This window comes from Melospiza melodia, chromosome 3, assembly GCF_035770615.1.
Source record: "Melospiza melodia melodia isolate bMelMel2 chromosome 3, bMelMel2.pri, whole genome shotgun sequence".
Taxonomy (NCBI): Eukaryota; Metazoa; Chordata; class Aves; order Passeriformes; family Passerellidae; genus Melospiza; species Melospiza melodia.
In genome coordinates this window covers 117302120-117446298 of record NC_086196.1, presented here as the reverse complement: position 1 = coordinate 117446298, position 144179 = coordinate 117302120, and the positions used below count along the sequence as shown (strand labels likewise).

At 41.1% G+C, this 144179-nt stretch overlaps 1 protein-coding gene and 1 long non-coding RNA gene across 4 annotated transcripts; one reads left to right on the top strand and one right to left on the bottom strand.

The window, feature by feature from the left end:
- Positions 1–18027: 18027 nt before the first annotated feature.
- Positions 18028–25331, bottom strand: TENT5A (terminal nucleotidyltransferase 5A). Of its 2 annotated transcripts, XM_063152862.1 has the most exons (3): positions 25210–25331; positions 23879–24386; positions 18028–22881 (listed from the first exon to the last, which is right to left on the bottom strand). In XM_063152862.1, the coding sequence occupies exons 2-3, from the start codon at positions 24299–24301 to the stop codon at positions 22102–22104; spliced, it is 1203 nt and encodes a 400-aa protein (XP_063008932.1). In that variant the 5' UTR covers positions 24302–24386; positions 25210–25331; the 3' UTR covers positions 18028–22101. The 2 variants fall into 2 exon arrangements, with proteins under 2 accessions (XP_063008932.1, XP_063008931.1); XM_063152861.1 differs by lacking the exon at positions 25210–25331 and having other exon boundaries at positions 23879–24442.
- Positions 25332–73093: 47762 nt separating this feature from the next.
- Positions 73094–121982, top strand: LOC134416829 (uncharacterized). 2 transcript variants are annotated; one of them, XR_010027423.1, is made up of 3 exons: positions 73094–73161; positions 77132–77274; positions 121614–121982. It is a non-coding gene; the product is annotated as an uncharacterized LOC134416829 (long non-coding RNA). The 2 variants fall into 2 exon arrangements; XR_010027422.1 differs by lacking the exon at positions 73094–73161 and having other exon boundaries at positions 77072–77274.
- The last annotated feature ends 22197 nt before the right edge of the window (positions 121983–144179 follow it).

Here is a 144179-nt window from a genome sequence, read left to right as displayed (position 1 = left end):
TCTTCCCACACTATGTCTCTCACCCAGCACACCTCTTAAAATCTCACCTAAAAATAGGATTTTCGGAAATGTCTCTAGGAGGGCATGTGGTACCTTTCTACTTTTTCGTTACACCATTCAACACATCCACCATTCCCTGAGCTCTCTAGTGTGGGGGTGTACTTTTGTGGTCTTCTAGGGACAAGGTAGATACAATTGGTCTCATTTGGCCTTCCAGGCTAACAGTAACAGCCATCACTGCAGGTTTTGCTGCTCAGTGTTGTGTTGCTAACTTGGATCTATGGCAAGCTGCACCGTGAAAATAACCTGCAATGCGCCTCCAGAAGTTTTGGTTTTGCATAAACAGAAATAATCCTTCTTATTCATTTCTTCCAATACATTGATGACTTTTCAGTGAGCATGTAACCAGATCTGCATGAAATGATTGTAATAGCAGCCTGTAGTAATGGGGGGAAAACCAGTTTTTATTTCCTTGCATAAAATGTCAAAACATGGATCAGACTGGCTGAACATCCAGAAATTCTTTCCATTGGATCGCCAGATTTGCCAGTCATTCTAAGACGTCTTTTTCCAAAAATGAAGATGACTTACAAAATTGTCTAGCTTGGGTAAAGAGAGATACTGTTTCCAAAAGGAGGAGTAAGTTTATTTTGGAGTTTTATATTATCTGTTTTTAAAGTCTTATATTTAGGGATTGCTTTTTTTTCCAAAATAGTCAAAGATGCTTTATGTCATAGCAAAAGGCCCCTAAAATGGTATTTTTTTATTTAAATGGCACATGATCTTATTCTTAACATTTATTATAATCCTTTTAGAGTCCATTAGATGTTGTCTAAGTTTCTGATCACGTAAAATTCCAAAACATTTAAACACAGACCAGCAACGGTGCAAAGATTATTAAACAAAATATGACTGGTCAGCTTTATGGGCAGAATGAAGTGCTCATTTGGATATTTATTTTTCTTATGCAGGCACAAGGAGAAGGGGAAAAAAGAGTTGATTATCCTTGTAGAGGGAAACTGGTGAAATTTTAACTTCCATGGTAAAAAGCTCTTTAGAGATGAAACTGAGTGTGAGAAAAACAAGTGAGGTACAGTCTTCAAAGACTTATCTATACTTTTCTGTTTAGGAATTTTGTCTGTGCACATGGCAATCAGAAGGAAAGCTGATAGGTATGAATTGCTAACTCAGTTTAATGATGCATACAGCAGTTACAGATGGCGACAAAATTTTGTCAGATTTCTGTGCTCTGTATGCAAAATCAGCAGAGCTTCAGGAAAAAGCAAAAGAACATTTGGGGAGTCTGTGCTGTGCCTGCTTACAAATGTGAAGCTGAAACAATTAGACATGTGGTCAATGGGAATAAAAGTTGCTGCATATATATGTATAGGCATGTATGCATGCAGGTATAGGCAACATATGCATAGACATGATGCACTGAATAAGCAAGAAATATTTTCCATCTGGAGAAGTCATCAATGAAAACTGTGTGCTGGAACAGCCATAAAACAGTAGATCTGACATTATTTTTCCTACCTTTGTCACTAGAGTTTTTCAATGTGCTCTTCTTTGGCAATGCCTTTTAGCGTTGAGACACCCAAACTGCAAGGCTCTCAGTTTCTTGAAGTTACTGACTCTCAGATGAAGGTAGAGTCCATCTGACAGCATCTGCTGTGCTGAATGCGACCAAATATCTCAGCCTGAACATGAAGGAAAACAGCCCTGCTCCTGAGCAGCCACCAAACCCTCAGACCAGTTCTGGTTAAACCAAGATTGTTCTTCAACTTCACTGCACACATTGAATTTAATGTTTACCAGGATCACATCAATGCTTAAAACCATAACTTTTATACAGCAGCACCTCTGCACTGCATCCTTCACTGTTCAGCTTAGGAGGCAACAAATTTGGGTTGCACCCAGCCTGGCTGCCACTGCTTTTGCAGAAGTTCAGCTCCCATGGTGGCAGCGCAGTGCACACACTCCAGTTCCACCCTTGTGAGATTGGATCGCTGCAGCAAGACACTGAGGAGCTGAACTGCTTTTGGCCTGGGACTCCTGCTGCTAGGGACAACACCCCATGTCACTGTGGGCTGCACCAGATAGCCCCTGAAACCTGCCAGACCTAAAAGCTGCAGAGAGCCAAGGCTGGACCAGACAGGCACCCTAGCAAGGGGGAAGAAGCATTGTTTCTTGGCCAGCCTAGCCAAAGGCTCCAGGCTGCCAGAGAAGGCAAGGCTGAGCTACTGTAGTGGGACAAGAGGAGCTGGACAAGAAGACAAGCACATGACAGAGGCACAGGAGAGGCCACATTCAAGAATCTCACACTTACAGATCCACTGGAGTAGCAAAAGTGCTAGGTTATTTTCTGTAGGCAGTAACAAACTTTCTCTTTAACAGGAAAGTTAGTGCATATAGTCTATATAGTATATAGTGTATCATATAGGCCATGATTTTTCCTGGTTAATTGCTTCCCCAGATGCAATTTCCAGACTGACGATAATATGTCAAACCCATGAATACAGCAGTAGCTGCTTTTATTCAGTACTTCCAAAGAAAACCAGGTGGATGCTTAAACAGAGCTGGTTTTTCGTCAGAAGATAGGTTAACAAAGGAAAGGTTTACCTTGAGTGACCTTAGACTAAAGATATAACACACTCCTCCCTGTCCTTCAGCTTTGTAGTGGCGCATTTCTCTATGGGGAAACAAGCCAAGATCCAGGTGTTGACTTCTATGGAGAATAATTTCAGATTTCAGGACACTGCTTTATGTGTAGAGACCACCTAACCTGAGTACTTCAAATAAATTTATGTTGCTAAGATTTAGTATGAGCAACTTTTCCATGGGAAAGGTGATATTTCAATTGGCAATTTCCAATTTCAAATAAAATACCACAGCTGGAAAAATATATATACTGGAATTCACAAAATTCCCATGAAAACAAGAGAGGAAGTCCTCTCCTAGCTTGAAGTTGTATGTGGAAAAGACATTAAATACTGTCATAATCTGAATTGAAGCCCGATATCTTTTATCCTGTCATTAATGTGGAAAAATCAGTGACTTCACGGGTAAAAAATAATGCCTATATGAGTAGTCTTCAGCTTTTTATTTCAGTTTCTCAGAATGTGGAACTTAAGGTACTGCAGTGGAGTACATGGCTGGAAAATTCAGCCTCAAAAAAAAAAATTCAGCCACTGTTTAAAGGCACTATCCTAGAGAAACATAAAATCTGATTGCATTTTTTTTCCTTTCTTCACAGTAGGATTTTAAGTTAATTGAAATCACAAGGAAAGAGAAATAACACAGAGCTTTTTGTCTACATGGTTAAGATTAATATATTTAGATAAACCCTAGCTAAAGATCCAGATTTTGAGATAGCAAGTTAATCCAAACATTCTCATATCCATCCATGAGGCAGGTGATGGTCAGTAGGTCACTGAATAAATCACCAGGAGAAAGTCTACGGAATCACACGGTGCTTTGATTTTATTTCCTTATAGTCTCAGAAGAAATGCCAAATGTTCTGACCTTACCTAAGGGAGTATGTGCTTTTATATTGCATGAACTCTGTCAGCAAGAGCAGGAGTTTAACCAGCAATCCTATCTAGGGTTAATAAGTACAGTAGAACAGTCAAAACCAGTTGAGTCCAGTAGGTTTTTGGGTGAAATTTTCAAATCGTGAGGATTTTTCCAACTCCTGGTTAGCAAAAGTGTAGAAATTAAATGCATTTTTTCTCAGGGGGCTAGAGGAGCACAAAGATATTGTGGCAACTAAGGAGAAACAATTGTGCACCAAACATACTGAGATCTGGAAGTACCTCAGTATGTTTGGTGCACAATTGTGCAGTAAATTGCGCACAATTGTGCACCAAATTTGCACATAACCATGCAAACATTAGTCACAAATTGCTTTTTTTTTTTTTTTTTTTTTTTTTTTTAATCTTAGAAGAAGCTGTGGACATCTTGGAGGAGCTGAGATTCCCAGGATTACTGGAACTGGAAGTAACCCTACCCTGGAATGCTGGACACCCCTCACTGGTGGTGAGGAAGCAAAGGAAGCTGAGAGCAATGTGCTGTTACCACAATGGATTTTGCTTCAATTGCAGAACAAGAAACAGCTCTAAGTCTCATTCAAAACAATGGCAAATCATTGGTCATATTTTCTATTCTTATTAGTAAGTTCTCTTTCTGTTGTGAAAATTAGAGATTGCTTTTAGTGATATTCTATATTCTCATCAACATGCTACTTGTTATTTCTGGGCAATTCTATAACCATGCATGATTCAATTTACAGAATCAAATACAGGCCTCTGTGCAACTTTAAGTTTTGTGCTTATTATCTCTCAGATTTCTGACTACTTTTATTTACAGGTTTTAGTGATGCTCAGTTTTTCACATTTTCTTATGTAATGCCTCCTGCTGCCATTATCAGTTTTCCATGAAGACCTCAGGATTATATCATACTCTCCAGTACACTCAGCTGCCTAAAGGAAATTTTCAGCTCAGTTTTCACTGTGAAGAAAAGAATTTGCTGGACAGCACATGAAGTTCCAGATGTGACAAAGTCTGGCTCTCAGGCTCCCTGATGTGAAGTACAGCAAAGTGTTAATAGTTTTTACTGAGTAGTCAGCTTGAAAAGGAATAGGGGATTTAAGACATCCTTTATTGGGAGAAACTCCAGACAAGTGGGCAACTCTCAAAGGTTTTTTGTGAGGGTTTTTGGTGTCTCATGACCTATTGAATTTTGCATTTGTATTACCCTGAGCAAACTTCTGTGGTTCTCATTACAATTTATGTATAACCTGCACTGTTTGCAGCCAAGGCCTAAAGATGAGAACAAATCTCTGAGGAGTTAAAAGTAGCAAGAAGGTAATCTGATCCCAGAGGCAAACAGGAGAAGAGTGACTGGGAACAGGGCCACTTCAGGTAAAATCTGCAGTGTCACCCATTAACCATGCCAAAGAAATGGGGACACTGGAAACAGTCTCCATCAAGCCTTTTCTAAAAAGAGACAACACTACAGATGCCATGTGTGATCTGAACAGGCTCTCAAAACTAGACTCGTATCAATAAAAACCTGTCTATTCTTTCATCTTCTTTTCTAATCTCCCTGCTAAAGCCAGCATCATCTGCAGAGAAGGCCCAGATCTAGAAAAGACATTTTATGAGAGTAAGATGCCCTTCCAGTAGTTTCCATCCTTTAGTCCTGTTCTGTGGGGTCATGGGACTCCACAGAGCTGTTATCTTTCAAATGGTTGGTTATTTGGTTCTTGGGGTGAAAGTCTGGTGAGAGTCTTACCTGTGTGGAAAGGCAGGCCAAATGTGCATTTTGCATAACAGAAATGAAATAATTCTGCTCCATGATGCTTTCAAACTTCCCTCAAGCATCTAAGAAGAAGACAAACAAAATCCCTTGCATCCCTGGGGCTGCCAATGTAGCTGGAAGTTAAAATGCAATGTGAAAAGCATGTCACAGATAAGCCTCTGCAACACATCATAAACTGCACCCACTCCTCAGTGGACCTTGTTCTTCATGGGCTTGTAATAATTTTTCTTTCATTACAGTCCTTTTTCATCAAGAGATCCCCTAAGCACAGAACAACACTGCAGAACTAGGGGAAAGAACCAAAAACCAAAAAACCTTAAATTCTGTTTGGAGCAACAGTAGCCACCCAACACAAATGGGAGAGGAACATTAAAGTGCCAGGCACACCAAAACCAACAGGTCACACTATGCAGGACATGGCAACGAACTGGAGGAATGGGGCTTGTTATTCAGCTCTGCTGGGCAGCATGGGAAAAATGAGAAAGTGATAAAAAATCATTTCAAGGCAGAAAAACAACAAAAAGTGCAAACTATTGGAATGGGAAGGAGGAATGGGAATTTATTGCACCATTTTGGAGGAGCTAATGGTCAGGACTAGATCTGGGATGTATCTAAGGATCTACTCTGTAAAATAAAGGTGTACAGGACAATACATGCAAAGCAATGTAGAGCACATTGAAAAGCAATTTGAAAGCAGGATACAATGCAGACAGCAAATCCTCTATATCCATAACTGTATGCAATTCTGCAGGATTGAGCTCTGATATGCCAATTCTCCCACTGGCATAGTTCAAAAGAACAAAAACCCAGACAAGAGTCACCATGATGTTATCAGTCCAAGCCTCACACCTGAAGTCTTCCTCAGAACTTGTTTCCCTTGCCCAATCCTCAGCTCTTAGATTTTGCATCATCTCTGTGTTCTCCTGGAGAAGAGGGAGCTCAGGGTGGGAGGTGCTGCAGCCCTGCCCAGGTGCACAGCCGGGCTGGCAGGCAGCTGCACACCGAGAGCCACACAGCAGGGGTGGCAGCAAACAGAAATTCTGCAATAACACCTGATGTCACTTCTCCCATTACTTTTTCTCACTGCCTTAAGCAAAAAGCTTTACCTTAAACCAGCCTCTTCCAGATTCAGTGCTGAGACAGGCCATGGGCTCCAGAAGTGCTGCAATTTCATGGGGCAAACAGACCTTCTGGCTTGAAATTCTCACTTTGCTGATCCTTTCTTTTTGCATCTGCTGCACAAACCTTTTAAACAGAAATATTTCCACTCCTCACCTCCTGGGCAGGTCTTGATGAGATCCCTTCCCCTCCCTGTACCCATCCTCAGCACATCTCACTTTCTGCTAGTCTGAGATATGAAATGCTAATTTTCTGACAGCTTTGGAACATGGTGGATCTCTGTCATGGTTTAACCCTGGTCAGCAACTCAGCCCCATGTAGCTGCTTGCTCATTTTCCTTAGCTGGATTAGGGAAAAAATGTGAAGGGTAAAAATGAGAAAACTCATGAGCTGAGATAAAGGCAGTTTAATAGGGAAAGTAAAAGCCATGCACCCAAGAAAAGCAAACCCAGGAACTGATTCCCATTGGAAGGCAGGTGTTCAACCATCCCAAGGAAAGCAGGGCTCCATCACACATAACAGGGACTTGGGCAGACTGAAGTTGTCACTCTGAACACTTTCCCCCTTCCTTCTTGCCCCAGCTTTATATGCTGAGCATGACACCACATGGTACAGAATGCTCCTTGGTCAGTTGAGTCAGATGTCCTGGCTGTGCTGCCTCCCAAAATTCTTGTGCACCCCAGAATCCTCTCTGGTGGTGTGGGAAGAGAAGCAGAAAAGTGTGCAAACACCGCTCAGCAATAACAAAAACATCCCTGAGCCATCAATACTGTTTTCAGCAGAAGTCCAAAACACACTCATATTGCCTACTCTGAAGAAAATTATCTCAGCCAAAGCCAGCACAATCTCCTTCTGCCTTGCCCTGGAAATGCAGTGTGGGACAATTGCTTACAGCTGCCAGCCAGGGAGGGCAGAGGATTCTAAGGGCAAAAGAGCCAACATGAACCAATTTTCTACCACCCAGCTTGAAGGGCTTGCCATAAGAAAATATGTTAGATATTTGTTTGCTCTCGCTGTGAGAGCACAGTCAGGAAGAGTTTAAGAAAGCTGATCCTGCCTTTGGGCAAGGGGACATCGCAGAACATCCTTGCTGGCTCTTTCCACTCCAGAAGAATCTCATGTTCTCCAACAAGTGCAAGGTGAAGCACCTGGGTCAGGGCAGCCCCCAGTATCAATACAAGCTGGAGGGTGGACAGAGCAGGAGCAGCCCTGCCAAGAAAGCCTTGGGAGTGCTGGTGGATGAAAATCTGGACATGAGCCAGAAACGTGCACTTGCAGCCCAGAAAGCCAATTTTATCCTGGGCTGCATCAGAAGCAGAGTGGGCAGCAGGGCAAGGGAGGGGATTCTGCCCCTCTGCTCTGCTCTGGGGAGATTCCATCTGGACTCTCTGGGGTCCCCAGTAGAGGAAGAACATTGACCTGCTGGAGCAGGTTCAGAGGAGAGCCACCAAGGTGATTAGAGGGCACCTCTCCTATGAGGAAAGGCTGAGACAATTGGGATTACTCAGCCTGGAGAAGAGAAGACTTTAGGGTGACCTAATTGCAGCCTTCCAATTCCTGAAGGGAGCCTATAAGAAAGATGGAGATAAATATTTTACAAAGGCGTGTAGTGATAGGACAAGGGGGAACAGCTTTAAACTAAGGGGAGGTTTAGATTAGATATTGGGAAGAAATTCTTTATTGTGAGGGTGGTGAGGCACTGGAACAGGTTGCCCAGAGAAGCTGTGGATGCCCCATCCCTGGAAGTGTATAAGACCAGGTTGGATGGAGCATTGAGCCACCTGATCAAGCAAAAAATATCCCCACCTGTGGCAGGGGTGTTGTAATGACATCATCTTTCAGGTTCCTTCCAACACAGGCCACTCCATGCTTCTTTGACTCTATGACTTTCTCTGCTAAGGGGATCACATGGACTGACAGTTTTAGAGTTGCACACCAGGCACCCCCAGGTGTAGGAACAGATTATTTAAAGGCCCTTTGCTGCTCTACCTCCCCAGCACCTGCTGCACTCCAGCGGATTCCCAACAAGTGGCTGTGACCCTGGGAGGAGCTGAGCTACCCAACAGTCATGCTAGGCACTTCTAGGCACTTTCAGGGTTTGATGGGTTTCTGCACACTCCCCAGACCACATGGCTCATCAGTGGGAAAAAACCTGGTCCACAGAAGGTCTGCAGCATCAGGAGGGAGGGGGCCAAAATCTTTGCACACTTCTTTGGTAATGCTGCCACAGACAATGATTTCTTGCTGGGAAGCTAAAAATCCTGATGTGGTCTTTGTGACAGCAGACATCCTTTTGTGGATTATTGCCAAAACTCAGAGGCCTGAAAAGCAAGCTGGGAAGTGTCTGCTGGGGAAAGAAACCCCCCCTGCCTTCCATGAGAAGTTAATAAATGTCAGAGAAAAAATCTGAAGACATAATAATGGCTGTGAGGATTAACTTGCTCTTACAGCAGCAGTGCCAGATTATTTATTGGAAGTATATTTTTCCTCTTTGAGGTTTGTTTGAGGGTTTTTCTGTTAAAAATAGATAACCAAAGGTTTATGAATGAAAGACACATTGGGGAAAAAATCAACTTGACACATAAAATTAAATTTCAGTATCAAAACTCTAGGGTTTAGCAGAGAAGAAAGAAAAGCATTTCATGCAGGCATCCAGCTGCAAAAAAGAAGGCCACTGGAGATTAATGAGGAAATAAATGGAAATAATATATGAGGACTAAATAAGGAGGAAGTTTAGGCCATAAGAGATTAATGAGGAACATACACTTGCTCTAGCTTTGCCACCAGATACATGAACTGAATTGTGTTTTATGGTTTTCAAGGTAAATTGAAAGTGACTGAACAGCAAAGAAACTTTACAGAGGGTTTTCACTCACAGTCCTCCTGGGACTCATCCCCTCAGAGGTGGGAAAGGCTATATATGCTAACTCTGCAGTTTTTGGGGATGAGCAGAGGAAGTTTCTCTATAGAAAGCTTTGTTAGCACATGCTTCCTTCTTTTGAGCATGAGACAACCAGCAAAAAGCCTTGGTTTTGCACAGAAGTCACTGAACTGCAGCTGAATAGGCCTTAGTTAAGCTGATCTTTAAATCATGTAATTAAAAGCAGAAACAAAAGTCTTAAAAGGCATAATCCAATCTTTATATTTGTACTGCCACATGTGTGCATGCATATAGAAATGCACTTGCTGTCAGAAAAATTTGCTATTTCAAAATAAATTTTACCCACAACTTGGAATAAATACTTAGCCTACAAAATGTCATAAGAATTCATACAATTATAGTTTGGAAATCACATTTTTTATTTCTACACTAACTTTTTTTAAATAGCATAAAAAGCATATTTTAAAATAATAAAATAAATCACAATAAAATTATCTGTTCTGTTTAAGATGTAATAAAATGTCTCAAATGAAGCTAAGACAGACAAAATGAATTGTTTAATTACCTTCAATTCCCTTGTTTCAGTACCAATTTTCTGCATCTTCTTTCCATTCTATTAATTTTCATTTCAATGCTAACCTAAGCTATTTTCTGTCCCCATCTGCCTTCTGAGGTTTTATCCCAGAGCCAAGAAGTGCTGTCCTAATTGAGCTCTCAATTTACTCAGCATCTCCACTCCTGGCAAGGGTCAGCCACAACCAGGGCTGCTCTCCATGGATCTGAGACCCTCAGCTCTGCATCATGGCAGCCCACCACCATTTCCCTTGGTCTCTTTCCCTGCATGCCAGGGGGTGTTCTTTTTTTATTTCAAGTCCCTAATGGGGGGATTAAGATGGGAGGAGGTGTGTTTGAATTGCTCTGGTCACTGTATCCAAAATCATGACAGCCTGAGAGAAGCATGACCTGCCATGGGGCAGCTGCTGGAGTGCTGTGCGGGCCACATGTGACACTGGAGTCTCTTGAATGTTCAGCATAAGAAAAGAGCCCAGGCAGGCTTGCCTGAAAACCCTGGCCAGCTCAGGTCCCACTATAAGCAGTGTAGGAAATCCCATATCCTGGATTCCCCTCAAGTAACACATTGTTTCTTCCTACAGCTCCATCAAAATCCAGCTCTTCATTGTAAGAAGGAAATTGGCATAATCCAGATCTAATGAAAAAGGATTTCATAAGTCACTTTTCCCCTGGTTCACTTCCAACAAATCAGCTGTGCACTGTGGCCACTGCACAGGTGAAGGCCAGCTGTGTGGTGATCCTTTACCTGACCACACTCACCCCAAGCTCTTCTTGCCAGCATCCTGCAAGAGCTCTGGAAACTGGGGATGGATTCTGCCCACAAAGCTCTGGGGTGATGAGAGGAACAAAATAGTGAGTTGTACTTTCTATTGCAAGCCTCCTTCAAATTCAAGGGAACAGGGCAGAAGGCCTTCACCATCCTCTGTGATTTTGGCTCTCATCTGTCAAAGAAGAGAGTAGAAATGACATTAGCCTCCTACTACTATGGGAGTCTGAGCCATGAGCTGTCCCTGGTCTTTGGGAAAGTCAGCTTGGACCAGTAAGAGAAGGACATTCTCAATAGTAGACTGGTCACACCTCTGATTAGTGAAGCAGCTGCTTCCCAAAAAGACAGTGGGATTTTTGGTTAAATTTGCCAATTTTTGTTTTTACTATGCTTAGGAAAAGCTGGATCCAAAATTATTGGTGTAAAATAAGTAAGTCTTATCCTAACCTTTCCAAACAAGAATGTTTCTGTCTGTTGCACAACTAAAATGAGCAACATTTGAAATACTTTTTCCAAAAAAAGGTTATACTTTTGGCATGTTATTTAAATTATACCTAACAAATTCATTTGTTTAGAAATCCATATGCCTTTCAGAAAGTAAATACAGTTCATATTTGAATAAGTTCCTATATTTAATGCCAAGCTTTCATGGAAAATGCCCATTAATGTTTATCAGAACATTAGATTCATGAGCCAAACTTTTGGTAATGCATGGCATTAAACTTTGGGGTGGAAGAGGTGGATTATATATTTAGAAATAGCTCCTATTAGGCAGCTACTATAGGAGCTGCATGGAGGAGAATGCCCATAGGATACCACTTCTCCCAGCTGGCAGCATGACACAGTGCAGGAGCCTGTCAGGGGGCAGGACAGGGAGTTCCAGCCCTAAGTCTGAATTTCTTGCCTTTTGTGGGTTTAAGCCATATGTGGACTCACCTAATTTGTAAAGGATGTTTTACAGCTGAAATACAAACCCTGAAAACAGGGAATGAGGATGAAAACACAGACCATGCCATGACCACAGTCCAAGGCTCTTGTGGGAGCTGCCATAGTCAGGGACTTACAGCAAATATTCTATTGAATTACAGAAAGGACTGTTATTAGGTTCCCCTTCCCTTCAGCTCATTATATACAATGGTCTTCCATAACTAAACTTTCTTTCTAGCAGCTTTTGCCCATCAACAGCTTAACACTTTAAAATTTTCCAAACACTGCAATTTGATATATTCAGGTAGCAATATGCATTCAGGGAAACTGTGGGTCCCAGGATAATGATTCTCTTCAATCAGTTTAAGCCTGGGACATTGTATATTTATGACAGTGAGTATTATGGGGATGTGGATTCACCAGTTGACTGATGCAGGCAGCCCTGCAAAGTGATCAATCTTTGCTTGTTAAGGAAATTCCTGTACCCTCATGTATTTGTCTGGTGGCCAGCCTAAAAGAAAAAAAAAAAAATGAATCACCTGTATAGAAATAAAAAGCAATAAGCCCAGTCAGGACATCCACTCGTTTGGAGGAAGCTCAGTTTCAAGAGATTCCAATTGTGGGCCCAGTTTCTTCAGCAGGTTTGCTGGTTGTGGCTCTGCAGTCATTTAATGTCCCTGCACACTACTCCACAGTGTTTTCATTTCACCTCCTGAAGTAATTGAAATTCAAGATGGAGGGAAGATAAATGGACCTGTGTCTGCATTGACTATAGAACTGATTTCGGGTCTCTGACAAAAAGGTATCACAGAGAGTACACAGCCTTTTAAGAGAACAACTGAGTTCAGTTATTCATGAAGGCAAGCTAAGATTTTGACATGACAGACTTAGCAGGTGAACAAATTTACAGAATTCCATAATATTTCATGAAAATTGCCTCTTTGGGAACAATTTTTGCAGGTTATATTCCATTTCTTAAAAAAGCAAGAGCCTGCCTTAAGCAAATGAGCTGACTTGCTGTGAGACAGCTGAAAAATAAGCTCATTGAAATCTCCACAAAGAGAAGCTCTAAGGGACAGGACTTGCACAGGGGTGTTTGCACAGTGCCTGGTACAATGGGTCCTAACCTGGTCATGCCCTTTGATTGTTACTGCAGAGCAAACAGTCGACAACAAAGAAGCAGCAAGTAACACTCAGGTCAAGCTCAGCTACCAAATCTACATTGTATGTTCCCCACATGCCTCCTCAAGCACGCAGGCAGCTGCTACCACTGCATACAAAGACTGGCTAAAGCCAAAGGAAAGTCTGTTGACCCCACAGCTTCTGCTTAGGTGTCTGATGCATTGGCTGGAATTTCATCAGATGCTTCCTGTCACTCATGGATGTTCCCACTGCTGTGGGAGGGCATTCTGTGATGATGAAAACTCTTTGTCCTACAGGGAAGACTATCATGAAAATGTCTTGACACCGAAGATGGAGCTTCTAGCAGTGAAAAATATCTGCTGGGTACCTTTCTGCTGTAGAGAATGCCCTCTGAGCAGTCAAAGAGCAGAGTTTGAAGGGCGCTTCTTGTGCATTGGTCAATCACATGCACCCATGACAACTAAAATGCAAGTGATGCAACAGTTGATCTGTGGCAAACATGTCTGCCCACAAAACTCCACAAAACAAATGTATCGTGTTCAGCCCTGAGCCCATACTCTGCGTGCATTTCTCAGAAACACTGACAGTAGTTCCTACCAGAATTGGAAGCTGTTTTTTACCTCTTAGTAGATTGCCTTTGGGATGGCCATCAGTGCAGCTCTGCAGAGTCTCTGCTGCCAAATGCATTGTCTTCATAAGAGCAACAGCAATAGCCTGATCCAATGTAGATGCTGTAATCATCAGATATAGATATTCTTCCTGGGGACAGTGAATGGCACATGGCAAGCTGTGTCTGTAAGATCCTGCTGACAAATCTGGGTCTGCATTTAGGCTTGGAGGAAAACTGATTAGTTTCAACTTCTTGGAACTTCCACGACTAAATAACTTTATGTAGCATGGCATCTATAAAGAGCTATGATGGCTGCAGCAAAGGAGATGCTGCTTCCAAACCATCTAGCACACAGCACAAATGCCTCTGTGTGACCCCACAGGGGTCCATGACTTCAACAAAACCAGGCAGGAATGGTTTTGCCAGACTAGAAAATACAGCCTTAAATATTTGACATTATTGGTGACAGAGGGTTAGGAAGAAATGAAAAGCATGTTGGAAAGCTCCATCTACAGAAGATGCACTATTCAATTTTATAGTTCCATAAAAAATGCAAAAGAACTGTTCACAGCTGGTGAGAAGGAAGCCCAAACTCTCAGTTTCACTTCCGCCACTAGCTGACATTTATAGGGTTTTACTTATAAACAGCACTTACATAAATCAGTCTAGTCATAGCTTACACCCCTCTTGCAATGCAGACCCCAGTCATGTATTTGTTGCTTCCCAAACAACAAAGACTTGAGGTGAGGAACAAGATATGCAAACTCTTCTTCAGTGGGTAATTTAACCCAAATCCAAGTACTTGGTTTACAAAGTGTATAAACAGCCTGCTGAAACCCAAACAATACAGTCAAGGAAGTATTTTATACTGAGAAAGATCTTCTCTTACTAGTTTGCATGCTGACATTTTAATAAGTGCCCTGTAGTGCCTTTCCCCCCCTGATTTAACCATAATTGTTGTTTTAATAAATTTTCAATTAATTTAACTGTTATTCTGCACTTCTTGAGAAGTTCATGTAACTGTATAAGGCTGTATGAATAATTCCCCTGTCATGAAGAACTGCTAGTGGACAGCTTGGCTTCAAATATTTCTGAAGAGCATTTCACAAGATAGCCAGGACACGTGGTTGCACAGAGATATTCCACTCCTCTTGCTGAACCTCACCTAATGACCCATCTAGCACTGACCTTACATCAGAGGCTCTCAAACACTAGAGACCAGCAGAATTACTGACAATCTGAAGAGAAGCATGTGGCGCTGGTCCCTCCTTCTTCTGCAAGGATCAGGATGAGAAGGCAGCAGAAAAGTAATAGAGAACAGCAATGCAGAAGTGAAACTGTGAGAAGCTACTCAAGGACAAAAGATTAAAAAGCAAAAGGACCGTGGCTTTATCCTTTCCTCAAAGAATTGATTAAATTAGGAATGGTTGTGATTACAGAAAGATTTCCTTGCAATTACTGTTCCACATCAGAATGCACTGCAGGAACTCTACAGACGTCTTGGATTGAGGGAATAAGCCAAGAAAGGGAGTCATGGTTATAACAAGAGCCATGCAGTTACTGCAGACATGTGAATCCTCTTCAAGCACACATTCACTAAGGAACACGTTTCCTGAGAGAAAACTATCACAGAGCCATGTACATCTCCCCCAGGAGCACCTGTCTTCCTGCTCCAGGCACCCCTCATCACCTTTGTTCACACTGCAGAGACGTGACCACATACACACACAGACAAGGATGTCTCCAAAGCTGGATGTCCCCAAAGCACATTCATTGTCTACTCTCTTTAGCTGTGATTTTAGAGGGGACACTGTTCTACAGCCCCCAAGGGAGGAACTCCAGAGAAGAGACCCTGTTTAGGTTAGATACAAGAGAGATCAATTTTTTTAATACTGCTGGCTGTTCTGGATGTCTCCATTTTCAAGGAGAGTTGTTCACTCATAAAGCATTTTCATCCCCAAGTCCAACAGAAGGAAAAGTATGTTTAAGGACAATATGCTCTTTAAAACCAGCAATTTATGCCCTCAAAGCCATTATGGGAATCTAAGGAATGTTTTCACCATGGGGAATATCCATGCTGTGTGCCCAATATTTAGGTGTGTATTTAGGACATAGCTGTTTTTCCCAAACAATGCAAAAAAGAAAACTTTCTGGCAAGTACTGTCATTGCTCATCCTGGTGCAACAGTCACATGAAATAGTGAAATTTTGCATCCACAAAACACACTCTCTGGACAGCATAAGGCTATGTAAGTATGTAGGAGATTAGTCTGATTAGTCTGTTCATGATAGCTTATCAGGCTTTTGAACAGTGAATATTTCTTCTCTAATGTACAGATTTTGATTTTGTGCTCTTGATCCTTGTGCAGACTAGAGTCCCATTGCAGACATCCTGACACACATCTATTGATATTCAGGGCATTGCTGCAAAACTACACCAGCTCCAATGCAACAGCATATAGCTGTGCTTTATCTAAGTTCATACAGCCACATGCACTGAATTTTACTAAAAACACATAAATAAAAGGGAGGAGGTTGCTTGATGGCAGCTTCAGGAAGGCATCACTAGATCCACACAAACACTTGGGAAAAAGGTGCGTGCAACTTCTACAAAACTCTCAGCAGAGGTTTCAGAGACAAGAGCAAACGGCCTCAAGTTGCACCAGGGGAGGTTTAGGTTGGATATTAGGAAGAAATTCCTTCAACAAAAAAGTTGTTAAGCATTGGAACATGCTGCCCTAGGAAGCATGGTGGAGGCACAGCCTCTGGAGGTATTTAAAGATAAGCAGATGTAGTACTTAGGGACATGATGTAGTGGTGGACTTCGTGGTGATGGGCAAGCGGTTGGACTTCATGATCTTAAAGGTCTTTCCAACCTAAATAATTCTATAAAAAACTAGAAACTCAGTTTCATTCCTGAGTAAAGAGGTTCCTGCGTAATTTTTTTATGGCAATAAAATAAATATGTGCTGCTGCAGCCAAGGAAAACCGCAGACTGTAACTTATCTTGATAAGTGACAGCTTCTCTGATCTGACTTATTTTAGCAGGGTGAGCAGAAGTTAAAGACTTGAGCTATTTCTCCTCTCCTACTGTAATCTATCAGTGTGTCCTCCAGCTTTCCAAGGTTTTGTTGTTCAGGTGATTTTCATTGTCCCACTTTGCTTTTACTCTCCCTCCTCTTCAGTACTGACTGCTTCCTCCCTCCAGAAAATCACAACATCCTAAAGTGAGCATTCATTTGGCTATGTCTGCATCACACTCTTCCTCAGTTTGGGAAAGAGGACTCACAATGCTCCACTCAGCTGGCTCTCCAAAAAATCCCCCCAGATTTAAGCAGAGAAATGGGAATTAACTCCCTCCAAGTGTAAGAGCATCTATCTAGGCTTTGATTTTGATATACAAGCAGAGGCTTTTCGATTTAGATGATTTCCAATCTCCCCAGTTTTCATCTGTGTCTTTGTCAAACTGCCTGAAATACTCCCTAACTGAGCAAGTTAACAGGAGGAAAGGGTAGGCCACGTGCCCCTCCCTTTTCTGGCAGTAACATGGGAGGAAAGACGATGCTGTATGGACAGGGACGCTGAGTGCATCCCCCCCTCCTGGCCAGGCTGATTTCAAAAGAGGTACTGTGCAGAAGGCACCTGGCATTCAGCAAGGGGGCTGCTACTACGCCTGGAAAAATGAGAAATCCCACCAACTTGTTTGGTTGGTGTTTTTGCAGAGGAATACAGGTTCACTCATCATTAAAATAAGCATATTCACACTCCCACTGAGCCAGTTTGAGACTTCCAAGACCAGCACAGTATATGAATGAGCCTAGTAAGAGGTACATAGTGCGGACTCTTAGCCACTATTTTTCAAATTTGGGTCAGTCTGAGGCACCATGACTGAAAAATTATTGCCACGAGCATTGTAAATTAATATTTAATATCGCCTTGAAGTGCTTTTTGAGGAAATTAGCCTTCATTACTGAGGCATCTCTCCTGTAAACACAGAAAACAGAAAATACCTCTGCTGACAAGGGCAGCATTGTAGGGCAGGGAAGAAGAGTAAACATTGAATCTGCGGGAAGAAGTGGACTGATTCAGCAGCTGAATCAATCAGGCATGTGCATCCCTTCTCCCCAGCAGTGCCCCAAGCCTCAGGATCTGCAGCACCCCACCCCACAGCTGGTGCCACCTCTACACCAGGCAGCAGCACACCCTTGCCCCCCAGACCAACCAAAATGGCAAGGTGCAGATGTCAGCCCCTACCAAACATGCCCCAAGGACACCAGGACCCCCCCAACTTGTGCCAGCTGGGTGGTTTGTGGCGCACTGATCACAGCCACAGCCACAGCCATGGATGCTCCGTCCTGTGACCTTCCCTGGAGGGCAGTGAGGGCGTGGGGCTTCCATGGCGCTGTTTCCTTCCCGTGTTTCGGGCCATTTGCACGGCCCAACTGGTGCTGGAGTGCGTATTTTTGGCAGTGGCTGGGGAGGTTCCTCTGCAGCTGAGTACAGCCAGCCAAACTCAGCTGGCACAAGGCAGGGCTTTTCAAAATGTTCTGTGCTCCAATCGGAAAGCAGCCCAATGCTACTCTTCTCAGAAAAGTGCTGCCCTTGTCCTCTTTTAATGAAAGCGAACTTGGTATTCAGTAGGAGCAAGCCAGAGCTATTTCAGACATGGAAGACAGCAGACACAAATCAATAGAAAAAAATAACTTCTTTTTATTTACAAAAAAATCCAAATATTGGATGCTGTAAACAAAATTCACAATCTGTTCCCTCTAGAGTCTGTTTTCCATCAGCTCTTTTTCTGTCTGTGACAAAGCCTATAGTCAAAATGTTCCAAAAGAGCAATCCAAGGAGCAGTTTGCTGCAACAGGATGCCTTGCAGAAGGCAACAGTTGTAAGGAAATTTGAGGGAAAGCAAATCTGCACAGACTCCTACAGACTGCAGGAGCCTGCAGTGCCTTTAGCCAAGACGTCTTGAAATTTGCAGGCCATTTTTTTTTACTATTTATTTTGTTAGCAAACCACTATTACAACAGCAAAACAGTACACTGATTTTCTTTCTTGCAAGGGAAATTCTCTGCATAAAGAAAACCATACAAAAGTATATATTCAAATAGGAGCTGAATATGCAAATACAATTTTTCCTTTTCTGTGCTGTTTTATCTAACACACTTCATTTTCTCAATTAAAAAAAAGCGCCTTTTTTGAACCGGTAGGAGCTTCTGATTAGATGCAAACCAAGCATTTAGTAAGAGCTGTTTAGAGGATTTGTGTGAAGGCCTTTGTGCAAGATAAAAAATACTTTAAGTGCAATACAAGAAACTAGAAAAATATCATCTTTTTGGTCTTCTAATTGCCCTTCTATTTTTAGGAGAAATGTTCTTGCATTTGAGAGGACAGCTACATCTAAGAAGAAAAAAAAGAAGAAAAATCCATTTAAAAGCTCTTGGTTGTTTCACGATCGTTACATTTAACCAAGTTTAGCGCCCTGTTGGTTAGCAGGAAATTCAGCGGTGGCACAAACAGTTTTACTGTAATCAGGTCAATGTCTTTAATCAGTTCAGCTCTTTAAAAGGGGCACTGTCTTCTGTAGCACAAGCTCTAACCTTACGGCTGATTGGATGGGACAGATCAAGTCTACAAAGCAAGAACACGGTTATTAACTTTAAAAGTACCAGTGTGCTGAAGAGGAGGGGAAAAAATAGTTAAAAAGAAGTCAGATTTTATGGAGGGAAAGGTGTGCAAACCACAGAAATAAACCAGCTTTGAAAAGGAGTTCTTATTTTACTCTTGGCCTGAACTCATGCCTTCTTCCCACCTCTAACACCAGGCACATTTAAAGTTACCAGTCACAAATAAAACAAAGCTCCACCAGTTCCACCACTTCATCATTAACATATGCAAAACAGATCTGGAATACCTATATAATATATATAAAAACATATTATATATGTATCAAAATGCAAATGCCAAAAGGTGCAGTTTAGCTCAGAGCCCGGCTGTATGCACTACAAGGTAACTAGCTGCTGTCAATCAAAAAAAAAAAAAAACCCAACCTACAATTAGATTTGAGCTGAGAGGAAGTAATTCAAAACCTTCTTTCAAGCAATGGCAAAAAAAAAAGGGTCCTTCAAAGGAAAACCAGCGCTGTATCATGTATTATCAGCATTCTGTGGTTGTGGCACAGCTATAGATTCTCAAACTCTTTTAAAGAGAGGATGAGTCATTTATTTGCCACAAATAGTTGTGGGAGAGAAGATACACCACACTACCAGCTGATCCTATTTCCCCAGCGCTCCCCTCGCTTCCGCTGGCGAGCCAGGAGCAGGAGGAGCGGGAGCCAGGAGCACCCAGCCCGGAGCGAACCTCGCTGGGACCAGCGGCCAGCCCAAAGGAAGGGAAGGTCCCCGGGGACAAGGTCTGCACGTCAGTGCTAGCATGGCAATGGACCAGCTCCTGAGCTTCCTGAAGGACTCGCGGGGAAGGTGCTTCAGTAAACAAATCGGGTTCCTATTAAAGTGCCTGCAGAGTGAAAAGTACAAAGCGCGACAAAAATAGATGTACCTTACTCACTCCATAGGGAAAACACGCTGCCAGGACACGAGTCCTCTCCCTCTCTCTGCCCCTGACTCCAATGCCAGACCGTGCCTGTGGCCAGGCAGGGCACAGATGGATTTCCTTCAAAAGCCTGAATTCCCTTTTTTTTTCTCCCCCCTCAGAAAGAAAAAGCAAACTATCAGAGTCAAGTGTCACTTAGTCATTAGGTTTTCAAACCACAACAAAGAATTTAACACCTTCAGAGATGGCACTGAAGTGAAAACAACAGCGGAGGAGGTTGGTTTTTTTCCCCCCTGCTGGTCTTTCGGGAGAGGAAATGAAAGTGAATAGCTATTGTTCCAATGTAAAGTGATTCCATTTAAATAAAGTACAGTACTAAAATTGTAAATGCAGTGTGACAACCAGATCAAAGATGTTTAATATTTGCATAAAAATATATATATATATATAATATATATATAAAATATAATTTTCAGCAATCGTGCAACACTCTTAAAAAGGGTTCATTTCACATTTGCTAAATTCTAGTGGTCCTGGAATGCATAATGCATTCTATTAAAAATACTCCTGTAAATATTAACAATTAGTGTTCAAATTACCAACTAATACAAATATTCTTTAGCTGTCAGGGGGTTTAAATAAACCTATCTTTGATCCACGTTCCACTGAAATTACACATCATGGAGGTATGCAGTCACAACATTAGTGGGTTAAATGTCAAAATGGCATTACAGTACAAAACAGTTAAAAAAAATCAGCTAGTCATATGTTTCTCCATCTGTGGAATTACTATGGCTCACAAGCAACCCACTGAATTACTGTAATCCTTGTTCTTGCAACCAAAGACATTATCTGAATCCCACCTTAATCCTGACTGGTTCATTAACTCCAAATTTCTCAGGTGTGGGTTAAAATTTCACTGCAAGGTGCCCACTGTCCTATGACATCCTGTTGCAAACTGGAAAACAAGTAGTACTTTATTTAAACATTCCTTAATTGCTACATTTTCCTAGACCACATTAATATATATTGTGTGTGTATATATATAGATATACACCAATGACATGTACATATATACACACACAAACATATATACACACATACACACACGTACCTAGGATAATAGCACACCGACAAAACATTAACTCTATACAGGTATTTGCCAAGAAAAAAAATAGGGCATTTCCTCCACCACTTATTCACAAGCTTATGGGTTGGTTTGCTTTTTTTTAATCCTTGTGTCCCTGATAAAACAAAATGCATGGTTAAACCACAAAACTATATAATTTTTTTCTCACTTCAAATTTTATGAAGGCATCAGGCACTTTTGATTACTATTGGTGTGTACAAATATAGGAACATCTCCTTTTACATATATATATATTTATATATATATACTCTACTGTATCTTCTTTGCTTGGATAACTTTTTTGTGAAATCTTTGGTCCTTAAGTATATACTTCTTGCCACAGCTGGTTTTCCAGCATTCTCACATTTTTAAAATGTGAGGCATGCACACAGCTGGAAATAATGGACTTTGTCATCGTACATGTTTCTGCTTCTATAACTGTACCAATCCACTACTGTTCATTTGGAGCAAGCTGTTTCTGGTAAAGCATTCTAGTCAAGCAAGCTATACATTCTACATGGTCAATCCATAGACGGCACTTGCTGCAAGCCCCAAATGCAGTAATTCCAATATACAACTTTATTCAGCTTATCTCTGCTTTATGCCTCTAACTTTTAACTCCTGAATATATATAGAACTGTTTTTTGTGAAGTTTTTTTTTTCTTTTGTTGTTTTTTTTTTGTTTTGTTTCTTTCATATTCTCCCTTTTGCAGATCCCATTCTAGAGTAAGAATAAAAATAAAAGAAAATAAGGCTTTCCCACCTTCTCTATGCCAAAGCTATGGGAGCAGATATTGCCAACCCATATTGTCATCAGGCATTCCTCCCTCACTTATTTCAGGGGAAGCTGGTTGCTTTTAATGACAGGCCTCTTGTGCTCTCGGGCAGGATCCAATTATTTTGGGGTTCTTTCTTGATCATGCTCCCACTAATTATTAGAAGAATCACAAGCTTGTCCCAAGCTTGAAAACTAGAGCAGATCATCATTGCACAAAACACCCCATTTCAGAGGGACCCGTCGCCCCTTCCTACACCTTAGAGAAAGTTCTCTCCACGGGGTCTACTAAGTTCAGTTCTTAATTACAGGGCAGCCAAGTAGAGTATGTGTGCTGCTGGCAAGGGAACACCGTCTGAACCTGGGCAATATAGTAATTGCTGAAGTTGGCATCTGCTACGTATGGGGCTGGCTGGTAATAGCAGGTGACATTGGCCACGTTGGGGATGATATTTTGCTCGGCTAGGACCCGGATGGCCAGCATGGTGATCAGATTCAGAGTCTGTCTCCTCTCATGTCCCATCAGGCACACTGTGCTCTCATTCACCACACCGTGAAGGGTCATGAGATAGTCATACTTGCGGTCTTCTAATCCCACAAAGTGGTTCTGCAAGTAGGACTCCAGCTTTCTCTGCTGCTCGCCAATGTCTGAGAAGTCAATGAAAAACCTCGAACACATGTATCTCTGCAGGGATTTAATCTCAGATTCAGAGGCTGCCCTAAAGCCCCTTACCAAAAGGTTGCAGTACTTCAGAAGACCACCTCCTCTGATTTCTTCTGGGTTTCTGGTGGCAATTATCTTGTTGCAGAGGTGATCAAAGGCTTCCTGGAAATCCCCATAAACGCTCTCACCAATGATAGTTGGGTGAAAAGTTTCAGTCATCGGATTCTCTGAGCACTCATAAAAAAGCAGCAGGGAGTCCAGCTTGATTTGAAAGGAATCGACACTGAATTCAAACTGCCGCCTCAGAGAGTCCACAAATTTCAGCTCCACGTTTTTGCCACTGTTATTGGACAGGGAGATAAGACTCCATCGGTCTGAATCATTGCATACTTTTACCATTTTCTGCACATAAGCCTCCTATAATCAGAAAGACAAAATGAGCAAATCAAGACAAAGATCCAAGAAATTTCTCCTTCACTGCATCTGCTCACCCCTCCCAAGCCCCCCTGCTCCCTCCCCCCACATTTGCATTTCATGAAAGATTTCACAGAGGCTGCAGATACAAACCACAGAGTAAGTGCTTAATGTGAGAGCTCAAAATGCTGTCACTGCAAGGGTATGACAGGGGAGGGAGAGTGTTCTGCTGGGACTGTGTCATGCAAGGGAAGCATACAGCAACACTACCTTGTTCAGTCACTTCTAAATACATCTACAGACTAAGTCCATGGCACATCTGCCAAATATGCCTGCACCCATATGCAGAAAGTCACTCCTGCAGTCTAAAAAGAAATCTTATTTATTGGTTTTCACTTCTCTACTTCCCAAAGAACAAGTTAGACAATGTTCATTCCCCTCAATCCTACCAGTGCAGGTTCACAAATCAGTCCCGTATTAAAAAAAAATAAGTCCCTCTAAAAATCTGGAAGGATTTGGATTCAGGCTAATCAACTCAAGCGAAGTGTCTTCCAGAGGAGGGAATATGCCTCCCCACTGGGGCACTTAGCACCGCTGGAAGCATGCCTTGCAGACGGGGTTTCCTTCTTGCAGATGTTAAATCCATCTACGCTCCCCGTGCACCCGGGAACCGGGGCCGGCACACCGAGCTGCCGCCGAGCCGGGCGGGGAGCGAGGTGTGCAGCGCCTGGCACACGCCCCAGGTAAAACAGCGCTCCCAGCAAATCAACCGGGAGGGAGAACAAGCTAATTAATCCTGAAGAGCCCCGGGCAGGGCGCTTCACTGTAAACTCCTCCTTTTTTAAGCGTGGGGTGAATAAATCGCTCGGGGTTCCCGTGGGTCGCGGAGGTGCGGGGGGAGCTGCTGCACCACTCCATCCCCAGGGGGAAGGTGCCCGCTCCCCGCAGGCAGGCGCTCACACCTGCCCGCTCCGGGCGTCTGGGCAGAGGTCGGATTTACCTTGAGTGTGAGAGGCGTGATCTTCTCCTTATTCACCCCCTCGGGTAAGAAATCCAAGAGGCAGTCCAAGACCACGTCCTTCACAGTCTGAAATTCGGCTTCTCCTTTGAGGTCGGCGCAGAAGATGAGGTCCAAGTCCTTGTAGCCCAGGCCGCTGTCCTGGTGGAGGACGTGGCTGGCGGCCGAGCCGTTCAGCCGCACGTCCCGCAGGCCGATGCCCTTCTCTTCCAGCCGGCTCCGCACCACCTTGACGATCTGCCGAGGCTGCATGGCCAGCGTGGGGAAGTTACCGCGGCCGTGGATGGGGATGGTTTCGCTGAGGATGCGGTCCAGACGTTGCACTTGCTCCCAGCTCAGCACGTTGCAGTGCGCGCTCTCGCCGCCGTCCGCGGAACTCCCGCCGGCCTTCTCATCGTCTGCCATGGTGAGCGGCCGCCGCCTCCTCGGGCTGGATCCAGGCACCGCTCCGGCTCCCTGCCGGCCCCCCGGGGCCTCTCTCTCTCCGCGCCTGGCAAAAGAGGAGGAAAAGCCAGCGGTCAGCAGCTGCATGCACCCGGCGCCCGAGCTCCGCTCCCCTGCGGCCGTCCCTTTCAGCGGGGAAGCGGGGGGACACACCTACTGATCAGATTAAAATAAATAAATAAATAATTTTGGGGGTGGGGGGAGAAAAAGCCCCCCGGAGCCAGGTGGTGCTGCACGATAAGGGAAAGCGCCCGACCTGCAGCGCCGCTGTTTGCGCCGCTCTCCGCGCTCCCGCCGGGGCAGAGGCCGCCCCGCGCCGACGGAGAGGCCGCCCCGCACCGCCCAAGAGGCCGCCCCGCTCGCTGCCGCCGCAGGCTGCCGCCGTCTCCGGAGCTTTCGTAGTTCTGGCCGGGAAAGGTCCCCAGTAGTTTTTATACGGGGTTTCTCCGCGCTTCCGGGGCTCCGTGTCACGGCGCCCGCGTCCCGCCCCCTCTATCTGCATGGCCGGCCTCGGCGGTGCCCCCGGCCCGCCCACACCCGCGCACCCGCGGGCCGCCCTCCCTCCCGCCCGCCCCTCCGCAGCGCCCGGCGCGGCCGCCCCGCACCGCCCCGGGCTGGGGGAGCCGCGCAGCGCAGCCTCCCCCGCACGGCTCCGGGCAGGCAACAAGTGCAGCAGCGCTCCCTGCCCCGGACGGGGCGCGGCCCATCCCGCTCCGGCCGTGCCTCGATGCGCGCCCAGGGGCACCCAGCTCCGCGCTGCCATTCATTCCCGGTTTTTTTTTCCCCTCTGCCTTTTTACCCCCCGCCCGTCTCCCCCCCCCCCCCCCCCCGACATTCCCGGTCATCCCAGGCTCAGCCAAACTTCATACCAGAGCGACGGAATTTGGCAAGAGCCCCTCTCCAAGCAGATGCCGAGGATCCCGGGCCGTGTGGTTTGCGCTGCTCGGCTCCTGACCGAGATTTCCAGAGCCGCCTGCGGCAGCGCAGCGGCATCACGCCGTGCCTACCCGGCCCCGGCCCGGCCCCTTCCCCCGTGCCCGCCCGCCCTCCTCGCCGGCGACGGGAGGAAAAAGGCATCTCGAAGACCACGGAGGAGCCGGTGCCTTCCAGAGGAGCATCCTGCTTATAGAGTACAACTTGGGTAACCGCGGAGCCGTAAAAATGACGTGGAAGACAAGCATATTATATAAACATACCCATATATTTTATTTGCATTTTCTTTCAAGTAGAATGAATGCATCTGCTTGTTTTTCACCTGTTACGTACATACACGAACATATAGTTATTATTTAAAATGCACATAGATACTATATGCATATCGATACTATTTCAAGACAGATACTATTTAAAACATATACATACTATTTATATGCATGTATATGTTTAAAACAGACTAAGCGCACACACTCGATGCACGATGCCCCGGGGCGCAGCCCGCGCACGCCAGCGCGGTATGGACGGCGGGTTGCGCGCAAGGATGCAGAGCTGGGGGGCACGGGGGGGTCATGGACGGGGTTGCGTCACCGCTCGCAGTTTTGTGACGCATGGCAGGAGGGGCTAATGGGGGAGCGCCACGACGTGACGCGCAGCTCCCTCAACCGAGCACTTCGCCTAAAAGGGAGGGTGGGCGACACAGCCCGACGGGGTTTACTTTCTTCTCCTCCCATTTTTAGCGCGCCCCCCATTCTTCTCCCGGCCCGGGATGGGATTAGAGGTGTGGAGCTGCTCGGGAACCTCCGAACCCTGCACTCCCTGTCCCTCCGCACACCCCGGGCGGGGGTCCCGCCGCGCTGCGCCCGCCCCGTCGGGGCGCTCCCGGCCGGCGCAGCGCGGGGCACGGGCGCCCCCTGCCGGTGACGCGGGGCGGGGGCGGCTCGGGCTCTGATCCATAGCCCACGTTCCCAATGGCTTCATTGCCTTCGTTCCCTGTGTGCTCCTCACGCCGGGGCACACACGGAGCGGGGGGACTCCGCCCTGTGCCCCGTCGTGCGGCACCGCCGCCCCCTCCCCGTGCCGCTCAGGGGCCGATAACAGTGTTTGTATTGCTCCGTGTCAATGTGTTAAAGGAGAAAAAAAAGAAAGTAGAAAGCTTTTAAAATACGAACGTGTACAAGGGACTGCAGCTTAACAGGAGAAGCAGAATGTTGTACATCTGCCAGCATATTGAATAGGGTTTGCCAGCTTATTCCTTTATATAAAATAAACATTCAGAGTAAGCGGGCGGCCGGCAGGGGAGCCTGTGGAGGGGCTGAGGGGAGCCTGCAGCGGCCTGCTGGGAGCCTGGGCCACTGGCCGCACTGGCTCCTGCTGCTGGGCACAGCGAGCCCCCACTCTCCCCATCTCCTCACACCACCTGCATCCCTAGAGGAGAGGGACACTGCTCGTCTCCCCCGGGGCCCCTGGGACCCGGCCGGTGACAGCCGGGGGCAGGGGCTCCCGGGGTCCCACCACGGGCACTGCCTGCCTGCAGCACTGAGGCGACACTGCCCTCCCTGTGCAGCTGGGAATGTCGGAGAGGTTAAAACATAACCCCATTCCCAAGCTGGCATCACCCAGGTGAACCACAGTTCACTAGGGCACACGATTTAATCTTTTGAAAGGGGTAACTATGGCCTTATTTATAAGCAAATTGTCATTATCAGTAATCAGCTGGATTACTGATTGCTAGAGCAAGGACAAAGATCAGACTTGGAGTCTCATCGCATATTAAGCAAGGCCAGCTCCAAGAAACTGAGACAATTTCCTGTCTGGGAGTAACCAGCATTTCATTTAACTTGTGTTTCTCAGCATGTTGAAATGAAATTTTAGCAGTATTTTGTATACTGCAGAATGTACCAGTGCATTCACTATGCTGGTCAGTAGGATTTAATGCTATTTTGTGTTGATCTTGTTTCATTCCCCCATGAAGTGTGACTTTTGACCTCTTTTAAGTTGCTATCATTTGCCCACTTGAAAAATGGGCAGAAGGTCATAGTGAAGAACACTGATTTACTAAAGGCAAGGTGAAAGCAATCTCAGAAGGACGACCTTTACACTGCTGGGTTTTGCTAAAGGAGAAGGGCTAGCCAAGCCCTGTCCTCACCTCAACCTCCCTTTCTCAGTGTAAGCACCTGCAAATCACCTCCCACTCACTGAAAGAAGAGAGGAAATAGTTTTCAGTCAGAATCACTGCATTTACATTTTCTCAGTTCAGAAATGTGCAAAGGATGGTAATCATTACACTCTTTGTATAGATTAGGAATTATTTGCTCTGATGTGCAATCCTTTTCACTTATCTTCCCTTAATTAATGGACACCAGATAAAGGGTATTTTATATACATATATATATAAAATAAACTGTGTTAACAGAAGAGAAATAGAACTCTACCAGTGCAGTACTTTACCTAAGGTATATACTCATTATGGATTTTTTGCTCTTCTATCCTACTTGAATGTGAAAGCCCTCATCACTTTAAATCAGTAGAAATCATTAAGAATTGTAACAAGAAATTAAATTAGGGTGAATTACATTATGAGAAACTTAGAAATATTTGTATGAGTTACAGAGATAATTCTAATTACAACTGATACTGGTAATGCTGCTGCTAATAAAAACATATATTCAGCTCATGAACACGCTCTGTCCCTTTAGTGACAAACTTACTTTTGGAAGGAAAAGGTGGGGGTTTTTAAATTGTCAGTGTGAGCAGTAATTCTTTGACAGAATTTTAATTGTATTAGTCACTCAGGTTGTTTTGTGCTGCCCAAGCAATTAGTAGGAGCACAAGATGTGTGATGTGAATCATGTCTTTCTCTATGTTCGCACAATATTTTTCAATTAGTCCCTTCATTCCCACCCGTACTCTCAGTCCTGCTCTAGAACAAATGAAAATTAATAGCAACAAATGTGTTTCTCATGTATGCATTTGTGTGTATTTGCCTAATAAAGTTCTCAGTGTGAGCTCTTCATTCAGCTTGGCCACGTAGCAGACTGTGTACTCTCCAGGTGAGCTCTGCTGAATTTAGGAATTTAAGTAATTTATTGACTGAACCACATCAGCTGTGACTGTAAGGTTGTTCTGCCTCCCTTCTGCCCGAGTCATGGTGCCTAAAACAGGAGCATGCTCTTTCTGGCAGAAAAAAAGAGCCAGAAACTGTGACTCTTCGTCTGTGCCTGGTCTAGGAATTGGCTCCTGTTTAGTGCCCAGTGGGGGAAAACTTCCAGTTTAGCTTTTTCAAAGAGGAATTGAGTTGGTGTGACAGCTGTCTGCCAACATGTGTTACCTACAGACAGTCAGGGGGTTCACTTCTGAGCAGAAACACTACTTCAGTCCAAAAATTAATGTTAACTCAGACAGAGGTGTTTGTTTTTTGTTAGAAACCCAACAAATATCACTGCTGCTATCATTACTACACATTAAAAGCAGCAGCCAGGATTGGTTTGACAGGAAAAAAGAAGTCTAGGAATTCCAAAAAACAGCCTCAGAAGGAGTTCAGAAAAAAAGATACAGGACAATTGTATCACAATTATGTCATGAAAAGTTTGGTAATGTCATTCCCCCTTTCCTTTATTTTTTTTCTTAATCCTGCTATTAAGAGCAGTTATTCCTGTTGGAGAGACAAACAGCAGGTACCATCATGTTGATTTTCCCTACATCCTTTTGACAATGTTAAAATTGCCAGTAGACGTTCAGAATAATAAAAAAGCAGTAGTCTGCAGCAAGATGGACATCGAGAGCCCCATTTTGCAGGTGGCTGAATGTGCAGTGTGCCAAGTGTGGATGAGCAGGCTGAGCAAGGGGAGCCCTGGGGCCCCTCGGCAGCCCTGGCTGCAGTGGGAATGCTGGCGGGATACAGCAGCACTGCAGCTTCCCACCCAGCCCTGGCACAGCAGCTCTTTCTGTCTCTGCTCACAAGTGCCTTAGCACAGCTGGCTTGCCCTATCTCATACAGCGGCCAACGGCAGCTAAAACACTAAAAATCAAATCTTGACCTAAATTTTGTTCTCTGTTGAGATGGAAACACATTGCTGGGCAGCAATCACCGGAAAAGTTCTTTATGTTATTCACTGTGTTGCTACACAATTATCTTGCCGGAAACAGCAGCTATAAGACTGAAGAATATTCATAGTTGTTCTCCTCCCAGATAGCACGTGAATGTATCAACTCAGCTCCAGACACCAAATTTCTGGAGAATGCAGGCTGCTGTGCCCTTTTCCTTCCCTCCTCATCACCCCATGTGCAGCTGCTGGCTCCATCCCACTCACCCTTCTGCTCGGCTGGGCAGCCCACCGGGCTGCTGAGTGTGCCACAGCTCTTCTCTGCTGCTTGCTGCCCCAGACCAGAGAGTGGGCAGAGCTCAAGGAGCCATCAGCCAACAGGACAGGAGTTCAGAGAACTTGGCTTGGGTGGGAAATCCTGGGAACTAACACAAAAGTCATCAGATTCGAACAGAGCCCAGCCTCACACTTGCATCAGACATCGACAATCTGAAAATTAGTTTCATGAAAACAGTAAATGGACACTTGCTGGAAATACCTTTGAGTGCCAAAAGGATATTGCTGTTACTGACAATAGCACAGAATAAAGTACCTTCAAAATAAACTCTTAAGGTGTTGTCTATAAAAGACACATTTGCAATCAATTCCAAATTTTGTTTGATTCATATCTTTCCTCAGAATTAGTTTGGGCAAAGTTTGAGCATGGGTGTGGAAGCAGAGCTCAAAGTCAGAGCTCAAAGGGGTTTTCTTGTTTTGGGGTTATTTTTTGGTTTTTTGGGGGAGGGGGGTTGTGGGGTTTTTTTTAGTGTTTTTTTTTTTTTGTTATTGGTATTGTTGTTATTTGATTTTTGGGGGGTTTGGTTTTGTTTTGGTGTTTTGTTGAGGTTTTTTCCTCACAAAAGTATTCAAATCTGATTTTTTTTCCCAAGGGCTTTGTCTTTCTCTTGCATGTATGCACAAAGTAGTCTTCTGATACCTTGATATTCTATAGTTCACAATGATTTATTTCCAAAATTTATTTCCATGTTTGACATTTTGTGATGGAGTAATCAATAATAGGAATCAGAACTAGAATTATCAACTGCTGGAGCAGTCAATACAAAGGTACTTTGAATAAAATGAAAATCAGAAATACTAGAAAATGGTCTTTCAAAGATAAATGAAAGAAATCTTTGTGCTTTCAAAGTACTTCTCTTTTATTAGTTTTATTGTCCTTCTGCCAGATTTTACTGGAAAGATGTTTTACTCATCCTGGGAAAATGGTCAATGTTTGGGCTAAATACTGTGATGTTTTGAAAAGGTGCAGTTTGAAGAAGGCCAAATTATCAGAATTTTCTGATGGGCCTGCCAGTTGCTTTTTGCAATGGTGCTGAGAGCGTGTTAAATGAAATAGTATCATTCAACATGTGCATTGCTGCAACAGCCACTGGCCAAGTCAAGAGATCAGGGCACCAAAAGGTTCATCTATCAAAAGACCTATTCCTGCCTCATCTAGGAAATTCACAGCCTAAATACATTGTATTACATTGCAGTAACTTATATTAGACAAACCCATCAGCATTTGCTCTTGAGCAGGATTTTTCAGAGCTAGTGCTGAAACAGAACAGGAAATGGCAAGCCTCTCATCTCCTCCATGCCAGGCTGGCAGTCATCCCAGCCTGCAAAGCACAGGATGGTGTGGTCCTGTCGAACCCTTTTTCTCTAGGTCACCTGCATAAAAAATAGCCATGCTCTCAGGTTCAGTTATGTTTTACACCCAGATATTGTTGTAATTTTGTCCATGTTAGCCTTTGGGATTGAAATGCAATGAAAAAAATGCAATAAAAATGAACTATACAAGATCTTAGGTATTCCTAGTCCTATGGAAGTCAAGAATAAGACTTTCTTTTTCCTTTTTTTTTTTTTTTTTGGCTTTGTTTTTGGGGGTTTTTTTTGTTTGTTTGTTTGTTTTTTAAGAGGCCACATTTTTCATTGGTGTGTAGGAGAGTTTAAAGCCTCAGTATTTCTACCCCCATAGGAAAGACACCCCTGCAATGTTTCATGACTCATGCTTTCATGCAACCCCGTTTGCTTCTGACTTGTAGGATTTTATGCTGATTTTATTTTTTCATGTTTTGTTTACCCTACAATGCATTAAGCTCACGTGGGAATACTCCAGTGGATTTCAGCATTCCTCTTTTTTCGGGGGGAGATGAAGAAACTTGTCATTTCAGATTTAAACAAGCTGTTCTGCTTTTGGAACAGCAAACTGAAGAGTGAAAATACTCAATGTGAACTAACAGAAATTGGGTTACTATTCATTGAGACAGAATAGGTTGCACAGAGTCATAACGTAGTTTCATCTACTACAAAACAAATGCTGCTTTAACAAGTGCTTTCAGTGCCAGGACTATGACTCCTGATGGAGTCAGGACACCTTTCAGTCTAGATTACAGTCCATGAGTGCTGGAAATTAATAACTGGATTACTACTGAAAATGTGGTTTATTACCCAATTAACCTCACTGTTAAAAATGTGCATTCCATTACTAGTCAGAAGTCAAGTTTGCACAAAATGGGAGTGTTTGCATTGAAATTTGCAGTACACTGAGATTACATGCTTATTCCCAGAATGCAATTCTTAGCATCTATAAAAAAGTGAAATATAATCTCCAGATTTGATGCTCCTCCCATTAAACTGCCTGCTGAAGTAATACTGACAAATACCTGCATAGAGGCACAATAAGAATTCTTTAGTTGTGATCCCACATGGCTTTTCATCTCACTCAAGTCTGTTGAAGGTAGCAGGCTGCTCTTAAATAAGGTTGCCTATCTCTAGCTGTTCCCAGGGAGGCAAAATGTGCTAGTTTTAGAGCCAATATATAACCATTACACATACTAGAGCAGATTTTGGTTACCTAGAGTTATGTGGATGCACTTTTTGGCTTAAAGGCAAAGAATCAAAATGCCATGAAGATGAAAGAATGAAACCCTACATGTTAGGACTGTGCAAGTGGGAACACAACCAAAACTCTGTGTAGCAATGGACCTAAAGGATGTGGGAGCACTCATCCAAAGAAGCAAAGAGCTGGAGAGTATCACACTCTGTTTGTGCATCTTACCAGAGATGACTAGGGGAGCTGATGGCTGGGAAATCACAATTTGTGTCAGATGTCTTAGCAAGCAATAACTTTCCTGGTGCCCATGGAATGATGGGCTAGTGACCACTGTCATTGTACCTGAATCCTGATGCTGCCTTGGCTTTTCCAGGATTGTGAGATGTCAGTAGGCAACCATTCTTAATCTTAATACACATGCAAAGTTGTCCCTTTTCCTGGTTTTCGTTTTTCTTCTTCTTAGTCTTTTCTTCTTTCCCCACCACCAATGATTCTCAGCTCTCTCTATGCTGATGATGGCAGCTGGAGCAAGGGCCTGGTTTGGAATTTCACTGCTCTCACAAACAAGAATACAGTGATATACTTTGCCACAGCACCAACAACAACACTCCTTTCTTCTTCCTTTTCTTTCACAGGAAAAGCTGCTTCTTCATACCATGCACTGTTTTGGTACACGAGGTTCAAAGAGCAAAATGATGACAGAGACAAGTGTTTAGTCAGAGTATGGAGAAAAAATGAACCAGGCAATTTATCAAGTACATTTCAAAGCAAAAGCAGGGTATTAAAACAAACAAACAAACAAACAAACAAACAAGCAAGCAAAACAAAACAACCAATTTTTTTCCCTAATTACAAAGGAAACCATGTCATGGGTGCCAAAAAAAGAGGATGTTTTTTCCCATGGAGAATTTTTCCTTCAGGAATGTGAAAATTATACAGAATAGTACCTTAGGCAGCTTATTTTGTAGCAGTATGCCCTGCCACCACCCCTCAATAGAAGGGAAGAGAGCCACCTCTGATGAGGAGAAGGCTCCAATCTGTGCTGCCAGTTCTCTTGCTGAGACCCTGCAGGATCCCGGATAGAATGAGCTGCATCAAGAGCCATGGCCTGCCACAGCTGCAAGTTACCACCAGCCTTTGCGCAATGCAAGCCAAGGACCCTGGGGCTCCTTCAGCCCTTCCTGAGCACCACCAGAGCATTGCCAGCACTGTTTACTGCTGGGAGGGATGGGCAGAGGCACAGCAGCAGCTGCAACCCAGTTTTAGCTCAGAGAGAACTACAGACTCTTGCTGTGCAGATGGGAGAGTTGTTGCTTCCCTGAAGAGGAGTTGCCAGAGCATAGAAGTCTTGACTGAGCTGTGCTACCAAGACATGGGTCTCACTGCCTTTGAGGATCTCAGAAACCAGCAAGGCCCAGGAGCCAGGAGCCTTTCCCTGTCTGAGAAATGACCAGACTAGCTCCCACATCCAGCTCCCACTGAGTTTGGAGATCAGCTGCTGCCCCCTTCCCAAGACGCAGGAGCAGCCTCTTCCTCAGAGGAGCAGCTCCAGCTCCTCAGTCCTGCTGAGCTCAGCAATAGCCCAGCTGAGCTCTGAACCGTAAGCTGGCTTTGTGCATGGATAAAAATAGTGCAGCACAAATAACATTAACACCAAAATAAGGGCAACTGTCACATTTATGCTCTTTTTTTTTACTGTGAAGCCCTCACAAGGATAAAAGGTCAGAGACTAGAATTCCAAGTGCAAAAACTCTCTTAGTTGTAGCACTACAGAGTCCTTTTAACTCTCTTTTTTTTTTTTCTGGACAGGTTCCTTGGACATGCAAACATTTAGGTGGGCTCTGCTAAGGAGTGAGGAGGAGTCATCACAGTGTGTAACCTCAGCACAGCACTGGGATTGCAAAAAGGCACTGAACTGGGAATGGAACCTTCCTTTCCAGCCCTGATGTTTAAATGTTGCCCATCACAGTGAAAATCCTCTAAGCTTATCTGAGCCAAAATGCAGAGAACAGTTTGTGAAATTTTGTCCTTCTGAAATAGAGCCCTGAGCTTGCCTCCTACTCATATCAAACCTAATCTTATCCTGAGCAGCAGCCTCAGCTCCCTTGCAGTCCAGACTCCTCCTCAAGTATTTTTCCCCAACATTAAGAAATTTCTTGCGATTGTACCACTATGCATCTGAAAGTGCTGTCAAGGGTTACTGTCCTGCAAGGTGACCTGGTAAATGAAACCAGAGTGAGTGGTGTGGGAATATTAGAAGTCTATTCCTTGTTCCTCTGCTGAAGAATAGTCTTTGTTTTCAAAATTAACCCCCGGAGGTTCTTATTTATCAGCATAACTTTTGTTTCATTTGCCACTGGATTCCAAATATTGCTTTGCCCTGGAGACCTGTTGTACTAATGCAGAGCCTCAGAGAAAGATTTCTATTCCACATGCCAAATGTTGCTATGATTCCTACTAGAATAATAAGGGAAACATTTTGGCTCTACATTCAGAAAATTTCATGAAGAGACAATATGTGCTTTTACATAGAAGACCCCACAAACAGCCCTGGATTCTTTCTTGAGGTGGTGCACAGAATTTCTCTATGTGAGAGGGTTGATTCCCCATCAGTGTCTTCCCAGCAACCTGAGGACATATTTTTGGTAGGAGTCTTGTGTCTCTGGCGAGCCCACTGATGAGGCAGCTTCATATGAAGAAGCTCCCTGTGGTGGATGTTGCTCTGCCAGCCATCCAACATCATAGCCCACAGCAAGGGAGCAGAGGTGCATTATTCCTTTTCTGCTGCTTACATCACAGTGTGCTCACTTGAGGCAGATAATACATTTTTATCTGTCTGTGATTTTAATATCCACTACATAATTTACAGCTCTTTGTTGCTCAGAACAATTGCATCTTGATTGCTGTTAAGCAGCAGATGCCCAATAAACGCTGGTGTTGCACACATCCTTCCAGCATCTGTCTTAAACCACATCATCTTTAGTAGTAAACCAGCAATCTCTTAAAAGCAGCCAATCCCCTGCAGGCAAACTCACTTGGTGTTCCTGTTAATCAAAGTGTGCAGCTTTTCATCGCTCACCACCTTCCACACCTAAATTTCAGTCTTACAGAGGCTCGGTGTTTAATTACTATCCACACTTGCCCTGGTTGTGCCCAGAGGCCAAAGAAGCCCCATGTCATTCTGTGCCAGTCCTGTGAAGGGCCAGGGGCACTGGCATTCCCCATTGCATCTCCAGTGACCTCGTGACAAGTCAAAGAGAAGCCCAAAGCAGGGCAGGTGAGCAGGCAGATGGAGGAAGAAGCCCTGAGGCTTAGGAGAGTGGGCTGCACAGAGAGGTGGTTGCCAGGAGCAGAGGAAACCCAGATCTAGCTGAGGAAAATACCAATGCCATTTCTGCTTTCACGGCAGCTGCAACTACTCCACCAGCTTTCATCTCTGGCTGCCTCCTCCTACGTTTTCTGTCCCACGGGCGGCGTGCCGGGGGCTGGGATGGAAGTGCCAGGAGCCTTCTCGCAGCGCTTCCAGCAGCTACTCCACTCAGCAGTGGTTGCCTCTGGTTGTTTACATGCTCATGTGCTAAAGGCACAGAATTACCATGTGCCCTCCGAAACACCACACCTGAGGAATGCACAAAACCAGGGATGGGCAAAACTGCTCCCTGCTAACAACTGCATGGGAGTAGTGGGACAAAAACACAGCCTGGAAATGGTTTCGCCATTTTGCCTCTCACAAACTGTAATCCTGAGCTGATTTGTTTTTAAGGAGTTCTGGCGTTACTCCAAAGGGCTGCATTTTCCAGAGATGAGCTATCCATTTCCTCTGGTCTTTTTAACATAGCTGCAGCTGAACTTTTAAGCCAGATTATCCCAATTTACCAGGCATGAGATTATTGCTGGTGTGCAAAATGAGGTGGAGAATTAAAAATAACCATGCCAGTAAGTGTGCAGTCAGTTGGTTTTAGGCTTAGAGGTTTATATGTCTTTTGGAAGTACACGAGTTCCAGAATAGATTGTTCAGAAGTCTGTGTGGTAGGGAGCCACACAGAACTGACTCCTTTGATTTTCACAGATCATCTTAGGATATAGAAACATGAAAAAACACCCAGGCACTCATTTTAGAACTGAATAGGTCAGTGCTTTAACTGCACGTGATGAAAGCCAGAAGTGTACTTGAGTATACTTAGCTCAGCTTAGATCAAAGTAATTGTATTGTGCACGTTAGGCTGCTTCATACAGTGTAGAATGTGAAGTCCTCAAAGGCAGAAGTGACTGACTCCAGCCACGTAGAAAAGATGCTGATGAAATTTCACGAATCTGATTTCCTGTTGGCTTGTTTATTTTTACAAAAATTAATTTTTTAGATGAGACCATTTTTGAATTCCTGCTTTTTACTACTGCACAAATGCCCTACGTTTAAGTGCAGTTCATAAACCTTCTGTATCCACTAAGGAGGAAAATGTTTGTCGCCCTCAGACACAGCCCAGACAAAGAACAGTCACCCAGCAGCCACAGCTTTTCATGTATTTTAAGTCCCTCTTATTCATCACCTCTTTTTCTGGTGTATGTGTTTGTATTCCTGTATAAAGAAATGACACTTTCTCTGGTCTTTCAATGCAAATATAGTGCAGAAGAGATTTACTTCACATATCTCTTGTGCTGCTGAAAAGAGGCTCCTTAAACTGGTTTTGGACACCAGAAAACATTAGCAATTCATCACAAAACATGTAATTTAATGTATCATTTTGCATTCAGATATTGGTGCCTTTTCTTAACATTAAGAGGCTTGCTACATTACAGTCAGCCTGCTGACAACCCAGGTAAAGAGCTCCTTGTCACCTTTTGGTTTTGATTATGGCTACCTAAGGCCTGGGCCTCGTGTGCTTGGACAGCTTGGTCACTCTTTAGCCAGCAGTGGTCATTTGAAGGAGAAATGAGGAATGTTTAGCTCCCTAAAACAGTTTTTAGTGGAGCTGAAGTCCTAAATTAATCCTTTTTATTTAATAATTGTGACTTATTTTCCTCTTGCTAGCTAACATACATCTTCTTTTGGTATCTGAGGTGTCCAAAATATTAAAACTAAACTTTTTACTCACCTTGAATAATAAAAATGCAGCAGTCACCATTAGACATCTGTCAGTTTCTGCCCTGTTCCATCTGAAATATCCACCAAGGATTTAGAATTCTGATCCTAATCCTAAGAAGTGGCACAAACCACAAGTGTTTGGGTTTGTTGTTACTATCCAACAGAGGAAAACGCATCAGTGCCCCAGGAGTGGACCCAGGATTTAATAATCCTTCTGCATGGATTATTTGACTTCTAATTATTTCATTTTTATGGGCTTGCCCCAGCCCTGGTCCCCCTCATCCTGACCAGAGTGAGCACAGATCTTCACAGCCCTGCTTGTTCCTGCCAGCATTCTGGGAGTGGCATCTGCCCAGCCTTTGTTCAGAGCCGGGGTGTCCAGTGCTGCGGCTGCCAGGGCACCACCAGCTCTGGGCAGTAAAGCCTGCTGGAGCGGGGACACAGGGTCTGCACAGCTGGGTTACTCTGAGCAGCCCAGGCAAAAATGCATCCATGGTTCAGCAGTCCCCAGAACAGCGAATCTTGCTCCCCTGTGCCAGTTGCTGTCCTATTACATGTGTGCTTTTCATAGACGTAGTTCTGCAAATTCCATGTGATACATCAAGATCAGTAAAAATAAGGTCAGTTATAAACACTGCCTTCTCCTTCTTCCTCTCCCTCTCTGCCCCCCTCCTAAGAAATGCCTGTGGGCAGGGTGAACCCTGTCTGTCACACATTTCACCCCCTTCACCCAAGACCAAGCAATAAGGCATGAAAGGGATAATGGTGGTGAAAAGTTAAAAGGCAAAAAGAAAAGAGAAAAAACAATAAAAGAGAAGCAGCTGTAAACCTATTGGTGCATTTACAGCTCACCCAACATGGACTAGAACCACCAAATACATTTCTGCTGTCCCATGTATAGTTATTGAATGCACTATTCTTTTTGGACTCACATGTATTTTCCACAAGGTCTCACCTTCCATTTTAGTTCATATAGCCCACTGATTTCAAAACTTGACATAAAAAAAGGCTCCACTGGGCCCTCAGAGTTACAGCAAGCTGTGCAATCTCAGTATCAGACATTTTGGTAGAGGCTTCCTGACACACAGTGGGTTTCAATTCTGCCAGGCCACTGCTATTCTGGAGTGGTACGAGACTGTGTACAGAAATATGCCATTGGCTTTGTCTGCCTCTCCCATCTAGAGTCACACCAGCTGGGGACTTGGGCTTCTGACAAGACACCTGGACTCACCTGGCAGGGACTGTGCAATTTCAAAGTGCCATCTGGGTGCTTTAATAATTTTGATAATTCATGTCATAGGGAAACCCTGAAGAACAAGACAGCATTTGTATGCTGTCCTCTTTTTTTGCTCTTCTACCTTTCTGCTCATGTATTGTATTGCAGAGTTGCAAAGGGTTGTCATTCATAACAGTAATCTGGTGCCAATCATGTAAAAACTTCCTTTTAACAGAGATAAGATTCTTCAGTCTACCAGTTCTTTAACTAAATAGGATTAATTAGCAGGAAGCCAGCTGCTTAATTCACCACTGACCTGTAAACCTGATAAGAATGAGGTCACTGGACATAATAGAGCTATTTAGGAGTTTAGGTCAAACTCTAATAACAGAAAACATAGTTTAAAGATCATTCTGATATAATAAAATTCTGGGGTAACAAAATACTGCTTATTAAAGAGAGAGATCTAGTCTTTAAAATAGTGTGCTCAGTATACTCAAAAGTACATTCCTTCCAAAACAAGCAATTGCAACATCTAAGCACAGTCAGTGGACACCAGACTTTGACATTCAACCCATCAAGCTTTTATATCCTTTCCCCCCCAGTTGTTATATAAAGCTCACTTTTAGTAACCTTAAGGTCTCACAGGAGCTTCACATTATGAGAGCCTTGTTTCATGTTTCAATGAGTAGCAACCAGTGCTCTCTGAGCTTATCCTGAGTAATTGTCTTGATTAAAAGAAGCTTGTGTGAGGATTAGAAAAAATAAATAGTGTGCAGATATTTCTACAGCTCTCCAATTTTCCTCCAACTTCCACTTAAGTTTTCACTATTTTTTTTCCGAAAGCAATTGTTTGCCAATCACAATTTCTATCACTAATACACATGTGCATTTGTATATTTCTGCTAAAATAGTGTTCCTGTTTTTCCCCAGAATCCCTGATTTCTTCACCAAAATGGTGTCTTGCCTCCTCTCCTCATTATGTCAGGAATAACAGGCAGGGTTTCATTGATTTACTCATAGTGAATCATATTGTAGTGTGCAAACTATAGTTTGCAAATATAGCAAATTGTAGTTAGTGTGCATGAATTTTCAAAGATCTTGGTCCAGAACTACGTACAGATCAGAAATACCACCTGAAGGCACTTTTGGAAACTAACTGGACGTATTTTAAAACCTTGCAGTCACGTAAAAACCAGACACAATATATGAGACAAGGAACTCAAAAAAAAAAAAAAACTTGATTTTCATGTATCAGGTCAATTTGTGCTTCTGATCCCAAAACAGAAAGAAGAATGGTTACACCTTAGCTACCCATCTGGGAACAAGAAGATTTTCCTCTTTAATTTTTTCCCCCCTTTTATTATTCCCTCCATCTTCAAAGCCTTCCTGTAGTAACTGGCTAGTGTCCCACCTTTCCTTGGCAAGGAAGTTTAAACATATTTCTTCAGATAGCCAAAAACGTTGTTATGGTTTGGAAGAAAACATTACTTCTACCCAGGAGCTCAGCACACCATGTTCCCATTTCTTCAGCCTGCTGCCAATACTGAAAAGTGAGATTACTTTTCAAGCCCACAGCTCAATAACGAACAGTTTTCTGAGTCTACTACAAAAGATCAGGAAGCCAGGCCCATTTTTTTATTTAATATACAGAGCCAGATTCTCAGCTGGTATAAGCTGAAGCAGCTTTACTGGTGTGAAGGAAAATATACTGATTAACACCTGCCAAAGTTCTGCTCTACATATTATGTTTGCAGAGTCAATGGCATAAATAATGGAAAATGTACTTCGTTTTTCCATTTTGAGACATTCTTCTTCCAGTACACCCTGGGAAAACATTGTACCCTTTAATAAAATGCTAAAGAGTCAATTAAAAAATGTAGGGCCAAAATTAAAGAAAATTCAAAAAATATTCTAGAGCAATTCATCACAATTACCTCCACAGCCACAGAAACAATGGGATGAATAGTTCCTCATCCAGAACTTTTCCCTCCTGTCTAGAACTAATATGCCAGAAGTGGATTTGTGAGAGGAGGGATGCACACACATGATACACTCCTTCTTGTTAGGCACTGCTGTCATTCTGTCTGGTATACAGGGCTCAAGCTACTGGAATTCCTATTAGTTCATCTATTCAAATGGCCAAATGATTCATCCACAAAAAAGGAAAACTTATAAACTTTGCCTGTCTTTTAGAGAATGTTATTTGTAAAAAGTATTGCACATGTGAAAAAAAAAACCCATGTGCTGCTATCTTTTATTGAATTAATCTGTCTTTCATAATAACAGTGCAGAAACAATATATATGCAGCTTTAAACAGGTGATGTCAAGGGTTGTTAAAGCTGAAAACAAACATGTTTTTTTAGTCTCATATAGAATTTTATATCTTCAGAATCTGCTACTCATGTAACATTTTGGGGTATGGATGCAACTTTACAAAGAGGAATGCTGCTTGGTGGTGCACTATTAATCCTTTGATTCATTTTTTTTAAAAAGTAGACATACAAATCACTGCAACGCTAACAGTGAGTAAACAAATATTCCCGTGCTGCCAGAGAAGATAGGGATATGTGCAAGATGATAACGCAGCTAGTTTACTTTGAACTTCAGATTAAATAAGATTTTTTTGTAGATATCTGAGATGGCAAAATGAGAAGGAAGAAGGAAAGACAAAGCCAGGTAATGGAAGTTTTGAGAAAGACTGTGAATCGTCTTTCCAGTCACTCCTGCCAGCTTGGGATAGGGGAAGAAGGAAGTGAAGACAGAAAGGGATCATCCTCGTGTTGCTACAGTCTGTCCATGAGCAGAGAAAACCTTTCCAACCCTGCTTTGAAATGGACACACTCGCAACATTTCCAGTTCCTACACACATATCTCTGTCATCCTAATTAAAAAAAAAAAAAAAACAAACCCAAACAAACTGTCAGTGACATGAAATCTCATTGCTTGAGATTAATCCTCCCCTCCACGCTCCAGTTGCCCAGGCTATAGGTGGGAAAAGTTCAATAGCCTTTGAGAAAATCCTGGCTATGCCAGATGCAACACCAATCCTAGGAGAGAGCCAGGAATTCAGAAGTGACTGAAGTCTGCTGACGTGCCTGGTTCATGCAGTACCTCACATTCCAAATGATTGTTTGCCTCATTCCCACTGTTATGAGCAGGACTCAGACAGCTTGGTGAATTTGTTCATCCCAGCAAGGCCATCCATGATTATTCAGGCACACTGAACTTCTTGTCCAGGGCTGCATCATGCCCCAAGCCACAGCCAGGACTGGTAAATTGGATCAGCTAATGGAAGGCCTTTGGCTGGTGTCAGCAACTCCCCAGACACTTCCCTTTGTGCTCAAACTGTTGTACAGGCTCCACAAAAGCACAGGTGTCCATCTTGCGCCAGGATGGACTCTCCCATGCCTCAGAGACACCCTCTCAGTGCCCTGAGGAGGGATATCCACCCCTAGCTCCTCCTGAGCAGTGTTGGGGTACATATATAGCAACTAAATACTCAGTCCAAGGCCTGGTGGGGAGTTTGGACCTCTGCAGTGGTTTAGCTTCAGAGATACACACAGCTGTTTGAAAGTCACTGCTCCAGCTCTTTCACATCCAACTCTATTTTTTTTTTCTTCCTTGCTGTCCAGGAGATTTTACATTTGTCAGCTCTGTCAGCACCAAGGTTTTATTTTCCCATTTTGTTCTTCCCCCTTGTTACCCGTTTATCTGTTTTCCTCCTGCCGTTTCTCTGCCCTCATGAACTCGGGAGCCTGGAACTAACACTTATTTCAAAAGTGGTGGTGAAGCCATCAGCTGAAAGCAGATTTTTTTTTTCCCAAGCCTTGAACATCTGTCAGCAAACTTTACGGGGGAGCGCTTGTTACCATAACAGGTTGTGTGGAAAAACACAGCCATGTCTCTCTCACCTTCCTACAGTCTTCCTTGGATTTCTCAAACATGGACTGTCCTTCATCTAAGGCCTACAGTAGGTAAACTGTAATCTTTATCAAATCAAAATGACTAGGCCATACAGCTAAAGAGACTACAGACTAAAAAATCAGCCCTGCTCTGGCTACCTTAAAGCACAGAAATCATTGTAGCATGCTGCTACTATCAAATCTACAAGACATATCCTCATTTATTACTCATCATGTTGCCATTTATGAGAAAATTAATGAAAATAGCAAAGAAAATCAGGTTTCAAAAGAGAAGTCCTGAAAACAGGTGAGTGATGTATCCCTCTGGGCACATGCTGGATTGTAGGATCAGTTCTGGCTCAAAGCCTTATATGTGAGAAACCCCAGTGATGAAAGGTCATCAGAATTTACAAACCCTTCAACACTTCTGTTGACCTGTATCAACCTCACATGAGCCTTTTGTTTACTTGCCTTTTTTAATTAGAGATACAAGGTGCAAAACAATAAGCTGCACAAGGTATTATACCCAGGAGAATGGCAACGACCCCATCTCATGCACAGGAGCAGCCCTGGGTTTTAGCTGTAAGGCATGTGACTAAGTATAGTTTATTTAACCTAAGTGACCTTTCGTGAACGTGCTCTGTGTTCTGCTCAGCAAAGGAAAGGTAAACATTGTCACTTTATTAAGACCATTTATCTTAGTGTATAAATGACCAATACTCTCCAGGCGTCACTTCTTGCACGCACGCTCTGAGTTTGCACTTGCACAGCGAGTGCTTTGATTTAGAAACGGTATTTCCCTCAAATCTAGAGCCACCATGGTAGGTCACCAGAGTACTCCCCAGAGTACTCTGCTCCTCCCCCCTTACAGGTATGTTACAAAGGACATTGAGACCAGTGTGTGATTTTCCACCCACTCCACTGGGCTTCAGACCAGGATGACTACACCTTTGTCTCTTTGATTTCCCAGTGGATTTGGCACTGGCCCTACCCAAATGTGGAAATTGTCTGATAAAGGCTGACTGGAAATTGCATGATCTTGGCTTAGAGCAGCTGGCATTTCCATGCCAATATTCAGCTTTTTCTGTATGCTTAGTTTAATGGAGGAGCTTGTTGTTGATAGTGTATTTACTGATAGACATTTGCCATCATAATCTTCAAGAACTGGGCTCCTGAGCTATGAAATGTCAGTTCAGAGGAGTTCTAATGGGGATTAGAGTTCTCCTCAAGAGTTCCCCCAGACTTGCAACGGTGTGGAGACAGCAATGGGGAGGGAAGGTGGCGGGGAAGGAAAGAGATGACAGGGAGGAACAGAATATTAATAACCACATCAATTTCTCTTCTCATTGCTTTCTGGGCAGTTTTGCTGTAACTGGACTTCCATAATACCAGCAAGGTCCACCCACTTGCACTGCTCTCTGTGTCCCAGTGCCACAGAAGAGCTAGCATTAGTAGATGACATACTTGTTTTGCATTGTGTGTGCCATAAATAACACAGAGACGTCATCATGTTCAAGGACTGATTTTGTCCAGTTGCTTTTCCTCTTATATGAGGTAAAAAATTAAAATAACAGTGAAAAATACAGAGGAAGCATGTGATCTTTTATATCACCAGGTGCTGTGCCTATGTGCTACTGCTCCCCTTTTCCTGAGCCAGGAAGCAGCAAGCTAGATTTCTGGGGATTGTGCCAGATCAGATCTGTGGCACTACTGCAGGTGTGCAGGCTGTGCTCAGCTTTGGTAAGCGCCACTCCGTCCTGGGGGGAGGTCTGAGCGCTTCAGCAGCCAGCTTCTGGGGCAGCATTAGCACCTTGGTGCTCGTGCCTCTGAGCAGCACAGTGCTCCTAACTTTTATGCCTCTTCCATTGGTTTTTCTTAGCCTACATGTGCGACAGAGCATTCAAATGCAGACTATTTCCAGCGCAGGTCGTTAATCCATTCCTTCCTCGGCCCAATGAGATGGATACACAATGCTGTTATTCAGTCTCTATTTCCCAAACTGCTTTGGCTTTCCTCTCTATGGTGAGCTCTCCAGCCAAGGTAGCCCTTGATTCCCTGTGAGCAGCCCTTCAGCCACCAGGCAGAGTTGTTCTCAATGGGAGTGTCCTCACTGAGAGTGAGCAAAGCCTTCTTTTTATACCTGTGTTCTCAAACTTTCCTCATCAGGCAGAAGAAAAAATGCAACTTTGATTTCTTTTTTCTGCCCCACAAAGTCTTAAATGACAACATAAATTCTAGAAAAAGTTAAATTTTAAAGGCTTGGAAGGATTGAGAAAACTGTTGCCTCCCATTTCTTCCTTTCCTTCAGATAGGTGAGATTTTAGTTTTTTACATTGGATGCCAGAAGCAGGTTTTTTCAGCAGAAATCCTTTGAGTGAGTAAAATATGCAAAATCAGACAGTTTTCTGAACGGGAAATAAGTGAATCATTGCTGCTTTTATTGCTCATTCTGTTTATTAAAACTGCTGGGCCAAGATTTATTTTTAATGAACTCTGATCAGTCACAGCCAGTGATTTCACAATTCATGTTAGTACTGTAGGCATTTGTTGCACTGCAAACAGCACATTTGCTTATTTTCTGGAAGATTTTTTTTCATCTGAATTGAAATTGGTCACACAGACTTCTCTGGGATTTTTCAGGCGAAGTATATTTGTTCCCATGGATAGAAGCCATATGTCAGAACCTTCTATTGTCACCAAAGGAAAATAAAATCTCGCCTTTATTCTGCTAAGTCTTTTCCTTTTTGTTTCCTTTTTCTTTTCTTTACTGTGTCTTGACATCCTGCCTCATTAAACTATAGATCATCCTCATGTTTTCTCTAATATGAATGTGTGTGTATAAGGGAAAATGCATAGTTAACAGATGAGAAAAGATAACATATAAATCAAATTGTATGCCAAAAGAGGGACACACATAATGAAAGCTGTAGAATCACATGTCTGCATTGTATCTTCCATATAAATGGAATTGTGAAGTAGAAATCAGTGTGCTGAGTCCTTGATCACAAAAAGCTAAAATTCTGCAAAATTTTGTCAGTAAAACTGGACATTTTGGACTGGCTCTTAGAATGGCAAGCTGTTGAAAAGCAATGAAGAAGTGCTGCACAGCAGGGCTGGGCTGACAGTGCCTAGCCAGCAGCATTACAGCCAGTTTCTTTTCTTCCTGCCTGTTTTCCCTGGGATCCAGGAGAATGAACCCACTCGCTCCAAAGGGATGTTTACTTTGATTTTCTGAAACAATTTTAAAGCAGCTGCTGGAAGATGATTAAACAAAGTATTTCAGAAATGCTTCAGATGAGGATCACACTGCGTGGTGCTGGAACCAGGTGCCTGTTTGGGACCTTGGCTGCATGTGCTGATCAAAGTCCCCAGCTGAGGATAGGTGGCCACCTGCAGGGCTTCACTCACAGCTCAGGTGGCACCATCTCAGTACCCTCATCCTCTCCCAGAGTGCTATCAAAGTTTGGTTTAAAGAAACAAACTGTACTACAACTCTGCAAAAAAGCACTGCTTTAATAGGATGTTCTTGCCAAACCTCCCTTATTTCTTTTCCCTGGCCTCCTCCTGATACAGTGCAGCCTCATCCTTCATGGGAAACCATGGCAGCTGAATCATTTGGTGCAACAACTGCTGTATTTAGTCATTCTCCACACCTTTTTCCCTATTTTGCTCCCTGAGTGTCTGTGCCAAGGTTGCCTGCACAGCTGACAGCAGCGGTATCTGATGGTGTGACAAAGGGGAACAGGATTGACACAAGGATAATTCATCTCTTTGTCTACTCAGAGGCTGAATTGTAGTCAAGATACAAATTAAGAGGATGTTAGAAGTTTAAATTCCTTTACCCCCACTGTACAGTCAAATACCTGCTTGCATCCCCATAGACTTCAGCATTTATTATGTTTTCTGTGTCATAATGGGTATCCACTAGTAGTTTGAGTAAACTCTCAGAGAATGAAGTCCTAGCCTCTCTGTGTGAATGAAGTCCTAGCCTCTCTGTGTGGAGCCTGACTCTGTCAAGGCCTCAGGTAGTGAATTGTCCCCTCTGTATCAAGGAAGATGAGCTGGAGTGGTATTCAGAACAGAGTGGAGTTTCCAGCTTGCCTCTGAACTGTGGTCAAAGTATAGACTCTTATGTGGAATGGGTTGCCCTCTGCCTTCAACATCTGGCTATCATCACCCTGAGGTGCACAGAAACATGAGCTCCCCAGGCAAAACCCAAATATCTGGCATTTCTAGCTTGTCACTTGGGCTTTGTACTAGCTTACATTTATTTAGGACTACCAAAACAGCCAGTTCTGCAAAATGTAAAGAAAAAAAACTTACAAAAATATTTAAATATTTAAAATTGTATGTAACACAAGTATTTGCACAGCAAAAAATTATTAAATAGATAGGTCCATCTATTTAAAACACTAATATTTGCTTTTACATTGTAGTACTCTAGCACTTTAGAGATTTGGGAAAATAAAAAAAAACATGGCAACAAAAGGCGTGGCCTTGCTTGTACTACAGAAAATAATGCCTCTATTTTCAGACACCAAATCAGAGACAGTCCTCTGTTTTGACTTTTAACATCAGTTCATAAGTTCACTTTTCATGGGAATACTCAGACCTGGCTAAAATTCTGATTCATTCTTACTCTGTTTTCACAAAATATCATTAACAGAAACAGAGTTTTTCAGCCTTTCTTTTCTAAGACACTTCATATTGCCTCTCAAAGAAAACTCCACATTTTTCTCTTTTTAGAGTTCCTTCAGAGAAAGGTTTACTTTTGGAAATGTTAAAATAAACAGTATAAACTTCTAGTCTGAGAAGTTGTTGTGGGTGCCAGAACTACAGCTGTAGCCACAGGATGACCAGATATTTAGGGACAGAAAAGAGGACAACTCCTTCTGCTTCGTGGGATTGCAGGACTGACACTACACTAGCACTCTGGCAAAGGGCTGTAGAACCAGGGTAAAAACCACTGCAATTTTAGGCACTCCTTTTCTCCCAGAATAGCCTGTTAAAGTCTAAAGTGGCTGAGTAGGAGTAATGCAAACTGAATTGTTCCTGACGCACATGCAGATCATCAGTGCCGAGTTAAGGGAGAGCTCTCCTAAACCTCTCTCACGTGGGTAAGTCCCTCATCCCTCGGGTAATCCCATTAACTTCCTCAAAGATCTAAATTCCCAGATAGTCAGAGAGCTCAGAATGTTTATACCTATGGTCATTTTTCAAGTTGGGAAATGGAGAAAAATCATATGAGTTTTTAGGGAATATGGGTCATCAGGTAGAGAACAGTCTCTGTACTGGAAATCTGGACTATGATGATTTTCTCAAAGTTAATGGTGGCCGTGTTTGACCTGAATTAAGCTCTGTTTGCCAAGTACTGTATCTGACTCAATGAGAGAAAGGTCATAAATGAGGAAGCACCTTGTGCTCTGAGAACCTCGTCAGCTTTTTATTGCAGAGTTCATAGTTCTCTGTTTTCTCAGATGGATGTAACTTTTGGCCAAGTCAGAAACTCCAGTTCTCACTTGTATGCTCAGCTTTATTTAGAGTACGGGAAAAGTTCTCATAAACTTTTCAACAAAACCCAACTAAATTTTAAATATGTAACAAACCAGCTGAGTTTTGGGTTGTTTGGAAAGTAACAACCTCAAATCTGGAAGTATTTTATATGAAACATGCAGATCTGTTTTAAAACAAACATTGCAATAAATTCAGCATTGAAGTAGTTGGGCAACTTAATAGACCTAACTTCCTCCTCTATTAAATGAACTGCTTACATGGGATAATTAGTCTGAGACTGCAAAAAAAAATAACAAAACTAAAAGAAGGCCAGAATTGTTTTCTCCTTTCCCTGCTTTTTCAAAGCATTGCTTGTGAGTTCTGCAGAAATCCATAGGAACGTATAAAACTGTTCCAATGCTCCCCACTGCTTTTTTGTCTTCACTTCTGCAAATTGATTTGCTGCTTTATTATTTGCCTCTTAATATCACAAGGACATTAATTAATGCTTTAGGCTTCCCTGCTTGCCAGGTAGCAAACAAGTGTAGAGACTAGAAGCTCATTAGCTCGAAGTGACATATTTTACCACTTGGAGCCAAGATTCAGGCTGATTAATTTGAAAACACTAGCATAAAAAGTGCAGTTTTGCATTGGAAATCTAGGTCTTTTTTTCTATATACCACACTGATAATTTAGGGCCCCATTCTTTCTCAGATTCAGTCTTAACTCTTAATTTTAAAATTATCAGGGAAGCACCATATGACTTCAAGGCAACAAACATAATTTATTTTTGGTTTGATCCCAGAAACCTCATTCAGTTAAAACTCCTACTGTTCCCTGGGAGACTTTGCCAAACAAGGATTCAGGACAGAGTGTGAGAATCTTCTCAAGGCACAGGGCAGAGCAGTCTTCACAGGGTAAGTGGTGGTCACCAACAGAGCTTGCTGAGAATGAACTCACTGAAGGGTGTCTCATCATCATCCACATGCCTGAGTTTCAAAATGAAATGATGATCCAAGGTGGCACTTACAATCAGAAAAGTGAGCAAAAATTGCCTGGACCAGGATTTAGACTGACACAGGAGCCCAGGATTTTGGTAATGGAGACCATGTGTTCCTGCTGCTCAGCAGGCAGAGACACTTCAGTGTGACTTTGTGCAAGCCAAAAACTCCGGTTGTTGATAAGTTTTTTCCTTGACAAATTAATTATATGACTTTCACCCTCATGTAGAAAGGGCTTACAGTGTTGCTATGCACTGGAGGCAGCATGTCTTCAGTCCATGATTTAGTTACTTCTTGTGTAATTAAAGCAGCAAATAAAATTTTAAGGTGGATCAGCAACTTCTTTTGCAATGGCCCTTTTGGTGCCTTCAAGACAGCATTTGTCCAGCATTTTCCTCTTGACATAACAGTGCAGTTTAGAGGATCAGAGGGGTTGGGTGTCTGAAATTGTTTTAGTTGCAGAAGTATACTGACAGTGTAAAAATGAGAATTGTGAGATAATTCAGCCTTAGTAAAAAGTCACACATTTCAGTCAGAGCATAAATATTTTGACTGTAGTTGACATAATTTCTTTTGGAACAAGTAGAAACAGTACCAGTGTGCAGAACAGCAGTGACCTCCCACAAGTGATTCTTTTCTGCCATAAATTAACTCCCCTTTTCCTTTCTCCCCTACAATATGATCTGGGTGATTCTAAAATCCCAGCAGTTAATTCCACTTGACAAACAACTCTAAGTCCTGACAAAACTGTGGTAATGTAGCCTTATTGAGTGTCATGACAGTTTAGCTGGGATGTTTCTGAATTAGTATTTAAGTGTTTTGGTCAGGAGATTTGCAATAAATGTCCAGAAGAAGCAGTTTCAGCAGGCTATTGATTGCTAGAGCTGGGGAAGAGGTGGGTGTTAGCAAGACAGCAGATTCAAAAGGCCTTTCTGAGTAATTGTTCAACACTGATAGATAACTAATGCTGGGAATATAAGGCACCAACTCATCTCTGAAATAACACAAGACAACAGCCTCAAGCTCAAAGGTATTTTACCATTCCCAAATTAATTTCTTCAGTTCAGCATGCTGTCCTCTAAGCCTGCCTTTGTCAGGTTAGACACTGATGTAAAGTGTGCCACAGAAACAGGCCAGAGAAAATAATCTGGAAATGATCTGCTGCCTTTTCTTGTGCACATGTCCAGTGGCACTCAGGGAGATCCTCAAGAAAAGAAGGCACAGAGCAGCAGTCTCCTCCACTCTGGCGTTGGGCAGCCCTAGGCAGTTTATCTTTCCACTCCTCAGTTTGCTTTTCCTAGTGGAAAAGCCAGAAGGGCTGGAGATTGTTGTCTCATCCTGCACAGAGCCGTGGACAGAGGATGCCTCTGGTAGAGCTGCCAATGTGCAAATACATGATGGGCAAGAAAATTCTGTTCTTTGCTTAGGTTCCCTTTCAGCCACACAGAACTGATCACATTGTCCCTGCTGCTCTCTAAGCATGTGCGCTCAGATCTAGACACAGCAGCAGAATATTATTCAACTTGAAAAACTCTGTGCAGGACCTTCCTAGGTCTTAATCCCTGCCCCTGGTTTTGAAATAACTCATCCTCTCTTTGTTCCTTTTCTATAATTAATTAGAGTTTTTCTTGCCCCGCCAACACCCATTCTGTTTAAATATTTATTTCATCAAGTATTTATTTTATTGATTTACATTGAACAATATGGCAGAGATCTGAAAGGAGTGCTACACAAAATTAAATGCAGTAAAATATTTTTTAAGAGTGATTAAAGACCTTCTCTTCCTGCTGAACTTCAGCAATAAAATGAGTATAGTTCACTGCCTTTGTATTCAGAATCTTCAAAGCAATTTGTGAATAAGTAGATTCCTGTCTCTTTACAATATGATGATGCAGGAAATTAATTTGGTGGAAATTACTCTGGGAAAGATGGATTATACCCCTTGAAGTTAACTTGGTAGTGTTGTCATCAGAAAGGTGTACTAGCATAATTTTGCAGCTGGCCTGAGCTCCTTCACTAGCTGGAGAGAGTGTCAAAAAACAGGCCTAAAGATCATAATCTTTAATCTATTTCCTAGCATTTAGTACAGATGTAAGTTTATAGTATCTGGTCAGTCAGTCTCTGAAAATCCTATGGCAATCACTGAATACTCAAATAAGCCACAATTATATTGTCTGAATTGTTTAGTCAGCAGGCAAAACCCAGTTAAAGCTGAGGAATCTGAAAGTATTTGAAGTAGCTTTGAGGAAAGGTATGTACCTTTCCTCAAAGCCACCTCCTGGGTATAAGTTTGGGAGCAAACTCACAAGCTGCTGTTTCAAACCAGTGAAATAATGATTGTGAGACAGGAATTACTGTGGTCAGAAGCAGGAATTGCCACACTCACTGGGAGAGGAAAAAAAAAGCATCTCCTCCAGAAAGGACTGTAGAATATTCAGATCGGTAATCATCCACTTCATCTTATAGAATAGGTAAGCAAAAAAAAAAAGGAAATGTGGTGCTTCTTTCATCTGACAAAATATGTACCTACACTTGTGTGTGCAGAGCGACTGAGAGACACCAGCTAATGCACAGCCCCCCAGTATGTAATGCCAAGACAGCCCTAACTTCTGAAGGCCCCTGCTTAATCCCTGCTTGTGTCCTGTGACAGAGCACAGAAGAACCCCCAGCTGGAAGGATCATCTGCCATGATCTTTTAGAACATACTAGTGGATGCAGATGCAAAATCTGAGCCCCTTATTGAGGGACTTGGTTCTTGTAGGGTGATCAGTGCTTCCCAAAATCAAAGTATCTTTCAAGTGCCCCAAGCGGAACACCAATCATGATAAGTTGGTTCCAAATTACAATGAAAACATGTGAAACAGACAGGCACACAAATGGCTACATACATGTGGGCATGTGCCTGCAGTCCCATCCTTGGAGTGAATTTTTACTGTCTTCATATGGGAGAGTTAAAATAGGACAATGATTATTTAAATCGAGTGTGAACTACACAAATGCTGCCAACTAATTCTGAACAGCTTCAGTACTGGCTAAAATAGTTGTTTGAGGATTAGAAGGATTAGTTGTTGAGATTCAGTATAAACAGATCACAACAACAGTGCAATTGCTCAGAGAGCTTTGGTTCAGCACACATGCTGTGATTGTAAAACATACACAGAGCATAAGGCATGGAACATACATGAAAAGGCAATGGCAATCAATGGCTGGATGCTGGATTTCTCTTCTAACAGAACACTGGTATTCCAAGTAATGGATATGCACCTCTTCACGTTTATTTCATTCTTTCTCAGGCTGGTGTGGCAGCCCTAGAAGACAGCACGTCAGTGAACCTGTGCCAGAGATATATTCAGTCATACCTATTCCATTTAATCCTCATGATCTGCAAGGCTTCAGGCTGGGCAGGGAGGGGGAGGCAGCCGTGTCCAGCTGCAAAGAGCAACTCTGGGCTCATGTCACACAAACAACCAGCAGGGATTGCCTCGAGGTGACCTAAGACCTCTCTGGATCTATTCACATACACGTGCTTTTTTGAAACAAAGTTAAATCCTTGGAGACAAAGTGTCTGTGTACAGAAAGGGTCTCTTTCTTGTTTGATCTTACAAGATGTTACTGTCAGCAAAGGCAAACAACCCACATCCCATATTTAGTGTATTTTTTGTTAGTTTTAGCCTGTCTGAAATGCCTGGAGCCCGGTTGTGTCTGGCATGGACCTGTGGTGCAGCATTGCACAGGTGAAGGGCCTGAGTCCAATGGGTCTCACAGGGCTAAATTCCTCCATGAAGAGCATATACACAAAAACAGAGAGGATTGCAGCTACACACATGCAAAATTACCGAGCTCTGGAAGGCCATGTATTCCCAATGAAATAACAATGTTTGTGCCCTCAGTAGGCAGAAAGTAATTCCATTCCTTTTTAGTACTTTGTTACAATTATAGAGAGGCTTTTTGGTACTGGATTTGCTTTTAAAATCTATTTGGTCCCCACTGTTTGTCCCTGTCCAGTTAGATTATCTTTTATTGCGTAAGAGCACATAAAAAAATTGAAAAACAAATGGAAATTCAGCTATTAGCACAGTTAGAAAAAGGAAAGCAACACAAACCCTGGACATGTTAAGCATCTCTTTCATCAGTCCACCCTCTTGTGCTGGACTATGACCAATGAAATAACATAGAACATCAATCTTTTTCAAAAAACAATGTAATTCTTGCAATGTCTAGATTGCTTCTGGGATTTGAGACTGTTTACTACACTTTCTGAATTGTTCAGACAATGTTTATGTAAATGAAAACATTTATCTAGGTTACTGCTGTTAAGTACCCACTGAGAAACATTTTGCATTTATAGATGACCTTAAGCAACAATAGCAGAAGAAATTACTAGCAGGCAATATTTGGGATAGGCATGAAACCCTACATAAATCTAAAAAACAATAGTCCAGATTCTGCTGTGAGGGACCACCTGGTCCTCTTAGTCACACAGCTTTAATTCCCATTAGAAACATAGAATTTTGTTTCTGGATTGCAATGTCCAACCACAGAAATTTAACTACAGCCTCTTTCCTGACAAGCAGCAATGCTATTTCATGTCATCAGTGACAAGTTTTGTAGAAAGTTACTGTCTATACTTTTAGGCAGAGCTGAGGAAGCTTTTTAACATTCCATTATATCAGAATTATGCAATAACAGTACAAAAATAAATTAATATCAACTTACCTGCTGTGGACTGCTGTGATACTGTAGGGTTGGATGTCATGTGAAATAAAGTCATGATTACATTTATACCAAGGGATGCATTTTCGTTAGCCTTGTAAAAGGACATGCCTGGACAAAAATAATAAAGACAGTTAATCTAAGCATTTTAAGTGGGCTAGTAAAACCTTTTTACAACAGTGAGCAGACAGTAATGATGAGAATTAAAGCAGTTCCTCATTAAATTTAATTTGTTTCACTTCCAGCTGAGCTTTCAACTGATGATAAATACGAACTTGTTTTCCTTTTGCAAAGTTTAAAGAGAAAGACAGCGTTTGAGATCAAGCTATAGGCAGGCAGTGCTTTACATCCACTTCTTAGATGCCTGCTTTCTGGCTGAAACAGTGAAAAGTCAAGAAGAGAAATTATGTATACAGATTTGTTTATCTGACATACATAAAATGGCCATGAGTCTTCTTGGGAAATGGTGATGTTGTTTTGATTGTTATTCAGTCCAGAATAAATTGTGTTTCCAGGATGGTGAACAGAGACCTCAAAGCAGCTCATGCACAATCAAGAGAGGAGAAGGCATGGAAGCAGCACCTACATGCTCATCTCCATCCATCAGCACAGAACTGCTCTCCCAAACCACTGTGCAGGATACCTTTCTCCATCTGGTGATGGAGATCCAAATGTGCATGCATGTGTGTGGCTGCAGGAGTGGCCCACACAGACTTTGCCTGTACCACCTCACGCTTCTCTGCCGCCACTGCCAGCACAACTGCTTGTGCAGCACCCACATGGGCCAGGTGGGCAAACCATTAAGGATAAATCAGCCAAAAAAAAAAAAAAAAGAGTGTATTATTTCTCAGGCCAGTCTGTTTCTCAGTCTGCAGGAGAAAAATCCAAACACATGGTGCTGGCCCTGTTGGCCAGTGGAAGAGAGAGGAGGAGAGGTGGCAGAAGGTGATGGCAGCTGTGTGGATGGCAGTGCCCAGCATCAGGAGCCTTTTCAGCCCATTGTCATTCTGTTTGTGTGTCAGCGCTTGTATTTATAATCTCTTATGCCACCACACACTTACAAGCCTGGCATGACACCAGAGATGTCTTTATTTGCCATATGCTTTTGCAGACAGTCATCACACACACTGTAGCTACCATGAGGCTCTTCTATCATAGAATCATAGAATCATAGAATCATTAACACTGGAAAAATCTTCTGAGATCATTGAGTCCAACCTTTGGTTGAACACTGCCATATCAACTAAACCATAGCATTTAGCATATTAAATGCTTCATCCAGTCATTTCTTGAACTTTTCTAGGGATAGTGACACCACTGCCCTGGGCAGACTGCTCCAATGCTTAACCGTCCTTTCAGTGAATATATTTTTCCTGATGTCCATCCTGAACTTCCCCTGACATAGCTTGAGGCCATTCCTCTTGTCCTGTCACTATTTCCCCGGAGAAAAGTCTGACCCCCAGCTGGAAACAGACTCCTATCAGGGAGGTATAAAGAGCAATAACGTCTTCCCTGAGTCTCCTTTCCTCCAGGTTAAACACCCTCATCTCCCTCAGATGCTCCTCTAGACCCTTCACCAGCTCCATTTTCCTTCTCTGGACATGCTCCAGCACCTCCGTGTCCTATTTGAAGTGAGGGGCCTAAAACTGAATACAGGATTTGAGGTGTGGCCTCACCAGTGCCAAGTGCAGAGGGAAAATCATTGTCCTGATCCTGCTGGTGACACTGTTTCTGGTACAGGCCAGGATGCCATTGGCCTTCTTGGTCATCCAGAGTACCTATACCTATGAGTACATTCCCTTTGGCTGACATTTTTCCTGCCAAGGTGACAAATCCCTAAAGCTTCTCCCACAGCTCTTATTTGATGTGAGAAATAAACAGCCTACCTCCATCTGTGGAGTACTGAGCTATTCCAGGCACTGCTTCAGAACTTGCTTGCAATGTCCCTTACCCTTCCTGCCCTGTCTTGTGCTGGCAAGTGACACTGGTTGCAGTCTTGGTAGTCTTTGGGTCTGCCCATGGTGCCTTTACTGCCCAGAATAAGCTGTAATGTGTGCTGGCAGACCTGTTGTATGTGTATATACATTTACATATATGTGTATATATATATATATATGTATGTATATACATGTATGTGAATATATAGATATAGGTATATGTATACATGCATGTAAATATAAATCTACAAATATGCAGATGTAAATATGCACATCCATATATATATATGTGTGTTTGTGTACATTTATATATAAATACATGCATTCACATAGATGACAACAACCAAAGCAGTTGAATTCATAGTGGTGCCAGACATTCTTATGAGATTTGTGACAACGTGGTTTTTGCAGTCCTATTTCCACCTACAGACCACTCCCCTGGTGTCATAAACTGCTTTCTTCCTCTAAAATAAAGGAAATGTATGTACAATGCCTAGAAGAAAATGGAAGTGTGAAGCCATTTAACACTCATATTTAGGAAACTTCCACTGGTTAAAACTCTTTAAATAACCTTGCTTTCTGAGACTGCCATTTTCTCAGAAAATACCACACTCTGAAGAAGGCATTTTACAGAAAATTCTCTAGTTAAGAGATACATTTTTCAGTTATTAAACAATCCTGACAACATACTCCTCACCACGAGGGTGGTCAAAGAATGTGGCAGGCTGCCCAGATAGTCTGTGCTGTCTCCATCCCCAAGGATTTCAGAACTGGACTCAGCATGGCCCTGGATAATTTCCTGCCTGGAGCAGGAGGCTGGACTACCCCACCTTGCATTTTTTGTACAAGTCTGTGATTTTCAGCTAGTTACCACATGGAGGAAGCATGCAGTTTATGCTGGCCATATGGCAGGCTTTTGGGCTTTAAAAAATGAGGACCTCTTTCTGCAGCCCTCAGTAGTGGCTACCATATTGTTAAGCTTGCAAAAGATCCTGACAGATTCCTATCCTCAGTTGTCATAGAATCCCATATTGAGCCATGTCTAATTTATTTTAGATAAATTTCCTGGCTAGCAGCATGCTGAAGGATGAGGACCTGGCTGAAGTGGTCCAGACCTTTGTAGCTCTCAGAATCTCACTGAGGCACATGAAATGGGAGTTGGCAACAAGACCCTCGGGAGCACACTCAGCTGTTTCAGCACACTGCTCAGGAACAGAGACAGGAGCACATGTGCCACTTGCTCCTCCCTGTGCTGGTCTCACAGAGCTCTGGATGGCACTCACAAGGCCTTGCTCCCCCTGCCCAGCCTGACACAACACCTTGTCAACACTGCAGCCAGTGAAACTCGCTCCTCAAGATGCTCCAAGTTGAGCTGAAGGACTGCAAGGGTCAGTTCTGTGTCAGGGGACCGCAAAGTTCTGGCACCTCAGTGGGTCCATCAGGAGGATTTTCAAGGGCCAACCTGCTGCCAAAGTGCTGAATGATTGTGTGGGGTACATGCTTTGGCTAAACTTCACATTTCTCTTGATATTTTCATGGTTTTTATCTCATACTGTCTTTTTATTTCTGTATTTTCCATCTTTCATTTTCCACTTGTGCAAATAAACAAAGCATAGTATTAATACTAATTCATTTAGCAAAATTGTAGCCTTGGCAAAAAGGACCGTTTTCAAAGAGAACTGGCAGCAAAATAAACATGGGAAAGAAAAAAAGGCAGTGCTGCTTTTTTTCCTGGGCTGCAAAAGTTGCCTTTAACATTACTGGAGGTAATTTTTATTCAGAAGACAAAGGAAGACTCAAATGCAAAGCAATATGGCCAAGTTTACCTAGAAACTCTGTATGTTACAAGAAGGCAACCATATAATTTGAAGTAGGAAAAGTCTGACATTCTTCAGACATTGTGGTATTGAAGGGAGACAAATTCCCAAGAGAAGTAAAGTGCAGGAATGAGCAGCCCAACACCAGCCTCTAACCACTGTTTGTTTTGCACTTCTTCAACAAGAAATGAAATAGTTTAGTAACAGCCAAGACAATCCTGGCTTGCATGTCACCATATAAGCAGGAAATTCCAGCAATGCAAATATAATCCTGCAATAAAAGAACAAGCAGATAAAATGAGAAAAGCATATTTTCAGTTCTGAGGAAGGAAGGAGAATTATGTAAAATTGAAACACCTTTCTTGCACCTGTTAAATGCAGTAGCAAAATCCTGTAGTATATTACTTTCTTCCCCTGAAGGGACTAAATACTTTAGCTTTTTCTTATTGACAGTGACTGTTATAATAATCCCTTTGTTCACATCCTCCTAACATTCTGGAAAAACAACTCACTATGGGGACTAAAAATTCTTGAAATCTGGTCCCAAGCCAGAGACACTTCTAAAAAATTGAACAAGATCCTGTCAATTGTTTCTGAATTATGTGCAAATGTCTGTCAAGACATATATTTATTTAAGGTTTTCCTTCTTTTTTCCCTCATTCACAATTTACAACGAGGCAATTTTTTAGCATAAATTTTTCTTCTATCTCTATATGCTTTCATGGACAAATAAATCATTTCTTTGTGAGTGATTTGAAAATTATTTTTGTTTATGTGTAGCAGAACAGTGTATTCAAAATATCAAAAACTAAAAATGGCTATGATTGCCCAATGAAGTTAGAAATTGTAGAAGCTGTCTGTGTCAAAAAAGTCCATTTTTCTAGATGTTCACCAATTCAGAGGGGCCACAGTGAAGTACTTTTTTTTTTTAATCAAAGTTTCTTTAAGGAGCTTGTGAACACTGGAGATCCTTTCCTTCCTGCAGAACTAGAAATTTTAGTGGTTATGAGTACACAATGTACATCTGCACAGAAATAACTTTTTTTCACTAATTGAATCAAATTCACAAGATCCATGCTCAGTGGAGCATCCCCAGGCTGGCTCCATTCCCTGCTTGCTGTGTCTGTAAGGATGCAGTGTGGGGCAGAGGCAGCCTGGAGAGCCCTGACACGAGGGGTCTCCCAAAAGAGCCCCAAAATGCTTTTATTCCCAGGGAAATGTGTCCATGATGCTGGAGCTGGAACCCTGCTCTTACTGTAAGTGCCCTGTGATTTTCAGTGACCACAAGTGATGAAGATCTTAGTTTTAAATTTCATCTATAAGTTGGGACAGGTTCACCAAGATCAAAAAGAAGGAGAAGAGAGAGGGCCATGGATGTCTGGGCAAACTAGTCCTTAAAGAAGAAAAGAGTTGAAATTCCCCAGGGACCATCTAGCTTTGTATTTTGAATGCTGTCCACTTAAATTGGTCTCCTGGTGTAGCTGTATCTGCTATAATTGCAGCAGATTGCAGTTGCTGAAGGATCTCCTGTATGTGTACCCTTTCATTATGGCATATAAGCAGAGCATTTCCAGTAATTTAGAGGCAGCTAAAATCTCCTGTTCCTTGGAAGCTGCTTTCCCTATAGTAGCTCACACAGCATAAGTGGAGCAGTACAAACTGAAGAGAAGTACAGTAGTTACTGTTAGAAGTTGATGTCACTAGTTAGAAGATCCTAGTTGGCATTAAAAAAGAAATAAACTGTTAAAATTCAAAAAAACTAATACGCAGAACTGTACTCAAAGTTCAATTAGAAGAAAACAAACAAACAAACAAACAAACCACTGGTTTTCTCTCTGTCATTGAACTCCAGTGACAATTCGACAGTTTCTGTCTAGCCCACTGAAGACTTGTGATACATGGTTTTTCCTAGCATCCTTTGAAGCAATAACTTGGTTTCTTAAGGTTCTTTGCCATGATATGCTTTCCTAACAATTTGAAAAATGGTATGATTTATGACAATAAAGATCTAGAGTGAGCAGCTTGAAGCAACCAGATCTATAGTGATCTCTTTATCATTAATTTTTCCGCTTTTCAATGTTTTGAAGAATCACCCTCTACTGAAAGTGTCCTTCATTAAAATGAGGTAAATTGCCAGCTTTCACAGTTTTGAAAGAACACTTGAGAGTCTGAAGTGACTTCAGAAACCTTTAAGCAATTAAAAAAGAAAAAAATATATTTTGATTCTTGTGAAATCTTAAAGCAATCCCATTATTTCTTAGGATATGCTTCATGAGTTTTGCTCTCACACAGCTGGCAGTACTGTACTCTTTCCCTAACTATGCTGTGGCTTATTTTCTTCTTATTGAAATGAAATATTTCATGCTTCAATAAAGAGACAACCTTTGAGTTATGCAATTATAAGAAAAAATGTTGGATCCCTCTTTCCTCACTCCAACACTGCAGACAAAATCTTGAAAATAGAAAGCCTAAAAATTAGGGTATGAACACAAAAAATCCCAAACCAGGACTAAATAATTTGCTGCCTTTTTCTTTTAAAATAATTTCTCAATTCTTGTAATTTAGTCTTGTGAAAAGCCAGTTTATGGTTGACACATGAGGTGAGTACTACTGTGAGTTAGCACCCAGAAGAGGAGTTACATTGTATTTTTTCTTTTGTAGTGCTTGAAAATGGAAAGCACTGTTTTCCAACAGTGTCACATATTGTTTATACTTTTATATCCCTTTATTTTTGTGTTACTGTAGAGTCAGAAAGCCTGCAATAATCAGAAGTCCATTAATTACTATGCACAGCACAAACAAGCCTCTTCCCTTAAGACCACAGTTAAAATAGAATGTCATGGTCAATTTGTTCAAATAGGGAGATTTTTATTTCACCTGTTTTTGATGGTTTATGGATGCCAATTTTGTTTTATTCAAAAATGGCTCAGGAGGCTCAGAGGGGGAATGACTTCAGGCAGGCAAAGGGAAGCAGCGCTCATCCCTCACTGGAAGAGGTTCTCAAGAGTGGCTGAGTTCTTATTCCAGGTGGAGCTGGCAGCAAGCAGGGAAGAGCAGAGGGCTCTGCAGTCTGCTGGGGCACAGCAAAGCACAGCAGCATGTGCAGGAGCTTTATGTAGTCCCTGGCTGTGCTTTATGCCATTCTCCAGGGACTAGATACACACATATAGAGCATAACCCAGAACTGAGCCAGCATATGACAGCATCTACCTGCTGTTGAGGCAGCACCTTGGCCTTCCTACAGCCAGTGGGGCTTCTCTGTTGGTTTGGATAGGGGCATTCATGGCAGAACAAACACAGCATACAGCCTTTGTGTCCCAAGCAGAGCAGTTGTGCCCTCTCCCTTCTGCTATCTAAAACTAAATGCAGGGAGTTTAGATAACAGGAAATTAAAAAATACCCCCAGTGAAATACTAACCAGAATAAGGACCAGCAGTGTAATAAAGTTATTGATTTTCAGTCTGATCCTAGTTAGGTTTTGCAAGACCTTGCAGCTGCCAGCCATTCACAGGCTACTCAAAGCAGCTCCAAGCCATGCTCGGCTGAAGAGCTAAAAACTAGAGCTGTTAGCACAGGAGCTACTGGCAGGGACTGTCATCTGCCCAGCAAGGAAGATATTTATTTATAGAAAAGCCTTTGAAGCAGACCACTACATTTTAACCTAGTAATAACCAGTTAGGCTGGACTCAAAGAGCAGTAGGGTGTAACACAGCCATGCATTATATACCTCATTGTAAATGGTCTCAGAGGGAAAGCCTGTAATTTAGGGAGGTTTGAATGGCAAAACCTGGGTCATTGTAACAGCTACTTTTTCTTAGTTATTTTTATGGAAAGGGTGAAAAAGAAATACTGCCCTGAAGAAGTCAGGCAGCGTGTGTTTTCATTCAGCCTAGCTATGAAACCTCCCAGAGCCCAATCCCCCCTTGCCCAAATATTTGTTTTAAGATTAATTGTTCACACAGGAACTAAACAGCAACTTGCTGAATGCAAAGCTTTTACAGAAGATTTCTTTTCCTCCTCAGGACGTTTTTCTCATGTGTTGCTGGCTCTTTTATGTGTTCTGTCACCTTTGGGGAGTAGGATTCATGCAGAACCAAGGAAATGGCTTTTCTATTTCCTTGTGTGTTTTTAAAGTTTATCCACATATGAACTGGTTTTAGGAATAATTTTACAGGAGAACCTCAGGGCTCTGTTCAGAGGTCCTTCTTGTGTTGGATCATTTCACTGCAAGCACTCAACAGGCAGCCACCACACTCCAGAGCACAAGGAGAGAAAAACCCAGCAAGTGCTGTCCCCACAGTGCAGCACCACCTCATGTAGGTGCCCTGGTCAGATTGAAAACCACAGGCAAGAAAAAAAACCAAAACATTTGAGGAGGGAAACAGAAGCTCAGGAAGAGAAATCCTGGCTGCCTGGAAGACAGTGGTCCAGACCAACTTCTGCAGAGCCAGATTTTTGACCCGGGAATGTCGCCTAACTCGGGTGGAGAGCATGAAGAAAAGCTTGCCCTTACTCCTTGTACAGCCCATGGTTTTGAAAGACAGATCTTTCAAAAGTCAGCTGTGCTTTAAATCCAAGCTCCTTGAACCATATGGTCAGTTTGGAGCAAGGTATGCTTTGCTTTTTCTGGCCAGATGTACAAAGTCCCTGCCTCCTTCTAGTCCTTGTACTTGCACCTTAAGGTTTGTAGGCAGCTCATTTTTCAGTCCCTCTCTTCTCTATGCAGATGATATGTATCATAGACAATTCTCCTTGTTTTGTCTGATGCTGTAAATACATATTCCTGAATAAGTACTGTCATCAAGAGGTGAAGGTTACTGTCCAAGAACCCTGCTGTGGGTAGGCTTGGGTGTATGGATCTAGAAACACTGGGGCAAATGTTACTTCACAAATATTAGAGTTTAAAAGTGAGAGAAACAACCAAAAAATCTAAATATTAGAAACCAAGATATCTGAAAGGAAGATTTCAGTAATTCCAAAGAGTTCTTCCAGGTTATTATTGCAAATTAGGAAATTAAGTGTGAGCACATGTAGTACAACTCTGCTTCTTTGTCATTAGAAATTATCTTCAAAGGAATTTAAGATCTCATCATTTCCACCTGCCTCTTATTTAATGATACACTAACCAGAAGAGGTCTGAATTTTATCTGCATTATTAGTTTCAGCTCTCTCATGCTAACTTCCTGATGATACAGAATAATCACAAGTATGAACTGAAATTCTTGTGTGAGAAGAATATGAATTTTGTCTGTTTTGCATGGATTATGTTTATAGACTGAATAAATTAGAAAAATAAAAGAAAATATTGACTCAACCACCACTTTTATTTACCCTTGCATTGTACAAGAATTCTGCAAAGCCCTTGTTCTCTTGCTTCCAACAAACACTTGATTTCCAGCCAAACAGTCAAAATCAGCATTAAAATATTGGGTTTTATCATTTGACCCTCAAAGCACTGAAAAAAATCACAATAATTTAAAAAACTACAGAACAAGATGCTGCTGTGTTTTGTAGTTCAAATCAACATTTGTAGCATCAAATCCAGTAGAACACTTGAAATTAAAATATTCCTTTTTTGTTTTCTTTCCTTTTTCTTCTGGTAGATATGCAAAATGATAGAACTATGCTGAATATCAGCAGAACCATAAGCTGAGGAACCCAGTAGTCACCTACCCATGACACCAGCTGAAAAGGAAAGTGTCTTTTGTAATCAGGTGTTTTAAAGTAGGACAGTACAAGGCATATGCTGTAGTGAGTCTGACTCTCATTAACTATAAATCACAGCTTCATTACTCGGCAAAGCAACCCTCCTGAAAGTGAATAGTAGCATGAAATGAGAACTGGGCTCTTGCTTATTGAAACTGAAGCCAAAACCAACCAACCAAACAGAATCCAGCCATCATTCAATACATAGGGCATTGTTTCAGATAATACCCAGAAAGTGATAATTAGCTGCTCTTCCTAGAATGCCTTGAGCCCCTGCTGTGTAGCCTATTGGTATTAGCATTTTCTTTTGTGGTGAAAAGACTATTTGGATCTAGTAATTGAGTTAAAGGAACAAACCACCGATTCAATTTCACATTCACTAACACCAATTAAATGAAAAACATGGCAAAGTCCTGCCACAGCAGTCTGGCTTTAGGTTGGAAAAGAATAAGCAGACTCTAAATGGCAATCAGCTTCTCTGTGGGTTCTACTGGCAGACCGTGGCTTCTGATGTGAAACTCATCTTCATGACTGAAGTCCAGAGTATGAGTCTGTCTGCGACATTGTATGGTTTGATTTGGTTTGATAAGCATGCTTAAATATTTTTTTAGGATCTAAATTAGTAATATTACCATCATGCAGTAATGCCTGGAGCTTTTGTAACATTCACAGGGAAAGCACAGTCGGGTTTGTGCTCAGCATGAGTTAAAGACCTTTGCAAATGGAGACTCTGGCGTAGTTTCACACGTAGATCCCTGCTAATGTCTCCCCTATCTCAGCAGTCCAATTTAACCACGCACCAAATACATTATTCATACTGTTCTAATACAAACAATTCAATTTGCACTAACAGTCACTCAACAACAATTGTTTTCTACCTAATCTCATCATGTTAATATTGATACTATATAAATACACTTAAGTGATCAGAAACTGCTAACAGCCAGTGCCCTGCAGATGACAATAACAGTTATTAACAAGAAAACTTCAAAATACATTTCTTTTCTCCCACAGCCTTCTGAGATTAAAAAAAAAGCAGAGAAAAACTGTGAATGCAAAGTGACTTGAATTTGGCATAGCTAGAGACTGAGATCTGCTGTGTGAAATATGGGCTTTATTTAAAATAGGTCATTAGTGCAGCTGTTGAAAGTGTTTATATCTAATTGCTACTAAGCTATGTTCTCAGAAAGCAGTATTTTGTGGGTATAATTCTGGTCATAGAGCTGTAACATGGAGCTAAATATTATTTAAAATATTTATTTTGCACTCCAGAGGCGTGACAAATACATCTAAATCAGACACAGTTCCTGGCCAAGATGATGACTGGAATTGGTCCAAATACAAAAACAATGCAGCTATTTTCTGGATTTGTGAGTGAACATGTCAGACTTTGCCTTTTATATGCTCCTAACATTCAAGGGTCTTTCCATACTTCCTTGCCTTGCCTAGCCTCCCTTTTTGCATACAATGCATGCAGGGAGCACAATTTGTCAATAGAAACAGCAGCTCCAGCCCTGGTGCAGGGGAAAGATTGGCTCGTGCACAGGAGAATGCTTGGAATGGCGTGATAAACAAGGTTAATCGTGTCTAACCAGCTGCACTCATCTGCCCCACTGCAGCACAAACAATCCTGGAAAACCAGGTGCTTCTGAAAATGAGACCATTCAGGGCAGTGAAACTTGTGACTGTGACTGGATCAGGAATCCAAACCAGTAACGTCTTGTTTCTCTTTGTTATCTGCGCAGGGAGACCTGCACGGCTAGGTTGCATTTGGACAGTTAATTTTTAACATCTGAAGTTAGGTGTGATGAAGCCAGGCTGAAGTCAGCACAGGGGAAAAAAAAACTTGCAAACTGCATCATCCAGTTCTGGGCTGCATTAAGGTGAGGGTGTAGCTGCAATATCACTCACTGGGAGCAGCCAACCAAACCATTGGTTTCAACATGTGACAACTGCATCATAGTGCTTCTTTTGCATGCATAGTGTTACATAAGTTTTGGCCCTGCTCAGGAGAGAAAAATACAGACTTCTACAGGTCTCAGACGGTACTGCCTCAGTGCTCTGAGTAGCACGGTTCTAACCATCTGAATCATACTTCCACTGCTGCTTAGGCTTCAAAGTCTTTCTACACCAGCACTCTCAGTTTCACCAATACAGAGAAGCATAAAATACCACATAATGCATGGCAAAGTGTTCTTTAAATGATGGCATTTAACCCTGAAGTAAAATTAAAATACCTAAATGCTAGAAACTGGGGGAGGCTGTTTCAGTTATGTGTTGGTTTTCAAACTCTCTTAAAATCATAATCAAGTACCACTGGAAAATTTTAAACTGATCTGTCCTGTAAGCTAAGAAAATTCCAGACAATTCATTGAGGGGAGACTATAAAGACATTGTTAATCCTCCAGTGAGTCTTGTTATTCTGTAATAAATTGATTAGTCATCTGGCAGCCCCTGGATTTGATCTAATCATCCACAGAACACAACTGGCAGAAGAGCCAAAACACATCTCCTGTGCATGGCAATCTCTCAAGTCTGAAACTTGGTTCCAAAAATAACAAGAAAAGAAAATTAGGCGTACTTAGTACCAACACCAAGATGAAGCAGGGGGCAGGGGGGAAGAGGAAAGATGGCTGAAGATTCGTTGCACAGGATTTTTGCACATCTTTTCACTGGTACTGAGGTTAGTCAATGTTCAGCCTTTGTGGGTCCTCATGGGAAGGTGGATGCCATGAAGAAGCAGCTGCCTGAGTGTTTGTTATGAGGACAGCTCTCAGATGAGGCAATTCTGACAAGAAAATTCAAGTTAAGCCTTCAAAGTGGGTGCCAGGGAAGAATTGTGCAGTGCAGTAGCTATATATGGAGAGTCAGGCATGGGAACAGGGCATTCCACTCTGCTGCATATGCTTCACTGCTTCCCTGACAGCTAAAAATAGGATGTCACGCATGGGCATCAGTAGAAGCAAGGTTTATTAAGAGAGAGGAAAACTAATCTTTTTTTCTAGTTACCTTTCTTAACTTGACTGCATTAAAATCTAACTGAAATCTCCATTCAAAGATCATTTTTAAAATACAGATTTTTGTCCTATTATATTTAATTAAATTCATCCATAAATTATTCGTCCATAAATTTTCTGTAAGTCCATGTGATGCAGTCCATGTAATGCTATTTTTGATATTATATCCTATTTGATTCCAATATTTCAATTTTTCACAGCTTAAAAAATAGTCTAAAATGCCAAATTGCATTAACAGCAATATTTCCACTCATGCCATCAAATCTTAATCTCCAGATTTAAAATATATTGTTATCCAGAGAACCATTTCTTGGGAAAGAGTTGATTTGGTTTGGATCTGATTTAGTGAGAACTGCTTACAAGCAAAACAAACAACTTCAAAATTTATTTTTAAAAATATCTGCTATGTATGAACTAAATACATCCAGGAAATTATATGATAATATTTCCCCAAAATAAGCATGAAATATTTTCACCAAAATGAACATAATAATTTAGCATTATTTGATCAAATAAATCTGCTGTTTCTGAATCACCTCTAGGGCAAGAAATGAGATATTGTTAAATTAAGCTTTGAAATATATACTATCCCTGAACATATCCACAATAAATATTGTGTATGTATGTAATACCTGTTATTAAATGAAATAGAAAAAGTCTGTTTTGAGAAAAAGCCTTTAGGCAGAACTATGTCACTTTTGCAGTAAGAAAAACTTCTCTTTTCAAGATATATTTTTTACTTTGCCTTTATAGGCATTTTGTACTTTTACCTTCCTGGCTACCCTATTTTGTCACCAGTATTGGTGTGTACACTCCAATTTGACTTCTCTCTAGGATCCTTGGAAGGCTGATGCAATTTGCTCTGATGCTAATCCAAGCTGATAAAAAGCTGGTAATTCACTAAGTGAACCTCACAACTGGCCAGGCTGCAGCTGGCTATGAGAGAGTACCGGAGCTTTGAAAATTCAGGGATGAGATCCCAACAGAAAATACTGGTTCATCTCTTTGGGTCTCCAGAGAAGAAAAGCAAATGGATAATCAACATCACCTTTGGACAAACTCAGTCCAACTCTGCATGCTCCACTTAGTACTGGTAGTGATTCAGACACTCCAAACATCCCTATTCTGAGTCTGAAAGTTCTAGACATTTACATAACTTTACATGTAAACGTCGTGCCAGCAAGTGACCCGATGATATCATGGGCTATGTGCTGTGGGAATGCTACAGCTTAGGCAAGTGTTTGTAACCTTTAGCTGAAACCCACTCAGGGATGGAGCTGCAATTTTACTACATGGGCCCTGATCACCGGCTGAGCCTATGGGGCTTCTTCCATGATCCATTTCCACACAGAAATGCTACACCATAGGAGTAATATAATGGCACAAGACAGAAAGTCTGAAGGACTGTCTAACAAAAATCACATTCAAATAACTTAGGATTCCCTCTCACCTTAGTTATTAAGAATTAAAGTGCGGACATGTGATTGAAGTGAACAAAAAAGCAAGACAATGGTGTTATAAAAACAACACCATTAAAAATTAGATGCAGTCATCTAAATGTAATGGCTGCAATCCTGACTAACTTACACTTTCTCTGTAACTGTGCTCTGACAGCTCTCATGCGGAATTTTGAGTTATGATCTTAAAAAAATTATATTCTAAAAAGCCTTGTCCTTATTCTACTCTTCAAAAAAGCCTTGTCATGGGGAAAAATACTGTAATTAAGCGTGTTCTCAGCGAGCACCCAAAACATGCAGTAAAATGCTGAAAAAACAATGTTTTCCTGTAAGCACTTAGTTGCTAGCTAATCAGTCTGGTTTTATAAATGAATGTTCCACAGGATCCTCTTTCATGGCAGCTACAGCATTTTGTTAAGTTATTAAGTGTCAGACATAGAGGAATAAATTTTCATACTTTTCTATTTAAAACTTGGATTGCAGAAAAATGAAGGATACAACACTTTGCCTGGGATTAGACCAGTAATGGATATTTCTAAAACAAAACTTACTTCATATTTGTTTTGTACAAAAATATGATCCTTTTAATTCTAGAAATTGAGAGTTTCTGTCAGTCAATCCATTTTATTGCTGTACTTATTGTATGTGATACTTGCCCTCATGACATTTCACACATCAGATAAAATTTTGCTTTTCTCATTTCTCATGTTGTTCCTGCCATCATAAAGTATAACACCATCATTCAAGGCACAAGGAGGAGTTGCTTATTATCCCTTAACTGACTCACACCCTCAGCTTCTGGGTTTCAGGCACTTAAGCTCTCTCAGATAAATACCATACAGTATTTTAAATTATTTTCTTTCATTCTCATATAGACCTTCACATACACTGAAACCCAAGGAAGATTTCAGCTGGTTTTGCTCGGCTTTCAAACCCAAATCACTTTCAATATCAAGCTAGGAGTACACCAGGAGATTCTCAGTTAAATAAGCCAGCTCTAAAGCCAGTGTGCTCCTATATTAACATCCCAGATTAATCACAGCTGTCCATCATGCTGCAATTCTGCCCTTTGCAGATGCACACAGCAATTACTCTGTGAGAGCTGAAGTGCCGGAGCAGACACACACCTGACTCAGGATTCTAGAAAACCTCAGCAGCAGCCCAGGCAGGAAAACAGGATAGGTCACAGCAAGAGGAAGCAGCCTTGCTCACTTGGCTGTGCTTGTTAAATGCCTGGATAAAGCACAAACGCCCTGGGGTGACCTCCCTTTGTGCAAGTCTACTGTGCTGCCTTATATGATCACCATACTTATGTAACATATTCTGCAACTGAAGGAGGAGAGGAAGCCGGTAGATTTTTTTTTCCTGGCTTTCTTTGGCTCTTCAGAATTCTTTTACTGAACTACTGAGAGATGGGATCAAATCTATGGATACCACTACCCCTCTTCATCCCCCAGATCTGCTTTTAGGGGCCAGGAAGTATACAGGTCTATGGGACCCAGTAAAACCTCTCCCAACACAGTTATCGTCATCAGGCTTCAAAATATCAGAGACTTGCAAACATCTTCTTCACCTCTCTGGTACTTCAGTTTCTCAATCTAAGTCCTGTCTTGCAAGTTTATAGCAGGGCTTATAAAGGGCTTTCACACCCAGAAATCTCAGTATTAAAAATATCAAATTAATGAATCTTCAGAATTACACTCAAGTACATCCCTGTCAGTGTTCAAAGCAAGGTTGGATTGAGGTCTGAGCAATGAAAAGAGTCCCTGCTCATGACAAGGTGTTGGAATTAGATTTTTAAGGTTCCTTCCAACCCAATCTATCCTACATCACAAAAATGAGAAAGTGCATAAGGAGGCAAGAATCAGTTCAGACTACCAAGCATTTAAATCATCAGTACAAAATTACGCTAAATCCTTGGTAATTAAAAATACTCATGAAACACTTGAATGATATCTACAACTTGCATGAAGCTGAAACAAGGTTACATTTTCCACAAGAATGCCAACTATATTCCTTCTTCTGGCTTGCTTTATAAAGAGGAGTGATTTGGCAGGTTTCTTAAGGAAAGGAGACCAAACAACTTCTTTGTTGCATTGCCATGGAAATACAAATACAAACAGAGCACCTCCGGCTTCCACAGGCTCCAGTCATTCACAGCTCAAAATCACCATAGAGCATGAGATGTAGCAGACCCAGGTAACAGTAGAATTCATTTGTTTCTCCCTTTCTGAAACTTTTCCTGAATTGTAGATCATATATGTGAGATCCAGCATGCCCTTACTGCAATGCTGCCATTATTCTGAATTTGTTTGTGACCCTACCTTTCTCTGTTTCAGCTGGGAATAGAAGCAGGAATACTAAAATGCCATATGAAAGGCTATGTATGTTTCCCTTTTTTTTGATGAGAAATAGAAAATTCCAGAAACTTCTTGAGTTTTTATAAGGTTCTTAGCCTGTTTGTTTTTTTTTTTTTTAATAAAGTAAGTCTTTCCTTCATTAAACCACCAAGTATTTTGAGGGGTGATCAATGAGCCACAACACTCAACCTTCAAATTTTCTTCCTGTTTTACTCCTGAAATTTTGTGGAACCATTCCAGCCTGTTTCAGCAGGCACCCTAATGCCTCCTCCCTATCTGCATGCCATGAAGAGGAAATGAACCAAGTATTACATGGAAAAGTTATCAGTGAGATCAAAAAGGCAAGCAGGTGAAAATCATTATCCTAGAAATTAATTGGAATGGGATGTGTAAGAAGTGGTTAAAGTAAAAGAAAATTGAGGAAAAAAGTGCTTTGTTAAATGTCTTCTCTGAAACTACTTGCTGCTGTTTTTTAGAGATAGAATCTCTAAACTGCCTGTAAGTACTCCTTATCTATATTTTCATTTATGTAAAAGGAGGAGGAGCTGTAGTGTCACCCTGCAACTAGGCAATTTGCATCCCTTTTCATACATTTTTTGCTATAAATAGAACTACTGATTTTGTTCAATCTTCAGGTGTGTCCAATGCTTCAGACTAGTTGGACTCTCCCCCCGATCAGGATTACAAGTGTTCACTGTGGTAATATTAAATATTTTACATACAACATTGCCCCCTACACAGCTACAATCAGCAGCCTGTAACTTTTTAAGAGGCTCTCCTGAGCTTGGCAACACCTTTTTTAAACAGGCAGTTTATCTTCTGATAAGAAACAGAAATACTTCATTTATACTTGTTTAATGCTCTTAGAGCCTGTGCACGCAGTTTCCATAACAAGATAGGAAAAACAAGCCAAGTCTTCTGCGTGGGATTTTTCTGATCTCCAGGATATAGGAACACACCTATGGTATATTGCCGTATGAGTCATTGGGTTGCTGATGTCATGCAGTGTGTACTGTTAGGCTCAAGTAAGCGATAGAGAGAGTTCACTACAGGACAATAGCTTCTGGTACTCTGACGTATCACCTGCCTGTTGCACAGCTGTAGCCAGGTATAAAGTTACTTCAAACAAATAAAAATTACATTTAGAAACAAGAAAGCAGCATTCTGTTTTCCATTTGTAATGCCCTGTGACTACAGTGCTGAGCGTGGAAAATCAAAATCTGCGCTGCCATTCGTCCCTCCCTCCACCTCGCTGCCGCTGGGCTCCCTGGGCACCCTGCAAAGCCGTGGCAACCCAGGCGTGCCACAGGCAAGGAGAACTGCAGGAAGGGCTGCCAATTTTTCTTGTTCCTCAAGGTCTTGCAAAGTGCTTTTAAATCTGGCTCAGCAAACAAAGCACAAGCCACACTCCTGAGGGGTTCGCAGCATTTAAATAAGAGTCTCGCGTTACTATCCAAACATGAATCGGCGTGGGTGTTGTCAGAATGTACTCTCACACATCCTGACACACACAGCGTGAGGAGACAAAGCAGTTTATTTCAAGAGAAAAGGCACCAAGACATTGCTGAGCCCTTGGACAAGTGAAAATGAGGCTTTGCAGGGGTCCCCATAACAGGTGGGAACACATACAGGGTTCCAATGGTTTGCAAGGACAGCTTTGACTGCAGCAAAGGAAACAAAAATAAATGCAGCTGGCTGCTGCTGTGAAGAGGAATTGTTTGCCTACAAACCTGTTGGACATCCTAGACCATCCCTCAGCCAGGTATTCTCTAGGCATACAGCATAGCATAACACATCTTTTTTTAAAACAAATCTAGTAAAATACAGTGACAGTTCAGTGTCAAAGTCAGGTTTTTTGGCCTTACTTCCAATATTGTCTCTTAAACTCTGTCACAAGATCTAGGACCTGCTCCCTTGGATTTCCAAAGTGGTTTTTTTCTCAACCACTTCTCTTTTATCCTATGGAAAAAACAACTCCAGCCACTCCCTTCAGGCTCTTGAGGTGAGTCCATTCCTGTATCTTCTAGGTTAATTTTTTTTTTTTTTTTGCAAATAATCCTTTTCCACCATTCTTTATGCTTTCACCTTCCAAAGAATTGTCACCACAGCAAGGAACCAAATTCTCATTTGTTTAATTCACTCTTTCCTTAGAAATCAGGACAAGTATGGAACAGTTAGAAAGAAGCCACATCCTAACCTTAATTTTAAGTATAAAAATGCATGTTATGACGTAAGAATCATCATCCTTTTCTGGATAGTTTGCAAATAAAGGGGAAATTACTAAGACTAACAAAATTCACTATAAATAGTTTATCCTTGACTGTTAGATGAATGGATGGTTAGATGGAGGAGCAGAATATGTTCTTTAGAGGATCTCTAGATAACACCTTGAATATTTATGGTTTCACAGACTGCATAGATCCTTCTGCATAGGCCCTTTTTACTGATAGCAGATATAATGATATTAGGAAAAATTTCTTCACCAAAAGAGTAGTCAAGCATTGAAACAATCTGCCCATGAAAGTGGTGAAGACCATCCCTGGATGTATTTAAAAGATGTGCAGATATGGCATTTGGGTTTTGGCAGTGCTGGGCTAAGTGTTGAATCTTAAATGTCTTTTCCAAGCTAAACAATTAAAAGATAAATTACACAAACTGGGGATGCATTGTCAGGAAAGGATCTGAACAGACTCCTTACAGAAGAAATTGGATTTCTTGTTTTGAAAGGGAAAATAATTTAAGCAGAAAGAAATAAAGAACAAATTATACCCTGAAATGAATGGTGAGAAAGAATACATTGCTCGATCTAAGGGTAGATTTGTGTTGTTGATTTTAGACAATTGTGAAAAACAACATTAAAAGAACACACCGACAAAACAAACAAACAAGCAAACAAACAAACAAAACAAAACAAACAATCAAAAAAACCACAACCAAAAAAATCCTTACCAAATACAACCCCAGAATGCAACAAAATAGTCATTTCCCTTGCTGAATTACTAATACTATTCATTAGGCTCTTATCTGAAATACCTTGATTATGAAAAGAAGAATACCAGATGGGGTAGATGCAGAGAAGGCTACTGAGGTGTCTGAAAAGTGAAGAGTCAATCCAAAAGGAGAAGGCCATAGAAATTATTGTACCTGTTTTCAGCAGGCTGACTAGCAAGATACGGACTGCTGTCTGACAGGGCCAGAAGGTAAACAGGCCGGTCACAGAATAATCTCAGCTCATCAAAAACTAGCTGCGAAAGAAGCATGGTAAGGAATCAGATACACGTTTTTTACCTAAAGGCTGATATCTATAGAAATAATAGTAGCAGAAAAGTAATTTGGTTTCAATCTTGAGCCATTAATCAGCAAGGTGAAATTGTGTTTATTGTGATAGCAGAAAACAGACCTTGAAAATTCAGAAGTTCTCCTCCAGTTGTCTTATTTAATATTTGTTGAACTATATTTGCAAACCTGAAAAGAACATCAGCAGGATACAGAGAAAATAAAGGAACCACCCCAGTACAGTTCATGTGGCTTAGACAAGTGTTTAAATACAGCCAGTTGGACCCATATTGGAGGCCAGAGTTGCTCTCAGACCTGTGTGGCCCTGGAATAGCTGTTTGTTGTTGGTGGATGCCTGCTGGTTCTGCTGAGCAGGGTAACTCAGAGAAGTGTCTCTGCTGGTGGGCACAGGCAGACTCCATCCTGCCACCTTCAGCCCCTCCCACCACCGTAACCTTGGGCTGCTTCCCTGCAGGAGCAAGCATCCTTCAGCAACCACAGGGTGCTGACTCCTTCAAACTGCAGATTAATTCAGGGATTTTTTAATATTGATTTATGGTTGAGAACAAAGTGTTCGTTATTAAGTTGGCGAAGATACCCAAGTTCATTTTATTAGCAAAGATGGACAGAACTCTGCAAGGCTGCATGATTTTAAGTGCTTAAAACAAATTTCAAATATCATAAGTAAAATCCAGATTTTTACCCACACACCATCTATTAACTCTTTAATAATTCTGAAAAAAAAATAGATAAGAGGATATCAGCACACATTCAGGGATCTTACTGAATCAGCTGGAGAAAACATTTGGGAACTGCTGGTGACAACTTTCCAACAATTATTCAATATGCTGGTTTTACACTTCTGCCAAGATCCTGATGAGTTCAAATACAAAGCCCAGGTTACACAGTAATCTATAAACCAGGCAAATAGTGAATGAAAAACCATAGTGGAGTGAAATCCAGAGTGAAATCATAGTGGAGAAAAAGAAAAATAACAGTGAAATATACAACAGTGAGATACTTAGCGTTAATGGGTCCTGCAGCACGAGTGCAGATTCTGCAGTTAGAGAAGACCTGGAGAAAGATGAAAGAAAATAGCCACTGAAAGAGCAAAAATTTTAAACCTGGAAGACCTACAAAGTGTGGAACCATATGCCTTTGAAAAGCTTCAGAGAAGTTATGTTTCCATTTCTTGTCAGGAGAATAAGAGCAACAAGACATTTACCTGTGTCAGGAAGTGTCAGATATAAATCTTGTTATGCAACTTGATCATGGAATTTATTTCTCCAGGATGTCAGTGATGCCAAATATCTAGGTAAACTGAAATGGTAAATATATTTTTGGAAAGGGAAAAATATCCGGTGTTGTAACAATCAATGTTAGTATTACAAAATATATGGGTATGAAAAGAAAGGTATGAAATAATTTTTCATAGTTTATTCCCATCATCCACATTTCCTAGGGAAAAAAGGAATTCCCATCAATCAGATGAGGTTATTGCATCTTTTAATTATTAATACTTTTCTTTTCATTATCTGGTTCTACTCATCTTCAGAAAAGGCAAAGAAAGCTATTCTCTTATACTGGCAATTTCAACAGTAAAACTTTCACGGAGAGTAGGAGGAGGCCACACAGAAATATGTTTGTTAGCAAAAGAGAAGATAAATGGTATTTTCAAAGCCTATTAATTCCTCTTGCTCTACTGAAGGCAAGAAAATCCTTACTATGCACTCTGCTGAGAAATAGTCCCAAGCTTTTTCTGTGTTCCAACATTACAGATTAATGAGGATATGATACACACAGCTATGAGCATTTCCCTATTAACCTTGCAGGTTTACCAAGACAGTTAATACATCAGACTTGATGGCAGTACTTGGTGATAGCAGGTCAGGCTTTTTGCCAGCACTTACCCACAAAATGCATTTTTAAAGAGTAAGAAAAGTAAGAGAAATGGCTGTCAGGCCAAAATGGATATAAATTGGAGAGACAGGTGTCTTTAAATAAAAAATCCCTGGAAGAGCAGTCCTCAAAGATTTTCCAGAAGACATGTATTTTAATCTATTAATTCCTTCTCTCCAATCTCAAAAAGTTATGCAGTAAGCTTGTTAGGGGCAGGACTGGTATGTTGACTGGCCATAGGTATGGAGTGCCCTGAGATGCCATCTGAGCTGGTGGTTATAACACAGGACCCATGGAAGGAGAGCAGACCCATCTGCAAGGGCAGTCAGAGGCCAGGCAGGCTCCTTGAGGGTATCTCATGTGACACCAGATGTGTTTGGGTGACTTAATCTGGACCCCAGGACACACAGCTTCATTGGTTTCATAGAAAAGTATTAATTAATGATGTCTGAAATTGTAGCTGAAAGTTTGATCCAAAATTATGACACAGCATAATTAAAACTCATCTGTTACCAAAATTTTATAATAAGAAAACAAATAGAGAAGTATGAACACCAGTCTTGTATGGTTTGCTAATGCCATTCTGGGATGAGACTTTAAAACTTTAGTCTTGGTTCTGCATTAATATCTTATGCTGTTTATCAGCATAAGGATACTCCCAGTTCTTTGAAGACTTACAGAGGAGGAGAGGAAAACAAGAATTCTGATCATGTTATTAACCTTAGGAAACTGCTATAAAAGAAACTTGTATGAACTTCCTGACAATTAGTACATAATTCTAAAAATACTGATTTAAAACTTAACCATACTCTCACAGAGATGTTTGTTAAAGTGTAATCAGTCAAACCTGTTATGCCCAAAGGAGAGTTTTTAATGTATGTGCCTTTTGATAGCCATCCTAATCTTTACTGAATTTATGACCAAAATTGTGATCCAGGAAGGCAAAAGAATTATGGATTTCATCTTAAAATACAGTATCTTTCATCAAGGGAAATATGTGTCTGGGAAAGAAATTATATAACCTTCCATTGACATGATTTTGTATATTCTTTTTCTCTAATAACAAGATCTGAAATAATATTTAGAAATCAAAGTGTTACTAAAATCTAGTTTAAGATCAAACAATTTCATGTACAACACTTCTGTCTGTATCATGTAGCTTTTGTGGCTTAGTAATCATATTCTCATCTCCCTATTATAAAAAATACTTTCTTCTTGCTGCTATGATAAAAAACAGTAAAAACTAGGAATTAAACATCCAGGGGAAATAATAAACCAACTATAAAAGGCACTACAGCATCAAGAAGCAAAAGCAAGAGAGAGGAATAAAAAAAGTGGAAATATGTATTTACTGCTGTTTTTTAAGTGTATGTGGTTAATTGTGACAGAGGAAGGCAAATTTTTTTTACAGAATTGAAGAATATTTTGAAAAGAAAAATACCTCACAAGCACAAGATAAGGAATTACAATAGTGCAGATCAGGAGGGTCTTCAACATGAAGCTTTTTCTTGTAAAGTGAAATTTCATATTAGTTGTTTATAAGAAGTCACATCAGTTCCACGATCCTACCAATGTGCAGGAAATTAGTGTATAAAGACAGATAGCTAAATCTATAATCAAATTGTGTGTCTCTGTGTGTGTGTGTGTTTGTGTGTGTGTGTGCTCACATGATGACAACACTGAAGTAATCATGAGGACTCCTGATGACAAAATTGAATAAAAGCCCATATAAAATACTGGTAACAGATATCACCTCTTGTGAGTGTCCTGATATTTTACCCTTTTCCTCACTTGACATTATAATTTTCTACAGCAGAACATAAAGCTCTACAAATTCTAAACATATGCACCAAGCAGCAGAAGCAGCCAAGAACCAAGTCCCTATCAATAAGTAAACTTTGAGCAGAAAAGCACACTTCTCCCTGTTTTCAACCTTTCAACATGCTTATCTGGAAATGGACTTTCCTCCCTCCCTGTTTGCTAGTCTCCCCCTTCCTCCCCAGCCAGGAGCTGGAAGAGTCTTGCTGACACCTGGGTACTGCTTTTTCTCATTCAGTGCCTACAAAGCTGATCTCCCATCCTAAAAGTCAGCTGCACAGCAAGGAAACCAAGAGGGCCCAGTTAACCCAGGTGCATGGGGAGCATGACAGAGCACCGTGGGCTCCTGTGGGTTTCTGCTGTCCCTCCTCTCGGGCAAGGGTAAGTTTGTTTGCCTTCTCTAGTTCAGCAGCCAGCGCATAGCTCACTGCTGTCCTGAGGGCAGCCTGGGAGGGCATTAGCCAAGAGGATGATGGCTCTGTGTAAAGCAACATAAAGAACTTCCTTCTCTGACTTCCGTCATTTCTGATGGAAAAGGTCAAAATATAATATTTATTTTTTTTTCTTAATTCCCCCAATGAAATTTTGCCTACGTGTGAGAAGACAGAAGTGGCAGGTTAGAACTCTCTGTTCTGAGCACTGACCTTCCACCTGCCTTACAGAGCAAAGCTGCAGGAGTTCTAAGCTTGATGAAAAGTTGCAGCTTAGCTCTAAGGCCTCTGACATTACATTAGCAACAGCACACTTAATGGCACACCTTTGAAAGAACTGAACATCCTAAGCATAAATTAATCCACTTGGGGATTTCAGAAACATCAGGAGAAACCCTGAGCTCTGGTTTGTAGCTCTTATCAAGGTAGTCAGACTTACCAATCATGATGTCATTATCAAAAAGCTATTATCAAATAGGCCAACAGCCTATTTACTAGTACCTCATGCTAGAAGAATAAATCTCTCTTGGATACCATGAAGTTGTATAGCATTTTCCTTGCCAAAGCAGCTTGTGTTCACAAAACTTAAATGCTAATTACTTAAATACTAATACCTGAAAATATGTTTAGGACTTGGGAATTGTCAAGCATTCACGCAACCTCCAACAAGAAATCTTCCAACATCCTGCAAGAATTCTTCACTTGCCAAATACAGGCAGATGCCTGGAATTAAAGATTCAAGGTTTCCAGCCCCACCTTCACAATGGCCTCTGAGCCTCATCTTGAACAGATCCCATGTCCACTCACTTGTTTCTTTTGCTTGAAGTGGGTAAATTCTGTCCCAAAATTCACAGAGTTTTAAGGGGGATCATTTATTTGTCTCTGGCAGTGTTTTGTGTGCTGGCATAAGAATCAAAAATGACATTTAAAGAAGACTGTTGTGATTTAGGAATAGTATTCTTCATTTTAGTGTTCCCACTGAAGCATTCCAAATCACGCATCCCTCGCTCTCTCACTCCCCCCTTTCAGTCCCCCTGTGGCAGGATGGAGAAGAGAATTGGAGGCACAAAGGGTAAAGATCACAGACTGAGATAAGAACAATTTACTGGAAAGAGCAATGGAATAAAACAAACAGTAACAGCAGTAATATCGGTGACAGAGCGAGTTGGCACCACCTGACCTCTGTCTCTTCATGCCGCACTTACTCAACCAGAAGGGACCCCATCCTCAGAAAATGACATGAGCTGGTACAGAATAACCTCCAGGTCCTGGCCATGTCCCCTCCTGGCTACTGCAAAAACTAACTTTATTCTGGCTGGAACCAGGACAGACCTGATACTAACACATGTTTAGTGTTAGTATCACTAACACTAACACCTCTAACATTTGCACCCAGGAGAAAGAGGATGGCAAAACCAGCCTCACCTCAACACATCTGGGTAATAAAAGAGTTGACTCCTGCTCCCAGTCAGCAAAATTATGTAACACAGCTGTCCTTTAGTCAATGCAGTTTTAGATTACCCTCTCTAGTTGGCAATATTATTACATTTATCTTTCCACTTATCAACCAATATCTAATCTTCAAACAGCATATCCTTTCTACTTGAGTAACAGAATAAACAGCATAATTATATGAAGGCAATTAAGCAAACATTGCACAACATCACCACCTGAGGCTGTCAGTCTACCAGATACCTCATACTGTCCCAGCCAACCTAACTGACACTTGAAATAATTAGGAAATAGAATGAAAGTGACTCCTGAGCTGTAGACAGGAGCAAGAAGCAGCACTGACAGGCACAAGAGATGGATGGTAACTGTGGATGTTGTGAGTCCATGTCAATGATAGATGGAAGAGGATGTCATACAAGCAGGGAGCACATGTCACTGCTGCCAAGTCTTCCTGTGATTTTGGCAAGGGCGACCATTGGGTTAGGTTTTCTGGTTTAAAAAATTGCCCAGTGAGCAATATCCATTTGTCTTTTGACCTTCCTATGTTCCACCCTTATGCAGGCAAACAATTTTGAGCCTTGTGCAAAAAAGGAATCAAATTATATGTTAATGCATCTTTTGAGGAAAAAATGTTTAGGAAGATTGTTGAGGAAACTAATTCTTGGTTTGATGTCAGTCAGAGCTAGGCTGTCCTAAAGCACTGAGAAAAAACTGAAGTACAAGAAGGGAGAGATTACAGAAGAGGAGAGTGAAAGACAAAGAACACTTTGCATATGAAAAGACAGTAGAAAAGGGTGCTTATTTATCAAAGAGATAGGCAGATATTCTCTTAACAGGAACAGAGGTCATATAGGATAAGATGGAAACACTCAGCCCAAAGGAGTGCTGTACACACCTGAGAGTCAAGCATTAACTAGGGCTGAATTTCAGCCTGGGGAGACAAACAAAAAAAAAAACAACCTGACTGTACTAACCAGCATATATAAAGGAAAAGATATCTAGATATCTAGAATTTACATAAATGAATGCACAGAATCCTGATTCATTAATCAACTACATATATCAAGCACCTCTAAAATAGTTTGATTTGTTTCTTGTTCTTTGCTTACCCATACATTCTATTTTTCAATTTTGCTGAGTCTTACTTTGAATGCAATAAAGGATTTTCCATTTATTTCTATTGAATGTCTTGTGATCAGAACAGACTTTCTCTACACCAGCCAGCTTAAATATTCCTCTCTGTTACATTTGTCCTTGTCAACAGAATAGGTCAAAATAGGATAATTTTTCATCTCTTCCTTTCCCCATATTGAAATTCTGAAAATATTCAGGCAGTTCCAATTCCTAATTACCCCCTTTTATCTCCTTAGATTACTCATCTGGTACTCTTTGCAATCCATTTCCTTCAAATGCCATAAGTAATTAGGTGTCCCTATGGAGTTATTTACCTGTGATTTTTGTCATTTTTTACCAAACCATATCCATTACAACTGCATTGCCCTCTCCGGGTTTTCTGCAAATTTTCTTGCTAAAGAAGTGCCTAGAAGCAGCATTTCAGGAACAATTGAGTGTGAGCTGGCATAGTAACATCTCACTTTTCTAGGTCCCACTCAGCTTCCCAAGCTCACATCAAAAAGGCACACGCAGTGTATCTCCCAGGGGTGCCTCTCTGCATTCTCCTCCATTGCATCTTCTCAGCCAATGCCCTTCAACTCTGATGCAAGGGAAACTTAGACCATAAATTGGTCTAAATTGGGATAAATTGGTCTGCTTGGGATAATTTAACACAATTGTAGACAAAGCCTCTTTAGCAGGCTTGGTGTCAAAGCAGCGATAGTTTTACATTTGCTGTTACACTGCACAACTCACAGCATGTGGTTTCTCCTCCAGAAATTTGAACCTGCCTGGGTGCCAAGTTCCAGTCTCTGAGATGGATGGATGTTGCTCTTCCTCCCCAGCTGGGGTCAGCTCCCTGTGGCAGGACTTTCTCCACACTCCCAGGTGTACATGGGGTGTGACAGCACAGCTATCTCCCCGGTACATCCAAGGAATGAGCTTATCACCTTCAGTCCTCCTTGTGGGCTCCCACCGCGCCCTTTGCCACCACCAACAGCGCCCCAGCCACAGCTCATTCCATGCTGCCTCTTCTGGAAGGCACTCCCTGCCTTCTGCCAGTCTGGGAATGGCTTTTGATTCACATCTTTTCATCAATCTGGGTAAAGGTTGCTGGCGTAAGGTTGCTGCTGCTCACAAACCCAAGACTTTTAACGTGTACCAAATGTTCCCGCAATATGGCTGGCTCACCCCACATTAGCATAAAAAATACACACTGCAAACACATCCAACTGCTTTTAACATCAAAAGGAAGTTTTCCACTGATTTTTATAAGGTCTGAATTGGGGTCTTGTGACCCTGCTACAGTGAAGTATTTACACATATGCCAGATCCTAAGTATGTGAAGAAGCCCTGTGAATTCAATATGCTTCTCAGATGCTTAAACACTTGGCTTAAACAGTCAAGGCCTCAATGTTTATTTTAAGCTGCTGTAACAGTGCCACTGTTATATAAAATAAAATGCATGTGAGAATTCCTTTGTTCCTATGAAAGGAGAAATAGGCCTTTACATTAGTATAGATACATATAATGGGCCTGTTTATATACATATGCACACATATTTACACACATAAAAGTATTGGCATCTTTTCTACTCATCATATTCCTAAAAGTAAAAGTTTTATCTCATTCATAGAATTAACTGCAAAATGCAGCATTTGAGTCCACGTTTTTTACAGTGGAAAAAAAAATTCCTTTTAAATGCCCTTGTCCCAGTGCTGATGGATGCTTTCCAAACCAGGAAACTGTCACACAATAGACAAATCAAAAGCCTTAACCTGAGAAGTAGGAATATTTGCCTTGGAAACATATATACAAAAACTCACAACAACAAAAGGAAGAAAGAGAGTTGGGCAACGTAGTGAAAGATTTACCTCAGAGACCATCAAAAGGAAGAATCATTTCCTTTTTGGCTTTAGGGCAATGTTTATTTAGATTAAAGTGTAAAAGGTATAGTGGAAATAAATGTCCTCATTATTGTCTATAGAACCTTCAAATAGACCTTCATCTTATAATGACACTCAGGAGACATTTTAGGTCTTCTCTCTCCATTCCTTTTCCCTCCTTTATCTCTTTCCTTTTTTTTTTTTTTTCATTTTGATTTGATTTGGTTTTTTAATATATAATATGCAGGGTTCAGCCTTAAAATTCCCTACTGAAATTGAGTGAATTCATGCATATATATGCTGAGCAGCTGCAATTACATGTGACTCAGACAGGGGCAATGCAGCATTTCAACTGCAATGTCTCCAAAAATTAAATGAGAAAAATGAGACTTTACCTTGGGGTAAAGGCTGGCAGACTAACACCGGAAGGGACAGAAACAGTATGTGCCCAGTTCTTCTGTCTCTGATGGAAAAGACTAAATTCTTGCATTGCTTTACAGAAGAACAGATTCCTCCAGATTCACTGCGAGTTGCTTAGAGCAGTATAGAAACAGATGGTGAGGTAAATACCATTTTCTCTTTACTAGCAAATAGTTTCTGCTCTATTATTATTTGATTCTTTACAATTCATAAATCAGATTAAATCAATAACATCTGTGAACATCACTGCCCTTCTGCTCCTCTGAAATACCCCATAACCTTCCATAACTTTCTTTATTGCTATTGAGCCTCATGTCAGGCTATCTTGAAACTCCTAGCCCAACAGGAAATAATGTCTGGATTACAAACACTTGGGGGTTTTTTATAGTGGCAGGCAGGCAGGGAGAGGACATAACACTGCAATTCAGGAGTATTAAGAAGATTATGATAACTGTTGGATTTTGAGGGGTTTCTTTGGAGTCTTATTTCTCCTTCAAGTGCAAAACACCTGGGAAGGCTGGCAGAGACGGGCTCTGGAAATGTTAAATCATCAGAGAAGAGCACGAATTTATCATGTCTCATCCTCTGTTAAAAACTCCCCAGGGATTTACTTCCCATGCAAGTGGTCTGTGGATAATGCAAAGGAAAGAAGAGCAGCTGGTGTCAGGATCTGTGAGGTTCGTCAGTGGCAAAGCCACTTCAGTACCCTCTGTGTCTGGAGAGGTAATCACCACAGCAGTCCAAAACCTAGCCCAGTGTTCTGTCTGTGCTGTGCCATGTGTCATCTGGAACTAAAGAAGCACAAAAACATTTCCAGAAGGTGAAATGTTGGCAAAGGCTGATAGGGAGAGACTACTGTGGCTGGTGAGGTCTTGTAGTGTGGCTTAACAGGCATTAACAGGCACGTTGTGTTACAGCACTGTACCCATGGCTCTGCTGGGACTGGGACTTCTTAAGAGACAATTATATTTTTTTCTCTCTTCTCCATTTAAACTCTCTGAAATGAGAGGGATGGGGTCAGTGTTCTGCATGCCCTGGCTCCAGCAAGAGGGCATGTTTGATGGTGATGAGGTTTGAGGGGAAGTGGAAGACTGAATAGGATAAAGGAAGCTAACTTTGCTGCAATTTCACTCTTATCAATGGTTGGGATCAGTGTGCGTGGTGGAACGTGACATTAACCATGTTTAGGTGCTGTCTAGGAGAGAGGTCGTTGGGGCTGTCAGAAAGCAAATTAACAGCTTGCTGATGATCTAGGATTAGTTCTTGAGCTCATTCCTTGGGTCTTCCTGGACATGCCATTTGCCCTCTCTCCACTGAAGGGGAAAGCTATTTCCCTTACTGCTATTAGTTTTCATGCTTTTAAATACCAAGTATTTATTTACAGAATAAAAATTACTTGTGGAGTAGATGGGGTAATGAAATGAATCTACAGTCTGCTTTCTGGATGATATAAAAATGTATAATGTTAATGGTCATATTTCTTCCCAAAGTTTATTAATTGGTCCATGAGAGATCACATGGAGACTTTTACATCCTTTTACACATGTAATCTTTTTTTTCCTGGGTAACTAGCTTCTGACTTTTCATAGGAGAATCAACAGCCATAAATCAAAACATTCCTACACAATTACATACATCCATCTCTGAATCTGAACATGGAACTAAACACACAAAAATGTCAGGCAAGCCAATTTGCATGCAATCCTGATAGATAGCTGAATCTGTTCAAGCCTCCCAGACCTATGTTTGAACCTCCTGTAGCTGTGGTAAATCAGACACAAGCATGCATAGGACACAAAGGCCAGAGAGTTTTCATTAGGAGATTGTGCTCTCCACTGTAATTCCTGAGCAAGACAAAATGACTGAAGAATAAGCACAGGCAGTGACCACCAGGGCAAAGGCAAGCCCAGCACTGAGAGCAATTTAGAATAACCCCAGATTCTTAGTCCTCAGCCCACTTGAAGCACAGATGTGTTATGTTCTATTATGCAAGACTGATGCAGTAGCTCCCCAGGCTTCAGTCCCCATTTCCCAGCTGAAAACCAGTATTTGGGAAGCCTGCACTAGTCAGGCTTTGCGAATGTTAGCATACAAAAGATGTTAGGATCCAGTGCTCTGTGTGTAACCCTGCAGCCATATCCATTTTTAGCAGCTTTTTCCAAACTCACAAGTTACTCTTTGCCCCCTCAAAAGTGTTTGAGCTTTACGTATTACCCCCCCCCCCCATATTGTAAGGAAGGTTGAATACTTAATTACACTGATCTAATTTGGCTAAAGAAGTTCACAAATGCTCTTATTTATTTTTATCTGTGCAGTTTCTGTTTGTCTAATGATTCTGAGCATATGCTTCAGAGACACTCTGGGGCTGGACTCTCCAGATCCATAAAACATGATCCAGAAAATGTAATCTATTTTCAGCAAGCTTAAATCAGTTTTTGCAGAGATCCACTAGAGATTTCTGGTGGTTAGAAAATGAAAGAAGGTTAAAAAAAAAATTGTCTGTGTTAAAATTATTCATTTCTCTTGATAATTATCAGGAACAGATGCTGTATTTAGTTATCTATATTCTGTGATGTGTTAATCCTTGTTTTTCTAGCCCTTTGTTTTTTTCAACAAACACATATACATTATTTCTAAAACAAGAAAAGACATCATATCTCTAAAATCTCAGTTTTGTTGGAAAGTTCAGAAAATAGATAAATAACCCAAAGCCATGGGCTTATTTCTTCTAAACAAAAGGTTATCACAGAATGTCAAGATTATTTTTTCATGCCCCTCTTCTTTCTTACATGCGTACTACCTCCCACACCCACCTCCTGGCAAATCAACAAGCTCTGAGCAGTCAGTCCCCACTTTGGTGACTCAGTCTCAGAGCATTAAAGCCTTAAGCTTGGCAGGTGTCCAGGATGAAGAAATATTAACAAATCTCCCACAAAGAGCACTCTAATCATAGCAAGCACTGAAGCCTTGAACATAATATTTCCTCCATGTATAAGATTTCCAATTTGCTTAATGGCCTCTCTAACTTTGCGCTATGATATTGCAAATGTTCTTTTAAAAACTCCAAGTCCTCCCCAAACACATAACCAGCATGAACATTACACTATAAAAAAATATCATTTACTCTTCACTTTTGGCTTCTGCTGAGAAATCTTCTTCCAAGTCATCATTTATTGGAAAATAAAAAAGAAATACCATGTTCAAGTTATCGTTCAAAGATGCCTCATTTTGTAATTCCCATTGCAACAACAGAGGCACATACTTCCATGAAACATTGTTGTTTATCTCTTTTTGGATGACCTCATCGAAGGTTAGTTGGAAGAAGATGGAAATGCAGACTGATTTATTGGTAGCTGGAGTGCAAATTTCACACAAAAGTTCAAATGGCAGATTGTATAACTACAGCTAAATGGTCTCAATTTTGTATGTTGTGAGTAATTTCCACAAGTCGTTGTTCTGTTGTCTGCCCCACATCACACACTCAACTCTCCTACTTTCTCTTAGGATATGAGCTGACACTTTTTCCAGATAGCTACGTTCAGAGCAAGGATTTTTACAAAAAAATACAACTGCACCCATTTTTCTTCATACCCAAGGGTTGTGAACAACATCCAGCTAAATCCAATTATATTTAGGCTATGGTAGAACTGTAGCAAATACTCTGAATACTGCTTATCTAAGGTCTTTAAATTTATTTCTATGAATAATTACAATTTAGTTACCAGGGAAACACATATTATAGCAGTCATTCTCCTTATTCATTGGCAGAGTTATGTCTGCCACTTTACAGACAAAATGTGTCTGAGTGTAGAACTGCATTAAACAGTAATTTCAGAGGACTTTTCAAGAGATATTTTTCCTAAAAGAAAAATATTTTTCTAAAACTTCTTTCTTTACAGTTCCTCAGTCTACACTAATGAAACTCGTAAATTGTTCTCTGATTTGGGACATTATTTTTTCTTTGAGAATTTTTCTTTAGTAGAAATCTACTCTCTGCAGTGAATATGAATTTTTTAACATGAGTGTGATTAGTCTTCTAGAAAAGACAGACTATTGAAGGCAGAAGTGTCAGAAGAAATACAAACGTACAAAGAGAAAGCAAAGCATTACAATAATTTATGCAGTGTATAAATTCAAGTCACTACAAAAGAGCACAGGTCTCCCTCTCATAAGGATGCATGCTAGTCAAAAGGCACACATCAACCCTACCTAGCTGGGTTTATTTTAAGAAAGCAAGGACTATGGCCAGCTCTGGAGGAGCAGGAGAGAATCCAAACTCTTTCATTAGGAAGGACTTCTGCACATTCAAACCATGTGAAGTGGGGAACACCTGCTATGTCAGCTAGTATTAATGGAGAGAGGAACAGTCGTGCTTCAGTTACTTATGTGCCATAAAATGTCCCAGTTGTGTTCTTTAAAGCTGCTTAGTTACATTAAAAGACAGCCCTTCCCACATTCCCTAGGTCAGGCAAACACATCCACTTCACAGGAATTCCATGCTATGCCTGATGTTCCGCAGTCCCAGGCTAAATGTGAGCGACTGCAATTCACCTTTGAGCTGGCTATGCTTCATTCTTTAACTAAAGTCAGCACAACTCTGTATCTTATATTGTTCTTCACATTTCCACAAATTGCTCATGCTAAATATCTGGTTTTCCTTGTACCATTTTTTTTACATCAGTGAACAAAAATGCCTTTTTAAATTTTTACCATTTTAAGCATGGAAAAATAGTGTCTAGAACATTTCATGCAGACATCTCCCTGAAATCTGACACAGTCATTAAAAAAGGGTACAATGCACAATTCAGTAAATGTGGGAATAAAAAGTTTTAGTGAGTCTTGAGTCATCAGTAACAAAATTAATGAATGAGATGTTTAAAACCCACAATTTCCAAATTCAAAACTGATGAGCAAATACTTCCCTTAAATGGTTCTGACTGGTTGCCAGTGGCCAGTTCCCCACATCCTAGACAACAGACATAACTTCAAAATATAAATAACCCTCTTGGTAGAATTGGCATACACGCTTCTAGTGGGGTAATAACATTTGACCATGACCACTGAGAAATAGATTTGTTCCTTTCATGTAAAAATGAAGAGTGTTTTAATATGAAAACAAAATTGTTGGTTTGAAAATCCTATATCCAGATTACATCTAAACGTATTTAGATAAACACATGTTCTTAGGAAGCAGAGCATGGAACTGGAGAATATGAAAGAACAATTAAAGAGCTAAGGAAAATTAAGCCCCTGGGTTACACTAATAAAAGAATGATAGTGATCATCTCCCCATCTAGTCTTAATAGCTGTCTTTCATAAATTTTCCATTAAAATCAAATTAAAGTTTGAGCATTGCCATTTCAATGAAATTCTTTGCAGCTGCATTTCTCTCAGACCAGTGTTAATATTAAGCATTTAGTGAATTTCTTTTAGAAGTTAATTCAATAGTGCTTGCCATTATAAAGCTACAATCTCATTTTTATTTAATCACCAAGATGTTATGATCTTTCAGGATGAGACAGTTTTAAAAACTATAAAGATTGTTTTCTGAAGTTTAATAGTACCCGCTTGGCCATGAGCATTAATTTCAATGAATAGTCAATATTTTCTACATCATACTTTCTACATTCTTCATCCTGACTTTAAGTACCCAACTATTCATTTGCAAGACACCATAATCTTTTTATTAAGCACCTTTTGCTGCTTTATGTCCCCCTTTCAAAGCAACATAATTTATGAGCATCTAAGTATGATCTAGTCGTAGCATTTAAAATAAAACGTATTTCAAAATTGGTAAGATCATTTTTGAATTATATTTTCTGGAAATAATTTAATATGACTAGTTCAATAAAGGGTTGAAATATTAGAGAAAAAAACCCTCACTGGTTGATTTAAGGTACTTTTTATGTCAGCTCTGTCTGTAAATGTTGCAAGATTGATTTTTCTCTTAAGCAGTTCTTTCCAACAATGTGGAATGGGGATCTAGGTTTCTTTTTGTATCATGACTATATACAGGGATTTTGAGATCATTTTCTTTATCAAATAATTTAAGAGAACACATGCAGAAATACTACATTTTTCAATTTAACTTTTTCTCAGCTACCTTCATAGTCCCCCCACCATGGTATTAGATTGCCACTTAGCCAAATGCAGCCCTTCAGAAGCAATGAACCTCATCTGAGTTATGTGAGGTGGTTCTCATTTCACAGCACCACACTTGTGAAAATCCTGGTGTGAAAGGAGTCACAGACTACTTTAGGATGGGAGGGACTTGTGGAGGTCATCCGGCCACCCCTCCAGATTGTCAAGGCCCTACTGTAGGGTGGCTTTGACCTGCAGCCTCCAAATCTCCTCTGTAGTCTGTGACCTTTCTGAGCTGGAGGTCCCATTGCCCAGGTCACCGATGAGGATTGCTAAGCAGTGTCAGCCTCAAGTATAACCCCTTAGGAAAATCACCAGTACTCCACAGCCAGCTGGATTTCAAGGCACTAATCACAGCCTTTGGATCCAGCAGTCCAGGTGGGTTTCACCCACCTGTGATTCACATGCAGTCCCTATCTCACTGGCTGAACTGCAGAGATACTCTGGAGAGTGACTGTTAAAGGCCATCCACTGCTTTTCCCTCCTCTCATAAAAGATCACAATTAGGCCAACCAGACACATTTTTTCCCTTGTGCTGGCTGTTCCCTCTCTTCTTTTTCATGTGCCTGGACATGACTTCTGGGATCATTTGCTCCACAATCTCACAGAGACTGGGGTGAGGCTGGTAGTTCCCCTGGTTGTCCCTTTTGCCCTTTTATTTGGTTTCTTCTGAAGATAAGTGTGATGCTGGACTTTTTTAACCTCCCTCAATTGCCCTGACCTTTCAAAGAGGATAGTTAGCTCCCTCAGCAGTCTCCATGGATTTGTATATGTCCAGTTCCCTTATTTGATCCTGGATGGGATCATTCTCTACTGTAGTCAGTACATCTTTCCCATAAACTTTGCACAAAGAACTTGGAGGCCTGAAAACAGACCTTGCCAGGAAAGAACAAGAGAAACACTGAGCACACCAGAATATTTTAAGCCTTTTTTCATTAGGCTGTCTTCCTATTTAATAGGAAAGTGTTTTTATATAAATCTGCAGGAGGACTGGAAGCCAAACAGAGGCACAATATCAACACAAGGCCACGAGAGAGTGTGTGAGAAATTATTCTTTAAATCCTTCCCTGAGACTTGAAAGCTTAACCTCATAGTCTTCTTTTAAAACATAACAGGACAGCTATTTTCATTTTGGTTGGGTTGTTTTTTTTCTTTAACCTACAAGTCCATGGCTAACACACTAACACAGACTATGAGAACCCTGGGTCCTAGGCTGTGTTCTGTAAAAGGAGTTTAAGCTCTCCTCCTCTACTGCCTGGAAAAGTGGTCTCATAGCAGATCTACAGACTGCATGGGGTTGAAGAAAATGTGGTGGGCTTAATTCTTTCTACTGGAGCTGTTCCACCTTTGTGAAGGAATTCAATATTTACTAGTCCAGGAATGTTACTTTCTAGCCAAACCATTGAGGACACTCTCTGGGAAATAGGAAAACCTGAGTTCCAAACTCTTCTTCTAGAGGCCTTTTTTTACATCAAGCTGTCAATTGATAAAACATACCAAGACTCCAAGGCAAAGTACAATGCTTGTGTCTCTCTGCTGGTACCTGTGTGGCAAAGTTTTGGTTTTCAGTCAAACTGAAAACATCAGTCTCCTGGCAGAATGTCTCCAGACATCCAAAAGCTTCTTCCACAGATTTTTCTATTTTTTAAAGCTAGTTTGGGTGATCTGCTCCCATCCAAAGAGTCACATTCCCCTGCACAGCTAATCCATTCTCACGGAGTTGTGTTCTGTTTAGCCTGTTCTTTCCAGCAGTGACACTAACTAGAGAATTGATAGATTTTCTGGCAGGACATGTGGAATGTACCTGTTACTTTGAAGTCACAGTGTGTCTAGACTCATATCCAAAAAAAAATGCTTCATTGCTAAAAATAGAAGCATAGCATTTTTTGAAAAATACATTTAAAAGGAAGTAAAAAACAAAAGATTAAATGTCTTTTTAGATTTGTGAATTACATAGGATGTGGTAAATTGTCTAGTCAGTGTTTGTCTACATGTGGTCTGAACATTTTTTATGGAGATCCTGAGTTTAAATACATATATTTTTTGAATAAAGTTTAAAATCCCAAGAGTTGTGATGCCATAGCAAATTACAGGGCGTTTTCTTCATCGACTAGATCACTAGCTTTTGCCATTGGTTTTGGGTACTGATTTACTCATAAAAATGAAATGGAAGAGTCACTCTACCAGAGACATATATTGTATTTTCAGTACAGCTGAGGAAGTTCAAAGAAAAACACACATAGGCACACTTTCTCTGCTCCCACTGCAGTAAATGTACTTAACTTTAAAACTACAGGGTACTTTGTCCAAGGGTGTTCCAGGAATTAAATCTTTTTCTGTAGTAGCAGAAGCTTCAGAACCATTCAGCAGTTTTTCATTTTGATTTCTAATTTTAATCCTGACACTATCCTTTTTCTGAAATGATACAGTGAATTTTATCATTTTGCGCTTTCCTAGATAAAAGAAATAACCCCTTACATGGGCAAGGCAAGACGCCTTTATTCATATATTGTTAGTCCCCTAAAATGCCTCCTATTAAATTTCATAAGTACTTCTGATGCCCCATTACCTTAAGTAGGGAAAGGTCATCTTTGTCTGCTTAAAGAAATGCAGTCTTTCCAGAGGAATGTAGCAAACCCAGAGTTTAAAATATTCCTGGCAGGGTGAGGTTGTTCAGGCAGATTTAGGCAGATGCACATAATTCACAACATTCTTTGGGAATTCCTACCCAGTGAGCATCATTCACAGAATCTGTCCTGTGAGTTTGCATTTATTCTTAATATTGTATCTGTCTTTTCCATCCTGTAAATGTTCAGATTTATATAGTTATAATTGAGCACAGGATAATGACACCAAACTCAAAACAAGCCCAGTCAGAATATGAGAAACAGCGCAAACAATTCACTAAGCAGGCTTATTTCCCCTTCTTTCAAACTATTTGACTTCTTAAAAGTTCACTCCATGTGCACTCTATACCAGAACACAGAAGGGTGAATAACACACCTGCAATAGAAATTAAAACCATATCAATACTATTCAGGAGACTGCATACATTTTTGCCCTAAATTTGGTTTGTTGTAGCATCACCATTAGTCTGCATTGACGGTAGATCTTCTTTCAGCTTGAAACCTGCTGCTTCAGAGCAGATTAATCTAACTTGGTTACTCAAACCACTTCTGTTCTCTCAGTGCCACAGAATGATTTGTGTATGTAGTGTGTTCATTTTAGAAGTGGGATTTCCTTCCTTCTTTCCTGCATCAGTTTAATTATTTGATAGAGAAAATGCTACAGACTTACTGAAGAATAGTAGTAACCACCACAGGTCTACAACCTCCCACTAACCCTTGCTTTAATGCAGTCCCAAATTGCTCAGCAAGCTATTTTCATAAGTGGTTCAGACACTCTCTCATGCTGTGACTATTTTTCAAAAAATTTTTTAAAAAGAGAAACTTTTTTGTTTATTCTCCAAACTTGCTAGAAAATAATTTTTTCTACTAAGGCCTTCTCCATCCAATTTTAACATTTTCTATGGGACACTTTTTATGACTTGACTAAGGGTAAATGTGTTCCCAGGACGGCATGAGTCCAAAGACAGCATTTTCACAAAATGTAATGGCTAACACTACCATGACTCAGAAATTGCACACAGGCACTACTACTCTGTACTTACAAAAATCATGGCCATAGGAAAACAAAATGCACTCATTCAATATCACAGATTATAAAAGTACTCATGACAAGCTGAGGTAAAGATTTTAATCAGAGAAAATTTCTCAGAAATTGTAAAAATTGTTGACAGGTCACGGGCACTGGGAATGCCGGATCCGATGCAGGAGTTTTGGGGAGCATGCTCTAACTTTGGAAGGTCAGGGGAAGGTAGAGGAAATCCTAACATCCATACAAGACCAGTGCCAGAACACCTTGGAGGCAAAGTAGAAGGCTTTCACTATGAGAGATGCTGCTTTGAACCACCACTGAGATAAACTGGGAGCTCACAGAAATGTGGTGCTGGAAATGCAGACCTTTCAGCATCTCTTTGTGCCCTCTTACAGACCTTGCTTCCTCATCTGGAATAGGTTCATTCTCATGTCCTAAACCTCTCCATACATTAGAGCATAAACAATGAAAGCAAATGTTAATAGACCCAGGTGGATGACACATTCAGACCTATTCAGCCATAAAACTGAAGAGAAAAATTACTTTGAAATAACTAAAAGATCACGCAGTGCGTTCCTTAGTTTTAGCTGCATGTATTTCCAAATACACTGAATAACACCAGGCTATGTACCCAAGTATTATACGCTCAAGACCAGCTGTGGGACTTGGAAGGGAAATATAAAACTAAGTATGACTAATGGAAAGTTTATCCTTGAGAAACATATTTACATATTTCAAAGTTAATTAACATTAAGAAAGTATGTACCACACTCAGCACTGTCAACTTCAAGAAGGGCGTTATCACATTCCAGTGGTATTTATCTCTATTTTCCCAAACACATAATCATGAAAAATTTCTACTATTGACTGCAGCATCAAGATAAAAGGAGTCGGGGACTTAGGCTTGAACAGTGCTCAGCCCCCATATAGTGAGCATTACACTCAGAACCTGCTGGCAGCTTTTTCAACCTCTCCAAATGCACATCTTTTTATGACTATCATTCACTTTCTACTTTCACAAACAAAACAAGGCTATCAAATGGAAATTAATAGATAGTGCAAAAGCACGCTTACAAAAAGCAAGGACATTCCAACAATTACTAGATGTTCCCCACCTTATCAAAATAAAGGAAGATAAAAAGACAGGTGAGAGGAAATTCAGTACAATTACACATACAAAGCAGAGGAAACACAGTTTTTTGTTGGTGCTGTTCCATTGCTGCCATGACTGACTGCAGTGTCCTTGTTCTGCAAGGACCACAGCTGAGAATGAGATGTGATGTTCCACGTCCTTGTGCTAAACACATGCACAGCAAGACTAGGACACAGCAAACAACTTAGTTATCCTTGTACTTATTTCTGATAAGTTATTATTTTGTGCCATTTTCTTCAGTTGTTTTGTCAGTTTAGCAGGAGTTTCATAACTTCAACATGAAAATAAAAATACTATGTGCACATGAAAATAACCCATAGATTAGTCTGTAGCAATGGGTTAGAATTACCCCCGAAAAAATTTTTGTGACTAGCTGGGCTTAGACTAAATATGAAATTAGTTTGTTCATTAGAGATGTTTCATACAAGAACTGTTTGAGGACTAGACTCGAACAGATCCTTCTAAATCATCAATAGTGCCTTTACTTGCTGTGTTGGTTACACTTTGATTGTCTGATTGCTGAAGCAGTATATTACTCTCTTGCTGCAATCCAGTTATATCAATGTGTATTTTCATATAGCATTCCCTAAAATGTGTTTTAAATTTTTGCTGTTACCTAAGTTGTCTCTCCATTTCTAAGAGCTCAGTGGGCAAAAGCCTTCCAAGATTAGACTTTGTCACTTCTAAGTGGAAGAAAGTAAAATTCTCATCAGATAGACACTAAAGTAAAAGTTGCCTTTTTTTTTTTTTTTGCAACAGAATTGGAGAATTGGTTACAAGGCTCCAGCTTCATTTTGAACATTTTGTTGTTGCTATTCTGCATTTTTAAATCCAATTTCCTTATTTGCTTAGCACAATACACATCTCACATTTAGACTTCATCTTGCTGATTTCCCATTGCCACCCCAGCTGGCTGCATCCTTCAGGAGGGCTGTGTTATGCCATGCAAGTGTTTTGTGCTATCACTGATGACACTACTGTGGCAATATTAGCAATTTTTCTTTCCTTGGCTTTCTAGCAAAGTCAGCATCTTCAGTTTTAAAAACTACTTCAGCTACCTTCAAAATGGGAATGATATGTACATAGCAAAAGAGTGCAGAAAAATATTGAATATTAAGTAACAAGACAAATTAACAAGGCTTGCCTGGACCTTGTTGTACCCCTAAACTTCCTGCCCATTTTTGATTGTCGCAAATGTATATAATTTCTGAGAAAAAGCTGAGAGCAAGGAAAAGCTCTCAACATATCCAACCAGTACAATTAGCATTTGGTTAGCTAACAGTAGTTTCCAAAGTTAAATAATAATATTCCTGTGCATGCAAGTTAGCCTTACACAGGAAAGATAAAGAGGGAAGTGCAGTCCATGATATGAAGAACTTATATCACTTCTTGTTAGTAATGTTTGCCAAGACTGAGAGCCTAAAAATATTGTTTTTAGTATCAAGAGGTGTTGAAAATATATATATATATAATAATAAAAATTGTCTCTTAGAAGAGAACTACAGAAATAGTTTTCCATGGCCAGAACTTCCTTTCCTTCTTACACCAGCGTAAGGCCAAGTAGAGTGTAGGGAGTGAGGAACAAGCTTGAAAATGTGATCATGTGCAACACAAAGTAACACCGATTCACCAGGAGCAGCAAAGCTGTCCCCATTTACTCTAGATGAAGGATTGTCCAGAAAGGAAACAGTAGATAAAATAGTAGTAGTTCATCAAAAACATTTGGTTGGATTGTAATCTCTCAGTAACAAACAAAAGGAAATTTCAGTTGAAAGGAAAAGATAACTATTTCATATAAGCAGACGTATAAATAGAAAATGATACAAACAGAAAGCAGTTCTGGGGAAGGAGAGTGGTGGAACAAAGCAGCTTTAATCTGCACTTTGTAGTCTTGGATGGAGATTCTTCAAGCTTACAAGCTCCGTGTAGCTCATTTTAGTGCCAGCTGAACTGCTACTTTGATTTCTTCTCACTGCCAAAATCAGGAAATATTCAGGAGATGCTGTTGAAAAGGTTCTTTTTGCCCCTCAGAAATCTTCAAATCACTTTAATCTAACTCATTTTACAATACAGAAATGTACGTTCAAGGTTCAGAGAAACAAAATAAATGGTTTTGGAGGCAACAGAGAGACAGGGTAGGGGAGAATGGGACCAGTTTTAATTGACATCCAGAGCAAGATGGGGAAGGTGATTCAAAGTCCTGCTGATAGAGAAAAACAAGTAGGTGCTTATATTTTCTCATAATTTTTAAGACGTATTTTCATATTTTCCTGTTAAAAGAACACAAGGCAAAAACTGAATGGAGAAATAAATTAAAGAAAAAACAACTTTGAAGGTTTCCATGAACAGTGATAAAAAAGAAAAAATATTTTTGAATTATACTAGACCAACACATCAATTACTCCACCATCAGGAAACAAAGTTAGGTTTATCTCTGCATTTCAAGGAAATCAAGCCCACAGAGGTTAAGGAGGTTGCTAAATGGGTGAGGGAGCAAGAGAACAATTTACAAAATCATCCTCTAATTTGGAGCCAAGGTCAATGATTTAAACTTTATTGCTCATCTTGAAACCAAATTCACAATGAGCATAGGTGGAACCATCCCAACTAGCAATTACCCAGAGCCAGGCAAACAAGAACTGCAGAAGTAAGTATAGCTGCAAGGGAATTCATGTTTTCAAAACATGAGATCAGCCCTGCCAATTTGCTAGCCACTGCTCACTTCTGATGGTGATAACTTGTTAAGCCACAGCACTCAGCCACATGCCGGGCACCGAGCTCTGTCGGGAAACTGCCACAAGTTGTGGTGCCACTAAGGAGTTTCAGCTGCAGCCAAGATTTCAACACTCATCTCTCCTGTTCTTCAGAGCCTGATCCTCTATTGGAAAAAAGGCTCCCAATATTACCAGTTAGATTGTGCCTGGGCCAGTCTGACCCTCGCTGCTGGGCCAAAGGCAGCAACTGCGGTGTATCACCCCAGAGATACCTTGGCTTGCTGGTGGTTGCAGCTGGGCACTGAACAAGTCCAGGCTTGTTAGGAACCCCGTTTACCTCAAGAGGAATAGCTTCAGGTGATGGTGAAGAGAAAAAGGAGAGGATTCTGCTGGAGGGTTGAATGTCCAGAGGTCTATTCCATGGTTACAGAGGAACGTGAGGAACTGCTCCAACAGAACAACAACCGCATGGTCTGATCACCTTTTTAAGCTCAGGGACAGGGGGAGGGGAGCCACCAACCAGGTGAGAAGGGCAGGGTCTCAGGGGAAGATGACACCCAGAAAGGCCAATGACCTCTGGGCATAGGGGCATCCTTTGAACTTGACCAACCACACGACGCCTTGCTGGAATGTTAAGCGTGATTGACAGGACTCACTCAGCATGGGGGCAAGGGGGAAGGGAGAGATGTATAGGCACGCCTGGGAAAGTGACCTGGAAGGCCAAAATAGGACATTACAGCGCACCACAACAATCCTCTATGCCACAGTCAGAGCCAAATGAAAGATGGCCTGGTTACTGCTGTCTGTATGGAGTTTGGTGCATCCTTACCAAGGAGCACACCCAGCTTCAGCCTTGCAAATATGTCAGTGAAGTACTTTGTTTGTACAGATAAATGGTCTTGTAGGAAAGAGAAAGAATGCATAATGGCTGCATGTCAGGAGCTCTGATGAAACCTTCCTCCCACCATACAGTGAATCCCAATTCTATGTAATTATATGGTTCACTGATCCTTTCTTTTGGCCCAAATTTAACGCAGCCCACACAAACTGGTGTCATCTTTGCGCTTATTACTGTAAAATATTGACCTCAGCATGCTGAATCATGAAACAGAGTTTGTAGAAAAGGTTACAATGTGCTGTATGTTCTGAAACCCCACACCCAGTCAAGTTTCTGCTATAGACATTTTGTTTCACGTTTGAAGGGAAACTGAGGGCTGTGTTCCAGAGCATTGAATTTACAACTTTCCCATTCAAATGACTAAACTGATGCCAAATACAGTGAGATTTTATCTATCTAGACAGAAAATAGGCACATCATTGAAAATATGCTTGGAAAAGATGTGTTTTGCAGGGAAATCCCTAAATTATCAACTTGCACCAAAAAACAGAGGCTGAAGTGAGGCTGGGAATATTGGAATTAGCAGGTTTCTAACTAGGCTTGTTAGCAGTGTATCAGAGAGTGCCTGCTGTTGGAAAGGACCTCTGGAGATCATCTCCACTTTAACTAAACACACAGTGATCTTCCAGGGCTTTTCTTTTTTTAAACAAAATATCTTGTGAGGGAGAAAAAAATGCAGCACAGTTACAATCAAAGCATGCTGAAGCTATGGCAACAGCAGGAAGAAAGAAGCACTACTTTCTTCCTTCACCTCACCTCCTGTATTCTACCCACATCAAGAAAAAGTTCAAGGTTGCATTTGGCTCTTCTGAGTTAAAGAAGAGGCAATATAAGATATGAGGTCAGATTTTCCTTTTCTTTCTAGCCCTTCTTATACGCATTTCACTTTTGGAAGTATTTAGTGTTTTTCATTAGTGGGAGCAATAACAAAAAATACCTGTTGAATTTGTACAATTGTAACAAGAATTTAGTTCTATTAAATTCTGTTTATGTTTTTTTTTCCTTCAATTAACTGTTACTGATAATATATTTTCTGAAGTTAAAGTTATGGATTTTTTGGTGCCCAACACTTTGAAAATTATACAGTCTTTTGATAGATATTTGCCCTTTCAAAGCTGAATCAGGATATTAGGAAATTGTGATTTCTTTGAAAAGGTCAACAAGAAGTTTTGTATATAATAGGTAAGAGTGCCAGCTTACAGACAGTCCTGTCTTTGAGGTGAGGCTGATGTGACTATCCCATTCTCAGGTAGCACACATGTAATAGCTAATTCTTCTAAAATAATTCTCTGAAAGATACCAAGGGAGCTTTTAAGCCCCCCATTATCCATAACCATGCAGTCCTCCATGAGCCAAAGAAATTTCTAAGTTCATAGAGTGCTACACAGAATGTCACCATGACAAGGCTGCTGCTGCTGAGTGGTGTTTTTTTCATGTGCTAAACATGAGGGATTCTCAAAGGACAGTAACAAGCACAGTCTATGAGTGTTACTGACATCCATCCTGAGAGACCCTCAAGCCATCTCTTGCCTCAGCCACACTTTCCAATTAAACATATTTAAATATTAACCATGTTACAGATTAGGCTAATTGATGTTTCCAGAAATAAGACAGTCTGTCAGAGCAGTTAATAGAACTGAACATGCCAAAAAGGCATTGTCTGTTCTTCAGTTATAGGGATGCCTTTAGCTCCTTTATGCCTTTGTCATAGAAGCAAAAAAACCCTGCACTGCCAGCTTCTAACTTCTCCCTTGGAAACATAGGCCCTCTTTGTATGAAACTCACAATTCTTTATAGAATTAGAGGGAAGTATTTAATAGACCCTAATGAAATGTTGTGGGAACTATGCTAATTCTGTCACTTCAGCAGAAGAATAATTTCAATAGACAACTAGGGAAAGTCAAAGCTGCTTGAAAAAAGGAGGAAACAGTAAAATTCACCAACAGCTGCTACCAAATAGAAATGGTAATAGAACTTCGTCACAATATACTTTAAATAGTGTGGTTTAAATATTGTTAAATAAATTGCATTTGAACCCAAAGTAACACTCTCAGGTTCCATGGGAAATTAGGCAGGAAAGATGAGCTATAACTTCTATATGTAAGAAAGAGCCATTTTTGTGGTGTACTCACTTGTCCAGCTCACTCCCCAAGGCAGGGACCTTGAGAGTACTAAACAGGGTCTGATTCAAGAATGAACATTCTGGAAGAAGCTGAAAGCAAAGAGCTGAGGCACAACTGAGGACAGGTATGATCATAAACAAAAATGCCTCTGATGATTACCCACTCAAATACACTATGTGAGAAAAGAAACCTCTTAATAATTAAGACTATTACTTTTCTAAACACATCAGTGAGGGAATTTACACACAGTGTTTTCTGAAATAGAGAGAAAAACATTATCCTTTACACAATCTGAACCCCTTTGGCTGTGCTGGGCATCCTTTTCTGATACATGATGTTGTTAGAAAGCAGTACAGATTTCTCCAATGTCTAAACAAGCATATGCTTGTCAGATTTATTGTCAATTTACATATAAAAACTGATTTTCCTACCTCAAGTGAAAACTGCAATTTCCTACTAAACAGTATGGTTTTTATCACTAAGGGTCTTTTAAAAAATTGGAACAGATCTTTCTTCCTCAGCATAGAGCAAGGAAAAAATAGCGTTTTTTTTCTAGAAACAATATCAAAACAAGTTAAATTCAGTACTATGTGCACTTGTTAAATCTCTGGTTCCCACCAGCTTCCTATTTCAAAATAATCCATATATATGTAAGAACAGAAAGCTGTTCAGGGTTTTACTGGGTATCCTATATTGACCAAGGCCACTGATTTCAGAAGGGAATCAATAGGGAGTGAAGGAGGCCAAAGTTGAAGGTTTCATGGTTGTCAGCAAAGCAAATAAATGGCAGACACACAAAAGGGCAGGAAATATTTAAATCTCACTGTAGGTGTAACAAGGTATATTTCTTTCTTAACTGTGAGACCTTTTTCTGGGCCAGAGCACTGCCAGCAGCAGAGAAAGTGCTGCTGTGAAGGAAGAACAAGGTGAGATGAGCTTTTGCCCCACAGCCAGGTCCCCGTGGTCCCCGAGAGCCCTGCCTGTCCCTGCCCTTCCCAGGTCCCCGTGGTCCCCCACAGCCCTGCCTGTCCCTGCCCATCCCAGGTCCCCGTGGTCCCCGAGAGCCCTGCCTGTCCCTGCCCATCCCGGGGCCCCTGTCCCCCACAGCCCTGCCTGTCCCTGCCCATCCCGGGGCCCCTGTCCCCCCACAGCCCTGCCTGTCCCTGCCCATCCCGGGGCCCCTGTCCCCCGAGAGCCCTGCCTGTCCTGCCCATCCCGGGGCCCCTGTCCCCCACAGCCCTGCCTGTCCCTGCCCATCCCGGGGCCCCTGTCCCCCACAGCCCTGCCTGTCCTGCCCATCCCAGGGCCCCTCTCCCTGCACAGGCCCCAGGGCTGTGGGTCCCTGCCCCACGGGCAGCACAGCAGGGCCAGTCCCTGCTCCCCAGCACGATGGCTCCACAGCCCACCTGGCCCCTTCCCCAGGGAGCTGCCCAAAGCTGGGGTGGCCCCGGTGCCCTCCTGGCTGCCCTGCTGTTCTGCTGCGCTGCTCAGAAAGGCCTCGCCTGACAAGGAGCAGGCAACCTTTGGAACCTGTCCCAGCTCTGGGGCACTGACCCAAGAACTCTGGCTCCCTATGGCAGGGAGAAGACACACTTAAATGAAGAAAATAGGGCAAGCAAACTGCATCTGGAAGGAACACAGTCATTTGCACAATTAACAGTCTTGCCCTAAGAGGAGTCTTGGTGATGCCAGCCAGGAGGGCAGTGATGTGACTAACCTCATTAGACAGAGAAGCTACCAGAGCAGAACAAACAAAAAAACATGGCAGAATTCAATTATACCCATGTATACTTGAAGGAATGTGATTGTGAGAAATGATATAGAGGTACAAGTTTTAAATATCTTAAAATGACCACTTGTTAAACTTACTACTCAGAAAACCCACAAGTGAAGAAGCAGTTTGGCTTAGTCTTAACCAGACAACATGTGGTTTGCAATGTTACTTTTGAAAAGTTTCTCTGTAATTATGACTACTATATAATCAAATTTAGCATTTAGAAGAATGAAGCAGATTTAATTAAAAAAAAAGAACAACAACAAAAAAAGAAGAAGCTTGTTAAACACAAATTAAAAGGAAGACACAGAAGTCAGAACCACTGAACAACAATAAACAAAGGCATTTAAACTTGGAAAGATTTCCTCCAAAAAACAGAAGCCTTATCTGAAGAAGGGAAACAGAAAAGAAGATAAATCCAGATAAAAAACAAATAAAACTATAAAAGGTAAATGAAAACAGATTTTGAAGATTAATTTGAGTAAATAAGAACTGCTTTCCTCCCAGTCCACAGACCTAACAGAAGTAAAAAAAAAATGTAAAGTCATAACAAAAAAGTTAGATTAATTCTCTTTATCCATATTTGTTTAAGAAAAGCTTAGAGAGATTCACAGGCACTTGCTTTGTAAGGGTCAAGTTTGGTGAACCACCAAAAGGTCAGTAGGGAACATTTGTGGACAGACTGGTAAAATAAATGCTAAAGAATCACTTGGGTTCCATTGCATTTAACACCAAGTAGTACAACATTCAAACTATGAGACTACTGAATTTCTGCTGTAGTGGTAACCTCCTGACTAACACTTCCTCAGGAACAGAGAATATCAGCTGTAAAAAATGTCCTTTAAAGGGGGATTGAGAGAGGGTACAAGTAATGTACACGGGAAAGTCTGACTTCTGTGCATATGGAGCTGTTAGAAATTATTAATCTGCTCAACATTTGATATCCTGGTCATACTGCAGCAGCTTTTGCAGTACAAAATCAAGTCATAGGTATTATATATACATAGGTATTAGGATTTACTGCAGGGTCAGTAGGTATATTGACAATGACTGTCTGATTTACAGAATTGCATAAATTTTCAGAAAACTGTTCACAAGGCACCTCTCCATCAAGTCGCAAGAAACAAACCAGTCATGATACAAGGAAGACAGAGAGGTTTCTTGTATGTTTGTAACTAATTAAAAGCTGAGAGTGTGCATAATATAAAGAAATTATCTCAGGAATTATTTAGAAACAAAAACTGTTTAATAAAGTCATACATAACAACTGAATAAATCATGAATTTGCAGATGAATAATCAGGATAGTAAAAATTCAAGTTGTCTTTACAAAGGAGTTACATCATATGGCACAGCTTTTTGTACTCTTTCTAAGCATTTGTTCTTGGTGACTGAGACAGAAATCTGAAATAAAAATGCCTTTTGTCTTGTTGTCCTAACAACTGAACTACTGTCCCCAAAAGACTGATACGAAGATAAAAAAATTACACACAGATGAGCTAAAGTGCATAGCAACATTTCAAGAAGGGAAGGATGGAAAGAGATGAACATTCTTTCTTCAATATAACCTCTGCTCAACCAGCTTTTATGCATAACTTACTGTCATTTATTTTTGAAACTGCTATATTGAGCATTCAAGGCAGTTACAGAACATCTTTCCCCTTTAACAGTTTGCCCCTGCATGACAAAGAATCAGTATAGAAATATTTTTAAATTACAGAAATTTAATGCACTCATTTTCCTGCCTTCAAATTACTAGCCACTGCCAAGCTTTGTCACAAGGCCAGATTTTTTGGATATTTAGCCTTCCCAGCCCCCTTACCCCACAGCAGCTCCAAAAACACCTTCTGAAATAATAATTGGTTAAAACAAAATCAGCTTGTATTGTCGCAAAAAAACCCTGATACATCAGTCCTACTGAAGATACTGAAAAATCTCACGTGATAGTCAGACAGTCAAAACAAGAAGCAAGGTTTTGTGTGTGTGTGTGTGTGTAGACACTTGTTTCTTTCCTTCTGACTTTGCAGTTTCATCCTCAGCAGCAGGTGACAGATGCTCACCATTACTCACTAAAAACATAAAAGTGATTCAAAACTTAAGTCCATGTTCTATAAATACTCAAGACAATGACATTTCCGTTTGCATGACAAGCAACACAAAAGGTCAAGGCTTCATGTCTACTTTCATGTCTCAGCAGTGCCTGTTCTTGTCTGTGGTCTTTCCCAGCCACTGTATTTCTGTCTATAATGTGCATTTCTGCATAACAACAACTACGTGATGGAAAATAGGTTTAGTTTTTAGTTTGCAGGACAAATGTGTTTCTCATCAGCCTCACTGGACACTGGAATTCACATCATGCTACCAAATATTATGAAAAATACAAAGGAAATATAGTAAAAAGTGTAACTCCACAGCTGTGGTTGAAAACAGTTGCTTAAGTGCTATACAGAATAACGAAACAGAGGAGTTCTACTGTCACTGAGAAGTGTCTGCAGTCCATTATATTTTGCAGGATCACAAGGAGTCAGTCCTCTTGCCAATGCTTTCTTCTGCTGCCCTTGCAGAGGTGTCATGAAAATAAAAGAACTGTGCAGAGGGAAAACCCAAGTGGTTGAAAATGTATGTGACTGTAATGTTCTTTAATCTTTGCATATTTTGAACAGTCTGTAAAACCGTCAGTGAGAGCAATGACACCCAGGTGATAAGCAGAGAGGAGGGAAACATTCAGTGGTTGTGACATTTCCCCACTCTGTGAAGAAACAACCATGATTGAACCTTTTAAATAGAAGTGCCCTGAATGTCCTTGCAGACCCATCTTTCACTTCCAGTGAAATACTGTTGGGCTGCATTCATACCAAATTGGGTTGCTGACTTAAATTCAACTCCACTCACATTTCAGAAGATATCTTCATCTTGTGGCCTGCATGCAAATACCCAATATTAAATCTCCAGGTGTCTCTTTTAACTAATAGCCTGCAATTAGTGTTTGATGGTCCATCAATGCATTATGCAGTTCCTTCCTCTGGAAGAGTTCTCTCTTTCTTTAAATTGCCAGAATTGAAAGAATTATGTTCTAATCCCCTGACTTCATCCAGTTCGTTTTGAAACTTAATGTTTTTAATTTAAATCCCCTATTGGGAACTAATTCTCTTCCATGGCACCAGCACAGCTAGGTTGCCCTGATTAATTACTAGCACTTACCCTTCTACTTCAGTAAATCTCAGTATGATGTCTAATAACTGGAAAGATTTAAACAAATGTTTTATGCCATTTCAAATCTGAAGCTCCAAAAAATTCTACAAAATTTAAGAAAAGCAGAGGGCTATAGAGAGCCTGGGTATAAGAATTGAGAGTCTGCGAGGTTCAGAGCTCATTCAATTCCCAAGCTACTAAATCAAATCCCTACTGGAAAGCCAGCTCACACAGGTTATACCATTCATCAAATAACATGGGTTTAGAAATCAAACACAGGTTTAGGAATCAAATTACACTTTCAGTCCTGGAGGTGCAACAGAGAACCAGATTTACAATTTCTAACATACAGGAGATGTATTTTAAATGTCCATGTGTTACTGTAGGAGAGGAAGCCCATGAACATAGCAAAGATTAAACTTCCATTCATGTGAAGTCTACTGGTGGCAAACATGAGAACAGTTATTCTAAGCCAGTTTTGGAAATGGACTTTCACACATGGATAAAAATTTACAAAAAAAAAAAAGCCCAAAAAAACAAACAAAGAGAAAAAAATCAACCACAAATGTAACCAACCAAACAAGAAAAAACTATTCCCAGCTGAAATTCAACTTGATTATCCTTTACCTACATGACAACCTAGGTAAAAATCTAAGACTAATGAAAGGAAATAATCTAAACACTGAACGTCTTATAAGAAAAATGAAGATATACTTTTCCCAAAGTATATACTCATTTTGTTTGCTAATTAGCTGTGATGAGCAGATAAATGCCCTTTGCCAGACTTTGCTGAAAGTCTCTTTCCATTCAGTGGTTGGCATAGAGATGAAAAGAGAGTCTTCGTCACAGTGTTCAGACTAAAGCTGCATTTTTGCTCACACCAGTTAGAGCAACCAACATTTCTTAAGGCATGAAGGTACCTCACACTATACAATGAAATGGTCAACCATGTTTTGATAAGTTTGATCTTCAGCAATTTCTCTGCAATGAATTAGTTCACTGAATGAAGATTTTCTCCATCAATCTCCCCGTTCACTCATCTCTGTCTCAAACACACATTTTTCCCATGATGTATCACTGCCACCACCTCAGATGCTCTAAGCAAGGAATCACACACCCAACTTTGTGGCCAGCCAGTCCAAAGACAGGTTTGCTCTAATCAGCTTTAAAAGTATAAAATGTACATGTAATTACAATCAGACCTTGATAAAGACATTTTCTGTATGCCCATTATTACTCTAGTGAGCTACCCAAAAGTCCAGGCTCAGATACTTCCTGAGTTGGAGCCTTCTTGGAAAGCAGAGATAAAATTTCCAGGCTAATTTTGTAAATGTGTGTTTAAAAAGTATATAGTTACAGTGGCATGCACAGGCCAATAAAATTAAATTCCCTGTTTTAAAAAATTAAGATTATCCATTTTGTTTTTCCTGGGTGTCATTGTTAGCTGACTGTTGTGTCATATTTTCCTAAAACTAACCTTTTCAAAAATCAGTAATTATCTTGAATTATATTCCCTGATCTATGATAAGGAATGGATTATATTAAAAATGGGATGATGATTTAATTTATAGCCCAGGTCCGATTCACCTTTAAAACAGTCTTTGGTTTTGCTTTCTGGATGCTTAGCAAGGTAGAATATTTTTCTCTAAGGACATGATTTAATGATTTATTGAGAGTCCTTAACTCCCACTGAGGTCAAAACTATCACACAAGGCCAGATCCCAGCAATACCTTAAAGGGAGCTTGAAAATTTCTGCCAAGGCATCAGTACATTAGAAAGAGGGTTAGAGAAATAGTGGCTTCCAAAAGTAACTTTCACTTTCCAAGCAAAACTGCACCTTTCTTGGATTGTATTTCTTTTTGGTCACTTTTTTATACAAATGCTACCATTTTATCTTTTTGGAATTCAGGCTCATATCTATAAAAGTCAAAGTTGGCAGACCATTTCTTTCAAGAAATGTGTGTGTGTGTGTGTGTGTGTGTGTGTGTGTGTGTGTGAGAGAGAGAGAGAGAGAGAGAGAGAGAGAGAGAGAGAGAGAGAGAGAGAGAGCGAAACAGTTTGGAAAGGGATTTTCCTGATGTGCTCCCCTGAGGATCAAAAGAAGGTTTTCAGCTTTCCTGGATGCTACAATCTTGATGCTACAAAATCATACACTGATGTGCTACCAGAGAAGTCAAGTGCACCCCTGGCCCTGAGTTGTGTTTGCATCAGGAGCACAGGCAGCTTGCTTCTGCCTTGTGGCAGCAGAGGGGTGACACTGCTGGCTAACCAGGGACTCCCCTCATTGCAACATCCACAAATGGCCCTGCTTTCAAAAACTGTAATTATCTGCTTCCTCTCTGATGGGCTGATAAATGGGACTGGTTTTGACCAATATGAGAACAAGGTGTTAGTGCTGGACTGCCACAGGGAACATGAGGGTAGGATTCTTCATATGGGAACAGTGCAAACAAAACCCCTTGGCATTTGTTCTAGAGACTGTTTATTCTGTACCTCTGCTTTCTGCCATAGAAAATCGGTGGGCTTTCCTCATCCCAGTGACAACTCCCGCATACTGCTAAGCAACTATTCACAAGATATTTGTTTTCCTGCTCCAAGGGCAAGTTTCCCACCAATGTCTTCATGCACAGTTGAGCTACATAAAACCGTTTCCAACCAACTAGCTTAGCTTCATTAACAAAAATTTATTTTCATTAGGTCCTTTTTAATTCTAACTGCTAGACTAGCAGCCAAATCAGTGACAATTACTTATGGACTGTGGAATTGGTTATAGACTGTGTCACCCATGTAGACACATACATAAAGACAGCACAAATTACTTAAGCCTAAATATCTGCCAGCAAATAAGAATCTCACTTTGAAAAGGCATAATACTGTTAATAGGCTCAGTCCCAGAAAGATACAGAGTGTGAAATTAATAGATCTAAGCTCAGCAGGAGTGCCTTTTTTTATATCCACTGCTAAGGTGAAAAGCTGTTCCTGAAGCATTGTTCCTGTTCTCCTTCCACTCCTGATGTTCTGTGCCCTACCAGCACACGTGCTGCTCAGGGAGACATACTACTCCTGTATAATTTGGCTATTCTGCCTCACACCTTAACATCTAGGAAGATAAAAAAACCAAACCAAAACAAAAAAACGTATACCACACACACAAAACACAAACAAATGAATAAACACATCAACCAAAAAACACCTCTCAATTCACTTGTATTAAAACCTCAGGATATACATAACATGGCATAAATAACATAAGAAGTTTACAAACTAATCTGCCTAATTATGAAAAAAATTGAGAGAAATAATTCTTATATCAATGAAGCCAGCTGCGTATCTCTCCAGACAAATAACACCACCACTACTTAGGTATACAAATATCTCCTTTGTACTTAGCACTTTTAAATGATGCTGAGCTATAGATGTTAGTTAATCTATATTGGTAAATTAAACTTATTAACCATGACTGTGTTAACAAATTGTTGAGAACTGATTATTGAAATTAGACTGACCAAATTAGCCAGTAATTTCTAATTAGAAATTAGAAATTTTCTAGTAATTTAACTGAAGAAAAAGTCAGGGTCCAAAAAGAAGCCTGAGTGTTCCCAGAAATTCATCTGCAGCAAATCAGCCCAAATTGCAGAATGGGCTGCAATGGCTCTGACAGGCAAAGGGACTCATCTTGCCTCACAACAATGTATGATGAAAACACGCAGTTCTCGAAGCTTGGAGGTTATGATGAAAACACACAGCTCTTGAAGCTTGGAGGTTAGCCACAGGTTGTGCAGAGCTGTAGCAAGCAGCGTTACAGGGAACGGTCACACTTGGGCTTGCTTCACAGGAGGTGCATGTCTGCAGGAAGAGAGCTGTCTGCAGCTCCTTGCTCAGATGTAACTTAAACTCCATCATGTGGGTCTAACTCACCACTTCTCACCTTTCTGCACTGTACCAGAGGTGCTGGCAAGCAGTCAGGGGTGACAGATCTTCCTGCCCTCTTTTAGGTCTGTTTGGAAACAGGTGTGCAGCTTCAGATCAAGGAATCCACCTCCATGCTGAAAGGGGAGGTAATACCAAACTGGCAGTACTCCTCCTTTCTGCCCACCTGGCCCATACCTCTAGCTCCTTGTTGAGAGCTTTCTATTTATTTATTTGAAAGATTTACTTTTGGTAGCTAACAGTGCAATGTAATGACTGGAGCAAGCTTTAGAAGGAATAAGTTTTATCAACTTCATGCAAGCACCCTTTGAGTGCCAATCAAACATTGAAAACACAGGCATGAAGAGACAGATCTGGCACAAAGGGTATACAGTACAACAAACCAGTCTGGGGAGGTGCTAGCCCAAATTCACAACCACCTCCACTGACAGTTTATGAAAATATACCTGTCTGAAACAGTATTTCTGTCACTTTAATTTCCCCATTTCTACATTTGTCATTTTCATCATCTCCTTAAGGATCATTCCCACCTTGTACCAAGATTACAAAAACCTAATAATTATCTCCCTTGTGATCACCTCATGGCCCCCAGCATGGCCCCATGCACCCTGGGGAGCAATTCTGTTATGCTCATCCTTTCAGCAGATTTCCCCCAGCACTTCTGGCCAAGTCTGGCCTCCAAGTTCCCTGGTTTTCTTGTTGAAGAGTAATTCTGATCATTATCTCATTTGGAGAAAAGAGGAAGCAGAGTTAAAGTATAACAGAGTCTGTTTAGTGACTGAAATGTGTCTTATGCTTACAATTATTAACACCTGACTGCATATTATCAAACACTTCCCAGTATAGGGAGTGTTGTATAGGGCTGCTTGCTGCTGCCACAGCCATAGCCAGCATTTTATAGCAGACCTGTCAATTATCAGCAGTTTCCTACCAGTAGCTTATTTTATTTTTTTTTAATACTTCCCCTTATTTTTCTTCTCACTGAAGTCATCTGTGAGTCCTCCCACCACTTATGGGTTTCACACTGGTTATCAGGACTGGCAGTACTCAAAGCACAGGAAGTGGGGTGCAGTGACTGTGGATGTCACTGCATGTGTGTGGAACATGACAGTTTATATGACGGTGGGCATGAACCTTAGCTAAAGTTATGAAAAATGCTTTTTTACCCTTCTCTGTTTGTGTACTCTTCCTCTTAGATATATTAGTTTCAAGCATAATAAGTTTTTGGGAAGCTGCACTCAGAAAAGCCTTCTTTTGCACTTTCTAAATATATCTAGAGAATCATTAAGGAAAGAAGAACTTCTGTTTACAATTTTTTCTTGCTCTTTGTAACTCTCATGATTGAAGCTGGGTTACATTGCAAATGAATGCATTTATTTTTTTCTATCATCTGTCACTATATAGTCTTACTGTCCAAATTTATTCTCCTTATTCAGTAAAAAAGGAGGGAAGGGAGGGGAAGGGAAGGGAAGGGAAGGGAAGGGAAGGGAAGGGAAGGGAAGGGAAGGGAAGGGAAGGGAAGGGAAGGGAAGGGAAGGGAAGGGAAGGGAAGGGAAGGGAAGGGAAGGGAAGGGAAGGGAAGGGAAGGGAAGGGAAGGGAAGGGAAGGGAAGGGAAGGGAAGGGAAGGGAAGGGAAGGGAAGGGAAGGGTTCTTTAACTTTTTTAAAGGAAGATCATTTTAGAAAAAAAAGTTCTGAATTTTATAAACATAATGAAGTCTCAGAAGTTGAAACCAAACACAGAAGTAGAAATGCACATATATTGTTTAAAATGTGTGTGTTATTCTTTGTTTGAAACATCACAAATAAAATGTGTCAAGTGACAGTTAGGCTAATATTTCACAAGCAAACTGCAGTATGCACCAACATAAAACTGAGACTATCCACAAAGCTTAACCACTTGATTTCATAAGTAACTGCCTTCTGTTTTAAAGACTTCAATTTGTTGGACAAGAAGGAAGTGGTAAGCCGAAGAGTGATTGAAATCTATGATCCATCACCACAGACTGAGCTGATGCATGATCAGTGTGAAAATAGAGAGTAGTAAAACAGAAAATGAGATAAACCAGATAAGATGGTTGCTTATTTGTCTGTGAATCATGAGAAAGTGGTGACTTCATTGCACATGAAACATTGTAAAATGATAATACTTAGGTCTACAGCTTTCACATGCCCAAAGGACTGTGCAGGCTATGAAACTGAAATTGTTCTTGGGAAATAACGCGATTGCATCTCAACTGCCCACTGGGGCAGTTATTTCTGGTGGCCATGGATTGCAGGCATTTAGAGGGTAAAATATGCATCTGAAATGATACCTGTACCATTCTCAGTGGAATGCCTGGTGCCTTCTTTTTATATAGCAGTTCTTAGTACAAATACTCAACCAAGCCTTTGTCTCAGAGCACACCAGCAAATACTTCTGTATGCCTGCAGTATAACTCCTGCACATACCCTCAAGTGCCCATTATACCAGTCTAATAATATTTTTCCATGGAAACAGAAATAAACACACTGTTTAAGAAGATGACAAAGGCTATTTTCCTGACAGCTTTTATAGCAAAAAGGTGTATAAGAAGGAGTCTTGACTGGTTAGATATATTTGGGTCATGAAGCCATTTCTTTTGTCCAGCATTTCTAGAAATGTCTGCATTTTGGCATCTACGGGTGACTTTGACTATGAAAAACTGGCCAAGTTAATATATGCTGTGTTATTCTTAAGCAATGTCAGAAATTTCTAAAAAGAATTTCCAAGGCACTGCTAGCACTCCTGCAGAAGAAGTGGTGGAAATTTGGCAATTGCTGTATATGACATGGAAGAGGTATTCACATTCCCTCTGTTATATAGTTATCTTGAAACCATGTAAACCTTCTTCAGCCAAATAAATACAGTTGAAGACAGCAATATTTCATCATGATATCTCCAAGACTGTGCAACTGGTTCTGAACTGAAAATCCAGATTCTTCTCAAGGTAGCCAGACCTATCCTGCTTCAGTAAAAAAGATCTTTTCTTTGAGCTTTGGACTTCACTCTTCACAGTCCTCTCTATGAAGCAAGAATAAGTTGAATACTGATGAGCCATACTGAAAAGTTGGGGGAAAAAACCCAAAAGACCACTTCTGTTATCAGAAAAGGTATCAATATTATTTTCTTGCTGACAGATAACACACACACACCACCTGTCACCTTTCCCTGCCAAACAAGTACTGAAAATGTATCTCATATTATTAATAGATTTCTTTCTGACATGATGATTAACTATGTTTTTCTCTTTGTCCAAATCTGTCTATAGACATGGTTGGCCTTGTCATGTCTCGATTTGTAGCTGAAGAAGATACTGTCTCCAGGCACCTCCCTTTCCCCCACCAAGTTGAAATGTGTACCTCACAAATCAGCTCTCAAATAACATCTTGAGATGAACCTGAAAAAAGAAAAAAAATTGTAGCAGCAAAGGATTTGCCCATTCCCAGTGACATCTTCAATGTCTGAAGTTGAACCAAGCTGCTCAATGCACAATACTGCAATGTACTACAGTGGCCCCTAATCACAAAAAGCTTCTCTCAAATACATACTCTCTGTGCTCTATCACTCTGCATGCCTATCCCTGAATGTTCTCCAAAACTACTGATTAAAAAAAGGATAATTGGACTAATCATTGCTAACTAGAATAATCATTAACATTATTTTTTTCACATCCAGAATAGGTTTTATCCTCTCAATTTTCCTTAATTAGAAGGTTTTCCTGAAGTGTTCTTTATTTAATGTGAATATACTGTAGCAAAGTTTCTTCTTCCACACACATTTGTGATTTTGAAAGCAAAAAAAAAAAAAAAAAAAAAAAGAAAGGGAGAGAAGAGATAACATTATATTTAAACCCAAAATTTCAAATTGGTAGAACGGCTTGAACATAAAAGCCTATATATATGATCTAGTGTATAACTTAAAAAACTGTGGGGATAAAGCAAATCTCAGCAGTGTTTATTGGTACTCTCCAGTGGAACTGGAAGAGTTATAACTCAGCAGACACCCTTACAGGCCTGGACAATCCATGTGCTTTTCAGCAGATTTAAACAGTTCAGCATTTAACAATTTGTATTACTTGAGCCCCTGCTAATCATACAAAACAACAAAGGAGTCCAATGCAGAGATCTCTCATTCTGCTATCTGAGTTTACTCTGCATGTTTAGCTCAGGGATTTCACAGAGAGCCTAAAACCTGCAGGACTTTTCAAGAGATTAGGGTCTCATGTCCATGAACCCAGCCCCAGGGGGTATGGTTGTACTTTTCAGTAAGAGAGGGCCAGTGTGGGAACCGCACACTGGACCCCTGATCAGTTTCCCCATGCCGACATTTCTCACCTCTGGTTTGGACTACTTTAACAAGCATTCTGCTGGGCAGTGCCTGAACATCACGGGAGCTGCTCTCAGTTCATGATGGTCAAGGGTACATTTGTTTTGGCTCTCTCCCAACAACGCAGCCTTGTAACAGCATCCTAGTAGATGCTGCATCTTTGAACACACCACATCCTAAAGCATAAAACACACACCTTCTAATTTGTATGCTAAAAACATTCGTCTGGTGGGTTGCAACACAGACCCTGTATTATTTCAGGCAGTCTGAACAGCAAAGAGACATAAACATGTCTTAAGGCCAGAGGGTGCCCAGGAGACCTTAAAGCCAATTTATACTTAGCACCCATTTGAGATGGTGCATTGGACATATGGTCCCAGGGTCTGATCTGTGCCTGTGATGTTTTCAGCAATACAGGCATTGCATAATGCCCACTCTGTCTTCCTGGATGCCACAAAGTCCCAGCCTGAGGTTGCCCCTTGTAAAATCCAGTCTTTCAGGTTACAGTTTCTTAACATGGAGATGTGCACGTACACACAACTCAAGCTATCATTTTACAGCACAAGAGATCCTCTGCACGAGCACATGGCATATGCAATCAGGCTGTGTTTATTCCCTCTGGCTCTGAGGCCATCTGGCACTAGTGAAGTCTATTATCATCCAAATAAGGGTGCCCGCATCCAAACTACATGTTGGGCATGGTGCCTGGCCCGTGCTAATTCTCAAAACATGCCCAGGAACTGTTTGGAAGAGGCCTGGGCTGACTGCCCAGGGACAAACCATTCCAGGGACTGCTCAAACAATTTAACAGTGTAGACAATGCAGTTAGTGCCTGGGTCTGTCTTCTGGCACTGTGTAATTTCCAGTATTAGCAGAGCCTGCAAGTGCAATGGAAAAGGCTGACTCCTTCATGGGGCTCACTTCTCTCTGAGTGGCATCAAGCACTTCAAATCTACCACATGTTAAGAGTGTCTTCAGAGATCAAAAGATTTCTGGAAGTCAAACTGTATCCTGGAAACACTGCAGATTGAATATTTGAAAGTATAATAATGAACTGATATAGGAAAGATCGATTGTAATATTTGTCTCTGTATGTTCAATACAAGTGGGCAGAGCTCTAGAGGAGCATAGACAGGCCAAGGTACCAAGGGTGTGCCGAGGAACAGGCTTGCATGAGCAAAGACATAAAAAGCATTCAGCTGAGGAATCTAAAGCCAAACAGCTTTCAGGATGTTGGAATATCACATCCATAGTGGTGAGCATGGTTTTCACTCCTTTGGTTTTCTCAGATTTGTGAGGAGAACACTTACAAATAAAGGGAAAGAAAAAAAAAAGCAGAGAGCCTTTAAAGGTTCCTCATTCCAACTATGTACCCTGTAGCCATTTTAAACAAAGTAAAATGGGCAAAAAAATCATATTTCCCCATTTATTCTAGCTTGAATGCTAAGAAACTGAAGTTTCTGTAAACATGAATTGTTTATTGGAACCAAGATTCATGGATATACTGGAACACAAGATGCTTTCAAAACACCATTTCTTCTTTTTTGTAGTTCATCCTAGGAAATGGGATGGTGAATGGCTTCTGTAATAACTAAAGGCATTTTCTGAAACAATCAAAAATATAGTTGTCTTCTTCACTCATCAGCACACGTGTAAACCCATAGGACAGTGACATTTCACATGACAATAGCCAGTGCACAGAAACTTGAGTGTGGAAAGGATTCTCCTGGGCTCAGCTGTCTGCAACTGCAGCTGACCATGCCAAATGGTTCCAGATATTTATGAAGCTCCATCTTCATAACTAGGCCATTTGCCTCCAAGACAGGGATGTTCCTGAATTTTAACTCTCTGACAGTCAGAAACCTGAAGTTACTCACAGCACCATTGCTGCTCATGACATCGTTGTCATTGCTGAAATCTTTGTGCATCCCCCACTGCTGTTCACAGAGACAAGACCTTCCCACTCTCTGACTTGGGACCAACCAAATCCAAAGAACCAAAGCTCTTTCCACGTTAATGGCAAATCTTCAATAACTAGCACTTATTTTAGAAAAGAGGTTATCTCATTCAGATATCAGAACAGCTTGGCACAGTTGTCCTTTGAAAGATAGGTTGCATTTTTTACCTTTCACACCAACAGCTTTCACTCTTTTTTCTAATACTCTCAAACTACTCAAGTCAGACTAATGGACAGGAACCTTTTGCTTTCCCTTTCATAGATACAGGTATTACAGCAAGTGTGAATATAACGATAATCTCATGAGCTCACAGAAAACAGTGTTAATGAAAATCATGGTACTTCTTTATCCTTTATATTTCCTTGTTTATTTTTTTCTGGTTTATTTGTGGGGATTTTTTGGATGTTTCTTCATTGGTTGGGGGTTTTTAATTATAATTTGTATAAAATTATAATTAAAGGAAGGGTCAGAAAAAGAAGTCAGTACAATAGTGCAGAAAAACACTGAAAATTTATTTTTTAACTGTAAGCTCTGCTCTATTCTAAATTATAGAATAAAGATCTCTCAGTTAAAAGATCAGACTTTTTTCACTGACATTTTTATGAAGAAAAACATAGAAAATCCAGGGGTTTCTTTGAGAATCAGCAAATCCCACTGAATGAAAATCCATAGTAGCCTCATTGTATTACTGCAGTGCAGGTATTAGTCAACTCATTCAATTCACTTGCAAGGCTCAGTATGTGTCCTTCTGTCTCTAGAGCTGAACTGGGCTTAGCAGATCATAAAAGAAAAGGCACTTTTTTCCCCCATTACTGAAAAATCCTTAAGTAGACTCATGGATTTAATTTAAATTATCTGGAAAAATGAGCATTCAGTGGAGGAAGTTTCAGCTGAAAACAATTTATTTCTGAATGCTATAAGCAATTAAAAAAAATATTTGGACTAGAAGTTAGACTGTAACCATAACTAGCAGACGTTCATCCACCCAGATTCGCTGAGAAATTGTCGAGGTAGAGCTGCAGGTACCCTAGATCTGTGTGTGCTGACCACTACATCATGCATCCCATGTGTGGGAATCACATGAACCGTATCACACGTCGATCATCCAAGCTTCTGACTGCGCCGGGCGCTGCTTTCGAGCAAACCGCAGGCAGAATTGCTGTCACAATTATGCCAGCGTTTAACCTCATTTCGGTTCGTTTATATTTAAGTTTTGCTGTCTTTCCAGAGCCGTGCATCGCTTATGACAGCTACTGTGTTTGGGTTAAGTTTCTGTATTCCTTCCAAGTTTGTGTAAATCACAAGCTGTGGCTGTCTGGTATCCAAATGGACTTTTTTGTCGTAAGCGGCATCTACCATTTCCATCAAACATAGGCCTTCTCTTCCTTTTGACACCTATATAGCTGCAATTATTTTTTTCTCTCAGTTCATGTATTCCTTTGATTTTCCCTAAATTTTCCTTAATATAATTGTGTGTGCCTTTTACCTTTCTGCTTCTATCTGCTTTCTGAGATTACCAGACTATTCTCACACTTTCCTTTCTTCCGGTGTCCTTTCTGAATATCATTGTCTCTTATAATTTCTAAAAGTAGACAAACATAAATTCCAAGCTGCACATACACATAGGTATTTGCATTGATTTCCAGTGTAACTACATTATCTACCTTTACCTTTATCTACCTTTTGTTTCATGTTTTTCTGGTCGAGGTTATTTCCGTTTGGTTCTTTGTGGCCTACCTCTTCAGTGAGCACTCAGATTTATGCAGAAATTCATTCAATATTTCTGTGAAACTGAAAAGATAAACTCTCCAGGGTATGAACCATTTGTTTGTCTCACATTTGTCTTTACTTGTTTTTGTAGAGTGCTATGCATGCCTAAGTTTAAAATACTACGCATAAGGACCATGACATTAACTCCTCAAACCCCAAAGCCTCATGGCAGGTTGATTTTCAGGTGAATATTCTGCGTGAGCTCAGTTTCACTCAGTCTGGGGAACAGGATAGCTCCAGGGACTGGATTCATGCCTCTCTTCATTTAAACTTGGTGAGGTATCAAATGTCTGGATGACCGTGGCATATTGTAAATTGTTATGTTAACCTACTTGAGAGATGCCCAACAAAAGCAATATTTTGAACCTTTTTCATCTTCAAGTGACAAAACTTGTTATGAACATGGTATCCAAGTTGACATTTCATACACACACACACACAAAAAATTCCCACTGACCCCAGGTGCTGCTGCAGAGAAGAGTCTGCAGAGAAAGATTGCTTTTGGAAAACTATCTTGGGAGCTGATTTTGTCATTGGCAGAATCACTCAGTTTCTGGTTAATATCTGTAGTAATTCAGTGCACAGAAGCAATTTATGTCAAAGATACCATACTGTCTCATATCTAAAAACCTTTCTCAGAATAGCTATACATATCTAGAAAAAGAAGAAAAAAAATATCAATTGTTACTGCAAGATTAATCTGCCAAAAAGACAGAGACCAGAGGTTACTTACGAGCTGTGTACAATGAACATTCTTCTTCCCATTTTGGAGGTGCACTCTGCAGTATTGAGTCTCCAACTTGATGAACTCACGATTGCTCAGTCCTCCCTTCCCTCTCAGCTCTTTCTGTGCCTGTGGTTTGGCGCTACAGCCCTCACCCTGTACCTAAGGTGAGACTCAGTGCACACTTAAGAAGAGCTCTCAGAAGGAGCAGTTGAAGATTTGGGTGTGACGGGACCTCCCTGAGAACCCAGCTCTGTGGAAACACTGGCATCCCTCAACCCCATCAGTTACAGACTGAGAGACCCTTCCCCATCACCCAACCCTTCCACCACTGCAGTTTTCTCCTGTTCTTGACCTACTTTGCACAAATATTCATTCACTCCTCACTGACAACACTACAAATCACAGTTTCCTTTTTCCCCTTGCCTTTCTCTCCTGAATCCTTTTTCTACATGTACATCATCCTTTTCTCAATTTTATTGTTGTGTTTTGTCACTTATAAATAGACGTCCCTTTGTGTCTGACCTTGGTTTGCAAAGCCTTCTCCGCCCTATGGCTGAGGAGAGGCCATTTTGGTCTTTCTGGTTTTGAAATTCTCCAAAGAATATAATTTCCTTGGGAAAAGGAAGAAGCAAAATTTAAAAAAAAAAGAAAGCAAATCTTCCCCTTCATATCAAAATCCATTCATCCACTTCTAATTTTAGTTTCCCTTAGTGAATGAGACCCTGTAATTAAAACATTGGCAGATGAGAATATTATAGAGCCTTGCAGTTCAAGTGAACATTATTGTAAAACGTAATAATTTTGTGTCTGACAGTCTAGTAAACTGACTGAAAACATGTACGACCATCCAGACTAAGGCTTGCAAGGACCTGCTCACACTGCATCATTCAGACTCTGTTTCCACAGGTAGTATTTGCAACAGGACTGAAACCAACATCCAGCTGATAGAGGCCAACATACCAGGGCCAATGCTGACCTCTACCAGCAGATGATTTAACTTCCTTTTCACAGGGGTGCCATATATCTTTCTTGGAAACCTTTCATTCACAGATGTGTTGAATGTCAAGTTACAGGACCTTTGCAGAACAAAGCTGCCAAAATTGTTTCCTTCTCACCACCTAAGCATCCATATTCCACATATCTGTGATTTTCTGAACCCGGCTAAAAGGATTCAAATTACTAGGTGCCATGCTCAACAAATCAAATGCCAGTGTCCATTAGAATTTTTATTAGTAGTTCCACTTAAGGAGACTCCCTACAGGCACTCATTTCTATCCTTACTGCCTTCCATTTCATTAGCCATTCCTTCCATCTCCAATCCCATTTCTGTTCCAACCATAAACACAGTTGCACCAACAAAACTGAGGCAGCTGTGAGCAGCACTGCAGAGGCAGGAACAAATGCCTGGGGAAGGAGATTTTAATGTGCAGCCTCTCTTGAACATGCTTTATGAAGACCAGATTGTTTCAAAGAGAAACTATCCCATGACACAGAAACAATCTAAACAATTTACAGATGACATATACCTGACCTGTGACAGAACTAAACAGCAATTTTGCCCTTGTTACTTCAGCAAGATGCAAGGGTGCAAATCCTAGTCAGTCTTCTACCCACCCGTTCTAGAGATTTTAGCCCAACAACTGAAATAATACAGCAAATACTTTTGTCAAGTAGAAAAAAAGGATCAAGGCTCAGGAATACGGGTAAATGTCAAAAAGCAGAGCCTAGAAATTCATTAACAGTTTTACCAATCCCTTGGAAAATTAGCAAGGATGTGAAACCCCAGAGGACAGCATGTTAGTTCTCTACTCTTTCCTCTCATCTACCTTACAATGTAGAAGATATAGCTGCATGTATCATCATTACATCGTTAAGTTTTCTCTCAGACAATATGAGTCAGAATTTCTCACAAAGCAAATCAGGCCTTAGAGAAGGTGGAAGGAGAAATGGTTCATGTATCTTCATGAGGAAGAGTATCCTTTTCTTATGAGGAGAGACAACAGGAGCTGGGGCTGTTTAGTCTGGAGAAGACTGAGAGGGAATCTCAACAAAACATGCAGACATCTTAAAGGTGGGTGCCAAGAGGATGGTGACAGATTCATTTCAATGGTGCCCAGTGACAAGATGAGGAGCAATGAACATAAAATAAAACACAAGCAGTTCCACCTCAACATGAGGAAGAATTTCTCTACATTGAGGGTGTCAGAGCCCTGCAACAGGCTGTCCAGGGAGTTCATGGATCTCGCTCTCTGGAGAATTCCAAACCCGCCTGGACAGGTTCCCATGTAACCTGCTCTAGGTTACCCTGCCTTGCCAGGTGAGTGGGACTGGGTGACCTCCAGAGGTTGCTTCCAACTCTAACAATTCTGTGATTCGTGTCACACTGTCTGGAGATAGGAATGCAGGGCTGTGCTTTCTTCTAAAATAAGGAGGGAAATGGAAGACACTGGCTGCTTTTTGCTAGGATTTATGCAGTTTAGTAATTCTTGGCTTTGTTGTAAATGCAGGGGAAACATTTTTATATAAAGAAATAAAATAGGCTTATTTAAATGAAAAATACAGTTGGTTTTTTAAACTTTCCAAACCAGTTTCAAAAAAACTCTACCTCTGCACTCCTAATGCACTCCTAAATCCCTATCTTGCATTCACATTTTACTGATGCAACACACTGGAGTAAAACATGAATATAAGTATTTAAACTGTGTTGTTTCAGTTTTAATCTGATTCCTCTGTTTGCACTTTAACAGCTCTTTCTGGGAGGGAATTCTGTTGTCACAAAGCTCCTCTAGGGTTTTCCTGGTAAATTTGCTGGGCCTCCCTGTCCCTGTACAGATGATGTGTTGTCCTGCCCATTTTGATATTAGTTATCCAAGGGGGATGGTCTGTTAATTGATGATGGGCTTAGCTTTCAACCTTCAATTATAGTTTTCACTTAAAATGTTGCAGGACTAGAGTGTTTAAAGTCTCCTGAATATTAAAATTTGAGGTGTTTTGCCTGTAATGAGTGAATCTAGGCTACAACTGAGACACATCCAGTATTTCTTGTATCTAGTGATCCACAGAGCAGAATTTCAGTGGAAGTACCTAGTAGGAATGCAGGTTCTTTGTCATAAATGTGTCTTTCCCTTGTTCTCAACTGCATGTATTCCATCATGCCAGGAGGCAGACAGTTCTCTCACCTATTCCTCCAGCCTTCCCTGGGAGCCTTCAGTGCCTTTTACAAACTCATTTCTTGTGCCTGGAAATAAAGGGTTAGTCTTCCAGATTCCAGCTGAAATAATGTGTTGAGCAGACTATGAAATCCAGCATCTCTCTTGCATGTCCCCTCCTCCTGAGAAGGAGTTCACTGTCTAAATCCCAAGAGATTTTAATGTGCAAACTACATGCCAGAGGAGAACACTACACACCCATGCAATGTGCACAGAAAGCAGGAGGAATCCACTAACTAATATGTTGCTACATGACATGAACTCGCTGCTTCTTCCCAGGAATGTTGCCAGTGAAGGTATTCAAGGTCATCTTGCACAGAAAAGAGACATATCACACACACATGAATGATTGTTCCTTGAACTACAGCTAACTTCACAGAAAGATGAGTTAATCTTGGCCAAGTTAAAATAAAATATTCCAGAGACTAAAAGCATTGTGCAGGGGTGCTACAGAAGCTGTCCAAATGGATAATTAACAGTACAAGGAATAGTGGATAAAATGTTATTGGTGGAGAAGAGCTTAGGCATTCAGTTAGAGACAAGAATTTAATTGTATTCCATCATTTCAAAAGCAGGCATCTATAGCACCAGCCTGATTCATGTGGGTTTCCTTTTTTTTGCCCTGAAGGATATTCCCCAACTCATCGAGATACTCCTTGGCTTACTTTTAGTTTAAGTCTATATTAAGTTCAGATGTATGTGGATGCAGACATTCTTGTCAGTCATATTGCTATAATTTGTTAAAGAAAAATAAAAGTGAGGCTACCTGAATAAAAGTGTACAAATCATATTAGACTAAGTGGGAGCTTCTGTTCAGTTTGATCCAAATACAGCAGTTTATACAGCAATAATGCATAGTAAAATAGGTAGAACAGATTGCTATGAAATCTCAGTGTTCAGGTTATGTACATGAGCTTATATCTTATCATCTAGGATTAATATCTTTACAGTACAAAATCATTTCCTCTACATCCAAATTTCTAGCCATTAATGTCATTCAGGCATCCTGAATTGCTGGTCTATAGAAGTCAAACAGTACTAAATTTACTTCTGGGTGCATAAAGATTTTCACAATCAGAGCTCTTTGTATTAAATGTCATTCATATTTGATAACTAAGTGGAAGACAGCAATCCCCATCCAGGGGTATCCATCTCATCAGCTAGTGTTGAATCCCATAAATTTTGTGTGCACTAAATTACTTTTCTTGGTTTCTAACATGCAAAATCTGTTCAATACTTGCCGTACTGTAGCTGCAGTTATAGTTTTTCTGGATGAGTCCCCGCCCTGGGCAGAGCAGCAGTCACAACACAGATCATTAAAATGGATCGACTGTGGACCTAAGGTCTGGATCCACTTTGCAGGAGTGATTCCTTCTGACATCCTTGCCTTCTCTTCAAAGTCTCACTACTTAGCAGTTCTCCTCCCTTACAGGAGGTAGGTCCTTCTTCTGAGGAAGTAGCTCATGGTATACATTTCAAGTAATGAATTCCAAAAGGAACACAAAATTCTAGCCCACAAGCTCTTGGGTATCTGACCTGAATAAATAGGGACTGTAAGACCCTCAAACTGTGTAATCATCTCCCTTGGGCACAAACCAATTTAACAGAAAAATTAATTCCAACATGATTCACAACTAAGTGGTTCATTCGTTGTGAGCAAAGAGTTCTCAGAATTTCACTTCCCATAGGGAGAGGGAGAAGGGATATTTTAACTATCAACCACAGTTCAGGGTAAAATAAGCACTGAAACACTTCCCCAGAAGTGTTAGGTTGGGGTTTTTGTTTTTTCTGGTTTTTTTTCACTGCTTGATTTTTCCATCTGTAGGTGAGAAGAAGGTGAGAAGGCAGCAGAACGCAGATTTGGTGATGGAAGCTGGAAAAGAAGTAAGAAGGATTGTGTTAGCACTTGCATCCAGTCTCAACTACAGAAAATATCATGAGCTCCTGTGGACTGAAATGCTGTGGATGTGTACAATGCATGCACTTACACAAGCCAAAGAAACCCTTAGCTTGGTTTTTCTTTTTTTTTTCTTTTTTTCTATCAGCACCAGAAACACGAGTTTTGCCCCTTGCTAGAGGCCTGAACTCTTCTTGTGCACATTTTGGAGTATGATTCAGACTAAGTTCTTTTTTTGTCACTGGCCCCATTACCTAATGTTTTGCAGTCCTGCCCAATAAAGATTTATTCATCTCATATGTTCCTGGTTGTGACCTTATGTTCGGACGCAGTTGGACTGCTCTGCAATCCAAGGCTCTTTCCTCAGCATTCCAAACCTGGGAGCTGCTGTGCCTGGGAACACCAGCCTGCAGAACCTCACTGGACAGTAAAACAGCCCTTGAAGGCCCAAAGTTTTTCAATCAAGCATTCAGCCTCATCTGTTTTGTTATTGCACTAATACTGCCCGGAGGAAAATCACAAATAAGAGTCAATATATTTCAAATATGTTATTTAACTGAAGCATGTTTTCTTAGATTCAGTTTGAACATTGCAATGCTTAACTTTTCTTTGAACACCCCTATGTGCTGCTTATGATGAAAGTATCAAACCCAAATTTTCACTGAAAATAGGAACCCACCATGAGGTTTTACATGACTGAAGTAGGCATTGTACTCAGCGGGCCAGCCCCCTGATCCAGACTTATTTCACACTGGAGTTTTCTGCAGCAAAATCGCATCCTTTCACAAACTGTGTGCAGCTGTGCAGTTCAGAAAATATGACTCAAAAGTTTTCTTTTAAAGCATTTCCCTCCTTCACTCTCCCTTGCTGGCCAGAAGTCCATGAGGATCATCCCCACATTTGTTTTAATCCCTTCAGCATTTAGTTCCTCAATCCAGCTATTTTTCCCTCCTGGTGAAACCCCATGGCAAATCTTGTACTGAGAACTACCAGCAACACTTCTTTCTCTGCTCAGGGAAAATCAATGATTAACACAGGAGAGGCTCAGTGGTGACATATCCTAGGAAAGGTGGTGTTTCAGTATCATGAGATACTCACCTTCTAATAGTTATTTGACAATGATCAAAAGATCTGTGATATTAATTACAGCTAATCTGTCCTACTCACTATGCTAAAAGTGGAGTACAAACTGTGCAGGATTAATCGCCCTTTGCTACTTATGAGGTTCTTTAAGGCTAATTTGTCCCCATCCATCAAGCTTGGTTCACTCATGTATTCAACAAAATGAGCAAGGCTTTAACTATCAGGGAAGGTGAGTTAATACAAAATAATGAAAGCTATTTAGCTCTCATTATTATAGCTATGAAAGCTAAACACTCTGAGGAGCTCAGTACTTGAATCTTTCAAATTGCATTTATGTACCCAGATGACCATTTAATGCAATCTTCTATTTTTCTTTATTCATTTTGCCCAATATATTGTTCTCTCACATATTTCACTATCTGTAAAAAAAACTTAAGACACCAAGAAAATAAAAAAATAAGTTGTCATTATTACATCAGTGGTTTTGATAGGAGGAGGTGGGGCTGGTAAAAAAGTTGTTTAATCTGCACTGTATTCACTGACTTTACAAGGGACCTATCTTTTGCTCTTGGCTTAAGTCACAGAAAGTTGTGTTTGAGGTGCTGCCACTATCTGAAAAGTACTTTTCATTGATCTGAGAAAGAACATATATGAAGACTGCAATCATTGTGGATTTCCTCAAAAAAATCATAATATCAAGCCTTTCCTTCAGATTGTCACTGTGAGAGAAAATTCAACAGTGTTTGACCTAGAAACCTCAAACTTAAATAATAATAGTTGCAGAAAAACAGTTTTTAAACAGGATTGCATTTCACAGCTTCAGAAAAACGTGAATTCACCTCACTTTGTGTGGGTTCTCTAAACAGCGAAATCAAATTCCCTTTGGATTCTTCCCCTCTGAGCAAGGATGAGACTGAGTCATCCTCCATTTGTTTGTCTTTGTTGACAAATATTACTCTCAACTTACAAACAATGTCAGCAAGAAAACAGAGCATCTGGAGCTTGTTCAGTTATGCTTCTACCTTTCCAAAATGCTACGTAATAAATATGCATATGGTTAATTTTAAACACTTGAATACCTCCACTGGCTTTAGCTGGGATGATTCTAACATTAAAATTTGCTGAATGAAGACCATCATACTTATTGCAGCTGTGCCCCATTTGTGGTAGCAATGTGGCATTCCTGGCAGCAAGACAAAACTTGAAATTCCTTAGTTTAGACATGCTCTTCTGGGAGCACCATGACATTTAGGATTTAACATAACCACTTGTGCTGAAGGTGCCACCTATACCTGGATGGGTAGGTTTTTGGACAAACCACACTGTTCCCCTGCAGAGAGCACTGCTAAGACTGCCACTCTTGCCTTTGAAAGCTGCTAATTCCCTTTGTGCACCCATGAGTCCAAAATGCAAGGCCTATGATAGAAACCTTGTGAAAACATAGCTCACTCTGCAGCAAGCAATGGATCTAGTCTGGAATTTCATGTCTTCTTTCTTCAGTGATTCAATTACAGTGCTATCTGAAGCAGTGACGAAAACAGAATACTGGAACTTCAGCTATCCAATTTAAAGGCAAATAATTCCCTATCAGACTAGAAAATGCTGCAACAGAAACTATGAATATTAATGTATTGCAGTTTCAGCACTCAGAGTCTTTTTTCCTTGCTGTATTTTGCCCTGCTGAGCTATGAAATAGGTGTTCTGTAACGCCAGGCTCTTTTCACAACAGACAGGATGAAATTGTTTCCTTGGTTAGACAGCTCACCCTTGAGGTATGCTCTAAGCATATCCTTTTTTGCACATCTATACTGCAACTTCCAATTAGGGAGGAATATAAGCAGCAAGAGTCAGCAGGGGGGAGAATAAGATGTTCTTTGTTGCCAGACAGAAAATTCCTAGCTGAAAAAAGGTTAGGATTCAGCATGTCAAAGTTCCTTTGCTTTTAGTCATGTGAGAGAATTCACATACATGTGCATGACTGACTTCTTTCCTAGAGCCTGTTGGAACTACAGTTCTCAGAACCTGGACTATTCAAAGAGCTGGGAATGTTTGTCTGATCCTCTGCAGTAACACTTTTATAGAGAAAAGCTTTCTTCTCCCGAGAATATTTTCATCTGCAAATGCAACACAGCCTCTTCTCCATCTGATAGAAGTTTTCCACTAAATTCAATCTGAGCAAAATAACTAAGAAAATCCTACTGTTATTCCTACCTGTTGCTGTGTGCTGATCTTTTGTAGTCATTCCTAATGCAATACAAGATGAAAAAAATAATATATTTTTAAAGTAGGGGACAAAAATACACCACACAGGATTATTTCCAAGTTGATGGTCACCATCAAAGATTGAGATGGCTGATCAGTGCTAAGGCAACATCAAGCAATTAACAACTCAGATTAAATATCCAACAAAGCTCCATCTCCGCGGCGATTCTAAACCATGCCCTTGAGCAAATATTTGGGGAAACCACCAGTAACACTCCTATCCTCATAGTTCATGACATTTTTCTGAGAATAATTAAATAATTTTCTAAAAAATTATTTAATTATTTTCAAGCTTCAGAATATTCCAGTCCTTATTCATATTTGCAACAGATTGCAATGATGTGCCTGTTTTTTACTTGGAAGCAGAAAGGCTAAGCAGCCCCTAGCTCAATCTAGCACAAAATCTGAAGCAGATTTGGGGTTAAGTTTGAGCTCTTCGTGCCACCTTTGCAGTTTCTGAGTTTTTCTTTAAGTTTTGGCTTTGTAGCCTCAAAGTAACTTCAGTCAAAATATCTGAGCATTGTCAGGTTTCAGTTCAAAAGTATGTCAAAAGTACAGTTTTACATGAATCTGACCCAACAGTTAATCCTTCTCTGCACTTGATATTCAACATAAGCTTTCTTGAAAAGTTTTAGGTTTTCTGGTGGATATTTCTCACAGCTCTAGGTTGAATAAAGCTGGAATGTTATACTCCTCTCAGCAGGTTTCATCGAAATCCCAGCTACTTTGACAGACAACCTCCTGACTGTGAGGAGAGTGGGTCAAGGCAAAGACTTGCTTGGTGTCCACTCAGATTCTCGAGCATTATGCACAGGACAGTGCCAGCCAGAACAATGAAACAAGACAGCAATGGTCACTCTTCTTTTTCACTTACTAGTTTCAAGTAGCAAATATTGAGGACAAAGTTCTAGGGGAACGCCTCATGAAACACTTATCTTCTTTTAGACTCACTACTACAATAAACAACATTTTAGAGTCACAGCAACAAATATTTCCTGCAGTCTGTTAAAAATAGTCAATTTTTCACCCTTAGAAGGAGTCTGAACTCCCCATTTCAGCTGCCACCTACCTTCAAGAATGCCCTAATCCTCTTCTTCCTTCTGTTTATCCCAAGAAACTCCATTGGATGGTAAATTTCTGTAAATAGGTATCACACAGCTTCCTTTATCCCAACCACACAGAGCACCAGCATAGGAAAATTCTGCACCAGAGGGACCTGAGAGCCCAGATTACAGAATCACTGAATGGGTCAGGCTGAAAGGGACCACAGTGGGTCATCTCCAGAGAGGGAGGCTCCACAGCCCCTTTGGGCAGTCTGTTCTAGTGCTTGGTCACACATACAGTAAAGAAATTTTTCCTCATATTCAGATGGAATTTCCTGTGCTTCAGTGTCTGCCTGTTGCCGCTTGGCCTACTGCTTGGCACCACTGAGAAGGGCTTGGAAATATCCTCTGATACCCTCCTTTCAGATATCCAAAGACACTGATGCGGTGCCTCTCAGCCATTTCTTCTTGAGGCTGAACTGGCTCAGATCCCTCAGCACTTCCTTATAAGAAAGATGTTTCAGTCCCTTAATTATCTTCGTCACTCTTTGTCACCTGCTCCAGAAGCAACTGGGTGCACAACATGCATAGACCAGCCAACAAAAGACCTGACAAGATTTTTGTCAGAGGTATGATATGACCATGCCCAACCTATGTCTGTGCAAGGGGATTCTGGTGGGTCAATCACATGAGTGAAACTGTAAAGACAGTAGCTTTGGGTGGCAAGTAGGCCCCAAACCTCAAGACAGAGATCACAGAATCACTGGGTTGCAAGAGATCTTCAAGATCATCAAGTCCAACCCATGCCCTAACACCTCGACTAAACCACAGCACTGAGTGCCACATCCAGTCTTTTTTTAAACACATCCAGGGATGGTGACTCCACCACCTACCCAGGCAGACCATTCCAGTATTTTATCACTCTTTCTACAAAAACTTTTTTCTAATATCCAATCTATATTTCCCTTGGCACAGCTTAAGACTTTGTCCTGTTTTGTCAGTGGCTGCCGGGAGAAAGAGACCAACCCCTCCGACTTTCAGGGGTTGTAGAGAGTGATAAGGTCACCCCTGAGTCTCCTTTTCTCCAGGCTAAACAGGCCCAGCTCCCTCAGTTGTTCCTCACAGAGCTTGTGTTCCCAGCCCCTCACAGCCTTGTTGCCTCCTATGGACTCGCTCAAGCCTCTCAACGTCCTTCCCAAACTGAGGGGCCAGAACTGGACACAGCACTCAAGGTGTGGCCTCACCAGTGCTGAGTACAGGGGAAGGATGACCTCTCTGCTCCTGCTGGCCAAACTGTTTCTGATACAGGCCAGGATGCCTTTGGCCTTCTTGGCCACCAAGGCACACTGCTGGCTCATGTCCAGCTGTCTGTCAGTACCCCCAGGTCCCTTTCTGCCAAACTGTCCCCAGCCTGTAGTGATGCAGGGAATTATTGTGGCTAAAATGCAGGACTTGGCATTTGGACTTATTAAACTTAATCCTATTGGACTCTGCCCATCCATTCAACAATTCCAGTCTCTCTGCAGAGCCCTCCTACCTTCCAACAGATGGACACACAATCCCAGCTTAGTGGCACCCGCAAATTTACCAGTGAAAGACTCAACCCCCTTATCCAGGCCAGCAATAAAGATATTGGACAGAGCAGGCCCCAGCACAGACCCCTGAGGGACACCACTGGTGCCTGGCCCCAGCTGGATGCAGCACCATTCACCATCACTCTCTGGGCCCGGCCATGCAGCCAGTTCCTAACCCAGCACAGAGTGCTCCTGTCCAAGCCGTGGGCTGCCAGCTTTTCCAAGGCTGTGCTGTGGGGGACAGTGTCAAAGGCCTTGCTGAAATCCAGGCAGACAACAACCACAGCCTTTCCTGCATCCACGAGGGTCTGATGGTCATAAAAGGAGACCAAGTTGGTCAAACACAACCTACCCCCCACAAACTCCTGCTGGCTGGGTCTAATACCCTGGCCATCCTGCAAGTGCTGTGTGATGACACTCAATACAAACTGTTCCATAACCTTGTTGGGTATTAAAGGTCAGACTGACTGGTCTATAATTACCAGGATCCTCCTTCCTACCCTTTTCGTGAATGGGCGTCACACTGGCCAGCTGCCAGCCATCTGGAACCTCACCAGTGAGCCAGGACTGCTGGTAAATGATGGAGAGCGGTTTCACAAGCTCCTGTGTCAGTTCTCTCATCACTCTTGGAGGGATTCCATCTGGTCCCATGGATTTATGAACATCCAAGTGGCTTAGCAGTTCTCCAACTACCTCTTCCTGGGTAAGAGGGGGATCATTCTGCTCCCTGACACCATCTACCAGCCCAGGAGCACAATAATAAATAAAACCCCTGCCTCTAACGAAATAAAAAGCAAAGACACCCCTTTATTTAAAATACATTTAAAATTTTAAAAATAATTTTGTTTGTCATCATTCTATTCACATCTATATTTGTAATTTTCATTTGTTATATTTATAGATATTATATATATTGGAGAGAATACCTTTTTATATAATAATAGATATATTCTTTTGACACAATATATTTCTTTTACTTACATTTATATATATTAAATACTTATTGATATCGACATATATATGATATATTTGGATTTCTATTTTTATATTTTTTATGAAATCTCCAGCCTATACCCCAATAAAAGCCAAATAATCCCCAATTTATTTAAACTATATTTAAACATAAATCCTGTCACGACTGCATTGCACAGCATTGCCCCAAGCTAATCTGACACTTGTTCATCTCCTGGACCTGAAACTGAACCCGCTCACCTTGATCGCACCTGGCAGAACCATTTTCGTACCGTTTTCTGGCATTTCTTGGGTTTTTTTCTTGAATTTTTTGTGGCCTTTATTGCCTCTCTTTCTTGCCTTGTTTCTTGGGGCTTTTACTCCCTTTTTCCTTGATTTTTTTCTGTCATTTCTTGCATTTTTTTCTTAGTTTCTTCTTGCCCATCTTGGTGTTTTTTCTTGCCCCCCTTGGGGTTTTTTTTTTCAGGTTTTTTTTTTTTTTCCTGGGTTTTTCTTTGCCATTTTGTTTTTTTTTTTTCTGGATTTTTTTCTTCCCCATCTTGTTTTTTGTTCTGATTTTATTTCTTGCCCATCTTGGGGTTTTTCTCTGGTCTGTTTTCAGGGATTTTTCTCGCCCATCTTGGGTTCTTTTCTGGTTTGTTTTTCTCTGCCTTTCTTACGGTTTTTTCTGGGCTTTTTCATGCCCATTTTGGGGGTTTATTCTGGGCTTTTTCATGCCCATCTTGGGGTTTTCTTCTGCGTTTTTTTCCTTGCCCATCTTGTTGGGTTTTTTTTTTGGTTTTTTTTTTTTTTTTTTTTTTTGTTGGTTTTTTTTTTTTTTTGGTCTTTATTTTGCTTTTTTCCTGGTTTTTTTTTTTTTTTTTTCTGTGGTATTTCTGGGATTTTTCTTGCCCATCTTGGATTTTTCGGGGGGGGGGGTTTCTCGCCCATCCCGAGGTTTTTTTCTGTGGGTTTGTTTTTAGTTGTTTTTTTTTTTTTCTTTTCTTTTTCTTTTTCTTTTTTTTTTTTTTTTTCCCCTAGGTTTCTCCTTGTCCTCCTGGTTTTTGGGTTTTTTTTTGTCTGTCTTCCTTCCTTCCTCCCTTCCTTCCTGTCCTTCCTTCTTTCTTCCTTTCATTTCCTTATTTTCTTTCTTTCTTTCTGTCTTTCTTTCTATCTTTCTTTCTGTCTTCCCCTGCACTTCTAATCTTGGTTTTCCTTTCTAACTTTATAATAAAAAAGCAGCAGTAGTAACTTTCAGGCTAGCTGGGAGTAAAAAAAATCATTTTCCAAAACGAAAATGATTTAAAGAAAACTATTTATTCCCTGGGAGCTTGAAATTTTCTACTGCTGCACATGACATAGAGCTTTTAACTCCTTCTTATAGATAGTTGATATTTTATACTTTATACAGCGCCCCCTGCCGTCTGCACAGGCGCACTGCAGCGAGAGCGTTGCGGCGTCGTTCGGTTCTGTTTAATGAAACTCGGCTGAATTCGGCTTGGTTCGGCTCTTGGTCTAAACTCGTTTCAGTTCGGCTCTTCGGCTGAACTCCCCACGGTTCGGCTAAACTCGGTCGTATTCGGCACATTGTCTAAATGCGGCTCAAGTCGGCTACACTCGGCTATCGGTTCCAGTCGGCTATCATCGGCTCTTGGTGTAAACTCGGCTATTTTCCGGCCACACTCGGCTCTTCGGGTCACGTCGGCTGTTTCCGGCCACACTCGGCTCTTCGGCCCTTCGGAACAATTCGGCCCGGCTCGGCTCCCTCAGGGCGGGAAGGCGGCCGTGAGAGGACCCCGGCACAGCGAGGCGTTTACCCAGATGCCTGTCACAAACCCGCCAAAATGCGCCCGTCCGCGGCGCCGCTGAGCCCACAGCATGTCTCGGATACACATGAAACGCCACAGAAAAATCCGTCGGGGCCGCCATGACGTCGGTATTCCGTGCAGGCAGTCCAGTACACCCACCCGGTCCTCCACTTCCCCACCCTTTTCGCCGCCCTGTTGAGAAGGTCAATGAAAAATCCGCGACATCGGCGACGCGCCACCCCTGAGGTGGCGGCCTCTCGGCGCAGGGCTGCAGTACCGCGCTCTGCCCACAAGGCGGCAGCACTGCCGCCCGCCACAGCCGGGGGCGCAGCGCGCCTCGGGGCTGCGGGCAGGGAAGGCGGCAAAAAAGAACAGGGGCGACCCCCGCCGAAAACTGCTCTGAAATAAATGCCCCAAAACAACCGGGAAGAGGAAAAAAAACCCTCTGCCTCTAATCTAATAGGATAAAACAAAACAAAACAAAACACACAAAAAAAAAACCCCAAACAAAACATCAATTTCTTTTAAAAAATATTTAAATATTTTTTAAATATTTTTTCATATTAATATTCACATTTCTATTTACAATGTACATTGATGTACACTGTCCATTTATACATTTCTTTTTATAAATACATTTATATTCCATATTGCATATATCCCTAAAACTTAAATTTATTTGTGTATTTTTATACATACTTTTACATATAAGTATATATTTCTGTTACGATTTTTACTTCTGTAACACTTGGATTATTTATAATAAAACCTTTGCCTCCATCCACATTAAAGCCAAAAAGAACCCCTTTCTTCAAAATTGTATTTAAATATTTTTTAAAATTCTATTTTTCAGGTTCATATTCACATTTACATTTAAAATGTATACTTATGTATACTGTTATTTGTATTCTTATTACATCTCTTCCTATTATTTGTATTTATTTGTATTTTGTGTTTATATATATATTTATATCTTGATTGTATATCTCAATATTTAGAAATATATGACAATAATATCTACATTCATATTATTTAAAATAAAAACCCTGCCTCTAACACAATAAGAATAAAAAAACCCCAACCCTTTGTTTTAAACAATATTTAAATAGATTTTATCCTAATGTTCAATTTTTATATTCATATTTGTATTTATAATGTATATTAATGTATATTGCTTACTTATACATTTATCTTTACCAATGTCAATTTATAAATAAATTTATATTCTATATTACATCTGATGTGAGTAGTTATTTGTATTTTTTATATATTTTTATTCATATTTTTTTATATTTGATTAAATATTTCTGCATCAAGGTTTTTACTTCTGGAAGACTTATAATATTCAAAATAAAACCCCTGCCTCTACTTAAGTAAAAGCCAAAACATTCCCTTTCTTTTAAACTTTATTTACATATTTTTATATTCCCATTTATAATTTATATTGCCGTATAATGTTATTTATATTCTATACTACAGCTCTTCATATTACTTACATATATTTACATATAAATTTATATTCATACTTTAGCAATTTCTCTTTATATATTTATTATATATTTCCATCTTAAGATCCACATTTCTATATTACTTATATTCTTTAAAATAAAACTCCTGCCTCTAACCAAATAAAAGCCAAGGACACCCCTTTATTTGAACCCGATTTAAAATTTAGGAAGTAAATTTATTTTTCAAAATTATAATGATATTTATATGGATATTTTTATTTATTCTATTCATAGATATTATATATATTAGAGAGAATACCTTCTAATATAATAATAGATATATATTTTCTGTATTATATATTTTTTTACTTATATTTATTTAAATTAAATAAATATATACAAATATATATACAAAAACAACCTGATAAGAGACTAAGAACTTTTTCAACAGATAACCACAGTACTAATTTCAGACTTGGAAAAATATTTAGGCATAATCACTACCACAAAATTAACCCAAAGTAGAAAAATTACCAGAAAACCAACAAAACAAACTCAACTCATTTCTGAGCACCATAGTCCTTCCTCACTCACAATATGCAATTAATTCTCTCCTGCCATTTACATCCCCAGCATCATCCCATACTGAGCATTCCTGGCACCAGAAGTCACTCGGAGCCAATTAACATCCAACTTTCCCTTCCTCAGGACTGTGTGCTTTCTGTGTCTTTATGCACACACGGAGCAGCTGTCAGACCCACCTCTCAGCGCCTAACAAGCACTCAGATGTTCTCTCCAGGTTCAGGTGAGGCAGCTTTCAATCCAGTCAGGATTGCCTCGCTTCTTCCCTGGCAGTAGCCTTGCACAATTACCTCCAGCTGGAAGTCAGACCCCACTCCCTGAATTCTCATCTCTGCCTTTAAGTAATGCGTTGTGTGGAAGACTGTGCAGCAGTTTCTGAAAGAAAGTGATTTCAGGAGAAATGGGAAATTGATGGTCTCCAGTTTGTCAGTTAGTTGGTGAGTGTCAGGGGTCATCTAATAACAGCACCATCAACAGTTTCAGCACTACCTCTGTGCAGCCAACACTTGTTAGGACACGAAGTGCAGTGCTGTCATGGCTAAAGTGAAGAGAAGTGCTGTCATGGCTAAACGCTTTCAGGGATCAGGGAAATGGGGAGGAAGCAGGAAGGCAGGAGATCAGGAGTTTCACAGTGCCTCTCACCATAGCTCTGTGCCAAGTACTTGACACTGGCAGGGGGTCTGTGCACACATCACAAACAGGGCAGGGCTGCTGGGAACTGCCTTGAGCCGTTTGATTTTCCAGCATCAGCCTCATTCCATGCTTATGGCAATGGGAAGATGCCACCAGCTCACATCCCAGGCAGCAGACCAAGAACGCAATGTCACAACTCACTTTATCAGTTTTTTGCCCAATCACACAAAGCAAAAGCACATTGACAGTAGCTCTATCCAACCACTGTAAGCACAGGTGCCTTTGGTTAAACAATGCTTGCTTATTTCAAATACAATACCTGCTTGTGAGCCTTAAATACAATGCACAGATTTAAAGCTTGTGAGCTTTAAACACAATGCTCCAGTATTAAGCCTAGAACTTCCTAATATCTTGCTAGATAAACTTTCTGTAGCTTAGGGAGTTATTCTAGGCAAGTGTTAATACACAGACCATTGTTCTATTTGTCCTTGCTTTTCCACATTTTAAATAGTTTTTCTGCTGACCAATCTCATGGCTGCTGCTCAGCTCTGATCACAGTTCTGCTGTCTCTGAGGCCTGCCTTTTGCAGCTTTCCCAAACCCCTCTGATTTTACACATTCCCACAATACTCAGTGCTGGGTGAACCCTAGTGCAGAAACAGAGGAAGCAGGATTTAGAGTGAGTCTACTCACCCAAAGTACTGGGAAAGAAACTCCCTATCAGATGAGTTCTGCAGATCACAGACAGGAGGAAATGCAGTTACAATGGGTTACTCCTGAGAACTGTGCTCACATGCAGTTTCCCTGGGGGTTTTTGGCCCTGCTAGCAAACGTCACCCTTGGAACCACATGAGCAGAAACAGATGGGTCCCCCAGCGAGCACCTTGCTAAGATAACCCTCACAAAAAAACCATTCCATCCCCTGCGGTAAATTATAACTGCTGAACTGCCAGCTGATGGCATTGCTGCCCCAGGGCTCTGTGTTTGTAACTCTGCACACATTGGGAGCGAGAGCAGCTGAGCTGACACCTTTCTATGGGGAAGAGCCTTCAGTTTGCACGTCCTTTTTAACCATTTCAAGCAAAGACACCGGCCCAGGGTTACAAGGAATAACAGCCGTGGAACTTCTCCTTGAAAATGCTACAGCTGAAATAAAGCTGCCAAGGTGTGCTGATATGGGCCATTCTTGTTTCTCACACAGAACCTGTCACAAAACTAAATGCTGCAACAGGAGCAGACAGCATGCCAAGCAGGCACTGCTGATCTGAAATGTATCCAAAATAACTAAACCTCCTGAGCCTGGAAATCCTGGCTTGAAATTCCATTACAATAAACTTTCCAGCACTGGCACTCTGGGATTTGGAAAGTACAGTCTGTTCTCTTGGTCTTGTTAATTCCTTGATTTATCCTCACTTTTGTGTTCAGCCCCAAGTAAGTCAGATTCTACTCAATTACAGTCTGAACTGGACAATATTTCCCTACTCAGCGGAGTGGTGTTCCATCACAGTGAAATTAAAAAAAAAAAAAGGCTACAAAGATGCAGCACAGGTCTTTTCTTTCCTTAGCTTGCTATGCCTACTTTTTTATTACTACTCCATTTTCCTAGAAACCTACTTAGACTGGGAGAATACTACCAGTTACTTGCCTATCTGTGAAAGTTATCACAAAAACCAGAAGAAATAATCCAGATTAGGACCAAAACCAGTCCCCCCAAAAATTGCCACATCTGCAGAAGAGAATTCCACCAATAAGCCTGTTCTGGTGCAGATATAGCAGGCAGAATTTTTTTCCAAGCAAAATACAGCTGGACCTTGACTAATCCTTCACATTGAAATGAAGTTGTATTTTTGTACCTGGGAAAACTCTAATAAGTATAGTCAAAGAAACTATTCTGATAGAGAAGGGAAATACCTCCTGTATTCACATGTTAAAAAGTCTTGGATTGGTTCCTCAACATTTTGGAATTCACTTCCAGTTTTCTTGCCCAGCACAGCAATCACTGCCAGTCTCAGTCACAGGTGCATTGACAGAATCCTAAAAGATGCTGAGGACCAGTCCTAAATTCATTTATGAGTTCAGTTCTGTTATCAGAAGGATAGCATCAGTTTTCTTTGTCCCTATCTAATTTTCTTCCTCGATTTTCAATTTCCCAGAAGGGAAGCCCCAGACTCCCACATTTGTCCTTTCCTTAGTGGAAGCCTCCTCAGGGAAGATGAGGCATTATCAGATGTCATTTCTTCCCTTGTCCTGGGGACCCTCAAACACCACCACAGTCTGATTACTTGTTTAGAGACAAAACCATTTGAATTAGTGCTAGGAACCTTGTCCTATTGGACCTCTAGTTCTGCTTCTCTTGTATTTTTATTTCACCAGACTGCAACTTGTTCAGATTTGTTTGTCAGCAAACCTGGCATGTCAAAAAATTGTTCAACTGAGAAGCTCCATCTCAAAGTGCTTAGGCTATCAGATAACCCAGGCAATGTTTTACTCACACCCTGATAGTTAAAACTATTAAACTTGCATCCCACCTAGCATGTTGACACAGCATTACCAGGAAACAAAGTTCATTTTGTCTACACACGCAAAAATCATGAGGTGAAAGACGTGGCAGAGCATTTTGACTGATACAGCAAAGTTCTTACGACATAAAGTAGTGTGTGTGGTTTTCCTGGTTGGTTTTTTTTTTGTTGTTTTTTTTTTTTTGTTTTTTTTTTGTTTGTTTTTTGTTGCTGTATCTTTATTTTTTTAATAATACACAAAGTTCAGTCATTTGAGAAAATCATCAAAGAGTAATTGCCACACCAGCACTATTTAGCATGTTCCTTTCTCCTTTTTTCCCTGACTGAAACCCACATCAAGTAATTACATGCAATTAAACATATTCTTTCCAATGCTTTTGCCTTGTTTTCTTTTTTCATTTCACTACAATTACTGTGAATTCTCTTTTACTCATCAACTTGCACTTTTCAAGCAAATTTTCATGCATTTTATGCATCAAAAGGGCCAATACCTCAAAGAGGAGGATCTTTGTAGCCTGCCCTGATGGAGGGCCATTTCATCCAAATCTCATCATTTTCATCCAAATCTGTTCTGTACCTCATCAAGGCTCTGATAATGGGCTCTACACAGCAGAAATAGTCAAATTGCAGTTTGAACCAGAGAAATTTTTTTATTTGCTTCAAAGTAGCAATTACACGAATCTTCAGCTACAAAAGGGAACCTCTCAAACAACAGTGCTGTAAATCAAGCAGTTTGTTCACTTGAGATAGGAACCTATTAAGAGAAAAATATTCTCCAAAAGAATTCATCCCATCATTGAATTTTTAGGCTGTTTGAGATACAGACTGTGTCTGGATGCCTAAGGGGGTCTTAAGAGCCACACAGGCGGTGGTATGGTGCAAATAACAAACACATGTGAGTCAGCACTGACAGACAGAAAGGGCAGGATCCCTGTCCTTTATCAAATCACTATGGATAGGATCTTCCTTGTCTCAAATACTTTAGGAGCACAAACACTCTTCAGCCTCCATTAAATAACATGGTATTGACTCCTCTCTATGCCAAGGATTGAAGAAACATGCTACAGCCTCACCTAGAGGAGTTATAACAACTCCCAGTCCTATGCACAGGTGACCTGTCCAATTACTAATTAAAACAGATTAATAACAGAAATATAGTCAGAGACCAACAGAACTAATAAACCTTCTTCTACAGAACAGCCTACTTGTTTCTCATCCTCCCCATGAACCAGTCGCCACCAAAAAGATATTGGGAAACCAGAGAGCCTGAAGGAAACCATTCCTCCATGCACTCCATGTTCTTAGCACTCAAAGCTCCAGGGAATTTTCCTTGAGCAGGTAAGGATATGGTGACAATGCACTTTGACACTAGTACTGCATGATGCTCCCAGGCAATCCATTCACACAGACTGATTCACCTCAGCCCAGCTGAGCACACCACAGGAGCAGAATAACTCTGCTAGAGCTGGTTTCTGTATGGAACAGGCTGATGAGCTCCAGCCACTGTGCTGTGCCCAGTGATTCCAGCTCACCTCTCTGAATTTCTGCTGAAATGGTTGCCAACACAGGCTGGGATTAGACAGAAGGCAGCACTGGAATCAGCTGGGGGCTCAGGACTCAGGAGCTCCCCACCTGAGAGCTCACATGTGTTTTGTTCTGCTGAAAATCCAATTTTGTCACTGGTCTGGAAAGAGGAGTGTTCTTGAATCATTTTCATCTGAGAAGCAGTTGAAAATATGTATAGAAATATATAGTATACATAGAAATATATGTTATATAGAATATATACTTTATATATAATATTATATCTGTTATTATATATAATTATATATTTTATATATTATATATTATATATTATTAATATATATTATATCTAATTCTATATATCTAGAGCTATGTGTTAAACCATCCATTTTTGCCTGAACATCAGTTCCCTGTCTGAAGTTAAAATCATGAACAGTGAACATGTTATGGACAGTGGAAGCTGAAAGCCAAACTAATTTACAGATGGATCCTGAAAATTCAGCAGAGTTAGACTACTGAAGTCAAAAGGCTTCAATATTTTATTTTCTATTTTAACCTAAAAAGGACAGTCTGGTGACATTTCAGGTTCAAACTGAGGTTGGGATAACAATTACAATTGTAGAAGTAAAATACCACAAGTTCTGTACATGACTGGAATCAACTTAGTCCACACAGCTATGAAGGGAGTGATACCAGCAGCAATCAATTCCTAATGTTGTTTCCTGTGAGTACAATGAATTGTATAAACATAAATGCTCAAGAGTTAAGTTTATGTTTAGATTCTTCAAAACACAAACTTTTAGGGATTATAAAAACGCCTGGCTTTTCCTTCTTCCTCAGAGAATTCTCACCTGGTATTTTGCTTTGACAATTTATGCTTCTATTCTGAATCTGAAAATAATCATCAGTAACTCAAACGGGCATAGGAAAATACATTATTTTTTCCCAGTCAACCCATGATACCACTGCACAGTTTTGTGAGGGAAAGTTTCATTTGCCTTCCAGCCATCAGGCACTGGCCAGCATTCAAGCAAGCACATCCATTCAGATGAAGGACCGGCTTGTTGCATGACTGAGCAGCCAAATTCAATTCATACTTGGAGTGAAACCAATTAATATTTGTAAATAGAATATATACTTTATATATAGTATTATAAATATTACATAGAATTATATATTTTATGTATTATATATTATGAATATATATTATACATAATTCTATATAACATAGAACCATACCTAGAACTGTATCCAGAACCATACTTAACACATAGCTAGAACATATCTGGAACGTACCTAGAACTATATCCAGAACATATCTGGAACGCACCTAGAACTATATCTAGAACGTACCTAGAACCACACCTAGAACCTTTTACGACAGTCGCGCTTTACGGCCGGTTTTACGACAGGTTTTTCTTGCCCATCTTGAGGTTTTTTTCCTGTGTTTTTTATGGGTTTTTTCTTGCCCATCTTGGGGTTTTTTCCAGCTTTTTTCCTGTTTCTTTTTTTCCTTGTTTTTTTTCTGGGTTTTTTCTGGTCCATCTTGGTTTTTTTTTTTTCTAGGATTCTTCTTGCCCCCATCTTGGGGTTTTTTTTCTTGGTTTTCGGTGGGTGTTTTCTGGGTTTTTTCTTGCCCATCTTGGGGTTTTTTTTCTGTGATTATTCTGGGTTTTTTGTTGATCTTTTCCTTGCCCATCTTGGTTTTTTTTTTCTGGGTCTTTTTCTTGCCCATCTTGGTGTTTTTTTTTCCTGGGTTTTCTTGCCCATCTTGGGGTTTTTTTCTTGGGTTTTTCTTGCCCATCTTGGGGTTTTTTAGCTTTTTTTCCTGGGTTTTCTCTAGCTCCTCTTGAGGTTTTTTCCCTGGGATTGTTCTGGGTTTTTTCTTGCCCATCTTGAAGTTTTTTTCCTGGGTTTTTGTGGGGTTTTTTTGTTGCCCATCTTGGGGTTTTTCCTGCATTTTTTCTGGGTTTTTCTTGCCCATCTTGGGTTTTTTTACTGGGTTTTTTGGGTCTTTTCTAGCTTACCTTGGGGTATTTTTCTGGGTTTTTACTAGGCTGGGACCAAAAAAAAAAAAAAAAAAAACAAACAGCCAGGGTGGAAGGCAGCTGGGGGTTTTTTATTCTCAATTTAACAATGAGTTGCAAAACCTGAAAAGCAAAAGTCATATACACAAGGTTAAATCCAGTCAGCATGCGCTCAAACATGCAGAGATGAGCAGACAGACACAGCCACGTGCTCTCACACACACTCAAACACTCCTTCCACTTACACGCTCGCTGCGGCCCTTACCTGAGATGCTGAAGAAGGTGCTTTGACACATCTTCTGTGAGACGACAGGAAGGGTCAACAAGTGGCTGACAGCTAGGACTTGTCCCCGCTCTGGACTGATAAATTTTCTACCCAAAATCCCGCAAAACACAGATGAACAGTAAAGTTGTTATAACTGTTCTACCTAACTGTGACTACAGGCCAGGGCAGGGCAGCTCCGATCATAAGTGGTACAGTGTAAGTACACACAATATAAGCTGACACATACAGTGCAAGGGTACATAGAGTGTAAGTACACACAATATAAGGCGACATGCTTACATACACTGTAAGTACAGACAATATAAGGCGATGCACTTATATACAGTATAAGCCAGCATAGGTACATGCAATGTAAGTACATACAGTATAAGCCAACATAGGTATATACAGTATAAGCCAGCATAGGTACATGCAATGTAAGTACATACAGTATAAGCCAACATAGGAACATACAATATAAACCAAAACTTAAGATAACTCTCTGGAAGATTACTTATTGAGCCCTATACCCTTGGAGAAGATGCAACCTATAGAACTACTGCAGTCTCGTGAGGAGGGTGTAAGATGCTCCCTCTAGAAGTCCAAGAAAATGGAAAAAAAGGCACTACCAAAGCTGGTAGTGAGAAGGAAGATGGATGAGAACACCTTGTCCCTGTGAGACATTCCTGTCTCAACGAGTAAAAATGTAAAGATGCTGGAATAAGGGATATCTGGAAAGGAGTGTGAGTAGAACACGGCCTATATGGCACAGAAGAGTGCCGATAAAGCATCGAGATGTAACAAAGGCCTGTGACGTGGAAGACAATGGACACAGACTACGTAACACAGACACCATAACATAGACACAGATGACATAACACAGAGACAAGTTGCAACTGCCTGGCACTTTCCCCTTAGGGACCCGAGAGTCCTAGCGCAAGACAAGCCAGAGGCCAATGAGGCCAAGGGAAAGGAAGCCCTATGATGACAGCACGTGATGATGAAATGTAACTCATTAAAGGAAGTTAGGGCCAAAGCAGTTAAGAGGATGCCCTAGAGGCTCGGCAAGCCTAGAGAAGGAAGTGGACTGCCGGGTGACTGCGGCTATAGCTCTGGACCTGAAGGCAAGCTCCTTGGGAGAAAGAGCCGTGACGACATCGAGTCGAGGAAGGCTGATGACGCAAAGTTCATGACACTGTGGAGATGGGTCGGAACTGCCCTGCCCAGCAAAGACTCTGGTGAGGCTGAGGAGAAACCCTCTCCCTTTACTTCCAGGGAGCCTGTCCCACTACAGACCTCTCCACTAAGCTGACATCAGATTGCCTCCTGTGACAGTAAAGGCTTTTCCCTTTCTCCCAACCACTGGCCCCGACACTTAGCTTTTGGAAGACGAGCGGACAAAAGCCATCGTCGGTCAGACAGGGACGTTGAGGTGTTCTCAATTTGTGTGCTTTGGTGCTGCCGCTTCCAAGCTGTGGCTACAAGCCTCCCCAGGGTACCTAAGGCAAAACAGAAAAGGTGACTATTGCCCTCAAAAACAGTAATCCCCAGGACTCCTCCACACCCCTGCCCCAGCTCACCTCAAGTCTTGATTTGACTCTGGAGGCTGCCCAGAAGGTACCTGCAAAAAGAAAATGGACACGCTCAGCATGCTGCTGCATAACGCTCATCTATGAGTCAGTCTGCCTAAACCCCAAATCACCTGCCCTCCTCTGTTCCTTGGCATGCCTAGGGCAGCGACAGCACCTGCAAAGAAACAAAGCAGAAAAGCATGCTGAGATACTGTGAAAACACAACCTCCCAACCCTGACAAGTATGCCACACCAATACCTTAAGCTTGCACCCACCTGGCATGGGCATGCTGGGCTAGGATAGATGGCAAGCAGAAAATCTAAAATAAAAAGAAGAATAATACATACTTAGAGCAGCACCAAAAACTGAGACCTCAGAAATAACAACAGCTTCGGTACCCTACTCAATGCTCACCTTGCCCACTCAGCCTTGACAGCTGCTCTCTGCCTTGACTTCCTAAAAATAAAGACTAAGAGCAGAGCTGAAACAGCCACCATTTATGCTTCCTCTGCAGAGACAAACAGTGACTGACCTGCATGGGGGAATCCCCTCACCCAGGATGGGTGGCTCTGCCCTGGATTTTATCCTTCTGCAACTATAAGAAAGTTAGGATGAAAGTCAAAGGGCTGCAGGATACCTTATGGGCTCCAGATATCCAGTGTCCATCTCCAAATCACATCTAGAGTCCAGCTGCACCCCACATTACAAATTCCAAGTCCCCAGGACTTCTCCTATTGCACCAGGCTATACACCAGGGCAGAGCAGCCCCGGCACAAATGTGTGCTGATACCCATGACACAGGACAGACAGGATGTGACAAACAAAGGGCACAAGACACAGACAGAAATCTCTTTGCAAGGAAAACGGCTGCCAGGACTGAGAGAATGCAAAAGGAGATGACCAAGGTGAGATCGATGGTGAGCTGATGAGGCTCAGAGAACCCTGGTGGAAGATGATGATAACTGAATGATCTCTTCCAAGAACTGCAAAGATTGATGCCTAGGAATCCTACAGTCAGAATCCTCTCCCTAACCTCACATTCTTACAAGTCCTAGTCCACCATAATGGATCCAGGTGAGGCAGAGCTGTCCATACAGCTCAGAACAAGACCTGACAAGACACCTGACTGGATGCTTCCAAAGAGAGATGGAAGTCTGATACCTGTCTGAGCTCCCGAGTCAAAAGTTGATGGCCTGGGTGCCAGGCCAAGGAATGCAGAGATCACAGATGCTAACAATGATGCCAAGGTTTCTGACAAACCCATCAAAGGGCTAAGGAAAAAGACATGAGATACACAAACAACAAAAAATACACAAAAGACAAGTGACATGAGACACACCAGGACTGCTCTGCCCTGCTGCACACCTCAGCACTGTGACCAAAAGTGAGACTTTGCTTTTATGGGGCCTAAGGGGCCACTTCATGAAAAACATCCCCCTCCAAATTGGACTCAAAAACCCCTCCCAGTAATTCCCAAACCAGCACCATGCCTTCATCCCCGCTGTGGGTTGTAGCCCTCTACTTATCTCTCAGACATCAGGGGATGCAGGTCCCTGTCAGGTGCAAAAAAAGACCACCTCGTCAGCTAGGAGGGACCTGCTCTTACTGGGCTGTTGTCTCTCAGACAGCCTTATTAAAGAAAACCAAACATCAGTGCCTGACCTTGGCACCGCATCAGCCAAAACCCCACCACTCTGCTACTCACCGCACTCCTAAGAAGGCCCGGCACCTCCTGACCCTGACCCTCTGCCACACATGGAATGCATCTGCACCTGAAAGAAAGTTAGAACATATGTCAAACACCACCAGGATAACTCACAAGCTGCAAACACCTTATGTCAATCTAGGAATAGCATCTAGAGCCCAAGTACACCCCACATTACAAATTCCAACTCCCCATGGTTTTTCCTATTGCAGCTGGCCATGCGGCAGGGCAGAACAGCTCTGGCACAAATATGTGCAGACACCCGTGACACAGAACGTGACAAACAGGGGGACATGAAACACGACACATCATGCTTGTGGTGAGGGCCTCGAGGGGAGAAGGCAAAAGGGACCCCAAAGACACACTAGGGAACACGGCACACCGGACAACACGACACAGACCAGAGCTGTTCTGCACTGCCCGCCTGAAAGCTGCCATCAAAAGTAGAGCCTCTCCCTTTAGCCGTCCTAAGAGGCCCTTGGAGAAGATTGCTTTTCCCTCTGGTAATTTTTAAATCTGCCCCAAGAACTCCCAACCCACTACTCTCCCATCATCCCATCTCCAGGCCATGGCCCCCGACTTATCTTTTGGATGACCAGTGATGTGAATCCACGTTGCACCTGAAATGAGTCTGCCTCGGAGGGCCCCGTGATGGCCTGTGAGCCTCTCGGTCAGCTACAATGAAGAAAACCAAAACCAAAGTATGAGTCCAGAGTTATGTGGGCCAAATCCCAGCAAGGCATCTACTTGCCCTCTCCTGAGTGTGCCTGGCTCCTTCAGGCTCCAGCTTCATCCTGACTCCAAGGCTGTGGCCTTTATTAGGAGTGGCACCTGGGTTAGAGAAAGGCAAAGTTAAATGGCATTCCTGTGAGTGCAGTGGACAACCTTGTGTGCTGTAAGACATGTGAAAACCTCTGCTAGGCTTCTGAGAAGCCTTGTGAGGCGGGGGTCTTCAAATAAACACCCTTTCTCACCCTGCTGTCTGCAAACCTCCCCCACCCACAATAACTCCTAACTGGATACCTGCTCACCCTCCCTCTCCTAATCACAATCCTCAACTCACCTGAAGCCTCAATCTTAAACATCAACCTTGACACTGGGCAGATCCCTCTTGTGATATGAGGAATCTGCTGAAAAAATTTTTGTGCATGACACAGCTTGGAATTTCAGAGAGTTGCACTCCACAAATACTAAAAAAAAAAAAAAAACCAAAAAAAAAAACCACCCCTAAACACCAAAACCAGCCCCACAAACAAAAAAAACCAAACCAAAAACAGCCCCAAAAACAAAAATCCCCAAAACCACCAAAAACCCCAGAAAAACAAAAAAACCCACAAAACCAACCAAAAAACCAAACCTCCAAACACCAAAAAAACCCAAAAAACCAACCAAAAACCCCCAAAACACAACAAAAGTACACCAAAAATCCCAACAAAAAAAAAAAAAATCCAACCAAAAAAAACCCCAACAAAAACAAAAACAAAAAAACCCACCAGAGG

What these genes read in the sequence shown, in the direction of transcription:
- TENT5A (XM_063152861.1), bottom strand. Translation starts at nt 24,427, where the DNA reads ATGCAGCTGCTGACCGCTGGCTTTTCCTCCTCTTTTGCCAGGCGCGGA. An exon ending in TCACGCCTCTCACACTCAAG is followed by an intron (nt 22,882 to 23,878) that starts GTAAATCCGACC and finishes TTCTGATTATAG; the next exon opens with GAGGCTTATGTGCAGAAAAT.